The sequence below is a fragment of the Eubalaena glacialis genome, chromosome 2 (genome assembly GCF_028564815.1).
Source record: "Eubalaena glacialis isolate mEubGla1 chromosome 2, mEubGla1.1.hap2.+ XY, whole genome shotgun sequence".
In the NCBI taxonomy this organism is placed as follows: domain Eukaryota; kingdom Metazoa; phylum Chordata; class Mammalia; order Artiodactyla; family Balaenidae; genus Eubalaena; species Eubalaena glacialis.
Window position 1 is genome coordinate 151,733,624 of NC_083717.1, and position 144,179 is coordinate 151,877,802.

Sequence of the window (144,179 nt, forward strand, 5' to 3'; positions counted from 1 at the left end):
ACACTCTCCCACCCATGCACACACACACACACACACACACACACATCACCCCTACCAGCTGAAAGAATGCAGTCCACTTCTCCCCACTCTCTCATCCTCTAAGCATATTCCGGCATTTGCCAAACCAGTTTGGGCTCTTTGAGAGACAGAATTTGAGGAATGAGTAGACAGAAAAAGGACCCAAAAGAAAGAGGAAAACGGGGAAGAATCTTGCTAGTAGGGCCACCTCCATTGCTCTCATTTGTTGTAAAAAATCTAGGGGGTAGGAAAAGCAGAAAGGAATTTTTTTAAAAAAAGAAGCATGAACAGTTTAACTGGTCTACACGATAAAGAACAGAGGAAAGGAGGAGGTACAGAGAGAGAAAATACCACAGTATGTGGGATCTAGAGATTATTTCTGGGGTAGGGTTGGTAAGTGAGAGTCTTTAGAACTGCTGTGGGGTATGGAAGAAGAGAGAAGGGGAGAAGGGATTTTTGTCACTGTGGGATATGAAATATACCCCCTAAAATGCTCTTTAAGTGATTTAGTTAAGAATTAGAATTCTTTTAATTTCTTGTGGCTGCTGGGCTTCCCAGAATATAACGCCTCACAGAGATTAGGTTAATTGGGCCTTAGTTAATATTTAAGTTACATAATTATAAGTCTCTGGTTAGAAAGGTATTATCAACTCCTTTTTACAGTCCACAGGGTGAAGGCTCTCCACACAGAAGGAAGAGCAGGAACAAAGGCACAGAAATATGTTCAGGCAACAAGGAAAGTTCTAGCCGGCACAGCGATGAACTCAACGTTTCCCACTGACATGTTTTCCTTTTTTTTACCCGTTAGGAATCTTTCAAAAACCAGCTTCAAATGTTTCTTGCTTTTCCAGGAAGAAAGATAGAATTTCAAAATGATGACCTTTCCCTACCTGAGAAAATTTACTATAGGAAGGCTTGCCACACTCTATTCCTTGGCCTGGTGGTGGATCATTGGGCTAAACATTATTTATTTTTGCAGTTTTCTGATGTGTGTGTGTGCGTGTTTTTGTGTGTATTTCACAAGAAAAAGGCTAAAAATTATTAAAAGCATTTCTTACCACTGTGTTGGTCACTAATAATTGAAACAACTCAAAATGCTGGGGAAAATGAAAGGGCACTTTTTTTCTCTTTGATAATCTGAGAGTTGGGGGAACCACTCTTAAATTTGGAAACACCTAGATTTTCACTTTCACTGTTCCTCTCTCACCCAGTTGAGAACACCAGAAAAAGACTGACTCATTTTAAACTTACTCGTTACACATTTAAAATTGATGAGAACTTCCCTGGCTGTCCGTGGTTAAGACTCTGCGCTTCCACTGCAGGGGGGACGGGTTTGATCCCTGGTCACCCTGGTCGGGGAATTAAGATCCTGCATGCCGCATGACCAAAAAAAAATTAAAAATTAAAATATAATAAAATTAAATTGAAGAAGATCCTGGAAATCCTTACCAAATACTACCCAGCCCCATTATTGTCACTTCACTATTGAAATGCATGTATTTTTTTACCTTAATAAGGTGATCTAGATATTTGCTTATAACTCTCCCATGTTTATTATTTCAAGCAGTGTGGATTTCCATCTGTCAGAATTTGAAGTCAGATTCCAAAACAGGCCGAAATGAACAAGAACCCATGGAAATTGTTAAGACCCATTTTTCCATAAGGATATAATCCAGCCCTAGAAGAAGCCACAGTCTAAGTATGCCAGATTTGGGGATAAAATCCCTTTTGGTCTGTGAAGGGGGTTGAAATTTTAATCAACTATTTTCTAGCTCATAGAATCCCATATGGTGTTGGGTCATTTTGACCTTGGGAATACTTTGACGCTGCATGTCACTTTTGTTTCTCCCCCTACAGGAAAGCCACAACATCCTCCTTTATGTGAGGAGCTGTACTGGATGGAAGCTACTCCCAAGAGCCCGTTGTTATCTGCTGGCAAAGCCACCTGAGCAAGTCAGGCGTGAGTAGTTTCCTTGCTAATGGTCTGGCTTGTCATGGTTATGCACTGCTAAGTCTTTGTCAGGAACGGACCTGTTGCCAATGTTTGTTGTTCATGGCTGTTGTTATTAATTTTCTTTCTTCCCCTCCCCTACAGCAATCACACTCTGTTGTAAATGGAAAGAACTAACAAGGAAGCTGAAGGTTGCTCTCCTTCCACTGGCTTGCAAGAGCAAAGGGAGATGAGATGCAGGAGAGAGGAGAGAGAGGAGTGTATCAGACAACCTCAAGAAAGGAAATTTCACTGGTACGAATTCCTAAGTCTAAAGCAGTTGTATTCTACCTTCGCTGCACATTGTAATCACTGGGGGAGATTTGAAAAGACTGATGCCTGGACCCCTTCCCCATGATTTCATGTGTCTGGGGATAGACCTAAGTATTAGAAGTTTTTTTTAAGTTCACGAGATGATGCTGATGTGAAGTCAAGATTGAGAATCACTCTTCTAGACTCGGTGAGTCATCACAATGATGATCACTCTTGAATCATTTCTATCTTCCACTCAGACTCATTGAATTTTACCCTCTTCATCATCATGGGACCCATCATCATGGGACCATTACAGCCATACAGGACCTGCAAGATCAGCTAGTCTTGCCTGCTTTTGAGGCAGCTGTGATGTGACGGAAAGAGCACTGGATCTAGGTCCAGGGATTAGACCCCTCTGTTCATAGTTAAATGAACTAGACAAATCTTGAACAAGACACTGCATCTCTTTGTGTTTCTTTTTTCTAAGAAACTGGACTTCAGGAAATTCAGTGACCATTATGAATATACCTAACTCAGTTTCAGGCATATGGTAATGTACAGTTGCTCAGTAAATATTTTTGTCTTTGTTTCTGTTTTTATAGAGGAGGGCACTGCACCCCAAAGGGATAAAGTAATTGCCCAGAGCTCTTTCTATTATATCTAAGGCCATCAGCAGTTTTCTTGTTTGGATGTATTTCTTATTTAATTGGACCAGTTGAAAACGTATCATTTAAATCTTCCCATTGGTTGCCCCTCACCCTCTCCCCCTATCAACATACGAACACATATACTCACAAATGTGGTTCAAGAGGATCTACAGTCCAGGGGCAAACAGATAATTTAAAGCTGCCTCGGGATTTCTAGGGCTTGGACTGCTCACCAAATCCCAGCTCTGAAAACACTCCACTTTGAAGTCCCAGACAATCTATCTATATCTCCTCCATCTACAAAATGGAAAAATTCCACCAGAGATTAATTCTTGCCTGCATAGCACTTTAAAGATTAAAATGCACTTCATAAAAAAAGCAAAGCATTAACCATAGGGCAGAATAGGAAAATAACCAAGGGAAGAGGTAATGGCAAGTGAATCAACCAGAAGGTAAGCCTTTGCTAAGAATGAGCTACACAATTGATATAAACTTAAATTTCCTGTCTTGATCCCTGGAGTATCTGTAGTTTGCCTGATTGAGACTTAACTAAAATCAAATTTCCAGGCAAGGCTGTTGTGCTTATATAAAGGGCAAGTCCATTTTTTAAATTAGAAAAATGCAGGGTAACTTAATTCTTAATTCTTAGGTGAACATTGGAGCACTTTTTCTCTTTCTCTCCATCTCTCTCTCTCTCTCTCTCTCATGTGTTGATCTTTACATTCAAACATGTCACGGTTGATGGTGTTTTAAGTAATGCATTAGTACAGCTAAATATCTATCTGTGAAAAAGGCCCTTTTCTCTAGTGCCAAAAGTGCTTAGGGGCGGGAATTCCCTGGCAGTCCACTGGTTAGGACTCCGTGCTTCCACTGCAGCGGGCACGGGTGTTCAATCCCTGGTGGGGAACTAAGCTCCCACAGGCTGTGCGTGTGGCCAAAAAAAAAAAAAGTGCTTAGGGGCCATCAAATGTTTTGAAAACAGCAAGCACCATCAGGTACCAATACAGACTCTTGTCCCTTACTATCACCCAAAAGATCCCAAAGTTCCCAAAATGTATCTTATTTGGTCAAATACATTCTAAATCAGGTACATGTTTTCCAGAAAACTGCAAAATCAGCTAGGAGAATATTCTTTACTTGATATTGTAAAGTTGGTCTTTCCCGACTAACTATATTTCACATTTCCACAAAAGGTGCAAGCCTAACTTCTTTCAAGAAACTTTTGCTGCTACAACATACATTGGAATAACTACTCTCCAAGTTTGTGAAATAAAAAAATAACAAAAAATTTTAAAGAACAGTAAAAGGTAAATCTGAATATGACAAAAGTAATGATTGGCTGCCGTTGCCTGCCCAGCCCTGTTCTCAAAGATGCTGGAGGGTGGGAAGACAGGCTGCTTGGAAGGAAAAGAAGAACTATGCAGGTAACCCCATCAGGAAGCAGGGAAGCCAAGGTGGTCACCACGTCCCCAATTTCTCTGGATTGAGCTAATGAAACAGATGCCAACTTTCCGGGAGATTCCTGGAATTGCTGCCTCTTTCCTGGAAGTCCCATCAACCACAGGGCCCAGAATCATTCCAGGTATATTTAAGCTGGAGTGGACAACTGCCACCAGGTGCACCAAACTGCGGCCAGGACCAGGGCGGATTTAGATTGCAAAGACCCCTGTAACTCCCAGATGGCTAGCTGGGCAACCTCACTCTGGTCATTTCATTAATCTTGCAATATGACACCAGGTTTTAAGCAAATGAATTTGTTGGAACATGCTTCTCTCATCACGAAGAGAGTTTTACTCTACTTATTATTGTACTCAATTTTATTATCCAGTTATCTTTGAGTTCGTGTATTTGAACCCCCAGCCAAATTGCAAGCTCACTGAGAAAAGGAATCATGTTTTCTATCACTCTTATATACACCACAAGTTCTAGTGTGGTACAGATGAGGGTTAGATATTGAACAACTGCCAGTTTTACTGCATTGCTAAAGCTTTAGTACAGTATGAACTGTCTCAGTGTAGATTTCTTACTTGTCTACCATAGATACTCTTCCTGCAAATACATCCCTACATACATAGGAGGCCCTGGCACTTGACTCTATCATTGGCCAGACTTTCAGGATACAAGCAGCTCATTCCTTTATCAGAGAAGTAAACAAAGGAATGAAGTATCTTTATTCAAAATATCTTTGGATTCCAGTGTTCAGTTATAAACACAACTTTCTACTTTTTCTGGTTTTGCACATAGCTACTTATCAAATGGCTATTTATTTTTTCCTATTTTTGCTTAGTGATCAAGGAAAATAGAAAACACACAAACACAGACACACATAGTGTCCTTCTCGGAAGGAGTCACCAGCACAAAAGTCTGGAATGTGCTTGGCTTTGCACCCATCACAGCAAGGCATTAGAAATATTGGATTTAGTGTTGTGTATCCACAGATATAAAATTAGGCCGACAGAAGTCTGGATCTGGGCCTCACTCCATACTGCTAACTTGTAGAGCACTGGTAGCCAAAAGGGTTTGGAACGGTTGTCTCTCTACAGATGCTGCCATTCATTTCTGTGGGAACAGGACCACTTACATCTAATTACAGTTTCTGCTTAAATTAACAGGACAGATATGACAGCAAAAACTTCTTCAGACTAACTGGTAGGGAGACCTTTAGCCGACACAGCTTATGAAGTAGTTGGCTTGCAGCAAAGTAATGTCAATTTTAAAAAGTAATTTAGAATTCATATGATTCCATCCAACAATTTACAGCAGCCCGAGAAAAATATGGGGGGTGGCAGCTGAGGAAGCAGGCAGGAGCTCCCACCATTTCAGAAAAAAAAATAGATTATCTTACAGAGTCAACAATTTTAGACAGATTAGGTTATTTTACACAGCACCATTATCAGCTAATAGGCGGTGAAGCTGATGTTGAAACCGGACAGTTGAACTTCAGAGCCCTTGTTTTTAACCTTGACTGCCTCCAAGGATATCTAAAGCCCTAACTCATGTTGAAAATGCCACTAACAATGAAAGGGGATTCTGTGTCTAATACTGGTTTGATGACAGTTTTACTGGTCTTCTTTCTGACTAGTCAACTTTATGCTGTGGAATCCAACGTGATTTGACCCTTCAGAACTCTACAAATCCCTAGAATGGGTCACTAAGTAGCCTACAGAGTTCATTCACTGTTAAAATTGGCCTCCAGCCAACAAAAGGTGCCAGGCTGCCCTTGAGAAGGGACATCCCAGCAGATGCCCAGGGTTCATAGAATTTGCCTCCAAAGTGCCTTCTTGCCTGTTTTACACCATCTCTTTCAGTGCTCTAAACCTATCCTATCTACCTAACCTGCCAATTCCAACCTTTGTCTTTGCAACCTGGGCTCTGATTACCATCTCTCTTTACCTTGATCAAACAACCTGGCAAACAGCGACTTTGGCACAGGGCAGCCCGAGAGCCATACACTGCCCCATGGACGGCTCTCACCTGGAACAGACCAACCCTGCAATTACTAACAAGACATATGGTGGATTGGGATGCTTGTTTCACTTGGAGTCTAGAGAATGACAAGGAGGGACCCAGTCTTGCTCTTTGTGAAAGTAGCTACTAAAAATAAAGTTTGAAAAAGGTGTTGTAGGGTTTCACAGCATGTTAGATATAAGTATAGATATATCAGGTACGTAGATGCAATATATGGATATATATGCAAACATGCACATATATATTTCCATGAGGAATATACCTCATTTAAAAGTTGTATTTTAAAATGAAGCAATTAAATTAAGTTCTCTTAATTGCTCAGCCTAATTCCTGATGTGAGGACAGGAAGTCCCTCATTTAAAGGTATAATTCTGGAGCCTAAATCATAGGAGTCAGAATCATAAAGCTTCTTGTCTACAACTAACTGAACTTTTTATTTTTTATCTGATATAATCTTCTACAGTTCAGAATAACAAATCTATTCCAAGAAGCCTCTAGATCAGAGGACAGCAAACCACGGCCCATGGGCCAAATTCTGGCCCACTGCCTGTTTTTGTAAATAAAGTTTTATTGGAACACAGCCACACTTATTTGTTTACATACTGTCTACAGCTACTTTCACTCTACAATGGCTGAGTTAAGTACTTGTGACAGAAATTACACGACCCACTAAGGGAAAAACTCTGTTTCCCTTTTCTACCCATAACACTTCTGACACCACTTCCCCACACCAACCAGTTCTCCAATTCTCCAAACACCAACTGGGTGTACCACAATTCAGTTCTATCACTAACTACCCAGAGTTAGTGCAGACCCCCGGGTTAAGGGCTCAGTCTCAGGAGACGTCCATCACTTCAGATGCCAATCACAAGTCTCAGGTTGTTACCTATGCTTCTGACCAACAGGTTATAAATTGGGGGTTCCTGCAAACCCTTCCTCAGGTTCGACAACTTGCTATAATGGCTCATAGAACTCAGAGAAACACTTAGATCTACTAGTTTATTATATAATAAAGGATACAGATGAACAGCTAGATAAAGAGGTACATAGGGTGAGGTCTGAAAGGTCTCAGGCGCAGGAGCTTCTGTCCTCATGAAGTTGAGGTGTACCACCCTCCCAGCTTGTGGGTGTGTTCACCAACACGGAAACTCTCCAAACCCTGTAGTTTAGAGATTTTTATGGAGTTTTCATCGTTTAGGCGTGATAGAGTATTAACTCCATTTCCAGCCCCAGAGGATGGAGGGTGGGGCTGAAAGTTCCAAGCTTCTAATCATGGCTTGGTCTTTCTGGTGATCAGCCCCCATCCTGAAGCTATCTAGAGGCCCCCAGCCACCGGCCATCTCATTAGCATACAAAAAGACACTCATACCACTCCAGGGATTCCAAGGATCTTAGAAGCTCTTGTACCAGGAACTTGAGTCAAACACCAAATATTAGAACAAAGGATGCTCCTAGCACCCCTATCATTCAGGAAATTACAAAGGTTGTAGGAGACCTCTGCCAGGAACTGGTACAAAGACCAAATATATTTCTTATCACGCCACGCCGGCAAGACCTGAGATATATGCTTTATGACCCTTCTGACCCTTTACAGAAAGAGTTTGATGACCCCCTGGCCTAGACGAATAACACAGGACAGCTTATATGAATAGCTCTGCAACAACAAAAACGTAGCCTCTTGATAGGTCCACTCTAAGACTAACAATAACACCATATCTGATGTCTGAATTCAGGACAGACGGTTCCAAAGAGCTAATTTTTTAATTCATACACTTCACGCTCAAATCATTAAAAACTCAACCTTGAACTTAAATACCAAGATATTTTTGCCAGTTACTTTCTCCAGGGGGTACTCAAGTTATAAAATAAAATCATCATTCTTTATTCACACAATCTCAGACTAGAATGAGTACATATTTGCCTGGTTGACTTAAACAATGAAGAATAACTGAAAAAAGAGCAACTCATAGGGTTAATATAAGATCTCCATTTCTTTGGAGGTAAAGAAAAAAGAGTTGGGGAAACAGTGACAAAGTTTTATTTCTCGTTAGAGGGAAAAAAATACTGCTTCCATCTAATTTAAATAATTATTTAAATAGCATTTGACTCTGTAATAATGAGATAGGTCTGTAAGTTAGTGGCTTCTAACCTTCTAAAATCTCTTCTAAACACAAAAAATAATTATAAAACATGCACAATGAACCAAATAAACACACTTTTACCTGTGAACTTAAGAAGGACGTAAAGGGAGCTTCCCAAGCTCACACTGTACCAGAGGTGAAGAAGCAGAGCATGGGAAGTTACTGAAGTATGTGCTGGATTCATGACTATATATAAAACCATCTCCAAAACCTTGGGCACATGTATTAAAACTGTTCTCTTTTGAGGAAAAAAAACCCAAAAAACAGTTGTCCTTTTTGAGTCCGGTTCTCATTTTGTTCATTTTAGTCACTTTTCAAAAGGTGTTTGTTTTATTGATGCTAGACTATTGTTTGGATTACTCTTTTGGTTGAGGGGAAGGAGAACAAAGTTTGCAGCATCTCAGGTATATAACTGCCACACTAACACTCATTGCTTCAAGGGAGGTAGAAAAGGGTTTGGGCTGGACATCACAAGAACTGATTTGAGTCTCATCCCCACTTCTGTCAAAGCTGTGTGATTTTAGACCTGCCTACTCTGTGCCTCAGGTTCCTCATCTGAAAAACGTAGATCATGAAAGAAGTCCCAACCTATCAGAATGCAAAACTGCAGGAATAAAATGAGGTAGAAGATAAAGAATAACTCTTAAAACATTAAAGATTTAATAAAGATTAACTTTTTCTCCCAGGGGTATACTACCTGTATTTTCAATTCAAGTCATCAAACATAAATTGAACATCTTCTTACCTCAAGTGTGCCGACAATCTTAATACAGAAAGCCCCAATTAGTTTGGATGTATCAAGATTTGCAATTGACTCCTGTTTTCTCCCAGTCCTCATTCTCAAACGGGGCTGGTTAAAGTTCTAACCTTTTGTGGGGAGAGGCTGAGGCTTCAGGGGAAAACACTGGGAAGCTGGGAAGCAGAGAGTGGGACCTCATAACCGTATATCCTCCCAGCCCAATCTCCCACCATTGGGTCAATGCAAGGAAAGGTAATTATCTGGAAAATTTTTGGAATTGTTATCATAGTCTTGTTAGTCCCAGAGAGCTACAAGACCCAGAATTATCCCCATTGATATATAAGCCAGAGTGAAATATCGCCACAGGTGGTGCCAACCAAAGTTGGGAAAGGGATGGATTTGGATGGTTCATTTTTACCCAGAACCCAGCAGCTAGTTGAACAAGCTTGCCCTGGCCATTTCCTTGGAACACTGTGACTCACAACTCAGCCAGTTTATTTTTTCAGCCATCATTTGTCACCTTATGATGAGTAATGATGACAAAAATTAGCTTAATAAAATGGGAGTGAAAGTCAAAGATCACTGGCTCTCCCCTGAAGTATTTGGTGGTGAGAAAATGAAAGAATCTAGCATTTTGGCTTTAATGGTAAAGCTTTGGTGAAGGGCTCATTGTTACACAGTAGAATCTTGAATTTGTGACCAAATGATGAGGGGATCTTATTTAATATGGACCTATCTCAGTGAATCCTAGAGTTGAATAACAGAAACCACCATTAAATTTGTAGGTCCTGAATGGGCCTTTTCAATTAGAACCTTCTGAGAAACGAACTTTTAGGGCTCAAGACCAAAAACAAGATAAGGAAAATATTTTTCCCATGTCTCCCTAATGTTACTACTCAGATATTAAAACCATAGTGGTGATCATATGCAAAACAAGAAAATATACAATACTGGATAGTGGTAAAAAATTTACTCAGATCTCCAGCACATTTTGAAAGCAGAAACTGACAAAAAAACCCTACTTAGAGAGTGAGTATGACCAACAGTCCCTCAGATAGCCACTCCGGTAGGTAAAGAAAAAACGATAGAAATGGAAATTTTAGCCTTCAGCGCACTGGTACTATCCTCCTTCAGGCCACCAATATGTGTTATGATCAAAGGAAAGGCAATTTAAATTTGTTGGGCAGAATTTTTTTCCCCAGCCTATGGGCAAGGCTGTTTTATTTGCTTGACCCTCTCTAGTCCTAAAACTATTTATGGTCAGATATCACCAAACGTGTGAAGAGCCACAGAACAAAATTACATTTCTTTTAACCAAGGGTAGGGGGAAAAAGTTAATTTCATGCTATTTCTTGAGGTCAGATAACAAAATGCACATTTACCCAGGAAGAGAAATCATACACTTTTCTTCCCAAAATTGTTCGGCCTGAAAGTAAAGGCAGCTGAATCCAGGAAGTTGATGAAGCAAAGCTCTGAGAGAGCAGTTAGCTGGATGGAGAACCCAATGCCAGCCAGTCAGGCTGCTTTCAGAGCACAGGGCCATTGATAATGGCTCCTTCACTGGGTGACTACAATAAGGTACCTAAGAGAAGCACCTGAAGATCGTCATTTCTACTTCCAATGAAGTAGAACCCAGGAGAGAACACAGGTGGTCACAGCTTCCTAGGTAGCTGCCTTCTACATCAGTGGTTCTCAAACTTTAGTGAATCAGAATCACCTGGAGGGCTTCTTATAACACAGATTGCTGGGTCTCAACCCCAGAGTTTCTAATTCAGAAGATCTGGGGTGGAACTGATGATTTATCTGCATTTTTAACAAGTTCCCCTGGTGATGCTGCTGCTGGTGGTCTGGGGATCACACATTGAGAACCACTGTCCTAGATCAAGACAAGGACAGCCTAGGACAGGAAAGGATAAACAAGCCCCAATATTTCCTATTGAATTGTATTTGCATAGCAGATTCCATCATACGACACTGATTAACAACCACAAGTCCTATCAATAAAGTTCTTAGAGAGTGCCTTGGATTGATGTTATAGGAGATTCTCACAACCCCAAGGAATTACAGACCACAAAGGGGCCCTCTAAGGGCTTAGAGATTGGTGGGCCCAAAGCTAAAATGATAATCTTGACAGGAAACTCTGGTCTTGTACCTTCAAAGCCACGTGGCTCACTCTGATTATCACAAACTGAAGAGCCCTACCCAAGGTCAAATCCACCAACCCAACAGTCCATACAAATCTCTCTGATGTCAGATTCTGGGGCAGAGCACCCAATGAGTGATGTGCCCAGAGGATGGTGATGATGACTCTTGAGCCGTGGCTTCAGGAAGGCCAGAGGATGATCTCAGCACATTTGTTCTGAAATGATCCATACACCAAGAGCAGATGTCTGAAAAATATCCCCGGGCTTCCCTGGTGGCGCAGTGGTTGAGAGTCTGCCTGCCAATGCAGGGGACACAGGTTCGAGCCCTGGTCTGGGAAGATCCCACATGCCGCAGAGCGACTAGGCCCATGAGCCACAACTACTGAGCCTGCGTGTCTGGAGCCTGTGCTCTGCAACAGGAGAGGCCGCGACAGTGAGAGGCCCGTGCACCGCGATGAAGAGTGGCCCCCCACTTGCCACAACTAGAGAAAGCCCTCGCACGGAAACGAAGACCCAACACAGCCAAAGATAAATAAATAAATAAATAAATAAATTTAAAAAAAAATATCCCCCAATAATCCATCCCCTTTCATCCTATCCTGAAGAGATTTAACAGGCCCTCCCTGTGAGAGGGCCATGGAAGGGGAAAAAATCCTTTACACAGCATGTTATACAGTTTATAAAGCAATTTTCACATATATTGTCACTCAATGCTCATAATTCTGCCAGTGTATTAGCATCGTCCCCATTTTACAGATGAGGAAAAGGAAATCAACAAGATTTGCCCAAGGTCAAAGACTTGAGATTCAAACCCAGGATGCACAAGTTCAGTGCATGATGCCACACTGCCTCTCAGAGGCTGTGGATTAGAGGTAACATAGCAGCCCTGGAAAATGTTCTAAATAAAAGTCAGGAGGACAACCAACAAAACTAATTAAAATTCTTCATGCCAAGTAAAGTGACAAGTGAATGGGTCAAGGGGCAAGCTATTTGGCTAGCAAATGATGGAGAAGCAAACTAAAGCAAGATAAAATTGGATTGGTGTTTTATAAAAGGATATTTACACAGTGATTTTACAATAACAAAATATGACTTATTTCTCTGAGGGCACACTTCAAGGTTCTTATATAAACTGTCTTGAGGGATCCTTAAGCAAACACCTCACTTACCACTACTCCCATAGATATTTTAATACTCAATTTTGTGCTAGTTTTTATTTTAGGATTTTCCAGGTAGAACTACAGGAATTAAAAGTGCTTTGTTAGAGGTGGTCAATTTCCGAAACCCAGTGATGTTGAGAATGCTTGTTAAGACAGTTTTTAAATATGTATTCATGAAGATGCACTTTTCTCATAAACTCACTCTCCTCCTCGCTTCTTATCTCTATGTCCTGGGTCAGAGCCAGCCCTAGGCAAAATTGACAAACAGAAGTTTATTTTCAGCACCACCTCCTCATTCCTAATCTCCATTCTCCCCATCTTCCTGTAAAAACCCCAGGTACTTCTTCCTACTTCCCTTTGCCCAAGGATTCAGTTTTCTTTCCTTCCCAGTCAAAATCTGCCCTCCAGAAACGATATGATCAAATTTTTCACACTCTAGACCAGTGATTGCCAACTTTGGCTGCACATTAAAATTACCTTTCATTTTTAAAAAACATATACTAATGCCTAGGCCCTACCCTAGACCAACTGAATCAGAATCTCTGACAATGAAGCCCTGGCTTCAGTATTTAAAAAACAAAACTAAAAAACCCTCCAAGTGATTCTAACATGTAGCAAGGGTTGAGAATCACTGTATAGACATTAATGGGGAGGCTTATTGCACTTTCTGGAGATAGTTGTATTTTATACCAAATAACAAAGCCTAAACGGTGAGATTTTCAGGCAGGCCACAAGACTGATGCAGAATAGAGGGAGAATTGGAAAGAGAGAAGAGCCCTGTGTTGAAATTACCCCCAGCCTCCTATGGTTCTCATCTCCACTAGTGAGTTTCATGGAACTGGACATTGGAGGGTCCTTCGAACATGTGTATTTGGCTTAGGATTGTTCTATCTCATGGACTACTTCTCTGAGACACTGCCCTTTGACCGGTGTTCATGCCTGCACTTAGACCCTTCAGTTATCTCTATTTTGTCTCCAAGCTGTCAGATTATTTTTCTTCCTAGACCCAAGTCAAATACCTGCCCATGATTTCCAGCACTCAGCTAAGGGAGTAAGAGGCCTCAATTTATTCAACCTGGTAAATGCTGTGGGATGGTTCCTGGGTCTTCCTGTAAAGAGACGGACTTAAAATGAAAGAGACGTCTCTTTCTGCGCAAGTCTCATGGGGTGGCAATTTGGTAGGATCATCAAGAAAGCTGGGTCTGGTTCTCAGCTTGGTGGGCTCTGCACCACAGTTTTATCATTGCACCTGAGAGTGATCAGGCCTTCATGAGGTGGCTCATACACAAATCGTAACACCAACATATTCATTTTTATTGAGATCTTTGATTGCCAGATGGACTACTCCTGTTGGCTAGCTTAGGAAATTTAAGTCAAGAACTTTCTTACTGAGAATAAAGGTAGAGCAAAGGTACATAACAAAAAAGGGCCTTCACAATATGTTTCCTGAAACCCTACCTAGAAACTCTAGAAAAACAGAGATTCCTATGTTTTAGCCATACTCACTGCCTCTCCTCCTTTCCTTTGAAACAGAGACCTGCCTTCTGTGCATTAGATTTGGGGAGTGGCAGAAGGATCAATCCAAGAGAATACCCTTGTTGAGGAGATATTGCGAAGAGTCAATTACCTGACATCTGATGTAGTTTCCTCAACTAGACCAGTGGTTCTCAAACACTTCTGCACATTAGAATCACCTGCTAGCTTTAAAAAATCCTGAGACCTAGGTCAAACCTAGATCAGTGCCCTGAGGGGTGGGAGCCCATGGCATCAATATATTAGCTCTAAAAATACCACAGAAATGTGTTGCCAGTGAACTCAGGTTATTTTTTAAAACTGCCCCGGGGTGAGTGCAAAGAAAAGTCAACTTTGTGAACCACTGAACTGTATCTGTTAATCCAATTAGCACATCCACGTCAGAGTCCCTTCCTCCTCAGACCTGGCTGGAAATAAATCCTTATTCCCTTTTTGTCTGCCATCCTGCTTAGGAGGGTTCAGGGTAAGGAAAGTTTATATTTATAAGTCAAAGTCTTTACATACTTTGTTTCATCAGTTCTGGACATGGGCTGCACATCCCAATCCACAGTGCTGAGCTTCCTAAAAATACATATGTCAACTACAACTCTCCTTGGGTCTCCTTAATGAGAAACTCTGAGATTGGGTGCTAGGAATCTAAAGACTTTAAAAACTCTTCAAATGCGTTGATTCAGAACTAACTAAGGTTGAGAATCGCTGAGCCATGGAGATCAACCTGGAACTTGTGACATCTTTTGGCACTTTTCATAATAATATCCCTCTTTATACAGAGTCAGATTATGGAGTGGACCAACCAGACCAATGTCTGTGGTACCAATATATTAGAAGTGCTAAAAATACCACAAAATGTGTTGCCAGTGAACTGGGGTCTCTATACATGCCTCCTAACATAAAGGGCAAAATGTAACATGGTCCCATTTCTACTGAAATACATAAGCTTTTAGAGGAAATTGAAAGGGGGAAAAGGAAGCATTCTTGCCAGTGTTGACCCCTCCCCACTAAATAAATCTTGAACAAGTATATTCGACATCCATGGTGCTCACATAAATCAATCCAGCCCTAATTTCAAGTCAGATTTTCACTGATGCTATTTGGGTGGTTTGCTTCCACATAGAACATATGACAAAATAAAGTCAATGGCACTGCCATTTCTTGAGCACTTACTACACACCTGATGCTAAGTCTCACTTCAACTTCTTACTTGCTTCTCACCAAAACTTCTCACTTGTAAGGAGAGTACCCGTTCATTTATTCATTGATTCATTCGACAAGTGTTGACTGCCTGCTGCAGAAAAAGGTAGTATTTGATATTGGTAAGTACACAGGCTTTGGAATGAGACAGCATGAATTTGAGTCCCCTCCCCGTGAGATATTGGCTGTATGCCTTTGGATAAGTGATTTATTCCTTCTAAGCCTCAGAGTTTCTTCCTCTGTAGAATAAGGATCATAATATCACCATAAAAGAGTAGTTCATTAAAGGACTGAACACAAAATCTGATAACTATTCAGTAAGAGTCATAGCATCAGAAACTATTATCACTACTATGCATGCTAACTGTGCTGCTAGGCTGGGTGCTAGACACCTTTATCTTATGAGTCAATTCACCCATCCATTTGTTTATTCATCTATTTAGTAAGTCAGTGCATCAACAAATCATTTTTTAATGCTGTGCTAGGCTGTGGGAGCTCACAGGTAAGGAGGAGACAGATAGTAAATAAATGGTGGAAACCGGAGGTGATGAGAGCTGCAGTGGAGGTTTGTGTGTGTGTGAAGGGCCCTCTCAGTGTGGAGGGAGGTGCCAGGAACCTTGCCAGGGGCAGGAGACAAAGGTTTCATGGCACAGGAGACATCGGAGCAGCATCTCCAAGGAAGAGTGCAGCCAGTAATGTGAGGGTGTGAGGGGGTGGGGGGAATAGCATGCCGGGGAGAGGGAAAACCATGTGACAGGATAGGTTGCTGGGATGATGGCCATCGCTGACTGGAGAGGAAGGTCCTTGACTTTTCCCCAGATTTGGCATTCTGAGGGGTTGGGATTTAATTTTTGAGCCTGTAGACTTAGGTCTACCTATTATACTTCTCAGAAAATCCTCATTAAGATTTGATGAGTTAACCTATGCAATTCTTATGAATAAATTGAGCAAAGCTGTAGGCAAGTAATGTTTTCATTTTCGCAATCACTCAATCATTTACTGGCAAGAAACTGAAGGTCCAAAGGCAAAAAGGAAATTTGGGTTTAATAACTGTTTGCAATGGATATTCCAATATGATTTTCATACTATTTTTCTATTACTTGGATTTATTTTATTAGCCTTTAAATATCAAACACATGATTCTGCAGCAAAAATGGGCTTTTGAAATGTTAACAGAAGTATTATCAACATTCACTTATTAGGTTAGAATATATATATTCTAAACACAAAGGTTCCCATCACTGGGGTTTCTACAGGAAGAAAGCACTGCTAGCGCAGCTACAAAACACAGACCAAACCTGTAGCCCTTTGTGTCACTTACCCCAGATCCAGAAGCTGCAAGGGACCCTTTCTGAACACTTCTGCACGCTCCCAGCAGCCAGAATGTCTCCTGGGAGGTATATTTTATACTTAAATCTGGATTAAACCAAGATAAGGGGAAAAAACTGACTTTACAAGATAGTGATTGTCTCTGAAAATTGGAGTTGAGGGTATTATTTATTTTCTTTTTATACTTTTCTGTATTTTCCAATTTTCTGTAATGAATGTGTTTTACTTCTTAGAAATTTCCCCCAAATTACATAATTAAAAACATCATAATGAGAACACAGGTCAAACACTAAATCACTCAGGCTTCACATACAGCTCTCTCTCTCTTCCCTTAAGCCCATTTTGCTTTGTTTAATTCAATTGTGACGGAGACATTAACATTAGTGATTAAGTGCCTCAATAAAAACCACATTTATTGTTACTGTTGTCAAATTCATCTGTTAAATTTCATTTCTGTTCATTTCCTTTTCTTAGCTGTATCATGTTTTGGAATTTATAACTTAATTATATTTTAGTAATGTGTGTTTTTAAATCAATTTATTGTCACAAATGATAAAACAATAGGAATACAATGGCTGAACACTGATCTTTTTCTTACGAAAGCTTCCCTAGAAACCTTGTAATAGGCACAGTAGACTTGGAGGTAATTCACTAAAATTTCTCCCAAGAACTTAAAACAAACCACACAAAGCCAGTAATGACAACATTTTAATCATCTGGAAATACCAATGGCTAATATTATACTTTAAGAATCAAATCAGGATTATAATATAATCTTATAGACTGCTTCTTTTCTCAAGAAATTAAATTATAGGGAAAAAACGTCATCTCCTGGTCATAGCCTTACACAGCAAGAAACATTTTAATTGTAAATGTCTCTTTTAGAGCCTTTAAATTTCAAAACGATGATGAGGAGGATGGATCCTGTGTACTTACTAATCTGTAAATAGAGTACCAGGCCAGGAATCAATTCTGAAATGCAGCATCAATTGCATAGGCTTCCACTTAGTTTTAGTTGAATAAAAGCCCTACTAGATACGCAAATAACATCAAACTTGCCAGATTAAAGAGAGGCCCCTCATACTCTAAATCATGATTGTCAATCATCACCCAGGATTAAGGGATATATTTTAAAAACCTAAAAGCAAGCGCTTCCTTTTAACTTCTGCCTACTGCGCATTTTGGATTATCGCCCAGAAATAGTATTACTTGAAACAAGACTGCCTCCCTCCTACCATCTATGAGAAGTGCATTGTTACCATCTGCTGTTGTCTATTTGGAATAAAACTCAGCGAGGCATGCAGCTTAATGTTCAGAGCCCTTCAGCAGACTCTGCTTGTGTTTAGAACGCAGCTTCACATTTAAATGGAGCTGATTTTCGGTTTAGTCAGTGTTTTCTCCACATTGCTATCCTCCCCACCAGAAAGAAGCAAATTAGTCTAAGGACTAAGACGACCACAACATATTCACATTGTAAAGTGGAAACTTCCTTTAAACCCTGCAGTGACCAGTGAAGCCTTACTTGTAAACTCTCCAGGTTTATTCAGGTGAATAAGTTTTCCCATTTTGTATTTTCTCATTAGCATTACCCTCTCCAGACATATTACTTTCATTATTATAAAATATTTTCTTTTAAAAGGCATGTGTTCTTAGAAAATAATACCCCAAAGATGTGATCATCAAAGGGCCCTGAATATAAATATAATAGGGAACTTTCAAAAAGAGTTATAATAGGTCTAACAAACAACAGATTTTGTGAATTTGTACGAAAGAGATGTGCAAATAATATCTCTAAAGTATACGCAAGAAACTAATAACAGGTTTCTTTAGTTAGGGGTAGCAGGGAGACAGAGTCTGAAGTGGGAAAGACATTTACTTGTCTATACTATTTTGTGCTTTTTATTTTTAACACAGAAGTGTATTAATTATTTTTATAAATAACCAATAATGCGGTTATTTAAAATTGTGAAAAAGTATATACTGGTTCTTTAAATTTAAAACAAAATCACATTCCAGGACTAACCTTATCAAGAAACAACCTTTTAATAAGATTATTAAAACAAAGTGTTAATTTATGAAAAGTTCAACATTCTATTAAATTGCTAACAAAACACTGAATTACAACCCAACAGGTTGCTTCATTGAATTCATTCATCTACTCCTGGCAAAGACATTCCAAATTTGAACTTAATTAATATTCCTTCTTCTGGTTTCCATAGTTTCTTTTTAAACATGAGTACCAGTAGAAACTGGCAGTAACTTCACCCGTGTTCTCAATAATAACCCCCTCTGGCTGTCAATATGTATGAAAAGGAAATTTTTTTCCATACCGAGAAGAGCCGGCATTTTCATGTCTATTGTTTAAAAATATGCTGGTAACATTTCTTTCTCCCTCTTTTTTATTCTGTGTATGCAGTTTGACATACTTAACTCTTTCCCTGCCTGTGGTTCTCACAATGCTCAGCTGAAAAATGAATGTTCAAGAGTAGTGTTGCCACACTGGATCCTAATAATAGCCTCCCATTCTGCCTTCCAGGAACCTCAAAAGAGCAGTGGTCGATGAAACTGGGGCCTGACAATTAACTGTTCTGGTAGAAACCAATATCATGGCTTATTGGTTTCTAAATGTAGCTGGGTGCAAAAGACTCTTGTTTCTGTTCTAACACCTAAATGAAGATCTCTCTTGGCCACTGTAAATGGCCTTTATCCTAAGGCCAGGTATTTTCCTATAGCCCAAAGCAAACAGAAGCTGTCTCAGACCTAGTCTGGTACCTCTTCTCTCTGCCTCATTTCCTCTTGGGTCCATGCTTGTCCTTGCTGGGCTGATTGCCCTCCATGAGTCACAATGTCTCCAGCAGTATGCTGCTGGGTTCTGGCTGCATACCAAAACATCTCTGTGTCCACTTAATTTTAGTCTAGAATGTTCACCTCTTTCTGCCATGATGCTGTTGCTACTTTTAAGATTTTGCTCTTATTTTTCATCTAGCTGCTCCATCTCTGTGCATTTGCACATCCTACACTGCTGGTGAAAATACTTCTGCTGACTAAATGGGTCCGTTGAGGTTTACAATAACATTTACAGCCTTCTTGATCTGGGATGAGCTTCATTTCCCTTGGTTTGCACAGATCAGGCCTGGCCACGCATCACATCAGCCACTGTGGTCTCTGCTTGTGCTGCTCTTTGCATTTAGTCCTCAGTCCTCAAAGGTACATATGTAGACCCCACCCAAGAGGCCATGGGGTCACTGACCTCTCTGGCTACTTCTCTTTGGTCTTGCTGACAGCCATGGTTATCCCAACAAGTAACCACACAGAGCAGTCTGTTCTCATGGCCAGTACAGGCTTTGTCTTATCCACTACTACTCTAACTTTGAGACTCACTGATCCCTGTATTTTCCCCCAAAAAGGATTATTTATCCAATTTCAATGGGTCTGAAGGAGAACTTGCAAGCAAAGGATGGCCAGAAATACAACATGCCAGGAAAGAAAAAGACTATTTTGTTCCTAGTTGTGTGTTTCTCTGGAACTTTCTCCCTTCTCCTATGACTTTAAGTCAAAAGACACAATGCTGATTTTTAATATGAAAAAAATGTGCCTTGCATCGAAACTGCTGTCCTCCCAGAAAAGGCCTAGGAATAAATTAAAATAGAATTTAAATAAAAAAGAAATATGCTGGCCCTAAATAGAAAATATCTATATAATATCACCAGAGGACATAAAAACAGATAGAAAAGCATACCATCTTCTTGAATGGAAAGAACTTAATAATCTAAAATTGCCAAATTAATACACCAATGTAATGCAGTTTTCAATTAGAATCTCAACAGACATGGCAGACATGCAAATCGTGCATATCTCCTCTGCTTATACACATACTCCATTGTCCCATCAGACTTCACTTAAAAAACATAAGTTCAGGGGCTTTCCTGGTGACGCAGTGGTTAGGAATCCACCTGCCAATGCAGGGGACACGGGTTTGAGCCCTGGACAGGCAAGATCCCACATGCTGTGAAGAAACTAAGCCCATGCACCACAACTACTGAGCCTGCGCTCTAGAGTCTGTGAGCCACACCTACTGAGCCCGTGTGCCACAACTACTGAAGCCCATGCGCCTAGAGCCCGTGCTCTGAAACAAAGAGAAGCCACCGCAACGAGAAGCCCGCATACCGCAACAAAGAGTAGCCCCCTCTCACCGCACTAGAGAAAGCCCAAGCACAGCACGGAAGATCCAATGTAGCCAAAAGTAAATAAATAAATTTATTTTAAAAAACCCAACACATAAGTTCAAAGACAAAATTATTAAGAATTTCAAGATGATGTCAGCAGAGCATTAAACCAAGTGCAATCCCTTCTGAGTATGGGCCTTGTGTAACTGCAGAGACGGCACACATATAAAGCTGATCCTACCATATTGAAAAGAGAAGCTCTTCCCTGCCAACTCTTTTTCTTTATAACCTGATCTGGTGTTTTTTTTCCCCACAGCACTTATCGCTTTCTAATGTACTGCAGAATTTACTTATTAATTGTATTGATTCGCTTCTGCTGCTAAAAGGTAAGCTCAACAACGTCTGGGACTTTGTTCACTGATGTATCCCATGTGCCTAGACCAATGCCTAGCACATAGGTGTTCAGTAAATATTGAATTGAGTGAATGATAAACCCGTGAGTGCTGATAGGGCCTTTATCCTAGGCTAATAAGACTCTGTGAGGTAGAGTTGTGTGGTGATTCATTACTGGAAACATGCCACGTTGACCTCTGAACTTTGGGCACCCTTCCATAAGAGCGAAGGAGACACTGAGGCCTCTCCACTCACACACTTGTATTGCTGCTCTTTTGCAGGTTTGTAAATTGGGTCAGAGTAATCTTAAAATGAGTTCAAGTCGTTTTTATTGCCCATCTTCGAACGTGGATCAGGCTTTGGGTCTGGCCTAGCCCAACACTTAGGCAACGTTATTACTAACTGGCCTATGAATTCTCGCCCACTGGCTCTAAATAACAAAGGAAAGGCTTACTCCCTAAACTCTTCATGTTGGTTCAGGTATTTTCATCCTCTGCTCGTGCTATGAAGGGTCACATCAATGTTCAACTTGCTGCATATTTAAATGTGAAAGGTATGGATTTCTTTAAGAGTAAGGACAAGTTTGAGAAGCTACCCAAATCAAAATTCATAACATGTCTACTAACAGAGTTGAGCACTGAGCAGGATTACTGCGATTTTCCACTTTTTAAACGTACTGGTTTGTTTTGTGAAATGATCTGGCTTTGAGGAGCTGCTGGATAGTTTGGGTTCCTGGTAGTAGATAAATCCATTATATTCTGAGATGTACCCTTTGTTTGGGGAAAATTATTCAGGATAGTCTCTTGTTACATGAAAGTAATAGTTCATCAGTTAATCTTGGAGAAACACGTGAAGTCGTCAGAAGTCCAAAGCCAGATGTTATCATCTGAGCAGCTTATTTTCCAAGAAATGTAACATGGTGGTGGTTAGGAGTACAGGTACCAATTGCTGACTGCCCATGTTCAATCCTGGTTCTAACTTCCCCTACCTGGGTGAACTTGCTTTAGGTTTCTCCACGCCTCCACTCTTTTAACCATAAAATAATGACAATATTAGTATCTACCTCATAGAGTTTTTGTGTAGATTGAACATAAAGTCATTAAAATAACATCTGACACAAAGTAAATGTTCCATTGAGTGTTAGCTATCATCATGAGGAGTTCTGTTTAGCAACCAGATGTGGTGTTGGCTGTGCTGGGCTCTTGAAGCACTGGAGAAATGCTTTCCTATATGTATATTTAGATAGGACTCTCAGTGTTCCTCTGCGGTGTTATTAAAATGAACTAACTTGGGCTTTGAGAAATCCACTCTACTGTGACTTACCATCTAGTCCCTCTCTCAATCATTTTAAAGCAGAAAAATGAACGGGCCTTGGAATCAGGAGTGTGGGCATGGGGCAGACAGAGCCTCTTTGAGTCTGGATTTGGCACATGAAAGTTCTTGAAGAGTTTTGTTGATGGGCGTTAAATTAGCCTCAACATCTGGGAGCCTGATAGAAAGTCCCTGGGGTCCCTGATATTGAATTCAGGGCACATGAACCTGAGAAAAATCACTGCCAATGGCAGAGTGAATCACTTTTGCTGCTGTTCTTTGGTTATCCCCCAAGCATGCAGTAAAGCTTTATTATCCTCTACAACCTTAGGTTTGGGGGAATTCAAGGTGTTGGATTGGAATTCTTAGAATTTTAGTATTTTTAAAAAACTGACCTTTTGTAGACCAAGCCAATAAAGCAGGGGTACACTACGTACATATTTCTGGTTATACTGCATTGTATATTTCTGTAATGTCTGGAGTATTTAGAGTATGTATATATTACTTTAGAATGAGAAAAGAGAAAAAATATTATATATACACACATGGGTTTTAATCCACCTACACAGGAATTACTAGAGTAGGTCTTATCCTCTGAGGTCATAGGATATAAATTATTCAAGAAACAGCACAAGCCAGGAGGTGTATTATATCCAGAAAGTTCTAGAAAATGTGCCTCTAGATTTTACATTATTTTTAATAGCATCATTAATGGCTATGAATGCAAAACCAAAGTAGTTCTGTTTCAATTACTTTAAATAACCTCTTAATTAGAATATAACTTAAATTCAAAAAAGTGCACAAACTATAAATGTACTTTTCTATGAATTATTACAAAGTGAACACACTCATGTAACTGTCCCCTGATCAAGAAATAAAACAATACCCCAGGACCTAAGCTCTTGAGCTACCTCCTCAGATACTACCTTTCCTTCCCTTCAAAGGAAAGAGTGGAATTGCTGGGTATGCATATGCAGTAGAAAATAGCAAATAGTTATTCAAATAGCAATATATCTGTTCCTACCAGAAATGCACACAAATCCCACTTGCTTCACATTTGCCAATACATGGAATTGTCAAGGCTTCTTAATTTTTGCCATTCTGTGGAATGTGTAATAGTATCTCATTGTGGTTTTAATTTGCAATTCCCTGATAACCAATGAGGTTGAGCATCTTTATATCTATTGCGTGCTGAATATCCTCTTTTGTGTACTGTGATTCAAATCTTTTGCCAATTTTTCTATTGAAATGTCCTTTTCTTAATGATTTATAGAATTTATTCATATGTTTTGGACACTAATCTTTTGTCAATTATGCATATTGTAAATATTTTTTCCTACTCTCTTTGGCCTTTTCAACTTAACTCCCACCAACAAATTTCTTCAAGAATCTTCATGCTTTTAAATCCAGTTCCCCAATCTCTAGCCTCCAGAGATTCAGAGGCTCTTTCTGTCCTGACCCTCTCACTCCTGATTGCAAAGTCTATTCATTTTCTGCCTTAGCATGACTGGGAGTTCCTAATTTATATGTAATTCAAGTTAGAGTTAATTCTTTCTGTCACTTGCAAAGATAGTTTTTCCTATTCTATTACAAATATATTTGCCTGTTATTTTTCAGAAGCTTTATTGTTTTATCTTTCACACTTGGGTGCATAAACCACCAAGAATTTGTGTATGGTATTAAGCAGGGAGGAGGGATCGAGATTCATAAATATACTACTCCTCAGCACCAATTTTATCATAAATCAAGTATCCATGTATGTGTCAGTCTATTTCTGGACCCTTTATTCTGCTCTATTGGTCTATTTTTCTATCCTTTTGTCAGTATCACACTGTCTTAATTACTGCAACTTTTTAATAAGTGTTGGTATCTAGTGGTGAAAGTTCTCCAAATTTTTCTTCTCTAAGAATATCTTGGCTATTGTTGGACCTTTGCATTTCCATATGAATTTCAGAGTCAGTCTGTCAATTTCCACAACAAATGAGCTGGGATTTTGATTAGGATTTTATTAAATCTATAGATCACTTTGTGGAGAACTGATTTATAATGTTGAGTTCTGATCAATAAACATGGCCTTTCACTCCCTTTAATTTCTCTCTATAATGTTTTAGAGTCTTATGCATAGAGGTCTTACATGTCTTTCACTAGTTTCATTCTTAGGTATTTGATGTTTTTGTAACAGATAACATTTCAAAATTATCTTCAAATTGTTTATTGGTATAAAGAATAATTTCTATAGTTAATCTGTAGTATACAGATTTTGTAACCTTGCTAAATTCACTTATGATAACTTATCTGTACTCTAACTTTCTATGTACATAATCACAGTATCGGCCAATAATGAGTTTTATTTCTTCCCTTCTGCCTTATACATATATATATATATAATTATTTTTTTGCATTACTGTATTGGCTAGGATCTCCATTATGATGTTAAACAGAAGTGGAGATAGCAAGCATTTACTGATCTCAGGAAGATAGCTTTCAAAACTATTTTACCATTACTAATCAAGGAAGTCATCTAAGCCTGCTTTCTTCACAGGAAAGTCTTTAATTACAGAATAACTATTTTTAATAGATATAGAATTGTTAATATTTTCTATTTTATCTTGTATCAGTGCTAAGTTTTTAAATTTTTTTGAAGGATAACCTTAATCTATTTTTTAAAGTTTATTAGCAAAGAGTTGGTATTATTCTTTTTTTTTTTTTTAAGTTTTTTTGGCTGCGTTGGGTCTTTGTTGCTGCACGCGGGATCTTTGTTGCGGTGCGTGGGCTTCTTTCTAGTTGCGGCGTGAGGGTTTTCTCTCTCTAGTTGTGGCATGTGGGCTCCAGGGTGTGTGGGCTCTCTAGTTGTGGTGCGCAAGCTCAGCAGTTGTGGCACACGGGCTTAGTTGCCCCGCGGCATGTGGGATCTTAGTTCCCCGACCAGGGATCGAACCCGCATCCCCTGCATTGGAAGGCAGATTCTTTACCACAGGACCACCAGGGAAGTCCCGCTTTAGTTTTCTTTTTAATGTCTGCAGAATATGTACAGAAGTTTCCCTCTTATTTCCTGAGATAATATTCGTGCTCTTTTTTTACTTGATCAGTCTTGCAGAGGTTTATGTTTCATTAGTCTTTACAATAAAGCCAATTTTTGTTTTTATTGATCCTCTGTTTTATATTTTATTTTCTGTTATTTTCCTTCCTTCTTTCCTATGTGTTTAATTTGATGCTTTATTCTAACTTTTTCAAATAGATTTAAATAGTTGTTTTCTGCTTTTCTTCTTTTAAATATTCACATTTAAGGCTTTAAATGTTTCCCTATGCACTGCTTTGGTTGCATCTCACAAGTTTTGATAAGTTGTATTTTTACCAGTCAGTTCAAATATTTTCTAATTTCCAGTGTAATTTTTTTTGACTCCTGAGTTATTTAGAAATTGTTTATTTTCCAAGTGTATGAAAATTTAGTAAACTTTTATTTCTAACTTTATTCCACTACAGTCACAAAACACTCTGAATAATTTCAAATTTTTGAAAATTGTTAGGACATTATAGACCTAGCACATAGTCCATTTTGTAAATTTCCATGTGCAGTTGAAATGAATATGTATTCTGTGGTTATGTATGACTATCATTTACTTTTTTATAATCTCCTTTACAGAAAAATCAAAATATTACAATCTATTTTAAAAACACATTTCTCTGTACTGATGAAAGTTAAATGTGTATTAAAATTAAAATATTTACTAAATATAATCACAAAATTTTAATGAAATTTGTATCCACTATTTTCTTAGTTAACAAAAAAATTCAATATTCTGTAAATGATCTCTTTTGATCAAAGCCATTAGTAATCACAATGAAAATAATTTTATTTCATTGTGTTAAAAAATTGCTAAAGCAGAGTAAAAGGCATCTGATAAAAGGATGACAATGTGTGAGTTTTGGGTTTTTTTAAAATCAGATTCAGAAATAAATTACCTCTAAAGGATTTTGCTAATCCTTTGGTTAACTATTAGCCTGCTTAAGACAACTCAGTTATGTCAAACTTCCAAAAGATCCAAAAATATGCCTTCAAAACATGTCTGAAATCCATCAAATACAATTAATTTGTGGTATATCCATAATTTGTAATTATACTTTCTACATACTACTGCCAAGGAGTCATTTGTTAACCTTAATGAGGTAAACATGCTTTCTTTGGGATTACAGTTAAATATGATGGCTGAGAACTGTGTTATAGATCTGCAGTGTCTTCCCATAAGAAGATACTTGACATCCTCAAGGTTAAAGGTTAAAATTCTGGTTCAGACTGGGAAGCATTCCTAGCATATAAACAGTCCAACTATAGGAAGTCATACTTCCCAGCTTAAATTTTCTAGAGGACTGGTGTCATTCCATTTGAGTCTACCCATTATATCCATACATTAAAATGCTAGAAAGCTTTCTTTTTTGCTTTAAGTAAAAAACAAAAACTCAACAACTATACATTATCAAAGTATTATTCAAATTTCAAAATCATTCCTCTGTTTCAAAGCCATAGAGAAAGAAGGGATGTTTTTCTTCTCCCACCATTTCTAGTATTTCTGAAAAAATGATGATTAAAAAGTTTAAAAAATTTTACATGACCTTAACCAAGTTTTCTTGGTGAGAAAACAGATGTTCTTCCAGCACTCATTGACATTCCCCCTAAACCTACTTTTGCTAATGTATATAATGTAAGTAAGTAATGTTGGTATTCAACAAGATATGTAAGCTAAGAATCTTGGGATCATTTTTGATTCCCTCTCTTCCTTGCCCTCCACATCCAATAATCAACAATAGATAAGTCCCATTGGTTTAATCTTCCAAGTGTTTCCTGAGTCCATCACTTCCTCTTCATTCCTGTGCTACTCCCCCAGTTCAGGCCCTCAGCATCCAGATTAATGCAGTAGCCTAGCTTCTGCTCTCTTCTGCCCTCTCACCCACGGCACACATTCCTATCAGCCGCCTTTTTAAAGAGTTGTTCATGTCATTCACCTACTTAATCATTAATGGTTGGTTCTCTATTACTTTTATGATAAAGCCTAAACAATTAGCATAGCATTTAAAACTCTTAATAAACTAACCCTGACCCAAATATTCCAGGCTTTACTTGCCTTTCTGACAGACCACATACCCTAAGCTCTACTCACATTCAGTGAATACACCAGTGACTCATGCACCACACCTTTGCAAGTGTGAGTCACATCTACCTGGAATGCCCCTCTACCTGTTCCATTTCCTGAAATGCTCCTTGACTTTTAAAAGTCTAGTGTGACATCTTCTTGGAGGTAATAGAACAAAGTGGTTAAAGCACTGGCTCTGGAAGCCTGTGGTTATAGTTTGAATTCTGACTCTATTATTTCTTAGATATTTAACCTCTGTCAAGTTATCTAACTTCTCTGTGCCTCAGTTCCCTCATTTGTAAAATGGGGATAAAAACAGTACCTACCTCCCACTGTATTAAGCACAATAACAAATGTATTATTAGCAAGGTGTCTGACACATAATAGGTGTTTAATAAAAGGTAACTTTAATAGTTTTAATTGCCTACCCTCCCCAGCAGCCCACAAATTTAGTAACAGCTCCCTGTGGACTCTCACAGTACTTGGTTCCATGCTACTGTTATAGCACTTATTATAGAATACTATCATTGGTTGCATACATTAACTTTCTCACTAGGCTACACTCTTGAGGGCAGGATCTTATTACTTAATCTTAATATCCCTAACTTCTAATACAGTACCGGACAAAGGACAACATTTCAATAAATGTTGGTCAGATGAAAAATGAGCCAATGAGGTGATCCCACATAGGACTGGAAATACCTTCAAAAAGCTGACAGAAGTGGTGAGGATGAAAACCACAAATGTCTTTTCTCCCCACTTTACAACACTCGCACAAGGTCACATAATTAGCAAGTGACAAAGCCAAGATGCACATCTGCCTTTTGTCTGATTCAAGAGCCTTAGCTCTTAACCAAAGTGGTGTACGGTCACTGCAAGCTGGCAGCACTGGAGGAGGATCTAGCTCTCAGATACTCTCAGTTGGGCTCAGACATGACTTCTTAAGCTAATCTATTTCTGACATCACTATACACTCTCAACAGAATGCCTGCATTTGGAATTACAGAATTTTAGCCTTAGCAGTGATCATAGAGCACTAACAAGGAAACTGAGGATTAAGTACTTTGCCCATATATAGACTCCTATTTCAAACGAAGTTTATTTTAAGATGTATTAAATCCAGTCTAGATACAGATTCCTTTCTCATATAAAGTTGATCTTACTTAAATATATTTTTATTTGCTGGCCTACAAAACAACTTTATGATCATTTTTCCTTTGAATTTTATTAGTAATAAAATACCAATATCCTATTGGTATTTAGTCCTTAATGGTCAGATTTCCTTTCTCAGAATCAGTTTCTCTGATGTACTTTATCATTAATTAACAACTACTCATAGTAGCAAGGACACGTATTATAGAAAAACATATGATATGATTTCAAATTTAATTCCTTAAAATATAAGCCTCGTGTTTTTGGCATAAACACTTAACCCTTCTCAATTCAGCTTTATTAATTTGATCACTACAATAAAAGAAAATACACCAAAAAAAAAATAGTTGTTTCTGAATGATGAAATGAGTAATTTTTATTTAGAATTTTAAAATCTTTACATGTTTTCTGTAATGACTGTTTTCATTCCCCCAACCTGTCCTAAAGCCAAAGCCTCAGAGGCTGAGTGGAGTGAGGAAGTCCCCCTCCTGCATGGGGGAAGAGAGAAATACAATATGGGGTACTGGAGCTCAAGTGAGGTGAAAAGGGTGCCACACAGTAAAGTGTATGTGTATGTAAATTTAAAACATATATATGTATATACACACATAAAGCCCTAAAGCACCATCCACTGAGAAGGAGTGTGGCACCGATATCTCAATTATAAGCACTTCTCATGCACAAATTGTAGTTTCTAAATACCAATTTCCACTAAAAGGCAGAGAAACAGCTGATTCCAAAGATGGGGCAGGTAAGTACAAGGTAAGTTTGGACAAACCTGTGTGCTCAAATGTAAGAAAGTACTTAAAAAATGATGGCAACTTGTCAAAGGACACAGGAGCCAACTTGAAAGGGCTCCCATTGACCAAATGTGGGATGATTTGAGATTCAAAATAAATAACAGATTATAATCCATTGACTAGAAAACCGTGAATTCATACTGATATTAATAACCTGAAATTTTGATTAGGAGCAGGATATATAAATAGTTTCAAACTACCTCCTCACAAAATACTTACAAAGGGAGGAAGTAACTTTACAGTGAAGAAGCCTGATACCTTAAGCAAGTGATCAAAATGAGTATCATCAGAAACAGTGCACTGAAATTGTGCACTACCTCATAGGATGCAATGAGAACACAGAATTGCTTTTATAATACCCCTGCCAAAAAAGCACAACTGGAATCTATTCACAAGGAAACAGATAAATCCAAATTTAGGGACATTTTACGTAATAACTGGCTTATAATCTACAAACGTGCCAAGGGTAGTAAAAGTCAAGGAAAGACTGAGGAACCACTCCAGAGTGAAAGAAACTAGAGATACTACAACCTAAGACAACACATGATTTTGAAGTGGATCCTTATAAAACATTATTGGGACAACTGGTGAAACCTGAATGGGGTCTTAGGATTAGATGGGAGTAATATATCAATGTTAATTTCCTGATTTTGATGGTTGTATTGTGGCTATATAGGAGAATTTCTTCTCTTTGGAAATACAAAAGTATTGCAGGGGGGCTTCCCTGGTGGCGCAGTGGTTGAGAATCTGCCTGCCAATGCAGGGGATGCGGGTTCGAGCCCTGGTCTGGGAGGATCCCACGTGCCGCGGAGCGGCTGGGCCCGTGGGCCACAATTACTGAGCCTGTGCGTCTGGAGCCTGTGCTCCGCAACAAAAGAGGCCGCGATGGTGAGAGGCCCGCGCACCGCGATGAAGAGTGGCCCCCGCTTGCCACAACTGGAGAGAGCCCTGGCACAGAAACGAAGACCCAACAAAGCCATAAATAAAATAAATAAATAAAAATTAAAAAAAAGAAAAAAAAAAAAAAAGAAAATGCTCCCTATTAAAAAAAAAAAAAAAAAAAAAGTATTGCAGGGTGATGGGGCATCACGACAGCAACTTACTCTCAAAGTGGAAAAATTTTATTTGTACAATATTTACAACTTTTCTGTAAGTTAGAGATTGTTTCGAAAATTTTTCTTTAAAAAGCAGAAAGCAAAAAAATGAATCAATAGATTCTTATTATTCTTAAAGAGCTGATAAAAGAATTCAATGATTAAAAAAACAATTTTAATGACGAAGTCTGTCCAGTTCCTGGGTCCACTGTGCACATATATGTTCTTCAAAACTGTTTTAGTTTTGTGTCATTAATTCACCCAGAAATTCTTCTCACACATGACTTTCAGAATCTTAAACACACACACATACTCACACACTTTTCCTGTTAGTTAGGACAGCGACATGTTCATAGGTGCTGTTCAGTAGAGAGAAGCTATGTGAGTTCTATTTTCATCAAACAAAAATGTTTGTAAGTATTACTATAAAAATAACTTCTCCCCCTTGTGGCAAAAATTGAAAATACATTCTACTGAAGAATCCTAATATAGAGGCACTTAGTATTATTCCTTATAAAGTATTTTCACATAATTTTATGTGAATCCTCTAGCACACAGCATTTGCAAACAATATACTTAAGAGGTAGTTTCACAGTTTTCTTTAGTTCAGCATTGTCCAGATTCTATTTGGATAATATTCTCTATAGCAAAAAGCTGCAGGTTTGATAGACGGCCACAACAAAATGCCAGAGTTCAAAGAAACCAAATTTACCCACAGTATAAAGATTAAAATGACAGGCAGGTAAAAAGGGATGGCCCCATTCCAAGGCACCTGCCTATTTAAGATTACAGGGGCATCAAGAAGGCTTCCTACCTCTCAAAGTTTAATCTAAAAAATCTGAAAGTCCACCACTGGAGATTAATTCCTTGGAGTTGGTTCCATCCAATCTTCAAACTTAGTTTATTAATATGAAGATACTCTGGAAGAAAGACATTTTCCTTCATTTAAGATTGCCAATGGTGAAAACAAAAGGAAGTCACTCATCTGAGTATAAATGAAACTTAATTTAACTCATTCCAGATTCTTATCCCTATTCTTAACCCTCCATACTTCTTCCTATTAAGTGACCAGTCACTGATAATTCTATGTTTTATTGACCTTCCAGTGATTATAAAGTAATTTAAGTGGCTTTTGAAAGTAAACTTAATTCCAGTTTCAGACTTTTAAATTAAAAGTGGCTCAGTTGGATACTGTCTCTTCAACACAGTAATATAAATATTAGTATCTCGGCTAAAATGAATTATTGACAATTTTAATACATGTTGCACAGTACATATTAATATAGGAAAATACATGTTAGCAGCAGCATAATGTTGACCATGTTCTAATCCATTCCACCTGCTCAAATATTAGTGAAAATAATTATATATTTGTAATGCATCACTGCTGTCTAGCGCAAATCTATGCCTTCTGAATAAATGACTTTCCTCTGAGCTTGTTTGCTGTTTGAAGTATGATTGTTATATATTCATATTTAAATTAGCTTTGTATGGTGAGGCAGACTGCAACCTTCTAAACCACTTAGAAAATGAGCAAGTATGGTTAATTACTTGTCTCTCCCCCACAAAAGTGTTATTAATCACAAGAACTGAAGTTTAGTGTTACCTCCCAGATAACTATGTTAAAGTATACAGGGCCTAGTTTAAAAATATCAATCTTGTTAAGCCCAGGGTTATCAACCCAGCTGCTTCAAAACACCAATTAAAATTCTTACTCTCTAATGTGTCAGGTTTCTCTCCTATATACACTTGAGGGTTGTTTCTCCCCTAAATTTGGAAAGAGAAAGACTGATCAGTGGTAAGAATAAAAGTTAAGAGTTAAGGCAATTTTAAAAATATTAACTATGCAATATTTGATTATATAAAAATGACTGCCTATTGCTAATACATTGAGTACATTTTTCTCCATGTTTTCACTCCAGCATTAGCCATTTAAAAACTACCAATGCACTAAATAAACAACAGAATTGGCAAACTTGTGACACTAAAATAGTCTGTTTTTGAAGGTAGAAATACTGATTTCTTCATATCTTTCAAGGTAGAGCTGTCATTCACTCCCATGTTACAAAATATGGTACAAAATACCTGAAGTCTTTCTGTTGCAAAAATTATTACTCAAACAGTATTATGATTATGCAAAATAACTCACTGAAGAACTTTTTGATGGAAAGATTTCTAGTAGGTACACACTTAATATTCAATTAAAATTTCATGACCACTTATAAAATTTTAAAAACCAAATTTTATAAAAGTATGACCACACACCGGAGACATTACGAAAACGTCTAACAGTAAATTAGATATTAGCCCTGTATCCCAACTTCATAATCTAAACACTACAACGAGAACCAAACATTGGATGAAAAGAAAATTAGACTCAGCAAAACTAATGAGCCTATCAAACAATATTTTATGTTGCATAAGGAGAATAGTGTATAGAAGATAAAGTGTGAGAAACATTCAGGTTTCTTTCTATCTGAGTCTTTTACTTAGCTGTAGACCTTGAGCAGATCTACTTAAAACTTTCTGTGCACGGGGTCTGTCAAATGGAGATAACAGTACCCTACTCCTAGGGCTCCTTTGAAACCAAATGAGATAATGTATGTAAAGGGCTTAGCACACTGCATGGAACTAAAGTCAATAAATATAGCTATACTTTATTATGCATCAAAAATTTTTAAATGCTATTTTTACTTTATGTAGAATTATTTACAGTAACAATATGGACTGGTCTTTTCCTCCAAAGTACACGACGTATTTCAGGACAGACTTCTTCAAGCAGAGAGAAGTACTACAGGGACTGAATATAGTTAAACTAATTGGATGAAAGCTCAGAATGCTTCATATGTCAAATTCTCCACTAGAAATCACTATGCTTCTAGAAAATATGTCATACTTCTGAGTCAATGGGCAATAAACGGTAATACATAGAATATTTTTGTATTAAAAAAAAAAAGTTAAACTCCCAGATCAATTCCTCATAAGAAGTATTCAGCTACTTTGGTTAGCTGTCATTTTTAATATCATAACTTATAGAAGCTAGACTTCCTTCTTAAACCTGTGTTCTGTATTTCACTTTCTGTGTTATGAAAACATAATACACTCAAGCTTTTTATGGAGTGTTTCTGCATTTCCTAAAAACGCAGTGTTTAAGAGTCTATTTTCAATTTCAAAACATTATCTAAACATTGCATGTTAGCTCATGTGAAACTACGGAAAATTATAAAGATTCTCCTTATTCAAATGTTGACTAAAGTTACTGATATACAAAGTTCCATTATCGCTACCTAAAATTTTACCATGTGCATATGAAAAACATTTTACTTATTGACCATCTCTTTTGAGCCATATATTTTGAGCAGAATTTTGTAGTGTCCATTAATATGAAAAATACTTTCAAAATGAAATACAACGAATGCAAAGAATGCATACTGCTTTATACAACAAATTATTTTTTCTTAGAGAAAGACGATCTGTTTCTAATTTTGATTATATAGTCAAGTATTTTTCTGCTTAAAAAGGAAGACCTATGCTATGAAAAATAAGAAACATCTTAAAAATTTAAATTAAAAATAATTTATAAAATTCAGTATGGATGTCCTCAAAATGTAAAAATGGAGTGAAATAAAAAAAAAAAACAATTGCAGGGAATTTGTTTATTGAGCATTAATGTTAACACTTCTAAATTAGGTAGTCACTTATGAGTTTTCTTTGTTACTGTCCTGTCAATGGACATAATGGAAAATATTGCACAGAATTCAAACATGGAAATAATAATTAACAAAATATCTAAGCAACAAATATATGTTTTACATTTAAAAAATTAATCCAAACAAAATAATTTGAAGCACTTTTCTGATTTGGAAGTCTTAAAGTGTTCTCTCATGTTTTATTTGATATTTTTTTCCCTTTTTTATTTTTTTACAAATTGACACTGTGTACAAAGAGTTCAAGTGGCCAGTAAAACTACTGCTTTAAAATTGTTGGCTTTACGTAACAGAGGTATAATTTGAATTCACATCAGAGCTTTCTAAAATGGCAATAGTACAAGCATATGACTTTCTCTAGTATCCAAAACCTGTTCTGGCTTTCCTTTGGCTAAGGAATAGAAAACTAGACAGCCTTCTAAAGCTGCCACAATTTCCTAAAATGCTTTGATAAAAGTTGGCATACTTCATTTCTCTTGCTTACCGTGATGACACTGGGCTAAACAGAAAATGAAGAAAATTCAGTCAATAGTAACTTAAACAGTAGCTAGCTCGCTCTGGACCTGGAAGTTTTGGTAAAGTTGATGAACATTCAGAAACATATTCTTAAAATTAGTTTTCCAAAATTAGGCCAAAAAGCCTACATTAAAAGAAAAAGAAAAGTCAAGAATGAGTTGAACATTAAAGTTTATCTGTTCCTGAAGACTATGAAAAACACAATGAAAGCTGAAACACTACATATAGCTAAGAATGCATTCTCACAGAGCAAGTTTATAGTTTTTAGAGTAAAGATCTTTCTAAATTTCTGCTTGATGTTTAAAATTTTATAAGTGATTTATTATGCCACCATATTAAGCCAATTCAATTAACTACATTCAGTAGGAATTGCTTCAGAAATGCCTTGAAAAAGGTAATGACAGAAACTATAGATTTAAAAAGCAACTAGTCCTTGCAAAGTTTATCTCGAGACTTAGAATATAATGCTAACTATCAATTCCCAATTCCTCTTAAAATAGAAGACTACCTGCATGTTTAGCCATTCCATCTTATTCCAGTTTTGCATAAAGGTAGAAATCTTAAAGGACTGTATTGTTGCTAAACACTGTCAATACTTCTCATATGCACCATTTAGACTATACCTCATTTTTTTACTTCCCTTATAATATTAAAATAATGAATAAATATGGTCCTTTAGTTAAGAGCCTCCACCTTATCTTAAGCAAAATATAAAATAATTTTATTAATTTCTTGCTAGCATTGGCTTAAAAATCTGTTTACCAAATAAGAAATTGTAAACTTTTAAGTTTTTTTTTTTTACCCAGAAAGCAGATGTATTCTGATCCACTGCTAATACCTACATAAAACATTTCATCATTTTAGTTTTGTTTATAACTTTTTTCTTGGAATAGTGTTATTGTTGTACCTCAGAAAAATCCAACCAACTACAAAAATTATGCCCAATTGTTAATTAACCTTCTGAAAGAAGCAAAAAGTTCTCTAGAAAAACCTAAAATAACCTGATTCACAGTTACCAGTGCTGAAAATTGATAAATAATAATGTAGTTTTGCTGGATTTTACCCATCTTTAGTGCAAAATAGGATGGTGAAATTTCCCAATGGACTATGTTAAAGAACATGAACCAGAACACTGGTAACATCTCATTTGCCTTCTGACACCAACATTTTCCAGGATGAAAACAATGACATATAGCTTTACAGAGTTTGAAATTTATAAGTTCAAAAACGGAATTAAAATTCAACTTAAGGGAAAAGAGCAAAATATGCTTAGTAGTGTCCAAATTTCAAAAAAATCTCAAGGGTAAGTATGGCTGCTGTTTTTCTGAACAGTCATCATTTTTCAATAAAATGTTGGCTGTATCATAAGAAACCGCCTGTGCTTTCTATCAACCAAGGCCTGCTGAAGTACAACACACTGCCCTTGTAAATTCAACCTCAGCTGAAATGTCGAGCAAGGCGGGCAGATCTATAGTCAGCACGAAGTTGTACGAAGGAGTGAAGAATGTTCTTGTCCAGATTAGCAAGTTGTTCTCCTGAGCAGACTTGCTTTAAATTATCTGGGTTTACTACCAGAAGATTGCAAAGTGCATGCAGAGTATCAAAAAGCTGTAATACCAGAGGAATCTGAATTGAGATAAGAGAAGGAAAAAAATAGCATTGAAACAAAATAATGTTTAGTTTTACAATCAGTTTGTAAATTCTTCTCACTTACGTACTGTTATTCAGGACTTAACTAATGTTGGAGAGTTCAACGTTAGAATTTTTTAAAGTTCCTGAAGTGTTAAAACTCAAATATTTCAGACATTATAAAACTCACTATAACCTTTTTGAAAAGATTCATATTATGCCAATTTTCTTAAATAGTAATAATCATTTATACTTTTGTAAACTAGAATTAGTTATCATTGATTTAGCAGGTTTCTTAAATAATTTAAACATTAAGGGAAACTGATTTCAGAGAGATGTACATGAAGAAAGAACATATTTTCCTGATATCTGATATATGCAGCATTAGTCATGGGCATTATTTAATAAGGTCATTCGGACTATGGAACTGGAACTGAAATACGGCCTTGTCTAAAATAAAGCTCAAAGCAAAAATATGTTAATATTGAAAATATGACTGCAACAATACTTTTTCAGTTAGGAAATGTTAGATCTGTCTCACTACAATGTCAACAAAAGTTATAAACTTTTCACTAATGATTATAAGTCAGTACACATTTTTTATGATCTGACTTATGTTCTTGAACCTATTTACAAGTTTGATATTTGTGAATACATACCTTGAAGTCTTTGGCACACTTCCTATATTCAGCAACATCACAAATTGCTAACATGCCACCCATACAACTATAGGAATATTGTTGAAGATGCTCATAAATAAGTCGATGAAAACGTACTCCAAGTTCCATCAAAACTGTATCCACATTTTTCCCATCCATGGAATTTTTAATCTTCTCCACTTGTTTTCTTACATAAGCACAGACTTTAACACAGGCCTGTAAAAATTTTTTCTATACTTATTACATAGAAATGTGTATCAGCTTAGCTAAGGAGAAAATACATATAGTTTCTCATTAATCTCTAAGTATAAAAGAAAAAAACTTGGAGCATAATAAGATACATCAATGAAATGTTAACAAAAGTACAAACAAAGCAGATATTCTTACTAGCATACTGAATCATTTTACTCACATTAGTATACTGAATCAAAACATTGTTTTCATCTTCTGGCTTAAAATCTGTTTTCTTTTGTTCTGCAGCCAAGATATGCTTCATTTGTCCAATCATACAATTTAATGTCCTAGAGAATTGAGAACACCATGTATTTGATCCATTTAATTTACTTTATATTTACTTTTATTTATATTATTTAAATTTAAATTATTTAATTTCATGTCACCATGAGACTATTTTACTATGGGTATACTTTAGATTTTAAAAAAGTAAATTCTAGGTCTTGACATCAAAGACCTCTTAGTTTTATTAGCTTCCTGCTCAAAACACAGGGCAAAGATTCATTTGCCCATTACTCTATTTAAGGAAATCTTAAAGATCTTAGAAGACTGTCACTAATTTGTTTCCTTAACAACTATATTTGGAGAATGCTTAGGAAGGCAGTAAGATAGAGGGGCTTATGAGGAATGGCCAAAGTTTAGAAGAACAGGTGAGAAGAACCCGAGTTTCACAGTCTAAGGACAAGCAGGAGGCTGAACAAGTGGTACTGAAGACCCAGTTGAGAAATGAGAGTATGTGTTTGTAATGGCACGAATAATGTTTGAGTTACGTGGTATTCTCCAACAGCAATCAGCCATACGGTTATGGGAATAAAAGAGTCTGCATTAATCCAGATTTTAGGATCTGTAAGATAATTATGGTTAAAGGAAATAAATTTTAGGGTAATTACGAGGGAGTAACTAAAGAGATGGACCAAGCAATCTAAGCACAACAATGAATAAAATAAAGCTGGGAAAGGATAATAGATTGGCAAAAGACAAAGATATTAAGGGCTAGAGTTCCTGTAACTAACTTATATTCAAATATGTTTTCTTGAATAGAAGAGAAAGGAGTAGAATTACAGTAAATAAAAATATGCCCAAACCTAGTAGCATGGGCTTTAGAATTTGAGTCCCAAATATCCAGCATTAGATCTTGAGCAAACTACCTCATTTCTTTAAGCTTTCATTTCCTCACCTGTAAAATGGGAATAGTATTTCCTACTTAAATAAACGAAATTATACAGGTAAAGATCCTTGTACTGTGCCCGGCACATAGCAAATTCTTGATAAATATTGAGTTGGCCAAAAAGTTCGTTCGGGCTTTTCATGTTACAAAAACCCGAACGAACTTTCTGGCCAAACCAAATAGTAGCTATTGTCATCATCAATAAATAAATGCCCACCATCATCTCAAAAGACAGAGATCCACTGCTCCACATTATGAACAGGTAATTAACTACAATACACATTACAAAAATTTTTTGAATGTAGAGTCTGCATTCACTTAATGGAAGTTACTTTTAGAAAATCAGTATATTTATTTAAAGCATTTCAGATATTAGCCTGACAGTTCTAACTGAAAATAAAATCCTCTATGTTACATACCATTTTTAAGGAGTTTGGAGAGAGAGCGAGGGAGAGCAAGAGGGTGTGTGCACACACGCGTGTGTGTGTGTGTGTAGGAGGGGGCATTTACAAAAAAAGATTTTAAATAGAATCTGCTTTAAAAGTAAGTCTAAACATACTGACTTCCATAAATAATAAACCTGGAAGCCAATAAAAACAACATTCTAATAAAGATGAAAGCAATATGTAAAAATAAAATCAAACGTTATAGCAGGATGGTGGAATTAAAATAGACTTTTTTCTTCTCTGAAAATCATTTTCATGTTGTTACAATGGCGTTTTTACAATTTTTAAAAAATGCAAGCGATAGCACAGGGAGATCAGCTCGGTGCTTTGTGACCACCTAGAGGGGTGGGATAGGGAGGGTGGGAGGAAGGTGCAAGAGGGAGAGGATATGGGGATATAAGTATACATATAACTGATTTACTTTGTTATACAGTAGAAACTAACACAACACTGTAAAGCAATTATACTCCAATAAAGATGTTAAAAAAATTTAAAAATAAAAAAAATAAACACAACAAAAAAAATGCAAGAGAAATAGTAAAACTAACAACTTGCCTGTCAATGCCAGTATCTAATTTCATCTCCATCTGTTCAATTATTTCTTTTTTCTTCTGAAGGCATTCAGATAACTTAGGAGAAGAGCTATTGAATGTTTAAAGGGGGAAAAAGATCACATTAGTAGCCTTACAATTCTAACAGTTTTTCATAGGCATATGTGTATTGCTATATACCTACACACACACACACACACACACATTTTAATTTGCTCACCAATCCAAGAAGCATATAAATAGTAAAGTAATTATTTAGTATTCACTATGCCCAATTCATTACAATACTCACGCTAGGAAAAATTAACCAGTTAAAAGAGAAGGAAGAGGAGGATTTAGATTTATTACTTTCATCTGTGAGGAGACATCCCTTTAGAATATAAACATGTGATTTTGAAATTCTGAAATTATTTGGTTTCCTTTTTAATTAAATTTCTGGTATATCAGTAAGAAAAATCACAAAGTCTTGAGAATACAGCAAATTATAATAATTAAAATTTGGAGACTAACACCCAATTCAATTGTATTTAGCTTTCCTATATTAAAAAAAACGAAAAACAAAACCAACTTGGTAGCCATATTTACCTTCTGAGTATTACCTAAATGTCAAAAAACACCCAAAATATTAAAGAATATGCAACCCTAATAATTACGTGAATTCTTTGTTATGTGACATTAGAGCTCTTTAAAAAGTAAATTTCCTTTCAAAATGTGATTCAGGGATCACAAGTAATCTTTATCTTTGAGATCGTTTCTAGACTAATTATTTCTTGGCATATCAACGTTTATACAAAATGTCTAGAATTGTATCTTCTATATGAATATTCTTCCTCTTTAATTATAGTACTACACCTACAATTTTAAAAAGCATGTTCACATATACACTACCTTATTTAATCCTCACATGCTTTAAAAGTTCACATAAATTGATAGGAAGATATAAACTAAACCTTATTTAATGCCTCATCAAAACCTGTCCTACTGATCTCATAAAATTGTTATTGTACATCTTTTTATTATAATAAGTGGGAACAAGCTAGAAGTTATCTTTCATATCAGGATTTAGGTTTCTGACACATTCAGTAAACTAAAATTAATACCACAGAAGGAAAACAGGAAGGCAAGGAAGAGGAAAAGGGCTTTTACTTATTTCACACCCTCCTGTTCCTGTTTGATGTTTTAACGAACATCTATTACTTTTAAATTTTAACAAGAAGTAGAATATTATAATATTCATTGAAACACCAATGAAAATCAGACAATTTGACTAACCTTATTAGTGGCATAAGGTGATCATTAAACTGCTTGTCAAAAAGATGAAAAACAGTATTGGCCTGGTGCACAACATCCAAAAAATAGAGATTTGCATTCCTAGAATCCGAAGAAGGAATTCCTAAAGTTGGAAGGCATGTATATGTTAGAATCATATTAAAGAAATTCATGTAAGCAACAGAAAAAAGAATGTGGTTTTATATATACAACATGCATAAAAGTAACTGCTGTTTCATTAAATCAGCAATAATTTTTGTGGACAGAAGAGTAAAATTAAGCTTGTTAATAATTTAATAAAATTCATCCAACGTTTTTACGTCCAAATTTTCACTATCTACTCAAGTCTTCATTATTTGCGGAGATAAATAAAAAATAAATAAATCAATAAATGAATCGTCTTGGACTATACCTTCTCCTTCCCTTTCCTGCCCTCCTATGCCCAATGATTCACATGAGCCATGAATACACTTCTACCATTTTTCTTATAACCAGGCCTCATTACCTCTGATAACAGTTAAAATAATTTTCTTATTAGTATCCTGGTTCAAATCTCCTTATCTTTGATGCTATATATTGTTGCCATAATAATGTATTTAACATATTTCACTCACCATGTTCTCTACTATTTCCTCAAAAATAATTCAAAGTCTCCTCACTGTCAACATAATAAATTCCAGATTTTCAGCACTGTATTCAAGCCACTTCACATTCTGACCCCAAAACAGACAGCTGATCTCTCCAGATTTCAGTTTCCTCTTTTGTTAAGAGAGTAATAGTTAAACTCTAAAGTCCCTACTAACCACAGACATTTATGTTTCTAGCTAAATTCAAAGACATAAGGGGCTAGGAAAAATACTCACAGAAAATGAGAAAACAGAAGTTTAATACCTAGAGTTCTTTACAGGAGGAGGATTTTTTTTCAAAGTTTTAAAAATGGAAAATAAAGGTGTTTTATTTTCCCATAAACGACAAAATCACCAATTGATAAGAAAATTAAAGGCTCCAACACAAATTTACAAGAGAAAAAAATAAAGTCAATACACATGTAGAAAATACTAATCCTTGCTATTAATGAAAGACATGAAAAGGCAATAGTGATGTATGTTTTTAACCACTAAATTATTAAAGTTTTTAAAGAATATTCAGTGGTGTGCAGAAAAGCTGGTATAATCATACATGCCAGCAGCAGTATAGATTAGTGGGAAAAAACCCCTTAGGAAAATAGTTTATACATATAAAAATTTTTTTAATTTGCAATACACTTTGATCTGGTAATTTCACTTCCAGAATTTTATCCAAAGAAAATAATTCAAAATAAGGAAAACACTTTAAGCTCTACAATGTTCATTGTAGCATTATTTATACTACTAAATTGCTGAAAAGATCCAAGATGTCTAATAATAGGGGGTGGTTAACTTTATAATATATATGCATGACAGAATTTTATAAAATCATTAGAAATAATAGCAGTATGTACTAACTAAATAGCTGCATGGAAAATGTTTATGAGTATAAGGGACATTCTCATCCTACCAGGAAATTTTCTAAGCCCTTCCAAATTATGAATACTGCTATTAAAATGAAGAAGCTAGGCTTCCATACTAGCTAAAGAACAACTCTTTCATACCATATAGAATCAAATTCATGTTACTTTTTTATTATCTACTTTAATCTTCACATCTTTGAGGTGGATATTATTATCCCAATACAAATTACCACATTAGCTTATTTGTAAATGGCAAATGTTAAATACTTGATGTCAAGTGTCTGCTGTATGGGGTGGAGGAAGGGGGGGAAGCAGGCTACAAATGCTTATCTACGTCCTGCAGGTTAAAAAAAAAAAAGGGTAAGAATAAACCACAAGGTTACTGAATTATGGGTAATTTTGCTTCAACCTTAGAAAATTTATGGAATGATGTTATATACAGTCAAACATTTTTGAGCATATGCTATGTGCTTTCTAGGTGCTAGCCTATAATGGCAATTAGGACAGATGAGATTCCTAAGACAGGTAAGATTCCCGTGAAGTTCACTATTCAAGAGAACTTACATGCTGTTCTCTCTACTTAAAATACTCTTTCTCTAAATATTCAATTTACTCCTTCACTTCATTCAGCTCTCTGGTTCATGTCTCCTCAGAGAGGCCTTTTCTGACCAGCCTTTCTAAAAAAGCCCTCTGCCCCTGAATTCCCCATCCTACCTCCCATTACTATTCTCTATTCCTTACTCAATTTTATTTTTATTCATTGCACTTACTAGTCATTTGTCTATCTTTTCCACAAGAATGTAAGCTGCATGAGTACAAGGGTAAGGACTTAAGCATGTGTCCAATGAATGAATTCTGGTGAGTGAGGCAGATATTAACAAATGAAAATTTCATTGTAACAAGTGCTATGAAAAAAGTTAATTCAATGATGAAATAATGCGTAACTAGGCTGGGAAAAGGGTGTCACTTTTTAGCTAGGTCGATCAGCAAAGGCCTCTCTAAGAAGGTAGCACTTTAGCTAAGATCAGAAGGGTGAAAAGCCAGACATGAGAAGAGCTGAAGGAAAAGGATTGGGGGGTAGGGAGATACCAAGTGCAAAGAACCTGAGTGAGGAAAATGAATGAAGGCCAAAGGGGCTGGGGTAGTGAGGGGAAATGCAACATGAGATGAAGATGAATATATAAGAGGAGGCCAGATCAAAAGCTATACTTTCATAAAGAGTTTCTTGTTGTTTTTCCCCTAAGAGTAACAGGAAACCACTAAAGGGTCTTAAGCAAGAAATTTTAAGACCCTTGAATTTATAACATAACTGTTACATGGAGTCAGTTATTTGGAAAGGTAAGAATGTACACAAAGAGACCAGTTAGGAATGGATAGAGATGATGATCTTTAAATCAGGGTGGCATCAGCGGAAATGGAGAAAAGTAGACGAATTTGAGTTATGTTTGGCAGTATACAGACAGGATTTGCTGATAGACTGGCTATCAGGTTTGATGAAAAGAAGAATTATGATAACTCCGGGGTTTGGGCCTTGAGCAAACAGTAAATGGTAATGCCTTTTAAAGACATGGAAAAGAAGGGGAAAGGAAGAAGTTTAGGTGGAAGATAAAGAGTTTCATTTGGCATATATTAAATTTGAGATGCACACAGAACAGGTGAGAAAGGTCAAGGAGGCAACTGAATTAATGGGACTGTAATTTAGGGAAGAAGTCATTATTATCCTATTAATACCAGTAAACCCAGAAGACCAAAAATAAAAGAAAAAATTTTATATGAATCTATTCCTCTCCAGGCTTATTTTGAAAAGGCTTACTTTCCTTTCTAAATCTTACTTTACTCAACTGTCTCAACCAGAATTGCTGTCACTTCCATTTCTGCTCCTTTGGCATTTCATAGCTTACAGCACTGTATTACATTCTTCCATACACTGTAGTGACTTATGTAGCCCTGGTCAATGTAAGCAATATGAGAACTGTGTCTTTCTATAGCTTCTAGTATCTGACAAATCCTTGTTACAGAAGCTCAAAAAGCATTTCATTGCACTGAACTGCTTTTGACAGATAGAGTTGAATATATATAAAACAACATTATGCATACAGTTTAACCGAATAGGATCAAAGGAATTTAACACGAAGTATAACACAAATAAATATACTTACCAGCAAGTCCTGTTTCCAAGGCATAATCAATATGTTCAATACATAAAAATTCCACAAGAATGGTAAAAATTCTAAAGGCATTCCTTGGTAAATCAGAAGGATCAGAGAGCTTTAAAAACAAAAACCAAATACATCATTCCTCAAGTTTACCTTTAAAAAAAGGCAATACTTTTTTTTTTTTTTTAGCAATCAACTTTGTATAAGACATAGTATTCAGGTATCAAAATGATAACTTAAAACTCTTCCTGCCCACCCAAAATGCCTTTCTCATATACATACAGTTACAATGCTCCGTGTTTGTCTACAACTCTCCTGGCTTAGACTAGATCAATGTTTTTCTGACCTGGATTGTAACCTATTAGTGGATTGTGACAAGAAAGAGAGAGAGAAAAGAAGAGAGAACCAATAGAAAATAATGTCTAAAGTACACACTAAAACCAAATATGTTTTAATAAAATAAACACATACAAACATAACATACACACACACATAAATACATATAATAAATGTACACTCAACTGCCATGTAAAGTGCCTTTCTTATTGTGAGTCACAGTAAAAGAATTTTGAGAGCCACCAAATGAACAAATGCTATTCTAGTAAAACTCAGAACAAAAAGGATTCTTTATTTTATTGGAGGATGGGGATGGGAAATCAGTAACAGACACACTATAAAATACGACAGGCTCAAATCCCACCTTCATCACTTCTTGGTTGAGTGAACCCTTGAGATGTTATTTAACCCCACCAAGCCTCAATTTCTTCATCTGTAAGGTAGGAATAATATTAATAGTACTTATATCCTAGCCTTGAGGTGAAAATAAAGTATGAAAATACATGTAAGGTATTTTTAGCTCAGTGTTTGGCATATAATAAGTTCACAATAATAAATTTTCATTTTGATGTTGATGTTGCTGCTGATTAACTACTTAGTAAAGGAATTATTAGTAATTATGCTGAGAAAATTAAATCCCTCTTTAAAAGTTAGAAAATTACCTCTCAACTTCTTATAACTGCTTCCTATATTATTTATCAATTGATTGTTGCCTATCTGTAGTCTCCATCTGTGATCCACTCTCAGAGTAATGGGCACTGAAGTGCATAACCCACTTTAAATTCCCTAAATCTCTACTGATTATAAATACTAATTTGGTATTATTCAATTCCCTTCCTGGTCTTCTTAATACAACCCTAACCTTTACCCTTCATCAGTCTCTCTACCACAACCCTCACCTCCCTTCTTTGCTCACTGATGCTTAACAAATGCCCTTAGCAAGCCACAAAGAATAAATTTAATTTTTCACATTCCTCCTCTCTACATCCGTACATTCATGCATAACTCATTGAAGAGGTAGACTGAAAATGTGTAAGGATATGGAAGACATAAACAACACTGTTAATCAACTGGACCTAACTGACATTCATAGAATACGCTATCCAACAACATCAGGATATACATTTTCTTTAAGTATTCATAAAACACTTACCAAGATGGATCATATTCTGGGCTAAAAAACAAGTCTCGATAAATTTAAAATGGATTCATATCACACAAAGTATGTCCTCTAACCACAACGAAATCAAATTTAAATCAATAACAGAAAGACGTCTACAAAATCCCCTAATGTCTGGAAATGAAATAACATACTTCTAAGCCACTCTTGGGCCAAAAGAAATCAAAAGGGAAATTTAAAAGTATTTTGAACTGAATGAAAATAAATACAACAAATTAAAATTTGTGGTATGCAGCTAAAGCAGTACCTTAAAGGGAAATTTATAAGACTAAATGCCTATATTAGAAAATAAGAAAGGTCTCTAATCAATGTCTCACCTCCACCTTAAAAAACTAGAAAAAGAAGGGTAAATGAAACCCAAGTAAGCAGAAGGAAAAGAAGTAATAAAGAGTGGAAATCAATGAAATACAAAACAGAAAACAGAAAAATCAATGATACCAAAAGCTGATTCTCTGGGGAAACCAATAAAACTGATAAACCTCCAGCCAGAATGATCACACACAAAAAAATACCAATCGTCAAAAATGAATAGGAGACATCACTATAGATTCTACAAACGTTAAAAAGATAATAAGCTACTATATATAAACAACAAGGTCCTACTGTAAAGCAGAGGGAACTATATTCAATATCTTGTAATAACCTATATTGAAAAAGAATATATATATTATATATATTATGTATATATAACTGAATCACTTTGCTATACACCAGAAACCAACACAACATTGTAAACAAATTATACTTCAATTAAAAATCACACACACGGACACACACACAAAATCAATTGACCATAAAAAAAAGGATAATAAGGCAATACCATGAACATCTTAATCCCAATAAATTCAACAATTTGTGTGAAATATACAAATCTTAAAAGACACAAACTACCAAAGCTCACTTAAAAAGAAACAAGGAACTAAAATAGCTCCATATCTACTACAGAAGTTAATTTGTAGTTTAAAACCCTCACAAAGTTAAAAACTGCAGGCCCAAATGACTTCACTGGTGAGTTCTACCAAATATTTAAGGAAAATATAACACCAATTTTCATAAACTCTTCCAGAATATTGAAGAGGAAGGAACACTTTCCAACTTATTCTATGAGGCAAACATTACCCTGATACCAAAACTACACAAAGACATTACGAGAAAAAAATATGTATACGTCAATATCCCTCTTGAAGGCAAACACAAAAATTCTTAACAAAAGTTTAGCAAACCTAATCCAACCATACATAAATAGGATAATACATGATGACCAATGGGGTTTATCAAAGGAATGCAAGGTTAACATTTGGAAATCAATCAATGTAATCCACCACATTAACAGAACAACAACAAAAAAAGCATTTGACAAAGTCTAACATCTAATCCTTATAAAAACACACAGAAAACTAGGAATAAAAGAATTTCATCAATCTGATAAACAGCATCTATGAAAAACAAATGGGACCTAATTAAACTTAAAAGATTTTGCACAGCAAAGGAAACCATAAACAAAACTAAAAGACAACCTACAAAATGGGAGAAAATATTTACAAATGATTCGACTGACAAGGGATTAATTTCCAAAATATACAAACAGCTCATAAAGCTCAATATCAAAAAAACAAACAACCTAATCAAAACATGGGCAGATGACCTAAATAGACATTTCTCCAAAGAAGACATACAGATGGCCAAGAGGCACATGAAAAGATGCTCGACATCGCTAATTATTAGAGAAAGGCAAATCAAAACTACAATGAGGTATCACCTCACACCAGTCAGAATGGCCATCGTCAAAAAGTCTATACATAATGCTGGAGAGGGTGTGGAGAAAAGGAAACCCTCCTACACTGTTGGTGGGAATGTAAATTGGTAAATGTAAATTGCAGCCACTATAGAGAACAGTATGGAGGTTCCTTAAAAAACTAAAAATAGAATTACCATATGATCCAGCAATCCCACTACTGGGCATATATCCAGATAAAACTATAATTCAAAAAGTTACATGCACCCCTATGTACATAGCAGCACTATTTACAATAGCAATACATGGAAACAACCTAAATGTCCATTGACAGATAAATGGATAAAGATGTGGGGGGGGGGTGTGTGTGTGTGTATAAATTTATATACACAGGGGCTTCCCTGGTGGCGCAGTGGTTGAGAATCTGCCTGCTAATTCAGGGGACACGGGTTCGAGCCCTGGTCTGGGAAGATCCCACATGCCGCGGAGCAACTAGGCCTGTGAGCCACAACTACTGAGCCTGTGTGTCTGGAGCCTGTGCTCCGCAACAAAAGAGGCCACGATAGTGAGAGGCCTGCGCACCGTGATGAAGAGTGGCCCCCGCTTGCTGCAACTAGAGAAAGCCCTCGCACAGAAACGAAGACCCAACATAGCCAAAAATAAATAAATAAATAAATAAATAAATAATTAAAAAATTATATATACATATATATATAATGGAATATTACTTAGCCATAAAAAAGAAGGAAATAATGCCATTTGCAACATGTATGGACCTAGAGACTATCATAGTAAGTGAAGTAAGCCAGACAGAGAAAGACAAATCTCATATGATATACCTTATATATGGAATCTAAAAGAAAAAGAAACGACACAAATGAACTTATTTCCAAAACAGAAAGAGACTCACAGACACAGAAAACAAACGTATGGTTACCAAAGGGGAAAGCGGGATGCGAGAGGGATAAATTAGGAGGCTGGGATTAACATATACACACTACTATGTATAAAACAGATAACCAACAAGGACCTACTGTATAGCACAGGGAACTATACTCAATATTATGTGATAACCTATAAGGTTACATATTTATATGTATACATATATATGTATACATATTGCTGTGCTGTACACCTGAAAGTTACATGATATTGTAAATCAACTATATGTCAATAGGGGCTTCTGTGGTGGTGCAGTGGTCAAGAATCTGCCTGCCAGTGCAAGGGACGTGGGTTCAAGCCCTGGTCTGGGAAGATCCCACATGCCACAGAGCAACTAAGCCCATGCACCACAACTACTGAGCCTGAGCTCTAGAGTCCTCGAGCCACAACTACTGAAGCCTGCGCACCTAGAGCTCATGCTCCGCAACAAGAGAAGCCACCACAATGAGAAGCCTGTTCACCTCAACGAAGAGTAGCCCCCGCTTGCCACAACTAGAGAAAGCTCGTGCGCAGTAACGAAGACCCAACACAGCCATAAATAAATAAATAAATAAATAAAACCTATATGTCAATAAAAAAAATTAAAAAAAAGAAAAACCTACAGTTAGCATCATATTAATGATAAAGACAAGAATAATGCAGGGTATAGGGAGGGTGGGAGGGAGATGCAAGAGGGAGGGGATATGCAGATATATGTATACGTATAGCTGATTCACTTTGTTATACGGCAGAAACTAACACACCAGTGTAAAGCAATTATACTCCAATAAAGATGTTTAAAAAAAATTTAAAAAACAAACAAACAAACAAAAAGAATAATGCAAGGTGTATGCTCTCGCCACTTATAGTCAGCATTGTATTGGAGGTTCTCACCAGGGCAATAAGGCAAGAGACAAAACAACAGGCATCTATATTGAAAGGAATAAGTAAAACTGACTTTATTGGCAGAAAACATGATATTCTATACAGAAAATCCTGTGGAATCTACAAAAAATGCTATTAGAATAAGTGAGTTTAGTCAGGTTGCAGGTACAAAATCAACATATAAAAATCAACTGTATTTGAGAACTCAATATTGCTAAGACGTCAATTCTCCACAAACAGAACTATAGATTCAAAGCAATTCCAGTCAAAATCCCAAACTTTTTTTTCCCCAGAAACTGACAAATTATTAGACTTATATGAAAACGCTTTCTATGGTAATGTTAGAGGACTCACACTACCTGATTCAAGATTTATAGTTACAGTGATCAAAACAGTATAGTATTAAACTTCCAGAAGAAAACATAGGCAGTACGCTCTTTTCCAGAAGAAAACATAGGCAGTACGTAGGTCTTAGCAATATTTTTTTGGATCCGTCTCCTCAGGAAAGGGAAACAAAAGCAAAAATAAACAAACGGGACACAATCCAACTTAAAAGCTTTTGCACAACGAAGGAAACCATCAACAAAACAAAAAGGCAACATACTGAATGGGAAAAGATATTTGCAAATGATATGCAAGATAAGGGGTTAATATCCAAGATATATAAAAAACTCATACAACTCAATATGAAAAAAAAAAACCTGATTAAAAAATGGGCAAAGAATCTGAACAGACATTTTTCCAAAGGAGACAAACAGATGGCCAACAGGCAGGTGAAAAGATGCTCAACATCACTGATCATCAGAGAAATGCAAATCAAAACCACAATGAGATACCACGTCACACCTCATACAGAAAGGCTATCAAGTCTACAAACAACAAATGTTGGCAAGGATGTGGAGAAAAAGAACCCTGTACAATGTTAGTAGGAATGTAAACATTCCTAGTGGCAGAGCCACTATGAAAAACAGTATGGAGGTTCCTCAAAAAACTGAAAATAGAACTACCACATGACCCAGCAATTCCATACCTGGGTATATATCCGAAAAAAAACAAAAACACTAATTCCAAAAGATACATGCACCCCAATATTCAGAGCAGCATTATTTACAGTTGCCAAGATATAGAAGCAACCTAAGTGTCCATCAGCAGATGAATGGATAAAGAAGATGTGGTATATATATACAATGGAATACTACTCAGCCATAAAAACAAAAGGAAATTTTGCCATTTGCAGCAACATGGATGAACTTGGAGGGCATTATGCTAAGTGAAATAAGTCATACAGAAAAAGACAAATACTGTATGATATCACTTATATGTGGAATCTAAAAAAATGCAACAAACTAGTGAATACAACAAAAAATAAGCAGACTCACAGATGCAGAGAACAAACTAGTGGTTACAGAGCAGGGGGGCAGGGGGCAATGTAAGGGTTGGGGAGTGGCAGGTAGAAACCACTGGGTGTAAGATAGGCTCAAGGTATTGTACAATGTGGGGAATATAGCCAACATTTTGTAATAACTGTAAATGGAAAGTAACCTTTCAAAATTGTTGAAAAATTAAAAAAAAAATTTATTTTAAAAAGAAAGAAAACTTAAAGGAAACAAAAGAAAGAAAATATAAGAGGAAATCTTTGTGACCTTAGGTTAGGCAAAGATTCTTTAAATATGATACCAAAAATACCTTCAATAACAGAAAAGTGTTAAATTGGATATCATCAAAATTAATAACTTCTATTCTTTGAAATACTCTTTAGATATGAAAAAGACAAGCCACAGACTGAAAGAAAACATTTGTAAATCATATATCGAATAAATGAATTTTAAACAGATATACAACTGTCAAAAAATAAGAAAACAGACAACCCAATTTTAAAAAACGCACGCAAAATACACCAAATAATATACATGAATGGCAAATAAATGCAAGAAAAGATGCTCATCTTTAGTCATTAGGAAAATGCAAACTAAAACCATAATAAGGTATCATTACATACCTTATTAGACTCTAAAATAAAGACTGATCATACCAAATGTTGGAAATCATGTGGAACAAATGCAACTCTCTCATATACTGCTGGTAAGAATGTCACATGAAACAACTTTGAAAAACGGTTTGGCAGTTTCGTAAAAAGAATTACCATATCACATCATATAGCTACTCAGGAGAAATGAAAGCATATGTCTGCATAAAGACATATGCATGAATATTCATAGCAACTTCATTTGTAATAGTCAAACAATGGAGCCAATCTAAACTGCCATCAATAGGTAAATGGATAAACAAATTGTGGCATATTCATTAAATAAAATACTACTCAGCAATAAAAGAACATACTAATTAATACACACAACAACATGAATGAATTTCAAAACATTTATGCTGAGTTAAAGAATCCAGAAACACATGTATACACTATAATATACTATAATCCCATTTATTAAAAATTCTAGAAAGTTAATCAACTTCTTGAAAATTCCTATTTAGCTTTCAAGACTCAGTCCTGAAGCATCCCCTTCTTTTTGAAAACTAATCTACAGTGAAGCAGATCAGCAGTTGCCCAAGGACAGAAATGGAGGCGAAAGGGAGATTTTAAAAGGGCAGAAGGAAACTTTTGGAGGTGATGGATCTGTTCATTATCTTGACTGCGTTATAGTTTCACAAATGTACACATAATTTACCAAAGTTACCAAATTGTACAGTTCAAATACATGCAGTTTATTGAAGGTCAATTATATCTCAAAGTTACTAAGTTTTTTAAAAAGAAAGGAAAAAAACACCAATCTGCTCATTACACTGCCCTTTTTAATATCCTTTAAAGTTTCCATCATCACTTAACAAGGTCAAGTCCAAATTTCTAAGTATGGTATACAAAGAGTTTTTGTCTACATTTTCAACCTCCTGACTTATTACTCTCCCCACATCCTTTTTTAGTTCAAGCATTTCATACTGCATGATTGATATTTGTATATGTCTTTGTGCACGTAATTTACTCTATTCCTGAAGCAGCTTGCCAGAATCACCCTCTTGAAGATATCCGATTTAGCTTTCAAGATCCAGACCTCAAATGTCTCCTCCTTTTTGAAATCTTTCCTGATACTCTTTCTCAATTCCTTAACCAGGCAGAGCTGGTTGTTTCCTCTTTGGTCCCAGCAGTGTTTACCTACCTTGCACTAATTCTTTATATGTCTACCTCTTTTCTCCACACTACTCAAAAGTAACGTAAATGTCTTGTATTTATAACCTCAATGCCTAACATGGCAGATGGTACAAAGTAAACACAAAATAATGTTTGTTGGATCAGACTGCAGTGAATTAAACTGATTTTCAATCTCATGACTTTCCAGACAGAAGGTCATGATTTAGACCTAGTTGCTGTGATTCAAATAAATATGTTGACAGCTTCATGTTTGATGATCCGATGCTTTAGAAACATTTTAATATATTTCCAGTATTCAGAAAAGTACAGATATTACTGTACCAAATATACCCATCACCTACCCAGATGTGTCATATCTTAACATTTCTCCAAATGTACTTCAGATTTTCTTCCTTTTGGGGGGCAGGAGTTGTCCAACATTATACATATAGATAACGTCCCTTGGGTATTCCTCCCAAGGCAACCACTACTCTGAAGTTGTTTATCACGCCTATGCTTGTGTATGCTCCTGAATAATATAAAGTATTGTTTTACTTTTTAAAATTTTATGTTGTGGTATACTGAATATATCTTTTCCTCATTTTGCTCTTTTCACTAAACATTGCATTTTTGAGATTTATTCATGCTGATGATACATGTAACTCTAGTTTAGTCATTTAAATTGGTATATAGTTTTCTAGTATATGAACAATGTCAGTTTATCAATTCTCTTTACTGCACACCTTGTTTGTTTCTAATTTTTCACCATGACAAACAACATAGCTTATGATGTTAGACATGTCATGTGCACCTACAAATTTCTCTAAGGAATTAACAAACTACTCTCCAAAGTCTACCAATTTTTACTTCCATGGGCAGTGTATGAGAACTTCTATTGCTCCACACCCTTACCAATACTTAGTATCAACAGACTTCTTAATTTTTGCCAACCTATTGAGAATGACATAGTATTTTCCCTGTTTTAAGTTTCATTTCCCCACTAGTGAGACTGAATATCTTATTGATAATTTATATTTTCTGTATTTATGTGTAGCCTTTGACTTGTTTTCTATTGATTTATATTTATATGTATAATTTATATTGATTTACTATCTATCAATATAAGTATATAGATGATATACATCAATACAAATAAAAAATTAAGACTGCTTCAACTCTCAACTTCATACTTAAGAAGTATATACCTCAGTTTCTTCCTCTGTAAAACAGGAATAATAACCTCACAGAAATGTTACAATGATTAAATGAGTTAATAACATACCTAAAGTGCTTGGAATAGTGCCTGGAACATAGTATGTGGTATACAATTATTAACCACTACTATTTGTTTTATAAATCTTCTGTTAGTAATACTGGTTACAAATACCTTCTCAGAGGCTGTGACTTATCTGTTACTTTGTTAAAGTATGTTTGTGGAAGAAATTCTAAATTTTAATGGAGTCAACTTTTCCTTTCCTTTGATATCTGTGTTCTTAAACATCCTTCTCTCCCTAATACTCTATTTCTTTATAAGATAGGTCTAACTTTCCCTTTCATATCTTGATTTAATATCTCACTAAAGAAAATTTGATACACTCAACTTTAAAATTATGTTAAAATATACTTCTAAATAATTTAAAAATAATTCTGTTCCCCAAGCAAAAATCCTATTTTTTATTACAATAAACAATTGTTCCTAACCAGAGAAAAATTAAAATACACAACTATATACAAATAAAATAAATCTACAATTACTCTTACCCTATGACATCTTTCAAAGGCTTGCTTGGTTTCTTGTAAAAGATTAACCACCACTTCTTGGGATAGGAAAGTCTCTCCATGAGTATCGATACTTGGCCCCAGTGGTAAGTTGGTACGCTGTCTAATTCTCTCTTTCAAATCTTGAATACTAGTGCATAATACCAACAAATGAAAAAAGAACACTACTATACATAGATTTCAATTTCAAATACTCTCAAACTTAGTATACATGAACTAAGAAAAAGAAAGAAGAAGAAACATAGACCAACAGCCAGGAGGCCTAAAACTTCTAATTTCAGTAAGTAGTTCTGTAAAGTGAAGCAAGCATTAATCTCTAAACAGAAGACGTTCATCTGAAAAATGAGTAGATTTGGAGTTATTATCTCTAAAGTCTCTTTCAACTCTACAATTCTGACTCAGTAGCCCAAAACTCCTTGTCTGGTTTCCTTAGGAAGTGGGCTTTTCCAAATAAGTTAATATTCCAGATAACTAAATGGTCCTGCTTAAAACAAACTTTAAAATTTTAAAGATTTTTAAACATATTAACCATTTAAACATATTGTACATTTCATTATTATTAAACATAATTTAGCTTTTCTCAATGACTGAGGGTCATTAAGAACATTTATTACATGACAGTATCTTTAGAAAATTACATTTTTTTGTTCCTAGAATATACAGCTCCAGACTGTGAACTAATTTTTCAAAAAATTCTTATGATTGTTTTTTAGTTTTTCTCTTTTACTTGCTACTGCCTTTCAGATGTCACTTCTTATTGCTAATTATAATCTCTCCATGATCATTATTTAATATATGACAAACTGGGAAACAAGAAAATGATTTGGGTGTGCATTATGTGAACTGTCAACTCTGATTATATGGCTCCACAGAGGTCATTCTGATTCATCCTAAAATCAACTCAATTCCAGATAGTTGAGATCTAGATAACTGAGTTGCCACCAATTCTTACAGCAAATCATTTAATTTTATTCTAGTAGGTAAGTACATTCACGTTTTAATGTATTACTTAAATAATTTTATGCCCAAGTCATGAAAAAGCTCAGGGTACAAAATTGTGAACGATCTGCATTTTTTTTTTTAACCACACCTGCAATAGCAGCAATAAAACAATGTGCTTCCTAGTTAATAACCTGGAATAATTTACTCAGTCTAAAAAAAGGAAGGAAGGAAGGAAGGCAGGAAGGAAGGCAGGAAGGGAGCGAGGGAGGGAGGGAGGGAGGGAGGGAGGGAGGGAGGGAGGAACTCTTTATGGTACTAGTATTCTGCTTTACATTTTAATAATGTTATGTAGGAACATTTCAACATGTGGCTCAAGAGAAAGGATTTGATGAATGGTGTAAACAAACTGTATTAAAAAAATTCTTCACAGAAAATTCTAATGACTATCAATATTTTACAAGTTTGTCCAAATATAATAGCTTTTAGTATCTTTAGTTTTAACTATAACATTTAACAAAAACACTTACCCTCCTGTGCCAATGGCTCTCTTTTGATGGTTTTTTGAATCATAATAGCGCTGTAGGATCATAGCACTTCTGCTTTTCAAATATCCAGTCTCCACTTCAATATAGTTCTCCAAATAGGAAATGAAAATGGACTTGATAAGCTTAGACAAGAAAGTCTGTTTATCAGTACCTAAGTTAAACTCCATCAACTTGCTGGAAAGATTTGTGGTTCTTTTCATGCAAAAGGGAGAAAAAAGATTAATGTATATTTTAGGTATAGTAACAATATTTAAGAAATACATATTTTTATAACGTGACTTTTTAATAACTTATGTTACACCACCATTTCTTAAACCCTGGGAAGTTACTTAGGATGCAGACAGCGACTGTATAGGGTTATATATATTAAGTAGAATGAATATTACAAACAACATCATGGTTTTGAAAACTACCATAAACTCCTAGAGATGACTCAGGAGAGGAAACTGAGGCAACCAACCAGACTAGAAATGGCAACAGTGGCAGAATGGCTTCAAGTATGCCATTCATGACATGGTACACAAGTCAAAATACTGAGAAGTCTATGCGCTCTTCATTCTCTTCAGTCTTTGTCCCTGGACTTTCCTCTAATTTTCTGTTTCTCACTGTTGAAGATAGGCTCACAATAGTGCTGTTGTTGAGATGGACTTCCTGATTATAGTTACTTTTGAAAACCCTCTTCTCAAAGTGATGACAACAAAGAAGAGCAATAGAGTTGGAAAAAAACTCCACATGAAGCTTCTACAAAGTATAACAGTGCCATTTACAAAAGCACAAGACAAATTTTCACATCAGACTTAAGTCTGAAATTGTCATATAAGAGTTTGTCACTCTGGGGGCTTCCCTGGTGGCGCAGTGGTTAAGAATCCGCCTGCCAACGCAGGGGACATGCGTTTGAGCCCTGGTCCGGAAAGATCCCACATGTCGCAAAGCAACTAAGCCCATGCACCACAACTACTGAGCCTGCGCTCTAGAGCCCATGCTCCACAAGAGAAGCCACTGCAACGAGGAGCCCGGGCACCGCAACAAAGAATAGCCCCCGTTCGCCGCAACTAGAGAAAGCCCGCACGCAGCAACTAAGACCCAACACAGCCAAAAATAAATAAAAATAAAATAAATAAATTTAAAAAAGAGTTTGTCACTCCCTTTCTCAACTTTTAAAGTTTTAACTGCAGATAAATGTAATTATACTAGTTCTTAAAGAAAAAAATTAAAGAATAATGAACTAGCTTACAATTAAAATCAGAAACAAAACTCTCAAGTCTTAAACAAGGTTTTTATATTTCATTAAAGTACATTAATATAAAGCATAATATCCAATTCCTTAAGTTAACATGCTAAGAATGCTGCTCTTGTACAATACTAGTCTATACAGTCAAGCATTTAATGCTAAAAGGTATATTGCTATCTGACAAACTGTTATTCAAAAATACCTGAATACTTCCCCATTTTCTATTTGAAAAAAAGAAAATGTGAGATATTACTATTTTCTAATAATTAAAAATATACCTTGTATATAAATCGTAGAGACTTTTGAGATACTGCTCTGCATCGGATTTCCTACATTCTTCTAACTGGTCTTTCACAAAGCTCTAAAAAAAAAAGTCAACATTCTGTCAATTAAGTAAATATTAAATTATATAGCCAATTTTTTTTTTCTCTAGAATTACTCCACATTCTTGAACTGTTCTGACTTAAAATCCAGTGGAAAAGGCAATGCATAGAAAAGAGACCAATATAAAAAAAAAAAGGTTTTTAATTTTTACTGCTTCTCATATTTACTCATACATCTTATCAGTGTTGGGAATAAGCATTAAGAATCTCAAATACCTTGTCTTTTGAAATCTGCCTATCCTGCCTCATGAAGTACATTGGGGGAAAAAATAAAAAATCCCAAAAAACAAAACCTGAAGCTACATCAATATGGTCAATTCCTTAAAGCAGCTTTTCCCAAACTGTAGTCAAAGTAACACTAGTGTCCTTTGAGACATTACTATAAACTTGGGAAATGCTGTACATTACATCTCCACTTCTAGAGAATCACAATACATATTAGTATCTTTAAAGGCTATTAAAAGTCCTGAATTGTGTTTTAAAGACAACACTTATTTAATGTTGCTCAATCCATTGGTAAACATAGTTTAGGAAATGTTGCCTTAAAGTATAGAGCTATGGAAGTCAAGGTTGTAAATGAAATTCCTGTGTGTTTTCTTTTAATCTTAGTACCATATTATAAAAAATTCTACAGATTGAGCCTGTAATTCTTGTTCAATCTCAAAAATGCCAGCTATTGGTCAAGGTAAGAAACCAATAAAAATTAAAACTGAGGCTAACCTACCACAACCTGATACACATGTAATTTCAAACACATGCTCTGATGACACTGAGTGATGAGCACCTTTTTTCTTGGTGAACAATAAAACATTTTTTTTTTTTAAAGCATGACACTGTCATTCCTTTCTCCTACACTTAATAAGTGGATTACTATGCCTGAGGATATTACACAAATAAACTAAATTTTAAAAACTTTTAAAACACAGAGGAAAAAAATCACATATTGCCTTAAGTACTTAATAATTGTTTAAAATTACCTGTAGTTTGATTTCAAATACATTTTGAATAAGTTTAGCCAGTACTGTTTCTGGATTACTAAAGATATCTCCAACTTGTTTGTTCACCCGTTGACAGAGTATTGTTGCATCTTCAAATATATCATTTCTCAAGTAAGCACCCTAAACAGCAGAGGAATTTTCATTGAATATATAATTTTAAAATGTTTTTTTAAAACACAAATTAGCATAAAATAAAATAAAATCCAATAAAGTGTACTGTTATGTTACCTCCTGGCACTGCTTTATATAAACATCAACACAATGGGAATAACCCTAGGAAGAAGAAAGAAATACACATCACTGTTGTGGTTCAATTATAACAATAATAACAACAACGTCAATAAAAGAGGTATTATATGTAATAAAGCTATGTCTATGCCTCAATAATGGCCAACGGTAATAGCTACTCTCTGGTTCCTATATTCCAAACTTAAGGTCAAGCTTTCTGGCTTTTGAATTATTTCATCAAATGTTTGACTAAAAAAAAAAAACATTAAACACCCCGAAGGCAGACAATATGATTTTCTATGTCAAACTATATAAAAATTCAGTGATAAAATATTAATATTATTGAATATAAGATCCTTATTTAAATAATATTAACTACCTAAAATTTAATATCATTTCTGGAGAAAGATACAAATGTACATTCAAATTATTCCAAATAATGAAAATTATCACTGACTCATACAACCAGGGAAAAACAGAGACTACAATATATAGAATTCATATAATCTCCACACTCTTTAAAACTAATCTGCATTTTAAATTTTTACTATTTACCTTAAAATGGAGTAAAACAGCTGCTACTTCTCTCATTCTGGTGATTTCACCTCTTCTTTGAGCACTGGTAAACTCCTGAATCAGTTGGCATTCTAAATCATGGTATTTACCTAAAAATAGAATGTCATTCAGCTACAATGAGACAAAGTATCCAAGTTATTTATGAGTATATGGTTTCTTTATAATGACTAGGAATCTAGGTTTCTTTTAAAAGAATTACAAAAACTATATGAGATTATAGGTAGTGGATCAAAACCTTATAATATACTGTGGTATATAAACCTATATTTTCAAGACCAAAAAATCTTCCCAACTGGTAAAACAGGTGAGCTCCTACAGTGTGACTGCCATTTACCACTGCTATGTAAAAAAGCAGCTGGCTGGCAAAATCGTTCTCAATGGTGAAAAACTAAAACCATTTCCTCTAAGATCAGGAACAAGACAAGGCTGTCCACCCTCACCACTATTATTCAACATAGTTTTGGAAGTTTTAGCCAGCAATCAGAGAAGAAAAAGAAATAAAAGGAATACAAATCAGAAAAGAAGAAGTAAAGCTGTCACTGTTTGCAGATGACATGATACTATACATAGAGAATCCTAAAGATGTTACCAGAAAACTACTAGAGCTAATCAATGAATGTGGTGAAGTAGCAGGATACAAAATCAATGCACAGAAATCTCTTGCATTCCTATACACTAATGATGAAAAATCTGAAAGAGAAATTAAGGAAACATCCCCATTTACCAATGCAACAAAAAGAATAAAATACCTAGGAATAAACCTACCTAAGGAGACAAAAGACCTGTATGCAGAAAACTGTAAGACACTGATGAAAGAAATTAAAGCTGATGCAAACAGATGGAGAGATATACCATGTTCTAGGACTGGAAGAATCAACATTGTGAAAATGACTATACTACCCAAAGCAATCTACAGATTCATTGCAATCCCTATCAAACTACCAATGGCCTTTTTCACAGAACTAGAACAAAAAATTTCACAATTTGTATGGAAACACAAAAGACCCTGAATAGCAAAAGCAATCTTGAGAAAGAAAAACGGAGCTGGAGGAATCAGGCTCCCAGGCTTCAGACTATGCTACAAAGCTACAGTAATCAAGGCAGTATGGTACTGGCACAAAAACAGAAATATAGATCAATGGAACAGGATAGAAAGCCCAGAGATAAACCCACACACATATGGTCACCTTATTTTTGATAAAGGAGACAAGAATATACAGTGGAGAAAAGACAGCCTCTTCAATAAGTGGTGATGGGAAAACTGGACAGCTACAGGTAAAAGAATGAAATTAGAACACTCCTTAACACCACACACAAAAATAAACTCAAAATGGATTAAACACCTAAATGTAAGGCCAGACACTATCAAACTCTTAGAGGAAAACATAGGCAGAACACTCAATGACATAAATCACAGCAAGATCCTTTTTGACCCACCTCCTAGAGATATGGAAATAAAAACAAAAATAAACAAATGGGACCTAATGAAACTTAAAAGCTTTTGCACAGCAAAGGAAACCATAAACAAGACAAAAAGACAACCCTCAGAATGGGAGAAAATATTTGCAAATGAAGCAACTGACAAAGGATTCATCTCCAAAATTTACAAGCAGTTCATGCAGCTCAATATCAAAAAAACAAACAACCCAATCCAAAAATGGGCAGAAGACCTAAATCGACATTTCTCCAAAGAAGATACACAGATTGCCAACAAACACATGAAAGGATGCTCAACATCACTAATCATTAGAGAAATACAAATCAAAACTACAATGAGATATCACCTCACACCAGTCAGAATGGCCATCATCAAAAAATCCACAAACAATAAATGCTAGAGAGGGTGTGGAGAAAAGGGAACCCTCTTGCACTGTTGGTGGGAATGTAAATTGATACAGCCACTATGGAGAACAGTATGGAGGTTCCTTAAAAAACTACAAATAGAACTACCATACGACTCAGCAATCCCACTACTGGGCATATACCCTGAGAAAACCATAATTCAAAAAGAGTCATGAACCACAATGTTCACTGCAGCTCTATTTACAATAGCCAGGACATGGAAGCAACCTAAGTGTCCATCGACAGGTGAATGGATAAAGAAGATGTGGCACATATATACAATGGAATATTACTCAGCCATAAAAGGAAAAGAAATTGAGTTATTTGTAGTGAGGTGGATGGACCTAGAGTCTGTCATACAGAGTGAAGTAAGTCTGAAAGAGAAAAACAAATACTGTAAGCTAACACATATCTATGGAATCTAAAAAAAACAAAATGGTTCTCATGAACCTAGGGGCAGGACAGGAATAAAGACACAGGCATAGAGAATGGACTTGAGGACATGGGGAGGGGCAAGGGTAAGCTGGGATGAAGTGAGAGAGTAACACTGACATATATACAGTACCAAATGTAAAATAGGTAGCTAGTGGGAAGCAGCAGCATAGCACAGGGAGATCAGCTCAGTGCTCTGTTACCACCTAGAGGGGTGGGATAGGGAGGGTGGGAAGGAGACGCAAGAGGGAGGGGATATGGGGATATGTGTATATGTATAGCTGATTCACTTTGTTATAAAGCAGAAACTTAACACCCCATTGTAAAGCAACTATACTCCAATAAAGATGTTTTAAAAAAAAAAGCAGCTGCCTGGGAAAAACCTTCTGGATGTCATTTGTGATAGCAAGAGACAGGAAAAATCTTAAACCTGAATTTATGGAAAGGGTGAGCAGAGTTATAAAACTCTTTACTAGAGTTCAGATGCCTTTACTACAAACAATGGCAGATTCTATACCAAGGTACACCTTAAGACAACATGTGGTATTTGATTCACTACATTCTTGAGGCTATTACGGTACACTTTTGGGAAAACAGGTGGTCTCTGAACTTCAATGACTTCCCAAAACAGTGACTTAGACTACCACGGGAGCCTGCAAATATAGCAGCTTTTCAAGAAATCCAGAATGATCTGCTTAAAATACAATCCAAAGATCAAGAATCAAGCTATCATGTAAGGAGTTAAATAGGTACTGAAATGGTCATTATGGGCTAGCTTTAAAAAAAGAGAACCTACATTAGAACTGTATGTATGAATACAAAAACAATCCGCAAGATACACTGTTAAATTAAAAACACAAGGTATGGAAGCTATTTGTATAGCATGCCACCAATTATTTTAAAATAAATGTGGACAGCAGAACTAAATTCTACACATTATATACACGATTTATGTCTTATGCTTGTATATCCATAGAATATTCTGGAAGAATACCCAAGAAATTGATCACAGTTGTTTCAAGGAAGAGGAATCAAACTCAGGGATGGGGTGGGAGGATGACATTGTTCCCACTCTCTTCTTTTACTATTTTCTTTCTTTTATACAAGTAGTTTGATTACCTATCCAAAACAGTTAAATAAATAGAACCCCACTTACTTGCAATTTTGGATTTAACTTCGGAAAATCTGAAAGATAAAAACCAATGATGAGGTTCATTATTTGTGACAAATGTACCATAGTAATGTAAGATGTTAATAAAAGGGGAAACTGGTTTTGGGGGTACATAGGAATCCTCTATACTAAATGTCGTCAGAAAAAAAGGAAGGAAGCGGGGGAGGGAGGGAGGGGAGGGAAAGACAAAGCCAGAGGGGAGAGAGTACTGATAGTAGGAAGCATGCCATGTAACAAAACTGAATTTGGGCAATCCAGATGGGGTATCTGGTTCTCACTGAGGAAATTCACATTGAATAACCAATTCCCCCACCCCCTTTTTTTTGATGTGGACCATTTTTTTTTAAAGTCTTTATTGAACTTGCTGTAATATTGCTTCTGTTTTATGTTTTGGTTTTTTGGCCCAGAGGCATATGGGATCTTAGCTCCCTGACCAGGGATCAAACCTGCACCCCCTGCATTAGAAGGCGAAGTCTTAACCACTGGACCACCAGGGAAGTCCCACCAATTCCCTTTTAAAGGGAGGAATTCTGTATGAGGCATTAACAACCCAGAAGGCCCCAACAACTGGGTTATTGTCCCTACTCATATGCACCGGCATTTTAAATTCACTTGATATTTGTCTATTTTCCCCTCAGTTGGGATTTCCTCATATGACGTTCCACTATTGTTACTTAAAGAAAAACAACTATAAAATAAGCATATACAAATGAGTTATTTTAAAACTAGAAAAATAAAATGGAAGCCATAAAAAGGACCCAGTAATGTGCCTAGCATTCAACCTCTGCAAATTCAAAAACTAAAATATCACACACTACCATACACTAGAATTTTTTTCAAATCATAAGTATCAAGGGGGAATGCACAACATGGAAAATTAATGTTGAGAGATCTTATGTAATTAGTTTGAAGAGACAGGAGAGTGGGTGGCAAAAGAATGCCAAAGACAGATGAAGAAGGTAATAATTTAAAGATCTATACAAAATTGATATCAAAGTCACAGTGGATCACAGAGTATGTTAGGCCATATTGATCTTTGTGAAAAAATTAAACTTGATTAGGCTATATATTCAATTCTAAGGCTTGATACGCTAAAACAAAACTGCAAGAGAAGCATGTAATTGAGAAGCAGGAGAAGATGAGTATATGCCTGTGTGTTTGTAGGCGTGGGAGACAGATGAAGCCAACAATTATGATGCACTTATTGTGAGCCATACATTTTACCCATTTAAGTAAATGGTTTAACTCTGAAATAAAGTTAAAGAGAGGTTTTTTGTGGGTGACATTAAAAATCATTGCTCATAATGCTGGACAAGTATGAGATTATTAATAATAGCTAAATGATAGATGATTATTACTGCTAATCCTTTATGATGATACAAAGTTCAGAGTAAAATAAGATATATTGGGGGGTAGGGAATTCACTTTCGCTCTATGTTTGGGACATAATGGACAAGCTTTAAGTATAGCAATACATTTACATTCTACCTGTACCTCAGGATTTTCAAGTATTACCAAAAGAATAAAATACGTATATTATCTGTTAAAAGGGAAGACATTTTTTCCAGATATTTAAATGGGAGAACCACTGTTAACAAGATTTTATTATAAAGTCTGACATTCCATGAACTAAAGGAAATCATGAAAGAATTTCCTTCTCAGTGAAGTTTCTTTTAGGATGAAACCATTTATACCTAACTTAGCAATGGCCCTAGGGTCTTGCATCTAAAACAGGATTTCTTAACCTGAAGTCCCTAGGAAGGAGCCTACAGATAGGCTAAAGGGTCTAAAACTCCATGAAATTGTATACAACAGTCTGTGTATCTGAATTTTTTAAGGAAATTTCATAGCTTTCACCAGCTTTTCAAAGGTGTCCAAGACCCCTAAAAGCTTAAGTATTCTCATGTAGACAGAAGAAGAAGGAGCTCAAGAGCCCCATGTTTAAACTTTCTCTGTCCCCTTCTAGTCTGTTTATCAAAGTCCAGAAAAAAATAAAATTCAAAATCTTACTCCAATTTCAAAATTCTCCATCAATTTTTTTCAAAAGAAAAACATAAGATTGAAATTATTTCAAGATATATCATTAAATTTAGTTGTTAAGATACCACATTTTTTTCAATCAGCTATTACATACTGTACCTGTACAAAGGCTGTCCTCAATAAGTTCTTGTTGAATTAATGAGCAAAATCATACAGGAAAAAGTACAATTTTATTCTATACACTACACCATATACTCAAATTAGCTCTTGAGAAATAAACTTGCCTATCAAAAGGTAACTCCTGGGCAATTAGGTGCAACTTCTGAATGATGTCTGCTGCCTCCTTTATCTATTAAAAAACAAAAGCAATAATTTAAAAAAACCTTTATACATATCAAAAAATAATTTTATATTTAAAAATAGTAATATTCTTCTATGTATGCCCACAGACACTCACCCAAACAATTTTCTTTAAAAAACACAACAAATAAAATCTTATGAGCAACAGGAATACATCTGGGGTATCACCAATAATGAGTCAATAAAACATAAACATTTGTCATTATTGTACTGAAATCTTGTGATTTTATAATGCCACAATCCCTTCCCAATGAAACCTGCAGTTCAAGTTTACTCGGAAAAAATTCAAATCATTGATCGCTGAAAGCAAATTTAAGTATCTTCTGAGTTTGTGAAACGATAAACAAGATTTATGAAAATAATTCAGATCATACTGCTGTATATATCCCATTTTTAAGTGAAGAAAAAAAACAACAAAATGCCTGTCATTTAATGAACATATCAAGTTATAAAACTTGTTATAAAAGCAAAGATTAAGTTTAATATGAAGTTTCTAGAATGGAAAATGGTACAGAAATGTTTGTACTTATTCAAGTTGTGGAACTAAAGGATTTAGGCAAGGGGTCCAAAATTCTTAAAATGCAGACATTTGTGCTTATTCACACTAATGTATAGGGGAGTTATATAATGTTTACTTTTTAAAGCAAATTTCAAATAAGTATTGAGTTTTATTTTGGCACACCTCTAATTAAATGACTTTATGATCATTCACTTTCTTTTACACTAAAAAAAAAAGAGAGAGAGAGAGAGACTCATGCAAACGTGAAGGAAGAGCTGAGAACATTAACACAGACCTTTCTAACCGAGTACTCATGTGAAGTCTGGCAAGCAACTGTGGAAAACAAAAGCAGGACCAAACGATATTGTTGTTTTGCCCAACAATAGTGAATATAGATAGCATTTCTGCTTCAGTTATCTCTTCTCTCCTAGTCAGCATGTCACTGTCATTTTCAGTTACCGGATGCTCACTCTATTCTACTGAACATGGGCACAGATACCACTGCATTATCTCTTCTCACCATGCCATTTAGTTGTACTAGCAATGTCCACCCTTTTCTCCTCACCGATACTCCCTTCAGAAAGGACCTACATATATGTTTTATGTTCCTATCAGGAGTTTGTTCTTGTTGTTTTAAGAGATGCAAGTCCCCATTACGTAGTGTTTGCAAACTTCACTTAATATAGTAAGAAGTATAGCAGAGTAAATAACACTTGATTTTATGGAATTCCCACAGGTAATTATTTTATAAAAATTGTTCCAAGCACAAGTAGCTCTTAAGGTCATCCATCAGTTGAAATATACTATAAAAGTACAGAAGCTTTCAAAACCACAATCTAATAACTTGCTTACATCTGCTACTGATGTTAGGGTAAGGTGAGAGACCACCGCTACTGATGTTAGGGTAAGGTGAGAGACCACCACAGGTTAAAGATAATCAGGGCCATCAGGCATTATCTACATGAAGAACATTAAGTTGTGATGCTAAGAGAAACAACTAACATACTTTGTAATGACAGAGGTAAGAGGGAATATATACTATGGCCATAAAATGGGTTTTTTTCCCAGAGAAGAAAATTAGAAGATTCTGAGAAGGAAAGATTAAAAAAAGCAAAAATGACTATGGAGCAACAAGAAAAAGGAAGAAGATGTGTTGTTATCTTTTCACATTCTAATTCCTTCCACAATCACACACCTCCTTAACTACATGGGTGATTTTCCTTTTCTTTCCATTGGGAAGGTGGCTGGCACACAGTGCAGAAATTGAGACAGTTAGAAGTTTATCTAATAATTAGCAATCTAATACCATATATGATGTTCCTAAGTGTAGTTAACTGTGATAGTACCAGGCCAAAAGTAATGATTCAACAGTAACCCAAAACTTATGGGAGATATGAGAGAAAAACAAGACAATTGGGAAAAGAGGACTAGAGTATAAGAAAAAAGGAACAAGATGAAAGAAAACAGGATATGGTAGAGAGTGAAGCAAAGGAGAGAAAATAAGAGGAAGTAGCTTAAGCACTGTTAGCTCTACTTGCTCTTCAAAAATTACAGACAGCTAGTGACCAAGTGAATGAAGTAGCAAGAATATGAAGATTTTTTCTTCTTCTTTCAATCAAAATCTTAAAAATTAAGAGACAATAGTAATACCATGAACTACACAATTACTTGAGGATAATTAAAATGTTTAAAGAAAAGTGTAAAAAACATAATTTCATTATGCAAAACATTACAAGCAATACAAATCAGGGTAAAAATATGTGTAATCAGTCAATTTTAAAATATTTATTTTTCTCTAGATTCTAAATGGCTGCCTTGAGCTGCATCAAATAAACAGACCAACTCACACCGGGTAAAATATCTGCATTTTGTTTATAACAAAACATAAATATACTCTACAATCCAACAGGTATAATCCAAGGTAACCCAAGGTATAAGACTTGAATTATATACAATTTTATATATATACAAAAAAACATTTTTATATGTATAAATATGTACTTTTATAATACATTAGAAATATGTTTATATTTAGGAAACATAAAATAAAAGCATTCCATAAACTATCCTGAAAAACAGTTCAGTGTTCAAGCCGTGTGTGTGTGTGTGTGTGTGTGTGTGTGTGTACACTATTATATATAAAAATCACGTGAATATATAAAAACTAGATATTGCCAGTATTTTACAAGTGTTTAAGTATGATAATGTTCTTGATGTTAATCTTATCAGTTCTACTTTATATTACAAATATAATTCCTGAAACTCATTATTTAAAATACTGCCTTTTCTTTAGAGGAGTTATCTCTACGTATGTAACCATTCCTTTCAAAGATCTCTAAAAATTATAAATTCTATACCCCTATATGGTTCCTACTCACAAAAAAATGTGTTGCTTAATTCAAAGTGAACTTCAGTACTACTTAGTTGTTAAAATTCCGCTGAGATATCCCATGGAGTACACTCGGAAAAATTCTGGAAGACTGTATTCAACATATTAGTGGACAATGTCACTACGTACATATACCATCCATAAGAATGTCTATTTTTTCATGCATTTTGATTTTTTCCCCCGAGGGGAAGAAAGTGAGCTAAATAACCTCTACCAAGATTGTACAGCAGCCAACACCATGCAACCTTAGACCAGGATTAAGTGACTAGTGCTATGAAAAAGATTAACATGAACAATTAACTCAGATTTTTCTATTCTCTTTGATCTAAACTATGCTTTAATTCTTTGTAAAAGATCTTTATTCAAGTAACAAAAACTAGAAGCTCTGAATTCCTTGCATAGAAAGATACTTCAGCTTGTCAATGATTTAGGTCAGACCACCCCTCACCCAATGGAATGTGACTATCAAATTCTGTTAATATTAGAAGTCAATTATGAAAAAGAAATATTTATTAAAATAGTTACCTCAACATTTCTAAACCATACAAATTTCATAAACAAAAATGCCAGGCAATCCAACTAAAAATTTGAATATATATATACTTGATCAGCAATCTGTAGACAAGTGTACATTTCAGAATAAAGACTTTTCATAAGTCAGCTACTCAGTGATTTGAAGTCTGACTCTGGAAAGTAATAAGTGTAGTTCATAATTAGGGCATTGTTATTAATGCTATAATTTGCTTTTATCCTTCTGACAGTGCTCACCTTTTCAGAATTTGTAAAAACATCAGATTTCAATTCTCCATCTAGAAACTCATTAAAGTATTTCATCAATTTCTGAGCCTCTACTGCCCGTTGTCTGGGTGTGTTTACCCCCTCCAACTGGTCTCCAAGGTGACAGACCTTGGTTGCTACATAGCTGATGTGCTCATCTAGTTCTTGGAAATGTTGGAAGGCAACCTAGAAAAAATGTGAACAAGCATAAAATACAATCAGACAACCCAGATTAACTACTAATACTATCATTATTACCAAGGGGAATCTGCATTAGAAGTATTTGGAATCTATCACCTTAACTACTTAAAAACACATTCTCTATCTTATGTAAATTACTGACTTTATTATTTTCTAACAGTTATACATGCTTAAGTGAAGGAATCTAAACATATGAAATCTGAGCAGAAATCAGCTTGCTAACCCCTAACACTAAAGAACAAACAGCCCCTGGGAGGCAGCGATGCTAAACATGCTCTTCTAACTACATTTACAAAGGGCAATCAAGTTCCACATCAGGTCCAGGCTGTGAAAGAGGTTCAGAGGTTCCAGATTAAGTTTAGGGCCTAAGAATGTCTAAGAAGCTTGGCCTACTTACCCCAGAGTCAGTCTAGAGATCTAGTTTTACTCCCAAATGGACTGAGGAAGAGTTCTGCACATGCTTTTCCCAGTTACACCAGCATTCTCATTAGGGTATATACCTCATGACTTTTGTGAAGCTTCCCAGACCAGGTTTCCTCTAGGAAAAACCTCCATCCAGGCAATAGTTGGTCTGGTATTATTATTTTGCTTTATGATTAAATGAGAATGCAAATAAATACCTAAATATCCAAGCTAATCACGACCCCCTAAAAATACAGGTCTACTGAATTATCATTCTTAAAAGTTTGCACTGTTAAAGAGGAAGCAAGGACCACACTGTAATGGATACCACCTCATCCTAAGGGAGTACTGTGATCCCAAACCAACACTCAGTAGGCAAGCAAGTGCACCAAGAGTGCCTGATAACAATTCATTAACATTTTATCCCATGAGATGGGAGCAGTATAAAGAAACCTCAACAATTACTATTGCACTAGATTTTTTTAAAAAACTGAAAACTGAAAGGAAATAAAGATATTAAAGCCTGTATAAACTATTCATTATTTAACTAAATGTTTACCTGATTGCTTTTCTGGAGCTCTTGTACCTTCTTGGCAAATTCCTTAGCTTCTTTCTGACACTGTTGCTCTAGTTTCTCTACTTTCCTTTGAATCCTTTCATCCATTATCTGGAGTTCTTGAATATGATTTACAAATTCTTCTAATAATCTAACAAAGGAAAATTAGAATATGTATCAATCCCTCTATAACTGATCACTAGGAAGTGACCAGTTCACTTATAATTGTAAACAAAGTATTAGTGAGCATTCCTTGAGGTAAGGATGAACATGTTAATTTTCTCTTCAGCATCCTGTTAGGGATTATCTCTGACATAAATGAAAACCTCATAGGGAATCTCCATTAACCCCCCGAATTGAAACCAATTTTATAGAAATAGTTAAAAAGGTAAATCATACTATATAAAAATAATACTGTGCATTCCAGGGTATGGTGAATTTTTGTTCCCCCAATTTACACCGATACTTAAAACAACATATTCAACATGTTTTATTTTAGAGGTATAGCCAGCCATTTCTAATTTATTACTAATTGGAGAAAATATTAAATTCTCATAATGCAATAAAATCCCTTCCCCCATATCACTTAAAGTCCTTCTCTAAAATAAAAGAAACATAAAAGGAAAAAAATAAATCTCAAACTTCTAATGCTTCTTCCTTTTATTGGCCAGTTGTTAACTCCCTTTACATGAATGTTGAAAGGAATTCCAACAGTCACCTCTATTCCAGACACAAATTTGTACTAGATTGGGTCTATGAAAAAGAAATTTTTACTTCACCTTTTAGGATCAAAAGCTTCAGGTCCCCCTCTAGAGCCTCCTCCTGGGGTTCTCCATACAAGACGTTCAATATACTCATCTGCCACAAAAGGCTCCTAGTTTACAAAATAAATGTTCTTTTAAAAAGTTTCACAGGCCATGACTTAATACTACTTACAAAAATGAAACAGTTTATACCATGTGAGAACTTAAAATTAAATTACTAATTAAACACATCTGTATTATTAAAATGTACAGGCTTTTTCAATTTAAAAAAATCTTCAACAAACAAATTACTTAATGAAAATCAGTATATTAAAATATTAAAGAGTATTATGAGCAGGAACATACCAAAGGAAAAATGAGCAAGGGACACAAACAATTTATAGAAGAAATACAAATGGCCAAGAAACATGAAACATATACAGCTTCACTAGTAATCAAATAAGGTCTAGTTATCACTTTTTTTGTTCTTCTTTTTGCCTCACAAACTGACAAAGTTTTTCTTTTTCCTTAATTATAATATGCATACAGGAGAGGGTAAGCTGAAATTCACTCTCATTATTGTTAGAAATGTTAAAAGGTACAGTATTTTTGGAGGACAGCAGGTAACATTTTGGTAACATCAAAGTACTACAAATGCTCATACCCTTTAACCCAGTAATTCTACTTACAAAATTCTAAGGGAAAAAGCAGATATGAACACAAAATTTTTGTATTATATATAACACTGAAAAATTATTACACAAATATTCAACAAAATCATTATTGAAAAATTATAGTAAACTTACAGGATAAAACAATTATGTTCCTATTAAAATCATGTTGTAAAACAATTTAATGAAATGAGAAAAAAATGCTCATGTATAATATCTGATATTAAAAAAGCAGGACAGGACTTCCCTGGTGGCACCGTGGTTAAGAATCCGCCTGCCAATGCAGGGGACACAGGTTTGAGCCCTGGTCCGGGAAGATCCCACATGCCGCAGAACAACTAAGCCCGTGCGCCACAACTACTGAGCCTGCGCTCTAGAGCCCGCACGCCTAGAGTCCGTGATCCGCAATAAGAGAAGCCACCACAATGAGAAGCCGGCGCACCACAACGAAGAGTAGCCCCCGCTCACCACAACTAGAGAAAGCCCACACGCACCAACAAAGACCCAACACAGCCAAAAATTATAAATAAATAAATATTTTAAAAATGAAAAAAATGAAAAAGCAGGGTAAAATTTTCTAAACATTCCCAGAAAAAAAAGAATTATAAAAAAAGAATATCAGGGCTTCCCTGGTGGCACAGTGGTTGAGAATCTGCCTGCCAATGCGGGGGACACGGGTTCGAGCCCTGGTCTGGGAGGATCCCACATGCCGCGGAGCGACTAGGCCCGTGAGCCACAATTGCTGAGCCTGCGCATCTGGAGCCTGTGCTCCGCAACAAGAGAGGCCGCGATAGTGAGAGGCCTGCGCACCGCGATGAAGAGTGGCCCCCACTTGCTGCAACTAGAGAAAGCCCTCGCACAGAAACGAAGACCCAACACAGCCATAAATAAAATAAAATTAAAAAAACAAAAAAAAACAAAAAAACAAAAACTTTAAAAAAAAAAAAAAAGAATATCAGAGTAGAAGGCCCAATCAAGAAGATAAACATTCAAATGTTCACCATTGGCTGATAATGCATTTTTTAGACTAATACACACTAATTTACATATTTTCCATATTACCCTCTTTCGTACAAATAGATATCATATATTGCCTCCCACTTAGCATGTAACTTAAACTGATAGCATTTACTGGCGATTCCAGTTTGAATTCTTCTTATCCTCACCATCTAAACCTTAGGCACAAGGAGCTATTCGTAGTTTCCCAAAGTTACTATTAAGTTTTATACAGCAGTGAAAACAGAGTGATTTAAATCTCAGCTCTGCTCAACACTGCTAGTCATCAGGGAAATGAAAATCAAAACCACAATGAGCTGTCATCTCACACCTGTCAGAATGGCTATCATCAAAAAGAACACAAATAACAAATGTTGGCCAGGATGCGGAGAAAAGGGAACCCTCCTACACTGTTGGTGGGAATGTAAATTGGTGCAGCCACTGTGGAAAACAGTATGGAGGTCTCTCAAAAAACTAAAAATAGAACTACCATATGTGGAGCAATTCCACACCTGCGTATATATCTGAAAAAAACCAAAAACACTGATTTGTAAAGATACATGCACCCCAGACTTCCCTGGTGGCGCAGTGGTTAAGAATCCACCTGCCAATGCAGGGGACACGGGTTCAAGCCCTGGTTCAGGAAGATCCCACATGCTGCGGAGCAACTAAGCCCATGCGCCACAACTACTGAAACCTGCGCACTTAGAGCCCGTGCTCCGCAACAAGAGAAGCCACCGCAATGAGAAGTCCGCACACCGCAATGAAGAGTAGCCCCTGCTTGCCACAGCTAGAGAAAACCCACATGTAGCAATGAAGACCCAACGCAGCCATAAATAAATAGATAGATAGACAAACATGTAAATTAAAAAAAAAAGATACATGTACCCCAATGTTCACAGCAGCATTATTTATAATTGCCAAGATATGGAAGCAACCTAAGTGTCCATCAACCAATGAATGGATAAAGAAGGTGTAGTATATAAATACAATGGAACACTACTCAGCCATAAAAAAGAATGAAATTTTGCCATTTGCAGCAACATGGATGGACTTGGAGGGCATTATGCTAAGTGAAATAAGTCAGACAGAGAAAGACACATACTGTATGAAATCACTTATATGTGGAATCTAAAAAATACAAGCTAATGACTACTACAAAAAAGAAGCAGACTCAGAGATATAGAGAACAAACTAGTGGTTACCAGTGGGGTGGAAGGGGGGCAATATAAGGGTGGGGGAGTGGGAGGCAGAAACTACTGGGTGTAAGATAGGCTACAAGGATGTATTGTACAATGCAGGAAATATATCCAATATTTTGTAATAACTGTAAAAAAATTAAAAATTCAGATTTATCCAGGTGCTGACATGTTCGAAGATTAAATCCTAACGATGAGTTAGCTATCCTGCAAAGTAAAAATTCTGGCCCTCTAATATACAATTAACTCATTTAGCGAACATATCATTTATGTAATCATACCTGTAGTCCACCTCACTTCTCTTGAGACAAACAGTTGACATGTCTAACAAGTCTTAATTTACATATATAAATTGAGAAGCAATGACTCAAAGAAATTTATGTTTAGAGCTACTTAGAACTTTAGAAAGTCTGATAAGCACATGAAATACTTCTAAATTATGATAAGATGGTGATGACAGTTGATTTTTTAAAGTGTCTACTATGTACCAGATATGTGCCTAGCATTTTACAAACTTAATCTCATTTAATATGTACTTAACAAGCCCATGAGGTAGGTTCTATTAATGTTGATTCATTTTATACCTGGGAAATTATGTGATACAAAAAGGCTATTTAATCCAAGATCACATATGCTTATCTCATTTCAAAAGTTCAAGCCTTCACTTCTGGTAAAATAGTTTTTTTCTTTAAAAGAGGTTAAATTTATTTAGGAAATAGCAGCTCTTCAAAAGTCCACAGTACTAAGGGTAAGCTGGGACAAAGTGAGAGAGTGGCATCGACATATATACACTACCAAACGTAAAATAGATAGCTAGGGGGAAGCAGCCGCATAGCACAGGGAGATTAGCTTGGTGCTTTGTGACCACCTAGAGGGGTGGGATAGGGAGGGTGGGAGGGAGGGAAACGTAAAAGGGAAGAGATATGGGGATATATGTATATGTATAGCTGATTTACTCTGTTATAAAGCAGAAACTAACACACCATTGTAAAGCAATTATACTCCAATAAAGATGTTAAAAAAAAAAAAAGTCCACAGTACTTTCATTAAATTATATAGTAATCGTGCTCCTTTTCCCTGTCATTTTTTACGCATAGATACTTGTGTAAATACAGTACTTAATAATCTTAGTTCTCATGTGTGGTTTTTTGTTGTTGTTTTTTTTTTTTGGCCACACCATGTGGCATGCGGGATCTTAGTTCCCGACCAGGGATCGAACCCATGCCCCCTGAGGTGAAGCACAGAGTCTTAACCACTGGACCGCCAGGGAAGTCCCAGTTCTCATGTGTTATTAATTTCATTTATTAGTTATTGAGAGTAGTTTCAGTTTTCAATTCAACATGTTACACTGTTCATTAATCTCAACAAACCAGTTTTATTAAATTATATGTCAAAAAACTTACAAATCAACAAGTATTATTGACAGTGAAAAAAAAGCAAGCATTTTTTCATATGAAACATTTTCAATTTTCTCAAAATACAGTATTCCCTCATTCAACAAATATTAATTGAGAGCCTACTACATGCTACTCACTATTCTAAATATTCTGAAGGGCAGGAGAAAAATCTCTGCTCCACTGGATTTCAGGGAGGAGAGTAACAGACAAATGAGCAGATATATGAAAACGTAATAAGAACTATGAAGAAAGCTAAACAGGATACAGACGGATGGATAAGAGTGGAATTATTTTTGGTAGAAGTGATCAGGCAATGCCTCTCTAAGAAAGTAAATTTTGGGCTTCCCTGGTGGCACAGTGGTTAAGAATCCGCCTGCCAGTGCAAGGGACATGGGTTCGAGCCCTGGTCCGGGAAGACCCCACATGCCGCGGAGCAACTAAGCCCGTGTGCCACAACTACTGAGCCTGTGCTCTAGAGCCCGTGAGCCACAACTACTGAAGCCTGTGTGCCACAACTACTGAAGCGCACGCGCCTAGAGCCCGTGCTCCACAAGAGAAGCCACTGCAATGAGAAGCCCACGCACCACAACAAAGAGTAGCCCCCGCTCGCCGCAACTAGAGAAAGCTCGCATGTAGCAACGAAGACCCAAAGCAGCCACAAATAAATAAATAAATAAATATTTTTAAAAAAAAGTAAATTCTGAACAAAGAACTAAATGCAGCTAAGGAATAAGTCATCTGGGGAAGGAATGCTCCAAGTACAGGGAACAAACTTAGTATGCAAGTAATGACAAGAGGCCAGTGTGACTAGAGCACAGTGAGTGAAGCGGAGAATAGTTGTAGATGAGACCAAGAGAGGTAGTGAGAATCCACAGCTTGTACTAAGGTCTTGAAGGATGTACTATAACATATTCCCCATTATCGACTGAAGAAAAGGCCAGGTTCCCGGGAGGAAGGACTCTGCAATATGCTGGCAAATATATGCAGTAATGAATCTACTATTCCTTCCCCCAAAACCAGTTACAATTTACTTGAGTAACTATATACTAGGGAAAGGGAATACTCAAACTTTTTGAAGTCTGTTGTATACAGGGTCCTAGCTGACATTCTTGATTGACTCAAAGCACCATGGACTCAAGAGACATATGGAAGGAGGACATATGGGAGCCAAGTAATAAACACATTCCTAGCCAAAGTCAAGCTCACCATCGGTCCAATGGGCCATTAGCCCAACTAGTGGCCATTTCCCCAGTTTGCAAAACTTTAATAGGAACAGACACACCTGATGGCCAATGCAACTTCCACATTGAGTCCTTGGTTTATAGAGTAGGAACTATTATGGTGGGGAAGTCCAAGTAAAAGTCTCTGAAATTACCCCTCCCTACTCAATGTAGTAACCAAGTGGAATGGCAAACATTAGTGCCACTCTTAAAGCTCTAAAGCAAGGATCAGCAAATTTTTTCATAAAGGACTAGATAGTATTTTAGGCTTGAGAGCCAGAGTCTTTGTTAAAACCATTCAACTCTGCCTATGTAATACAAATGTAACCATAGGCAACACATAAACAAATGGTCTAGCTATGTATCAATAAAACTTTAAAAACAGGCAGGTATCCCATGGGCTGTAAATTTGCCAACCCCCATCTAAAGGATGCAGGGGTAATGTTACCTATCATTTTCTCATTTAATTCATCAGTCTGGGTTTTGCAGAAACCACACAAATCCTGGAGGACAACTACCTCAATAATCAACCAAAAAGTAGCCCCAGTTACATCTGCCGTGCCACATGCAGTGGCAACCACCCAGCCTCATGCTATATGGTCAATGATTTAGCTGATACATTCTTTTCTATCCCTACTAGCAAAGAGGATCAGACAGTTCATGGTCACATAGAACTGACAACAGTGTACATTTACAGTTTTGCTTCAAGGCTGTGTGAACTCTCCTACCCTCTATTATAACATGATCTGTACTGTATGGACATTCTGCAGAACATCTTACTGATTCCTCATATGAACTGACATCATGCTAATTGGGCCAAATGAGCAAGAACTGGCTAGCACACTGGAGAAGCTTGGTAAGACACACGTGCTCCAGAGACTGAGACGTATACTCTATAAAGATTCACAGGCACAGTGTATCAATAAAATTTTTAAGGTAGACAGGGGAGGCTGGGACATTGCATCCAAAGTAAAGGACAAACTATGGTACCTTGCACCTCCACCACAAGGAAGGACACATAACACCTGGTAGGCCTTTTCAGCTTCTGGAGCCAACGTATTCCACACCCACTCTGGCACATATTTCAGGTAACACAAAAACAGAAAAGGGATCTGTAGAAGAGGGGGCCATACAACCTAGCAGACCCAATAGTATTAAAGAAATCAGCATTTACTAAAGTATTAAAGTAATCAGTGCCAAGAAACAATGTCATGTGAAGTTATAGCAAGCTCCAGTGGGATAATCACAACACAGATCCCTAGATTGTGAAGCAAGATCATGCCATTTGCAGCAGAATTACACATCTTTTGAGGAACAACTCCTAGTACGCTTCTGGACCCTGGCAGAGAAGGTACACCTGACCACAGGACACGAAGTGACCGTGCATCCAGAATTATAACATGAGGTGTGTTCTAACAGACTCCCCAAGTGGACCTAGGAACTATCCATCATAAGACGGACGCAGTAAATCCAGGATCAAACATGAACAGAACCACAAAGCAAACTGCATAAGCAGGTAGCCCAAACTCCCATGTCTTCCACTACTATTGCACTAGCATCCTTCCCTCAGTTCACATGTATGGCCTTATGGGAATCTCTTACAACCAGATGACAGAGAAGGAAATAGCATGAGCTTGGTTTATGAAGAGTTGGCTAAGCATGTGGGTGCCAAATGAAAATGGACAGCAGCTGCAATTACAACCTCCCTCAACCGTGGCCTTGAAACTCAGTGGCAAGAAAAAAAAAATCCTCCCAAAAGGCAAAGCTTTGGGAAATACACCTGGTCATCCTCTTGGATGGACAGAAAACTGACCTGCAGTTAGAATATATATGGACTCACAGACAATGGCAAAGGGCCTGGCTATCAGAGGAAAAAGACTGGAAGAAAGAGAACAGGAAAGTCTGGGGTACAGGCATGTGAATGGATACATGAGACTGGGCATGAAGTATGAAGATCTTAGTACCACATGTTAATATCCACAAGAAGACATCAACCAAGTAGACAAGATGACTCTGCCAGCTGACACCAGCCAGCCTCTGCCCAGCATTAGCATATTGTGCACATGAACAGAGAGAACACAGTACAGAGATATGGCCCCAACAGCATGAGGTCCTACTTAGCAAGGCTGATCCATCTAGTGTCAAAGCCAAAGATCTAGCTTAAGAGTGACAGAGACCAACTCTGAGCCCCTAAAACAGCCTCATCCTTCAAGTAGGCTAATCAGCCATGTGGTAGCAAGTTGACTACACTGGGCTCTTTCCACGCTGGAAGAGTAATTCATTCTAACAGGAATAGAAACATTCCAAATTGAGTTTGCCTATCCTCAGAGGAAGTGTTTGTTCTCCTGGCACAGGATCTCATATATCAGACCATGGGACCCATTTAACAGCAAAGGGGGTGACCATGGGATCAACTGGTCATATCATAAACCATACCACCCAGAAGCTGCCAGTCTGATAGAGCACTGAAAGAGCCTCCCGAAGGTATAATTGAACTACCAGTTCAGAGACAATACTCTATAAAGATGGAGCACTATCCGCCAAGATGCAGTATACATTCTGAATTTAAAACCTTTATATGATGCTGTGTCCCCAACAGGAAAAACACATGAGCCTGGGAACAAGGAATAAAATCAGAAGTGGCCCTGCTCATCATGACTCCCAATTTGTTCTTGCTATTCCTGCAATTCTAAGGTCTACAGGGTTAGAGGTCTTAATCTCCAAAGGGGGAATACTTTTGTATGGGAACATAATAAGAGTTCCAATAAACTATAACTGCAAGTGCTGCCTGGGCATTTGGCTGCTTTTATCCAGGGAATAAAAAACAAGAAGAGGAGTGACCATCTTTGGCAGGGCAACTGACATCATCAGAGGGAGGCAGGGTGGCTACTATACAGAGGGGGCAGGGAACAATATGTTTGACACACAGATCTCCTTGTAAGGATCTTGTGATACTCCCTTGACCAATTCTGAAAGTACACGGACAAGTGTGCAACCCGGCCTAAGAAGAGTATGGTAACCGGTTAAGCCACCAAAAGCAGCAGACATACTAGCTGAAGGTGAGGGGGAGTTAGAACAGAGAGTAAAAAATGGAAAGTGATATCAGTTGCAACCTGAGACCACATGCAACAGCAGGGGCCATAGTTCATCCCACTAACCACCTTCTAATTTTCCTCCAGGATAAGAACCCCAACTGGAGTCTAGAGGAGTTACCCCCCAAATGTATGTGAAGACATGGAGTCTAGTGGCACAGGGGTGGTCTGCGGTGGACACGTGTCATCCAGATCTCCCTTCAAGAAGGGTCTTGCTCTAGCTGCTAGCAGTGCTGTCAGCACAGAACCTTCACCTGGCAGTATTTTCAGGGATCCTCTCAGCTGCAGAGAGCCACTTCACTCAATGTCACACTTTTCTCAATGTGGTCTATATCCAATGACTAAATAAGACAGGGATATAAAGGCCTGACCACTTTGGTAAAAAGCAGGACAACTCTGATAGGTAATTTTAGTTCCAGATCTTCCCATAGGGATCATCACCACTGTCACTGGGCCAGCATTGTACTGCTACTTCTCCTAAGGCCCAATCTTGCTTCTTTACCCTGTCCTTTCACATGTATTTATCCCAAGGGTACTTTCTAATAAATATTCTGCACACTAAACTCTGTCTCAAAGTCTGCTTCTCTGAGAAAACCTGCAACACTGTACTAGTCTAGTCAAGAGATGCTAATGACTCAGATGAAAGTGGCAGTAGAGGAGGTACTGTGATGTGGCCCGGTTCATGACATTTTTAAAGACTGTACTCATACAAAGTGCTGATGAATTGGATGTGGGGAGAAATTTTAAAAGGGAATCATGATTACTCATAGAGGTCTGCAGCCTGAACAACTGTATGAATGGTAACTGGTGCCAGTTAGTGAGACTGGGGAAAGAGATGGAAAAGGGAGTAGGGATGTAAGAGTTCTATTCTGCATATGATATGTTGAAGATGCCAATTAGATACACAAGTGAATATGCAGAGCACAGAGTCAGAAAAATAAGTTTGTATTACAGGGAAGAAACTGGTGCTAGACATAATCTTAGAGTTATTTAAAACCTCAGAACAGGATGAGATCATCTAGGAAGAAGAAGGGCATGGCAACATGTGGAGATAGAAGGAGGAAAGGGATCCAACAAAAGACAAAGTAAGGGGGACCAGTAAAGGAGGAGGAAAACTTAGGAGACAACAGCATCCTGGAAGCAAAGTTCAGGTTTCATCTTCAGAAGCAATCAAATTATCAACAAGAGTTTAAGATAAATCAGCTACTCATTCCAATGGAATGGAAGTTCCAAAAAAGCAAAAAACAAAACAAAATCTTTGCTGCTTATAAAACCAAATAAATCCCAATAATTTACTTTCTAATACTTAGCATTGCTGCAAAGGCATTTACAATGAGAAAAAGATAGTCAAATTAACAAATTCTCCAAGACCTCCAAATGACCAAGTCCTCCTAAGAGGATTCTCAAAGATACCTGTAAACAATTACCCCGAAAATCTTTTAGAATTTTGTGAACCTGACAAAGGTATATCTTTTTTTTTTTTTTTAAAGGAAATCCCTGTGAGAGTGCTTTTTCTTTTTTCTTTTTTTTTTAAATTTATTTATTTATTTTTGGCTGTGTTGGGTCTTCGTTTCTGTGCAAGGGCTTTCTCTAGTTGCGGCGAGCGGGGGCCACTCTTCTTCGCGGTGCGCGGGCCTCTCACTGTCGCGGCCTCTCTTGTTGCTGAGCACAGGCTCCAGACACGCAGGCTGAGTAGTTGTGGCTCACGGGCCCAGTTGCTCCGCGGCATGTGGGATCCTCCCAGACCAGGGCTCGAACCCGTGTCCCCTGCATTGGCAAGTGGATTCTCAACCGCTGCACCACCAGGGAAGCCCACAAAGGTATATCTTAATCTCTATTTTTCTGTAGTAATTAAAAGCAAACGGCCAAAACAAAAACAAAAATCTAAGTATGTACTACAAAGATACTATCATATTAAATTCAACTTTACATAATCGATTACGGTGTTGATCTATTAAACTGATTTCCTATTCTTTACAAATGCTACCAATTGTAATAAAAACCTGGGGTTTGTGGTCATTTCTATTAAAAATTAAGACCTCAAGCCCTTGGACAGGAACATAAATCCCTAATTTAACACTGTTTCCTTGAGAAAATCCAACCAAACGTTTATATTTTCTTATAGTAGCTTTCCCAAAAATAGATCCAATAAAATGTTACAGCCACCCACAAACTCAAAGAACCTATAATATTTTCGCTTGCTTGGATTAAAAAATAAGGCTCAGAGGATTTCAGAGAGAAGTATTTCTGCGTCCTATTAAACCAACTAACAGGTGGGTTCAAGTACTTCCTATATACGGTGCTTTTCTTAAATTCATTGTGCAGACCACTGCCAAACTAATCTTTAAAACACTATTCCCTTTTAGTCAGAAACTTCCCTATGCAATTCCTAAACTATGAAGTTTACACTTTTTTTTTTTTTTAATAAATATTTATTTATTTATGGCTGTGTTGGGTCCTCGTCTCTGCGCGAGGGCTTTCCCCAGCTGCGGCAAGTGGGGGCCACTCTTCATCGCGGTGCGCAGGTCCTCTCATTATCGCGGCCTCTTTTGTTACGGAGCACAGGCTCCAGACGCGCAGGCTCAGTAATTGTGGCTCACGGGCCTAGTCGCTCCGCGGCATGTGGGATCCTCCCAGACCAGGGCTCGAACCTGCGTCCCCTGCATTAGCAGGCAGACTCTCAACCACTGCGCCACCAGGGAAGCCCAAGTTTACACTCTTAAGTCTGCCCTTTGAAGTTCTTATATTACACTACCTAACCAAATTTCTTTGCACCCCAAAATGAACAGGTACACTACCAGCAGCCTCCTCTTGTCTTCTTTTCAAACCCATGCTACTTCTGCTTCCTTACCTGTGACCAGGTAACTCAACCCACAAGGATACTTATGGGGAAAGGGTTCTTTCCCTAGATGATCTCCACTGATTTCTTCACTCTTAACCCCTATGAGGCTTAAAAATTCAAATGTCAACACAAAACAATATAATTACTGCCATTTTGTCATTTATTGTTTTATAGTAACATTTGTAAGTTTTTCTCTTCTGCACACTTAAATTGAAAGCAAAGGCAGGATGTGTCATACACTTCTCTTGCTTTCCAGCTGTGGTCAACAGAACAATGCTGAGCACACCATAGATGCACAATAAATCAAACCACTTGTTATCGGGGCCATGGCCAAATTCCCTGCACAGGATCTTGAAAATCAAGACTTGCTTCATAGATCCAAAACCAAAAAGGCAGGACCACCACCCTCCACTCCAGAAATAAAAAATAGGCATTCTATGGTGTTACAAATCCAAGATTCTACCAGAAACCAAATATGAACTTTATGCAATTCTGGCACTGGAACTAAATGAATTTTATCACATTTGGCTCTCCTTTTTAACCACATGTGATTTGATTTTCATGAGACTACGTGTTTCATGGTGGATTTAAATGAATTACATTTACTGAATATTGATTCTTTTGAAAAGTACTACAAACGTTTCATTTCGTTTCAGACTAGCAAAATGGGATTCACCCTACCCATGGAAAGGTAGAAAAAAAGCACACACAAGACAACTAAGGGACTAAGTGATAAGCATACTAGGAGCATCTTCTGTTCCAGTGGTCTTCAACCGTGGTTCCTGACACAGACCTCCTAAAACTCTTGTAATTTCCTAAGTGACAAAGGTGATAGGAGTGGTTTACACACAACTCCTAAATCCCCTGGAATCTCCTGGGTAATAGGAGCATCTTTTGTCCTACTGAAGCAACTCTTGGTGGGCTCCTGTATGGGGACTGGTCACCAGAAAGATAAGCATGATTAGAAGCCTGGAACTTTCAGCCTCACCCCTTATACCCTGGGAAGGGAAAAAGGGCTAGAGATTGAGTTAATGATTACCCCTACATGATGAGACCGCCATAAAAATCCCTAAAGTGTGGGGTTCAGAGAGCTTCCAGGTTGCTGAACACATCAAGGTGCTGGAAGGGTGGCAGCACCCAAGAGAATGGAAGTGCTGCACTCCTTCCCCGTATCTTGTTTTATGTACCTCTTCCATCTGGTTGTTCCTGCGTTTTATCTTTTTATAATAAACCAGTAATCTAGTTAGTAAACTGTTTTCCTGAGTTCTGTGAGCCGTTCTAGCAAATTACTGAATCTCTAAGAGGGGGTCATGAGACCCTCCAATTTATAGCTGGTCAGTCAGAAACACAGGTGACAACCTGAACTGCAACTGGTATCTGAAGTGGGGGCATTTTTGTGGGACTGAGCCCTTAACTTGTGGGATCTGATGCTAACTCCATGTAGACAGTATCAGAATTAGAGTGAATTGTAGGACACCCAGTCAGTGTCTTGGAAAACTGAACTGAATTGTTATGGAAGAAAATCCCCACACATCTGGTGTCAGAAGTGAAGTAATATTGAGAGTAGTGGTAGAGTGTTGAGAGAAGAAAGAGTTCTTTTTTTTTTTCTTTGACTCCCCAACTAGATTTTTAACTCAAACCATCTTTTAACTCCAGTACCTGGAAGGATTTCTGGCCTAGGGTAGGTAAGGTAAGCTAAATGTTTACTGAATGAATACATTTTCTCATATACATGATACTGTAATTGGTGGCGAGGTTCCACAAACACTTGTTTAATAGCTAGTATGTCCAAAACAAGTAGCATTTCAGCACCCTGAAGGTAAAGGAGTGGTCATTACTTGTATATCTCATGTTCATTAAACATATTTAACTAGTTAATTGAACAAGAGAATAAGTCTTTTTCAATAAGTCTGTTTAAAGAGCTTTTGTTACTTAGTTTGTAAATCTAAGAGACATTATATGTTTTTACACAAATGTGTTCTTAGCTATTCAAATTCTAATCTGGAAGTCAAATAGTCATTGTCACCACAGTCAAATTACATGACCTCAAACACTATTATCAAGGCATCTACGTTTACAAGAAAGAAAAAAAAATCAAATTCCTAATCCTGGCATTTAGGACCTCTACAATTAAACCCCAATTACTTTACATGGCACTCCTCTTCTTCATGCATGCTATCTTTCAGCTAAAATGAACTCTTCCCTTGTCTCTGGGGTCTACAGTTACCTCCCTTTATATCTTGACTTTTATCGTCTTGTCTGCTTTTTATATATATATATAGTTATATATCTATCTTCTCTCCCCTTATTTAACAGTAAGGGCGAGTTCTATATATAATTCAACATTTTCCAAAGTATGTTCCATAGAATTCACAAAATGAACAGTAGAAAGTAAAACAGTCTGATGGTCAAAAAAGTTTGGGAAATGAACTTCTTAGAATATTTAACATACTAAGGTATACTGTAAATCTCTAATGAAACAAAGCATGCCCATACCCAAAACTTTCTTGGGCTCTGAACCATTTGGGTGTTTTGCAGCACATCTAATAGGATTAATATGTATACAGCACACCCTTTGAGACATGCAGCCTCATTAACCTAGTAGGTACTCAACAAATATTTGTTGAATGAATGGGTAACGGACCCTACTTAACAAAGAACTTTCCCATAAAGGTAGCTTGCCCAAGCAGAAGAATAGCCATTGTCTCCAGAAGAATGACAGGAGAGAAAAATAGCAAGTGAGAAGGGAGTACAATGTTCTCAGTAGTGCAGTGAAAAGAGAGGAATACTTATGACAACAGAGAAAAAATTTACTATCCCCGCCACTTTTTATATGCAGAGGACATAATCCAAACCACATAGGAATTCCTGAGGTGGTCATTTAGAAACACTGCAGACAGAACTTTTAAACCATTTCTGTCAACTGAGGAAATATCCTGTAGTTTGATTTTGTTGTATGAAGGTGTTTATGTTAAAAAGGAAGTCTCACAGGACCAATAAGAAGATTTTAAAAGAAACAGGATTAACACTTATGAAATTTCATGGATTCAAAACATAATTTTGTATTAGGCTAACTTCTTTTTCAATGTGAAAAAAAATTAAAACACAATTCAGTTTATTGGTGCATTAAAGCCAGGATGAAAAAACTAAATATCCTTTTCCACAGTTCTCCAGCTGTGACTAAGAAAGGGAAGCAAGAGAAAAAGCACTCCCTGACTTGTCCTACAACCTAGGTCCTAAGGCAAAAGCAACAGGAAATGGCGGTGACAAACGAAGTTTGGTTTTTGTTTTCTTTTTTTCCTTCTCCCTCTAAAGCAAAGAGACCAACTTTTCACTTAGGGATGAAAACTTATTCAAGAGTAGAATCCACTGTAGGGATGAAAAGATAAATACACTTCTTAAAAAAAAAAATACACTTCTTAATCATGACTATTAACCTTTAATTGTAACTATTAAGGTAATATGCTTTTTAAAAATTTTTATTTATTTATTTTTGGCTGCCTTGGGTCTTCGTTGCTACGCGCGGGCTTTCTCTAGCTGCGGCGAGCGGGGGCTACTCTTTGTTGCAGTGCACGGGCTTCTCATTGCGGTGGCTTCTCTTGTTGCGGAGCACAGGCTCTAGGCACACAGGCTTCAGCAGTTGCGGCGCGCAGGCTCAGTAGTTGTGGCTCGCGGGCTCTAGAGCGCAGGCTCAGTAGTTGTGGCGCACGGGCTTAGTTGCTCCGCTGCATGTGAGATCTTCCCGGACCAGGGCTCGAACCCTTGTCCCCTGCATTGGCAGGCAGATTTTCAACCACTGCACCACCAGGGAAGTCCCTAAGGTAATATGCTTTTAATTTTGATGAAACAACAAACTACATATGGTCAGGAAAGAGAAAGTCACATGAGTTACGATCCATAAGCATGTTCAAGGTCATTCTATGAACACTGTGGACACAGGACTAGTCTGTCTTCTATCATCACTGGTAAGTGACTATTTCCTGCTCTCATAACTGGAGTCACTGAGTTAACTTAAACCCTAATTTAGTTTAACTACTTTACTAAATGGCAAGACCCTAGAAAGCTAAATATACTACAGATATTTCTCTCTCTCCTCTCCTTCCCCCATGGTGGGGGCGGGGGGAACAGAAATCAAATATATTTTCAAGGAAGTATACGTGGACTCATGGGATCAAACATTTAAAGAAAAAAAAGACAACTGGGAATGTCAAGCAGGATTCATAAGCCCAAAGGTTAATGCCTTCTGAACTGTATGACAAAATAACAGTTTTCTATTAATAGCTGGCTGGTCCCATATTTCATTATATTAAAGACTTCAAGTTCATAAACTGTTTTCTACCTTTATAAAAATGTGAAAATAAAACAAGGAACTACAGGACTACTTAGTATCTTGCTCAGGAACACACAGTAAAAGCTTGTAGCAAAAGAATGTCTCCCTGCTCCCGTGTCAATCAATAAACAGATGGCACAATTTTGGAGTTAGAGAAATTAATGTAATAATATATCCCTACACTTAAATCTGAGGAAATGTAATTAATATTTCCCAATTCTTTCTTATAATTATATTCCTTCACTCATAAATTACTATTTTATTACAACTTATTATAAAAATGGCATATACTATTCCTCAATAAATGCATTATCTATCCAAAAGCTGACAGAAACCCAAAATATAGTTAGCTAACAAATGAAAAGTCCCCAGTTGTTATAGAAACTGTGGCTTTCAAATTTTAAGCCAAAAAAACAAACAAAAAAACCCACAAAACCTGCTGAATCTCATGCAGAAAAAAGGATCCAATTTTCACTTATGGAGAAATTATCTATTGTCAACTGCAGTCTTCTTAATTATTTCTTACACTTTTATTATTCAATATGAAACACAAGCACACATCAAAAAGGTTCTTCCTTCCCCTTCCTTCACATCTCAGTTTTCATTTCTATCACAAAAGAAGATCCCCTACAGGTTGTTAGGTGGTCTAATTAGAATTTTCCTATTCTATTATCTCAAGCATCACAGCTTCTCACACTGGATTTCCCTAAACTGAATTTTAAGTTTTAGAGACTGAAAATGGTCCAAGAAACACATTAGAATCTCATTGTCTCACGCGTTAAGGACTCTTTTTTTATTTTTTACATCTTTATTGGAGTATAATTGCTTTAGAATGGTGTGTTCGTTTCTGCTGTATAACAAAGTGAATCAGCTATATGTATACATATATCCCCATATCCCCTCCCTTTTGCGTCTCCCTCCCACCCTCCCTATCCCACCCCTCTAGGTGGTCACAAAGCACCGAGCTGAGGGGGGTCATAATACACTTCAATTCCTCAAGACCCGAACACAAACGTTAATTTTAGTTTTGACTTCCTTAAGTCGGAAGGGTTTAGTAGGCCTTTATCGTCGTAAAAAATACTACAGCCTTTTCAAATGGAAGGGTAAACTGCTAGGCAAGTGAGCGCCGCTTCTAACACTGGCTAACGGAGTCATTACTCAACCACGAGAAGCGCCCAGTCGTCCCAATCTCAAGGGGTGGCCCTAGAATATCACGCGGGGATCCAGGCGACAAGACGGGGCTCGCCAGACCTGGGTCAGGCTCCTCTTTCCGCGCCCCAAGTCAGCCCTTCCCACTCTCATCCCTAGTTCATCTTCCAACGCCCAAACCCCGAGGCTCCCTTCCAGCCGTGCAGACAAAAGCAACGCTCCTCCGCTGGGACTCTGGGCTTGCTCCCCTGCCCACCTCCCCACCCCGGTCCCCAAGCCACCCCTCCCCCTTTCACGCTCCACCCGCGCCGACACGGGAGCCACCACCCCACCCCTTCCCACCTTCCCTCCCCAGGGCTGCTCCCGAAGCCGCGAACGCCCGCTCCTCTGCCCGCCCACCTCGCTGCTTGCACCCCGGGCCTGCCACTCCCTGAAGAGCGGAGACCCACCTCGAAGAGCTCGGCCGTCGTGGCCATCCCGGCCGGCTGAGAGGCTCGCCTCGCACTGGATGCCGTCTCTCCTTCACATGCTGCGCCTCAGCGGCGCCGCGCACAGGTCTCCGCTCGGCTCGCCCGCTCCGGCTCCCGGCTGCCGCGGGCCGCCCCGCTCCCCACACAGCCCAGGCGGGGCGGGAAAGCGGCCATGAAGGAAAGCCGCAGACGCCTGTCAGCTGCCTCCCGGCGCCGCCCGCGCCGCTCCCATTGTCACCGCCTCGTACGCCGGAAGTGGAGCTGCGCGCGCCCGGGTGGCTGTTGGGAGGGGCCGGCGAGGGGGAAAACAGCAGGCGAACCGCGAAGAGGCTCCCCGCGCGGGCGAGTGAGGAACCGTGATCCTTGCGGGCTACCGTCCCGGAAGTGGACTCGAGAGGAAGAAAGTAGCAGGGTTGGTGGGGATAAATAGATTTCCGGAGGTTTTAAGTGCGGATTAACAGAAGTTTTTGTGGCGTGTGTTGTCCAGCGCGGACTCAGAGGTTTTAGTGACTTCACCTGAAGGAGTTAGCTTCTTTGCTGAGCCCGACCTGTCTGTGGTGGGGCAGAAGGTGGCTCTAGATGCGTGAGCCTCGGGGCTTCTGGTAAAAGAAAACTCCTGAGAAAGCCGGTCTGCGCTCTTCTTCGGTGGCCGCCTTAGAGAAGAGCTGATGCCTTAGTGGCTTATCATGGCCCAGCGGGCAGTGTGGCTCATAAGCCACGAACCGGGAACTCCACTTTGTGGCACCGTCAGATTCTCCAGGTAAACGCAAATCTAAATCCTCAGGCGTGATGGATCGGACAGATGGATGGTGTAGCGTAGTTTTGTGATGCTGTGTATCCCTGGTCCGACACCTGGGCAAGTTACTTAACATTTGTTTCATCTGTTAAGTGGAGATTGTAATAATACTACCTCATAGTGTTGTGAGAATTAAATGAGTTGATGCCTGGCACATTTTAAGTATTATGTATTTTCTCATATTAATGTTACTGTATCATAACTCCACCTACGTAAGATTGATGTGGAGATGACGAAAGGAAAGGAAACTTCCTGAGCAGTAAACATGTTTCACATTTTTCTACTCGAATAAAAATCATTCAAGGACATTTTAACTCATTTTTATGGAAAGTCCTTGCTGAGCAGTATCAGGCTGTTACTTTCATCTTATAATTATTTTTCATTCCCAGAAATTCTCAGGTAGTTTACTTTAAAGTTACTGATTGTTGAAGAAAATTGAAAAAGTACAAAAAATTAAATTGAATTCACTTTTTAAAAATGGTGTGCGCTGATCTGGTTCCACTTTTAGAATTTGCCACGTTTTATCAAACTAGTTCTGTGAAGAGAATATACAGTAACTCACTGTAAAATATGGGTGGCAGTTGAGTAATCTGTTTCACCTTTTGTTCTCAGTGGTGGACAGTTCTGTCTGGCAAACATTCATTCTTCCCTGAGAAAAGCTCTATAGTGAAGTAGCTAGCTCTGAATCCAGATTGAGGCTGACAAAGATGAGTGTAATTTTAAGTGAAAAGTGGTAGGCAACGTGGATATGAAAAATTACCTCTTTCCTACCTTAACAGTTTTTGTTACTGAAGGCATCGAGCCTTGGAGTTTACCATTTTCTCTGGGATACCTGGCTTACATTTGTCGTTCTTGTTGTACCTCAGGAGGTTAACAATAATCTTCAATATGGTTCATCAGCCTTATTGGTCCATCCATCCTAGGTACTCCTGCTTTACTTATATATTCCTTTGGTATCTTTGTCCTTTTGTTTGTGTGTTTGTGTATATATTTTTCAAATTATATAATTAAGTGTGCTATAGATGTCATTCCCTTTTCTTACGTTTGTCAGATTTCTCAGCACTATTTTTAAGAAACATCCAGGGTACTTTGTGTTCATCTAGGGCAGCGCTATCCAATAGAATTTTCTTCAGTGATGGAAATGGGAGATGTTCTAAATCTATGCTGTCTAATATTGCAGCTACTGGCCACATGTAGTTGTTGAGTTTTTGAAATGTGGTTATTGTAACTGAGGAACTCAGTTTTTAATTTTGTTTCATTTTAAGTTTAAATAGCCATGTATGGCTAGCAGCTACTATACTGGATAGTGCAGATCTAGGCCATTGCATCTACTTGCTCAGTAGTACTCCATGGTTTACATCTGCCACATTTTACACCTCCCCTTCCCCTGGTGATGATCTCCCAGATTGCCCCCAACTCAGCTATCAAAACGGTGCTGCAGTAGATAACCTCAGACAGTTACATGGGGGCCTATCTATACTGATTTTGACTAAATATTACCAAGTAATTAGCTCCTCAGAATACTTTGACCAGTCTACACTCTCATCAGCAGTATCTCTATTCTTTCCTAACACTTACTCCACTTTTTGCCAGTATTGGTGTAAAGAATATCTTACTTTCATTTGCATTTCTCTGTGTAGCAACGGCCTTTGGGTTTCCTCTTCTGTGAATTGCCTGTATATATCCTTTGTCTGTTTTTTTCTTCAAGGGTTGCTGGTTTTTTCCTGTTAACTTGCAGGAGTTCATTGCGTAATCTTGATATTAGTCCTGTGTCATTTTTAGGTATTATAGATATTTTATCTTAACTTATTGTCATTGTCAATTAACTTTTCATTACCCTTGGTTAAACAGAAATCCCTAGTTTTGTTGCAGTCAAAGTAGTTAGCCCTTTGGGGGAATTTGTTGAAGTCTTTCCCTACCCTTATTTCCCAAAGATATCTTCCTACATTATTTCCTCTTGACTTTATCATTTTCTCTATTATATTTAGGCCTTTAATCCATCTGTAGTCCATCTTTGGATGTGGCGTTAAGTAGGAATCTCATTTTGTTTTTCTCTGTGCTGTGGCCCAGTTTTCCTAACATCATCTTCCAAACAGTGTGTATTTTCTTCACTGATTTCTGGGGCTGTTGATAGTAGTTTATTATGTCTCCCATATAAACATTGGTCTGTCTCAGTTCTATAACTTTGTTCTTTGCCAATACCATAGTGTATTTATATCTGTGGCTTTGTAGCTTATTTTAATATCTCATAGAGGTAAAATTTTTGTACTGTGTACAATAATAAGTTTCTTGAAGAAGTTGTGCTTGTTTTCAGAGTTCTTTCCCACTGTGCTCAGAATATTTCAAAAGAAAAATTCTTTTTGTTTGGGTGGACTTTTCAACATCTCTATGAAGGCAGCAAGTTGGGTTCAGATAATTCATCTGTCACTTATTTATCCTGTATCATTGAATGAATTAGTTAGGTTTTATTTTTTTTTCTGTTTTCTGACCTCCTGGGGCCAGAGTTAGAGCTAAACAGATATGCACTGGCCTGTTATCCACATATTTGCCAAAGGATAATGGCCATCACTTAAGATTTAAGAATGCAAATGATCTTTCCTCTATCTAGCTACTTTTTCCCCACAACAGAACTTGATTTAGATTCTGGTTTAGAGATTTGCTGTCTGGATAGATAGTAACAGTACCAGCGTAAGTCTAGCTTAGGTTGGTATTGTTCCCTATAGTTGCAGGGCCATTTAAAGTTCAAGTCCTGTTTTAGAAAAGGCCTAGAATAACTCTGAAATGACAGGTTGAGTCATCCAACAAAGTATTTATTGAACATATATTGAGACATTCTATAAGGTCCCAGATAAACTTATTTTTACAATTTCAATCATGAAATTCATACACTTAAGAGAACTTTAATTATCCTCTAGAGGATAATAGTCTGGACTAGAGTTCAGTCCAGAGTTTTTAACTATCCTTATCCAAAGACTAAGAGAAAGAAGTGGCATTCACCTGCTAGGCCATTACTGGAGGGCTAGCTAATTCTTCCCTTTCCTCAATCAAGAAAATGCATCAGAATGTAAATGAGTAAGGTTCACTAATACATGGATAACTTTGAATACATTCTTATTTTTCTTTTTTAAAATTATTAGTAAACACCAATATTTTATTAGTAGTATTAGTGAATTAGTAGAAAAACATTATTTGGCTAGGTCTGTTCTTGATTCTTGATGAGAATTGCTTATATGTTCTTTAGCCACTCCTTTATTTTACAAATAAGAAAACAGACTTAGGGAAGTTAGGCAATTTACACAGAAGTTAATAGCAAATAAATGACTTTGTTATGGACTTTGGAGTGGAGAGATAAGGAATCAGGAAAGTACTTTTTTTTTTTAATTAAGATGTGATTTAACATTTTTGTAAATTTCTGTTTCCCCCCAAAAAAGAATGAATTAGTAACTTACTGTTCAGGATAGAGCATGCAAACCATGAAAGATTATTCATTTCATTCTTTTTGTTACCTCATAGTATCTTCCAGGGCCATAGAGGTAAACCACTATTACTAAAATGCTCTTACATGTTTTTGTAGGGGTTGGCAAGAAGACTCAGGGTACCAAGTGTACTCAGGGTACTAGTGAATCCACAATGTGGAGGATTAAATTGAACCACTTTTTTCCATCCTACTCTACTAAGATGGAATCAGAAAAAAAGTCCTGTGGTGGGGTGGGAGAAATTTATGAAGAGGGTCAAAAGGTACACTCTTTCAGTTATAAAATAAATAAGTCATAGGGATGTAATGTACAGCATGGTGACTATAGTTGAATTATACTGTATTGCATATTTGGAAGTTGCTAAGACCGGAAGTCTTTTTTTTTAATTTATTTAATTTATTTATTTTTGGCTGTGTTGGGTCTTCGTTGCTGCGCGCACTTCATTGCGGATACTCTTCATTGCGGTGCGCGGGCTTCTCGTTGTGGTGGCTTCTCTTGTTGTGGAGCACGGGTTCTAGGCGCGCGGGCTTCAGTAGTTGTGGCGTGTGGGCTCAGTAGTTCTGGCTCGCGGGCTCTAGAGTGCAGGCTCCGTAGTTGTGGCGCATGGGCTTAGTTGCTCCGCGGCATGTGAGATCTTCCCAGACCGGGGCTCAAATCTGTGTCCCCTGTATTGGCAGGCAGGTTCTTAACCTCTGCGCCACCAAGGAAGCCCCGACAGGAAGTCTTAAAAGTTTTCATCACAAAAAAAAAAAAATTTTGTAACTATGTAAGGTGACAGATGTTAACTAGACTTACTGTGGTGATCATTTTGCAATGTATACAAATATCAAATCATTATGTTACATACCTGAAACTATGGGTTGGCCAAAAAGTTCCTTCGGTTTTTAAGTAAAAATAAAAGACACATTTTTCATTTTCACCAAGGACTTTATTGAACAAGGTATTCACTGTTTTGTTCCACTACCTTCTGCCATTTTTCAAGCAGCTTCATAATTCCGTCTTCCCAAAACTTTTTATATTTTTGAGCAAAGAACTGTTCCAGGTGCCTTTTACAGTCTTCCAAGGAATTTAAATTTTTTCCATTAAGAGAATTTTGTAAAGACCAAAATAAATGGAAATCCTGGAAATGTCTGGTGAATACGGCGGATGAATCGGAACTTCCCAGCCAAGCTGTATCAGTTTTTGCCTAGTCATCAAAGAAACACGCGGTCTTGCGTTATCCTGATGGAAGATTATGCGTTTTCTGTTGGCTAATTCTGGACGCTTTTTGTCGAGTGCTGCTTTCAGTTGGCCTAACTGGGAGCAGTACTTGTTGGAATTAATTGTTTGGTTTTCCGGAAGGAGCTCATAATAGAGGACTCCCTTCCAATCCCACTATACACAACATCACCTTCTTTGCATGAAGACCGGCCTTTGGTGTGGTTGGTGGTGGTTCATTTCACTTGCCCCACGATCTCTTACGTTCCACATTATTGTACAGTATCCACTTTTCATCACCCATCACAATTTGTTTTAAATACAGAACGTTTTCAATATGTTTCAGTAGAGAATCGCATGGGGAAATACGGTCAAGAAGGTTTTTTTTGCTTAACTTACGTGGAACCCAAACACCAAAGCGATTAACATTACCAAGCTGGTACAAATGATTTTCAACACTTGATTTGGATATTTTGAGTATGTCTGCTGTCTCCAGTGTGCTGTAATGTTGATTGTTCTCAGTTAATGTCTCGATTTGATTGCTATCCACTTCAACTGGTCTACCCAATGGTGGAGCATCGTCCAGCAGGAAATCTCTAGCATGAAACTTCGCAAACCACTTTTGACACGTTCTATCAGTCACAGCACCTTCTCCATACACTGCACAAATCTTTTTTTTTGCGTTTTAATTGTGTTTTTACCTTTCTTGAAATAATAAAGCATAGTATGCTGAAAATGTTGCTTTTTCTTTCTTTTTCAATATTAAAATGGCAACACAAATTCAATTTTGATTTTTTTTTAAATGAACATTGATATGACAGCTGTCACAATACAGTCTAACAAAATTGTTTCCAATGAAGTTAAAGACACCTAAGCACTACTAGAGCCACCTTATGGAAAAAAATGAATGAACTTTTTGACCAACCTAATGATATAATGTTATGTCTAAATTATACCTCAATTAGAAAGTGGGGAAGGGGGGAGAGGGAGGAAGGGGAAAGGAAAGACAAGACAAGAAAATCCTTGCAGCCTTACCTGTAACAACAAAAGAAGTGATGTTTCTACCAATGGGGGTCCAGATAGATTGCAGGTCCTTAACCCAATGGAATACTGTGCAGCTGTAGCTTTATGTGACCTAACTTGGAATGTGAAAAAAGTAAGTTTCACTGCAAAATGTATCATTCTGTTTTTTAAAAATGACAGTGTGTTTATGTTTATGCTTTAAAAGCATTGAAAACCCTCTAGAAGGATGAAACACTAAACCCTTGGCAGTGGTTACTCCTGGAGGTAGGATTGAGTGGGGAGAAAGATGTTCCCTGTGATTAAAAAACAATGGAAAGGAGGAAATTAAAAGTAAAATTTTTTTAAAAAGATAAGAAAGAAAAAAAAGTCCTTATAGATGCCTAAAATGTATACAGGTATACACGCCTTGCTTAAGTGCGAATCTGAGCAGCCAAAGACTAGGATTTTGAATTAGAACCAGGTACTCTACCCATTTAAAAAATTAACTAAATTGAATTTTTTAAAATAATAGATAATGATACTTTATCATTTGAGATATATCAAGTACACAACAGGTGTTTTAGTAAGAATTTAACATGTAATATATTTTTTTGGTTGTGGTTTTTGTGTGTTGGTGTGTGTATTTGTTATTGTGTGTTTTGTTGTTATTAGTGTTTGCCTTATGTTTTGTGTTTGTTTTTAGGTTTGGAACTTCCAGTTTTATTTTACTTGCAGGAATTAATTATGTTTTTGTTTCCATTAATACAGACGGTATCCAACTGTTGAAAAAAGAGCCAAAGTCTTCAGTGGAGCAAGTTATGTGCCTGTTCCTGAAGATGGTCCCTTCCTTAAAGCACTGCTTTTTGAACTGAGATTATTGGATGATGATAAGGACTTTTCGGAGAGTCGTGATAGCTGTTCACACATCAATAAAACATCCATTTATGCACTCCCGGTAGGAGGTGAAGAACTCTGGCCAGTTGTTGCTTTCTTGAAGAATGGCATGATATACGCTTGTGTTCCACTGGTTGAACAAACTTTATCCCCTCGTCCACCATTAATTAGCATTAGTGGAATTTCACAAGGCTTTGAACTTCTTTTTGGGGTACAGGGTTTTCTTTACTCAGGTCAAAAAAATGACAGTGAGCTAAATACAAAATTGAGCCAGTTGCCCGACTTGCTTCTACAGGCTTGTCCCTTTGGCACTTTGTTAGATGCCAACTTACAGAATTCATTGGATAGTATTAATTTTGCTTCTGTTACTCATCCACAAAAACAGCCGACCTGGAAAGCTGGAACATACAAAGGAAAACCACAGGTTTCTATTTCTATCACTGAAAAGGTAAAATCCATGCAATATGATAAACAGGATATAGCAGATACATGGCAAGTCATTGGAGTTGTCACTTGCAAGGTGAGATTTTCCCTGGTACTTTTTTTATCATACCACTTAACATTTATGGAGAAAAGTAAAATTTGCCGACTTTATTTTACATCATAATGTGACATTCTTGATTCTTATAAACAGCAGTCATTAAATGTTATGTTCACGTGAAATTTTATAATGTTATCTTTTTGCATTTCTTACTAATTATACTGGCTATATGCATTTGACCCTTGAACAATATGGATTTGAACTGCGTGGGTCTACTTATACGTGGCTTTTTTTCACTAAATACGTACTGCATTCAGTACTATAGTATCTGCAGTTGGCTGAATCTACAGTTGGTTAAATCCACAGATGCAGAACCTTGGACACAGAGTGCTGACTGTAAAGTTATACATGGATTTTGACTGAACAGAGGGTCAGTGCCCCTATCCCTCGCATTGTTCAAGGGTCAACTGCATTGCTGTGTAATGAATTGACCTGTTACCACAACCAATAAACATTTATTATACTCGTAGTTTCTGTAGGTCAGGACTTCAAGAGCAACTTAGCTGGGAACTTCTAGTGTGGAAGTCTGTCACAGTCAAGATTTCAGCTGGGGCTATAGTCACCTGAAGGTATGACTGGAGCTGGAAGTTCTACTTGCAAGGTGACTCAGTCACATGGCTGGCAAGTTGGTGCTGATTATTGGTAGGAGACCTCAGTTCCTTTCCATGTGGACTTCTCAACAGGCTGCTTAAGAACGTTCTCACAACTTGGTGACTGCCTTCCCTTTGATCAAATGATCATACAGACAGCCACATGAGGCACAAGTGAAAGCTATTCTTTTTATTACCTAGGCTGAAAGGTCACATAGTATCACTTCTACCACTTTCTGTTCATCAGAAGCAGGTCACTTTGTCTGGTCCACGTTCAAGGGGAGTGGGATTAGGCTCCATCTTTTGAAAAGAGTAGTGTGAAAGAATTTGTGAAAATATTTTAAAGTCACCATAGCTATTTTCCATTTTTCCTAGAGGGGGTGAAATTGACAAATCTCTGACTTACTATCTGAAGCCATTTTCAAGGGCTCATGTTTTATTTAAACAAGTCACTAGGTTAATATAGGGTTCTGTGGTTTAAGGTTAGGTAATAGGAAAAGGCAATGAAAATAACAATACAGTTAGCAGTGATCAGTGCCACATTCAATAATGATCAAAAATAGAGCCCCTCCAAGAGAATGTCTACAAGCGCATATTAATATTCTCAGGTGTCTTTGTTTTTCTGTTATCTTCCTTTATTCTCTGCACTTATTAATATAAACTTTTTATATATCATATTAATGTTGAGTAGTTAAGTGCAAATCCAATATATAAAAGTAGATTTCAAGAACAGAGAATTAGAAGAGTCCTGGCAGACAAATTGGGTCTTTTTTTTCCTTTTTAACCTTAAAGTGACCTAAAAATTTATGTGCCTGTTTTAAACTCACTTCTATTTTGATCAAAAATACATTCCAGTTATTAATTTTAATAGAAATAATTATCATAAATGTCTCCAAAATTAAGGTGTTCACGGATTATGTCATTCATACCTCTTAAACCTGTTGAATCTACATTTCTTGTAAGTTCTGTAAAATATAAGTAGGAAAATTCACCGTCTCTGTTTTTCATTCTGTAGTAATGAACAGGGAATATGTTATATATAATTTAATACTAATTAATATTATGCTATTTAAATAGCTCATTGATAGGCTGACCCTAGTTTATTGCTTCTGGGAATTTTAGATTGGCTCCTATTCTTGGTCTAATACAAATTATCATGATGGGAAACTTTCATCTTTAAAAAACTTTTTTCTAAAAATAAAAATAGTGAGGGTGCACTGAAACTCATTAACTAAATGTTTCTTTAGGGTTGTATGTAAATAGTATAACTGTTAGCCAAACCGTTTTTTAAGTATTTAAAGGAGTTTTATTGTGAAGCCTATTGTAAATGGAAATAATTATCTTCCTTTCATCTCAATCCTAGTAGGAAACCTGGTGAACCAAAAGCCAGTGGACTGAAGTTCTAGTCCTCATTCCACCACTAATTTCTCTGTCTCTTTGGAAGAGTTACACAATTTTTTCAATCTTTTCTCATTTTTAAAATTAGATAAGTACCTAGGTCCCTTCTGTTTTTATAATTCCTAATTAAAAGTCCAGATCTACATATGCCAGATTGGTTTAAAGGGTAGTATACAGAATTCTTGTAGAATATATGTCCTCATCCCGTAGTGAATGGCTAGTGCTCTGGTATTTCAGCTGCCTAGATAGCAGATAATTTGTTGGTTATTTCCATAATGGTTGCTGTTTCCCTGATTCCTTTAATTATGTTAGAGTGTTAGAGGATAATTTAATAAGTATAAACAGAATATTTAAAAATTTTGATACTATTTGCTACTAATATTTGTTCATGTATTATCTCCATAAATATCTGCCAAAAAATAAAACTTTTTTCTTTAATTCTTGCTATCCACAAATAGAGAGTGAAGTAGCAGATGATTTAAAGTTGAAAATACTAAAATGTTCTTAAGTTTCATAGTAGTTATTTGGCATTTTTATTATCAAATGGGATTGATGTTATTCTAACTATCACTGAAAGACTTTTATAAGTCACTAATTATACATGGTACTGTTCATAATGCCTGCCTGCTCTCTAAATGCTTGCATTATACAGCAGATATATTCATGAATTCACACATATGTCAAGTGGTAGATAAAAAAATGAAACGTTTCCTATTAAAATTGCGAACCAAAGGTACAGTTCATAATTGTAAAAAGATATCCATTCAGCAAACATTATTGGAGTATCTCTGGCTGCGTTGGGTCTTTGTTGCTGCACATGGGCTTTCTCTTGTTGCAGAGGGCGGGGCCTACTCTTCGTTGCGGTGCGCGGGCTTCTCGTCGCGGTGGCTTCTCTTGTTGTGGAGCACGGGCTCTAGGCGTGTGGGCTTCAGTAGTTGTGGCACGTGGGCTTCAGTAGGCGTGGCTTGTGGGCTTCAGTAGTTGTGTCTCACGAGCTCTAGAGCGCAGGCTCAGTAGTTGTGGCGCATGGGCTTAGTTGCTCCGCGGCATGTGGGACCTTCCCGGACCAGGGCTCGAACTCGTGTCCCCTGCATTGGCAGGCGGATTCTTAACCACTGCGCCACCAGGGAAGTCCCTGGAGTATCTCTTATACTTAGCAATATACTGGACACTAGAGATACAAAGAAAAATATAATAATTCTTGCTTTCAAAAACTTAAAGCTTAAAGAAGGAAACAAACGGGCACAGACGTTTGCTCTCACCTCTAGAGAGTGGGCAGTTAATGCATAATGCAGACTATGTATATGATAGTGGAACTAGCTGCTTGCATTTGGAGCTAACCATTATACCTACTGAGTTCCACCAACTCTTAAAATATTGTACAAGTCTAGCCAAACAAAACTTATCAGTAAGCCTTATATGCCTCAATTGGACAGTTGTAATTGGGTGCTTTAATAGAGGTAAATGTCAAGTTTGAGTTATAAAGGAAGAGCCTGACTGCCCACCGCCCCCCCAGCACACACGCAAGTAAGGTGTATCAGTCTGGCTTGGTCAGAAAAAGAGCCACTACAGATTTATGGGAGTAAAGGTGTTTAGTATAGGAATGAGGGCTTACTCACGTATAGGAGGAGCTGGCAGAATAAGTCTCTGATCCTCTGACAGTCCCCAGTGTGTCTCCAGCATTACTTGCAGGGTAGAAAATGATTAAAGAGGTAGATGGGAACCAAGCAGCAAAAGGCTTTAAAAGTAATACAAAACTGAGGGGGAACTATTGAGAGGTTTTGACATGGATACGATATAATTAGAATTATGTTTTATTAAGATAGCTCTGGCATTGATGAAGGATGGATTGATTAGAGGAAAGCGAGTCTAGATACACTTAGAGGGCTATGACAGAAATTGTAAGGGCCTGTACCAGTGTAACAGGAATGAAGAAAAGTAGCTTTTTAAGGGTTTTAAATGTAAGCAGAGGGCTCTAGGAAGGCTCTCCTGGTCTCTGGCTTGGGTGTCTGAGAGCGTGATAGAATCATTAACCAGAACACAGAAAGCAATGAGAATAATACCTTGAGAGAAAAGTGAATTAAGTTGTGGAAAGTGACTCAGATAAATTAAGAAAGGCCTCATTCAGAAGATGTATGCTTCAAGGATCTTGGTAATATCTGTTTGTTTGTGTTGCAGTGTGATTTAGAAGGAAGTATGCCAAATGTTACCATCAGCTTGAGTCTCCCCACCAATGGATCTCCACTTCAGGATATTCTGGTTCATCCTTGTGTGACATCTCTTGACTCTGCCGTTCTGACCTCTAGTAGCATTGATGCAGCAGATGATTCTGCATTTAGTGGGCCTTACAAATTTCCACTCACTCCACCTTTAGAGTCATTCAACTTATGCTACTACACTTCTCAGGTAAACAACTTTGGAGAAGTTGGGACTTTGCTAATCTTCATATTTATGAATTCTGTTGTAAGCAAATCATCCATACTTTTGGTCCAAACAAGAACTTTTCATGAGTTATTTACCAGAAGATTCAGATTGTTTCCCTTCAATCAGTTATTGATGACCCATTAAGCTACTGCTGATCTGGGAGGGTTGGGGAGTCCAGATACAAGCAGGGCAGCAGAAACGGTGGGCGGGTGTCAGTGATCAGTATGCCTAGTGCATGTTCTATGTTGCAGGTCATAGAGAACCTGGAGGAAGGGAATCTGAACAAGCAGGAGTAGGAAAAAGAATGTATCACACCTCTGTAAGGCACCTTTCTCACCTCTGGAAATAGAAAGAGATGCAAGAATCCCTGACCTTAGAAGGAATGTAGCTTCATCATCTATTATCAAAATAACTTGGAGTAACCCATTAGTCATTAAAGTCATATCTGTATGTAATGACTATATTACTGCAAGGCTTTTTTCTCCATCACCACTGATATTTTAGACTCATTAACCTGAGAATTATATAAAAATGTGTTTATGTTTGTTTCCAGGTCCCTGTGCCACCAATTTTGGGTTTTTATCAAGTAAAAGAGGAAGAAGTACAACTAAAAATAACAGTTAATTTAAAACTTCATGAAAGTGTGAAAAATAGTTTTGAATTCTGTGAAGCTCATATACCTTTTTACAACAGGTAGGAATAAAATAACATAATGCCATGATCTCTGCCTTCTTTAGTACATTTCCACTGCCCTATAATAAATTGTCTTGGTTTTTACCTTATTTTTAAGATCTAAAAATTTTATGTTATTCAAATGTATGCTGATTCTGAACCAAAACATTGTCATAAAAATAATCTCTTTATTTTTAAATATCCTCATTTTTCTGGTTAAACTACTTGCTAGTAAATTATAAACTTCAGCCAGTGTAGCTTCTTCAGGGTTTACTACTGGCTTTATTTCTAGCAATTTCTCTGTACTCAACATACAGATCAAGCCCAACTAGAAAACCTGGTGAATTAATATCATAAGATTACTTCCTTATCAGTTCTACTTTTAAGTTTGTCCTACAGAATAGTTCTTTTCAAAGGATACATAAATATATAGTAAAATCACAGTTTTAATGTTACGTCAACCTATGTGCCTGTATTAATACATTCTGCATGACTTTGTAGTTATCTTTAGAATTAATAATGAAATGTATAGCATCACCAAAAAAATGTTTATTGTGTTTCTGTGTTTTCTGAGATATAATATATTTATTCTACTGTATTCTGCAAACTTGAATACAGATCTGCTTTTATGTTGTCCTTGTATTAAGTAACAGTAGCAAGGTTTGACTTACATCTCTTACAACTGTTATATCTATGATTATTTTTTTCTTTCCATTTTGTCCATTTCTTTTTTAAAGAGGTCCAGTCACACATGTGGAATACAAAGTTAGTTTTGGCCAGCTTGAAGTATTTCGAGAGAAAAGCTTATTGATCTGGATTATTGGTAAACTAGGTTTTGTTTATTTTTTTTTCATTCATTTGCTGTAGAATCTATTTAATTTATAATAGTTGATTGATGTATTTCTGTTTTTAGGACAGAAGTTCCCAAAATCAAGGGAAATTAGTCTTTCTGGAACTGTAACTTTTGGAGCCAAGAGCCATGAAAAGCAGCCATTTGACCAGATTTGCATTGGAGGTACAGCATATTTAAAGGTAGATATATTTATATGGCTCACTACATTAGAAACCTTTCCTTTTGTTCCAAATTGCATATATCTAATTGATTTTTAATGTTTCCTAACTTTTTTTTGGAGTTCTGTTCTTTTTGTCTAAGTCCTCTGTTAGATTTTAGTAAGATTCTTTTTGTTTAGTAATCACTTTCTATTTCACTTAATACTTAAAAATTTTTAAGGTGAAAGAATTATGTAAAACCTAAATAACCTCAACTTAACCTAGTTCTACCCAGCTCTTAGATATCACATTTGAGATTTGTATACAAAGAATGTAAGATGTAGTCTTTGCCCTCTAGGGATTTTTCAATGATTCATGTCAGTAACTGATCAGGACTAACTGCTTTTGGTCTTTCAAAAAAAAGACTGAGCGCTTCCAACCAAAGTGGTCAAGGAAAGCTTTGTAGTAGAGATGGAGTTTAGGCAAAACTCCGAGGCTCACGTAAGCATCAATACGAAGCCTTGAAGATTGACTCTGTTTTGTATAGGTGAAGAAATGACTTAATCACAGGAATGAAGGATAACAAGGCATGTTTAGGAACCAGTGCTAGAAACAGTAGTCACACAGAAGTCTGAATAAGTGACTTAGGTCTGGATTGTAGAGGATTTGAATCTGGCTTTCATTGCTTTGTTAGAAAATGTTATACTTTTTTTGAGTACAGGAGTGGTCCTTCAGAAAGCGATACTTTATGAGGATCAATCTGAAATGGCTGTGAGGAAGGTGAGTGAGGAAAAAAACTAGAGACAAAGAAACTATTTTTTAGCTATATTAGTATTCCAGATGAAAGGTAATAAGTTAATAATGCTGAACTAGTGTAGTGTCACAGAAAGAGAAAGGAAGGGAGGAAAAGGAATAGAGCTGTGATAAAGGTATAGCCTTTAATCTCACTAATTAAGTAGAAAGGTAAGAAATAGTTTTAAGTCAAAGATGATGTCATTAAAAAATTGTGACTTAAACCAGACTTGAAGCTCCAGGAGGGCAAAGACCGTGTGAATCTCATTCATTCACTGTTTTATTCCCAACATCTAGTTCAGTACCTAGCACATAAATATTTGATGAATGGATGAACATACTTAGAAGAAAGTTCTGTATCTTAGAAGAAATGTGGAGAAAGTTGGGAGGGAGTGGGCTTCATATCACGTATGTTGCTGGTAATAGCAACGTACCCCGGTATAGGTGTCCAGTAGGTGGCTAAAAACCTAAAGCTTGATTCTCAAGAGAAAGCTCAACTGTTCTTATGATCTAGGAGTTATCCATGGAGAAGAAATAGTTGAGGCAGTAGAAATGAATAAGGTCAGAAAAAGATAAGAGAAAATAGGAGGAAGGTTCAAAAGGATCAATGAGGGAAAGTGAAAATGTGATCAGAAAGGTAGCAGGAAAACCTAAATAGAGTAGTATCAAAGAAATCAAAGAGAGATTGAAATCTATATGTAAAAGCAACTAGGGGAAATGGTAGTGAAGTCAGAAGTACACTAGTGATATTCATTTCTTCTGTATTGGCTTCAACTATGTCCATGAGCTTTGTTTCAATGATTATTATAGAAATTCCCTCTTCCAGATGTTTTTCAGAAAAAAATGTGAGATGTTACTATACTATATGTTTTTCAAAGGTAGGGATTATGACTCTTCTATTCATTTTCATCACCTAACCAGTTATAGTCGCATCAAAAGCGTGTAGTACATATTTGTGTTCAATGAATACATTTATTTTTATAATATCTAGTTGTGTGGAAATCAACCTTGTCATAACTTCCAGCATCTAGAATTATACCAAACAAGCAAGCAAAAGCCCTTTACTATTAGATAATTTGAGTTGCAATAGGGAAAAAATTGCTCAGAAGATCTGAAAATTACATCTATGCCTATGATCAGTTAGTTTGGCAATCAAAAGGAGAAAGATAGGAAAAGAGAGAAATTTGCAGGGAAGGAAGAAGGAAGAAAAGTATAGAAAAGCTATCAGGATATTGCCAAATCAAAAGCTTTTAGCAGCAAAGATGAGAATCACAGCAAAAGGAGACAGGAGTTCTGTAAGAATAGACCTTTCATGGTTCATGTGAATATCACTGTGGCTCAGGGACAGCCGAGCACTATGCCTTCAGAGAAGGTACTAATGGCCCTCTCTATTATAGCCCAATATATTAATTGGCATTTATACTGATATCACCACATTATCAGTTAAATCCAGGAACTTACATTCATTCATTACATTCATTCATTACATTTTAGAAAGGTTAGTTATGTAAAAGTTAAATTTTAGTTTTCTGAAAAATTAAGTAGAGCGTTTCATTCCCTCCAAACACCAGATAAACTGGTGTTTCTGTTCTAGTAATTACTTTATTGTGTTCTGCTAAAAGGTGTATAAAAGAATTACGATCTGAAATCTATCACAACCACATAGCCTTAGAGATAGGAGAGAACATACAGAACACCAAACACCATAGGGGAAGGAGCACCAGCTTTTGTAGTCAGTCAGGTTTGAGTTCAAATGCCAGCTCTACTGCTTACCTACTGGGATGCTAAGTGTTTCCATCTCTGAACCTCAGTTCCCTCATTTGTAAAATAGGGATACCTTGCAGTGCAGATAAGAGTTTATATTAGTGAAGGGCCTGGTACGTGTTAAGCACTTCATAATGGCAGCCTTACAAAGAAATGGCCCTAATGCAAAAGGGAAAGGTGAGTGTATATGTGTGAATATGTGCACTCGCATGCACACACACACAGTATTATTTGTGATTTTTATTTTGTGAACTCTGTGAAATAAATTCCTAAACTTGTGTCAAGGGAAAAAAATGTGAGCATCATTTTTACCAAATAATCACCTTAATTTGGTACATTTCTCTTCTTGTTCTAGCTTCATTTTAGGATCTTAGATTACACACTCACTGGGTGTTATGCGGATCAGCATTCAGTTCAAGTTTTTGCATCAGGAAAACCAAAAATAAGTACATGTAAGTTGTACAGATTCAAACTAACTTAAGGTAATTAAAGTGGTGTTATGTTATTATTAACTAAGATAAAATTAAAATGTGACAGAAAAAGATCAGAGAATAATACCGATTTATAAGAATTCTGGCCTAATCCATCCTGTGTAACAGTTTATGTACATTGCCCTCTGCCTTCTCCTATTTGTAAAGTGGTCTGGATGAGCAAGGATTGACACAGAGGTGGGCTCTAGTCTAAAGTTGGATTTGCTTTGCTCTGCTTATAATTTACTCTTTTACTCTTGGGCAAGTTAGTGAACTTCTTATTTAGTTTCCTCACGCACTTAGCATAATGCTTAGCATGTGGGATGGATTCAATAAATGTTAAGTATGATTATTACTTAAAATTTTAAATATTTTTAGCAAATGTTGTAGTCAATGAGCATTATTTAGTATCCTGTTTTACCAAAAGGAGGGCAAGAGAAATATGTGTGTGTGTGTGTGTGTGTGTACACATGCATACACACATAGTACAAATGGAAATATAGGGAGGGGAAACAGAGCAATTTGTAGATGAATTCAAAATTATTTAATTCAGATCAAATATAGATATGTGGCATAGAATTAAAAAGTAGCTAGAATGAGGTAGAGTTAGCTAAACATAAGCAGCAACATTTTTGCCTCATATATTAAGGGGAATAAAGCTATTTAGGTAAGTATTTCTTAAACTAAGGGTTAGGGTCCCTAGGAAGGATAAGACAAGACTTTGTACTTTAAAGTTTCTAAAGAATTACGGAACTCAGAACTACTGAATTCTAAGCAATTACCTGTGAATGGCAATAATAAATTCTATGTAGTATAACCAGAATAAGCCATATTCTTTACCTCCATACATCCCTGTGCTTTCTCCTACATCATTTTTTGGTTGCTTTTTAGAGAAATTGATGTATATGGAAGAGTCTTCATAATGCCTTTTTTTTTTTTTTTTTTTTTTAATGAAGGCACAATACAGTTGTTAGTTTGGACAAACCAGCAGTTTTGTCTAAATGCAAACAGACCAGTATTTTAGGTTGTCTATGGGAAATATGTTGTCTCTTTAGATAATGTTTAAAATATTGTATCTTATTAATATTAACTAAACATATTGTAGTAATTTTCAGAGATTATAATACAGAATGGGATGTTTCAGTAATTCAGCTGCTTCTTAATATATGAATGAAAGAGGTCACTTTAAATGTATAATTATGACCAATATTTTATTTCCTTCTTCTGTTATTTTCAGAGCATAACTATCACTTCGTGCAACTATGTAAAAACCTTTATTTTGCCATCATCTTGACAATAAAATCTATATTCATAATATACAACTTAGTTCTGAAAATAGTTTAATAATGCTAATAATATTAATTTAAATAATAATAGCTGATGTTTATTGCTTACTATGTGCCAGGCACAGTTCTGAGTATGTAATGTGTGCTAACTCATTAATCCTTACAGCACCCTACGTAAGTGTTGTTATCTCCATTTTACAGATGAGGATGCTGACGGAACACACAGAATAAGGTCACATAGCTGGTAAATGGCAGAACTGGACTCAAATCCAGGCAGTCTGTCTTTGACCCTGACCACTTAACCAATATGCTATGTTGCCTCTGAATGTTACTAGGTTCTCAAACTGAACAAACAACAAAAAAAAGGCAATGAGGTAATACATCCTACCTCTATCCTTTTCATTATGAAGAAGGTAGAAAAGGCAGAATTGGATAAATAGAGATGTATGGAATAAGAACTTACACGTGTCTAGCTCCAAATGAGCATTATCATCTCAGTTTTACATATCAGAAAACTTTAAAGAGGTTTTCATTTGTCCAAAGCTCTTAAAACAGAAACCTTAAATTTGATCAGAACTATAAGAAACCACTGAAGCAACCTTTTTAAAACGTTACTAGGAAGTTGGGTGTGTATTTCCATCTCTGAAACTTTGAATGCATAAAGAATAGCAAGATCAGAATCAGAACTGTGGTGAAGAGGTTACAGAAGGGAAACAATAAAACTATTTTTAATGTTTTTGTAGCTGAAGTAATGGTCTGTAAGAAAAAGAATTTAGGGAAGATGTGAGAAAAAAATTAGCAGATTTGGCATGAGGGATTTTGGCATATATAAGCTAAAAGATGGATTATTCATGTATTTAATGAAGCCATATTTTTAAAGTGGTGAAAGTTATAATAATGCCTTGATAAAAATTGAATTGAAATGAATATCTCAAAATATTGCCTTCCTTGAAATAATTGTGTTCCACAATTTTAAATATCATGACTTTGCTTTCTCATTGAATTTTTAAGATAATATAATCTTATCATTTTTTTTTTTAGACCGGAAACTAATTTCTTCTGACTATTACATCTGGAATTCTAAAGCTCCTGCTCCAGTAGCATATGGATCATTATTACTGTAATTGTCTCATGTTTAAATGGGATTTATACAATAGTAACATAAATTAAATCACAGTCTTTTATTTTTAATGTGTATGCATATAACCTATGAGTGAAAATCATTGATTTAATTACAAAATGCTCTTGTTCAATGTTTTCAGTCTGATCTACTTTGAAAGAACATTTTAAAGACTAATGTATCCAATTTCATTACCCTTTGATTTTGCTCAAGTATGATTTCAGAGCATAAAATGTAGTGATTCACTTTCAGCTTATTCTAGACTAGTCTTGGGTTACCCTGCCATACATGTTTCTTCCTGCCCCTGTGGCAGACATGGCTAATCAGTCACAGCTCTCTTTCTCCACTGAGCCTTCCTGGATATGGGCTCAGGCTCCTCAGTGCAGAGCTGCAGGCAGCTACTCCCAATGGATTGTAGATGGCATGCAAGATAAAAAACTATTTGCTCTTCCAAACCTAAGTGCTAAGTGCTAGTACAATGTGTTGTTACAGAATACCAGAGACCACATGAGAAACAACTTTGTAAATCTCTTGAGAAAACAGCTGATGAAAATGAAAGAAAATTGTTAAAATAGTAACCTGTTTTTAATCAGAACTATCCTACTGACTAATAAAGAATCTGCCTAATTCTATTTTGTTTATCTCTGTTCTGGAGTTACTTTTCAGGCAAGTTTATTAATCTGCCACAATAACATTTTGTTTAGTAAGCATATTAAGAGGGGTGGGATGCCTTCAGAAGATGAGCACCGTGTTTTGTGATTACTAAATATCTGCAGCCAAATTTTTAAAGATAAATTTAGATATAATATTGGTCTTTTCCTGTTTTTTTATAATTCATTAATGAATGAATTCAGGTAAAAATTCAAAAGCTATTTTATGCGTAGAGAGTATCACTTAAATCTTATTTCAGTTCCATGTAGCACATTTTCTTTAAATTTGTCACCCTTGCTTCCTTATTGGCATGCTCTGGGTTTCTTCAGGAACCATCCAGTCATACTCTTTATTCTCTACCTGTCTTTACAATTATTTGTCACGTTCTGTTTTCAAAGTAGTTCATTGTCAAGTTGGACTTTAAATGACCATTCAAGAAAAGATGAAATCTCAAGAACCTCAAAACTTATTCCATGTCAAGTTTCTTTTTACAGAACAGAATTAGAAGAGTTATTAAAAAAAATACGCATTACAGATTAATATTCAATTAAATTATATCTTGGTTTCTTTTTTTTATGAGTCTCTTAAGGAAAAGCTTAGAAAAAGCTGCTAACTTCTTGAAAGAGAGCTATGATAGTTTGAAAGGAGATTGCATAGAAATTTAGGATTTGAAATGTAATTTTTTTAAATTAAGGTCAATCCTACTCATTGTAAACTCATTTTCTGCAAGGCATTATCATGGCATAATGTTCTATGTTCAAAATTATCCCAAGTAATGAAGAAAATAGAGTAACTTCCAGACCAGGACTTTAGCTAGTTATTCTAGGTTAATCATAGATAATCAGTAGTAAAAACTTTCCTTTTGAAAGAAGAAAAAAATCATTCCCTTTAAGTTTTTTGATCTCTCTTAAACTCAAGGGAAGCTTAACATTTCACTTATATTAATGGAGCCATTTGTACATCTTGATTGTATAAGTGTTTAGCAAAGTACACTAAAATAGGGAAGAGGCATTTATCTAGTGAGTAGGCTGAGATTCAGTATAATAATCCCCTAGGCAAAACTTCATAAGCATTCAGAAAAACCAATGAATCTTTGATCTGACATTTCTAGAAACCTGAGGAAAATCTAAGAAGTACTGGAAAAGTGTAGGGACAATGGGGAACCTGATGCCATCTGTTGCCATTCCATTCTAACATAGCGCTACAGAACTAAAACTAACTCATGTTTTCATCCTGTTGATATCAGCTGGGCACACTATGATGCTTTGATTTTGTCTAGAAACCTGTCACTTCAGGATAATTTCTGAAGACAAAGTCTGTTTCCCGTTTGGTAGGTGACCTGTTTAATGTTTTCTCTGTGTCTGGGAACTCCTTAGTGTAATTAGCGACCTTTGAACTCCACAACTAATCCTGAGCTATTTTGTATTCCTTACTCATCTTTAAGGCTGGACCTTTCTTTTCTTCAGAGTCCGCTGCCACAATTAAAGAAGAAACAGCTGCATTTCAAAGGGATTCCGATTCCAGAAGCTTAATCGTGATTGACATGTTCTTATTCTAAGCTATAAGACACTCTAAGAGTCCTTTCTTGGGTTAAAACTTCAATCATTTTCTAAAATATTATCTCGCTATGGATTTTATTCATTTTCTTTGATAACTATTCTTTGCATTTTTTAACTTGAAAGATGCTGTGTGTTTGCGCTGAATATGAGCACCTTCTTCCAGTTAAAGATTTGGATGGTGTCAGACCGCTAGATGCAAAATTGCTAAATTCCCTTTAGTGCCAAAATATGATTATGAAAGCTGATGTCTATCATATGGGTAATTATTCTTCAGTAGACCCAAAATGTACAAAAAGTGTTACATTTCTGAAAATGTACTCAAACTTTTTAAAGTCAGCAGTACCCTTACAGCATAAGACAATCCCCTTACAGTGGTGGGCATTTTTTACCTTTTACTTTTTAAATAATTGATTCAAATGTCAGGTTTGAAGTAAATAACCTTATCAGGAATTCTTAAATTATTTTTTTTAATTTTTAATCATTAGTCTTACAAAATTAATTTTTTCACACCAACTCAATATTTTCAGTGAGTTAAAATTGTGGTTTTATATATACATTGTATGGTTTAAGATATTTCAAAGCACAATTTAATACATGGAACAACTACTAGTATTTTTCTTCTAGTTTTTATTATAGTATTTCAGAATCCTTTATAGATATTTGTGGACTCCTGCACCACCCCTGGGAGGAAGGTAGGTCAAGTTATCATCCAGGGTCTCTGCAGGGACCGCTGCCACAGCAGAATGGTGGTTTCTAAGACAAAGGTCAGAAAAGGGATGTTAATAAACAGTTCTCAGGTTTAAGGGACTTTTTTAGGATTACATCTTAAATTCCAACAAATCAGATTTAGGAGTTACTGAAAGTGAAATTGATCCATCCCTCATCCAAACTTTGCAATACTTTCCTGTTCTGACATCATTTAGATAGTTAGCTGTATTATCAGATTAGAAACCATTGTACCAGGCTGCTGAAAGGAAAAGGAGGCAAAAAGCTAAACATGGGATGAATTCTGAACCTTTTAACCTGGCTGAAGTACGTTGGTCCCTGTTATGCAAATACCTTCAATCCTCTGCTAAGTTCAGTGGAAATAATTTTCTTGAATGACAGGTTTATTCAGCAAGGATTCAGTTGGTGATTAATCCCCCTTTGATCTAGGGTATTTCACTTAACTACCAGTTACCTCGTTCTGACAAAGTGCAACTGAGATTAGGGAGATCACTAGAACACTACCAGGGTGTGCGTTTATTCTCTATAACCTTTTAAAGCAAGGGCCAAGAATGCAATTTATTTTCAGTATTTGAAGATGTAAAAGTCCTGTCTGCTAAGTTACAAAGTCAATTGAATACCAAATGAAGTTTATTTCTTATGTAATAGAACAAACATTTCTTTTTACTTTGCCTAACAATGATTTTAGAAAACATAGGCTTTGAAGAAACAAAGACTACAGTTTAAGTATATCTTCTAGTTTTGTTTCATATACTAGAGTGTATATTTATTGGCCCTGAGATAACCCAAAAATCAAAGCTACAACTTACACTGAGAAAATGCTTCTATTTTATTAAACTGCACAGTTTCTCCCCATCCACCTCCATTAAAAAATGTCATGGTACGTGGTAAAGAAATCCAATTGGGGAAAACATGTCGCAGTACACAATTATTCATCTTAAGACTTCTGATTTCAAAGCTTTATTTAACTTTGTCCTTTCTTGGGGAAAAAGAGCTTGTTTTGTTCCCATGATGAATCAAGATTTTTTTCATAAAAGTACCATTACAAAAATACTTCAAACTAATTATTTTGTTATCAAAATAACCATTTTCGACAGTACTGTTTACTATTTTACTATTTTTTTCTGCCTTTTTCTCATTTAACTGGGTACCCTTCCTCCATAACTTTAAACTTTGAAACATTCTATGAAATTTTGCACAATATTTGAAGAATAAAATTATAAGATGTGTTTCTTGACTAGTTTTATTATTATAGACAGCATTTTTTAATGCTTTGTAATTGTTCATTCTAGTATCAGTTTGCAAGTTATGTATTAGGATAATTTTCTTATACCTTTTTTTTGGCTCAAACTTTTTGTGATCCAATTTCTAAATTGAAACAGTGACTCAAATAAATGCATATCTAACTTACGTTTGTGCCAAATGAACATCTCTAGTTTGAATTTATTAACCAAAATGTTTCTAAATATCTTTTGATAGCAAGTTACTTAACCATGGTAAAATTGAGGATCAGAAAAAATATAAGCTGGAAGGCAGGATCCCCTGGCCATGTTGCTAAGAAACTAGTATTTTTAATAATTAACTTACTCTACACAGTAAATTTTTAGTTAATAAAATGTTGCAATATATTTTGAAATATGCTATCAGAGAAAGAATATATTTATGTAAAACTGATGTATGTGTGTGCGTATTTATATAATGTTTTATGTTAGTGTGTCCAACTTGGTGGGTTTCCCTATGAAATATTTCATTATCATGTCAGAGGAAGAAGAATAAAGTTAAATATTCAAATGTCTTCCCTGCAAACACAATGTTAGTAGTAATGAAGAGGTGCATAAAATGAATATTGCCAAAGAACTCTTGAGATTACTCTTATAAAATGTTTAAAACTCTTATGAGTTGAAAGCTTTTCAACTAGCTTCTAGTTTTTTTTTCAACAACTGTTTTATGGATATGATAACATTATTTATATATAGCCTGGAGCAATGCAATGCCTTATCTGTATTACTAATTTACTGCCTTGTAAGCAGGTTACTTTGAGGTCCAGGTTGACTTTTCTCAGGCCTTGGCCAATCTGTGTAATTGATGGTAGTGTGGTGTTAATATATGATGCACAGCATTTACATATTGACGGATGCCCTGGGGTGGAAACCATCTGCTGCTGAATTGTTTTTCCAGTAGGACGTGAAAATTTGTATATCTTAATACTCCATTAAACATTTAAAATCAAACTATGTTTCCTCTAAATGTCTTCTCTTTAAATGATAGTTTATGTGAAAAAAAGGTTATTTAGTTAACACTACTAATAAATAAAAATGAAAAATTATTGTTATCCCTCTTAAATTTTTTACTTTTTCTTTCAAGGGACTTGAGTGCCCTCTGCAGGTTATATAAAGAGATAACTAATGACTATATTTTTAAACCCTGTGATTTTTCCCTTTTAGAAGCAAAGCCTGGTAAGTGTGATCCATTTTATTTATATTGTTAACTTTGTTAATTTGCCAGTGATTGAAGTAAGAGTTTCTTTTCTTTCCCAGTTTTATAGTTTTGTTTAGTGTGAAGAATGTAATACCATTGAATTTTCCAAATCACTTAGCTGGCACTCTTTAAATGTTATAACTATAGTAATACACATTCCCTCACAGAAAGCAGATTGGGAAAACATTCAGCTATTTTGAAATTTACTGAAAATGTGGAGAATAACTTGATTATTTCCCATTACATTCTTAGAATATTATACATTGAAATAAAATAAGCCTTTTCCAGTATGCATCATGTAAATTTTAAAAATTACATGAGTTTTATTTCTTAATCTTGTTGATGAGTGATGATTGTGTTCAAGCTCAAAACACGAGGCTACTTAGAATTTCTTTAAACAAAGTTAAGATTGAACAGATAATGCTTTGGTATTATTGTTGCATAGGTCCACTAACCAGAAAGAGTATTTCTATTTGAAGAACGAAAGGCGAAGGTTTCGTATCCGAGTCACTCATTTCAAAGAACCCATACTTTCTCAATGAGTATAACAGATTTGTTTCTAAAGGATATAGGAATTCATTTTGTATATGAAACTATAGAACTGGAGCACCAGTGGCACTTCTGATTCACTTAAAGCTGCCAGGGAAACTAAATATGATGAGAACAAGCGGAATGACTGGATCAAGTTAATAGAAATAGTTCTTCTGCAAGCCACATAATGATCCTGATCATCAACCTTGAAAAGTAAATTAGAACAAGCAAATTGCTGTTGAAAAATTCTTTCAGCGCTCTGCTGTTGCTACTCAGCTAGTCATGGCTCAACCAGAGACAAGGAAAAAATGCACTCAGTTTTGCATTAACAAAGGAAACATTATTAAAGTGAATGTTTACATTCTGTTTATTGAAGTGTTCAAAGAATATTTGTTGCATCTTCAAGCAACCTGCTGTTCTCCCAACTATTACAGTGCATGAGTGATAATAAAAATGAGTCATTTGTACATTTTAGAAAAATAAATAGCATTTAACTTGTGTTTCTGAGCTATCGTACTTCAAAATATTGAAGTATTATTACTTTCTCTTTTAAAGATTTTTGTCACTAGGAAAAGTATCCTATTTAAAAAAAAACCTCATTCACTTGACTACACCTTTGAGTTATTTTCAAATGCTTTATGTAACTTTCCTCCCAGAATCTACAATGCATAAGAAATAATCAACTGAAAATAATTTTTTAAATGAAAACAATTGTGAAATTACTTGAGTGTGTAATTGAATGTCTAATATGTGCATTGGAAAAATAGCTTGATAATTATGAGAGCTTTTTTGAGCTACATTTATCTTGAGCTACTTCATAAGAAAAAGTTGAGAATTAAACAAGACAGCAATTGAAAGCAGGCATACCAATCTGACATTTAAAAATTTAATAAGTATTATATGTACTGCTAAAATTGGGGGAAAGTCAATAATTAAAAATTCAGAATTTTAGCTTTCATCTGTGGAAAATGAACAATCTAAATCACTTTTATATTTTAGAAGTGTAGTGTTTAATAGGGATTTAAATACCATATTTTACTTGGTCCCTTGCAGGTGTTATTGAATACAATTCAGTATTCTGTAATCTCTTATGGATTGAGTAATTTTTGAACTGTTTTCTTAGATTCACCAAGATGACCAGTTGTCAGTCTTCTGTATTTCAGCCTAAAAATCTTTCTGTCACACTTAGCAAAGATTATTAGCCTATGCTATAGGCTCTTGAGAACCTCTTTGCCAGATATTTTATTATTTACCATTTCTATAGTATTTACAGCATCATATAAAGTATAGAAATAATTGATAAAAAATATTTAATTTGAGTTAACCTGGATATTTTATATTTAAAATGAATATCTTACTTAACATTTTTCTAAGAAACTTCAGTCTTTGTTCATAATCTTAAAAAAAATTTTTTTGAATCTAAAATAAAGCAAATGCCAAGCTTCTAACTCCGCTTTTGCTAAGGAAATCACCGGGAGAAGTGGTTAATAATGCTTACAGCTTGTTAACTGGTAGCAGCAAGAGGACTTTTTAACTAAGGTGAATATAAGTGGCTTCAGGCCCATAATTTAAGTATTTCCCTGATACTAAAATAGTAAGTCATTTAATGTTAAAGGCCTAAACAAAGTTGAACATAACGTATGATTTGGATTTAAAAACTGCTGAGTAATCCAGTTGAAATTGAGACCTTAGTTTAGTCAATAAAAACTCATAATTAAACTTTTACTGTGCTCCTATTATATACCATTCCAGAACTAGACAAAAAATAGTACCTGATTTTGAATGGTACATTATAACTCCTGCAATGTGTTCGCACTGTAGTATGGAAGACTACTTCTATACGTTGTTTGTACAGAAATTGTCCAAAGAGGTGTGATGGTTGAGGTTCACCAGGCAGACAAAGGAAAGAAGGGCATCCCAGGGACAGTGTCATATCCCTGGAGGTCTGTCTCTCCAAAAAGAGAATTGCAGAAACCCAGAAACATCTAATATAGTAAGTATATACATGCAAGGGAATATTTTTTGCTTCCGGATGTTTGATATTTTGCTATTTAGATAAATAAAAACTTCTAAAGAAAGGAATTACTATATTTAATTTCCACCTTAATATACAGACATACTAACGCATTCCTAAAGACTCAAATATACACTCACACACTGTCTCCCCTCTCTGCCTCCCTTCCTTGCTAATTTTGAATGCATGTTCACATGTGCTCGTATGAGACTTACCTCTGCATTATCAATGAAGAAAATGTAATGATGTATAAATAGGATTATACAGAATATATATAAGTGAAGAGCTGTTATATAATTTGTTGATATGCTAATATACGTTATACTCAGTTGATAAACTAATTTTTTTTTAGTACACCCAGATATTTATTTATAATATAACTTCTGTATTTTTGTCATTACCCACTGCAAGTGGGTAATGCAAGAAGTCATGAAGCAGAGTTAATGCCAATCTAAAATGCCATGGTCTAAAAAGTCATAGCTTTTTAGCATTTTTATTTTTTATTTTTTTAATAGATCTTTATTGGAGTATACTTGCTTCACAATACTGTGTTAGTTTCTGTTGTACAACAAAGTGAATCAGCCATATGCATACAATTATCCCCATGTCCCCTCCCTCTTGAGCCTCCCTCCCACCCTCCCTATCCCACCCCTCTAGGTCCTCGGAAAGCACCGAGCTGATCTCCCTGTGCTATGCTGCTGCTTCCCACTAGCTATCTGTTTTACATTTGGTAGTGTATATATGTTGATGCTACTCTCCCTTCGCCCCCGCTTCCCCCTCCCGCCGTGTCCTCAAGTCCATCTATGTCTACGCCTTTATTCCTGCCCTGCCACTAAGTTCATCAGTACCGTTGTTTTGTTTTTTTTTTTAGATTCCATGTATATGTGTTAGCATACGGAATTTGTTTTTCTCTTTCTGACTTACTTCACCCTGTATGACAGACTCTAGGTCCATCCACCTCACTACAAATAACTCAATTTTATTTCTTTTTATGGCTGAGTAATATTCCATTGTATATATGTGCCACATCTTCTTTATCCACTCATCTGTCAATGGACAGATAAATTAAAAAACTAAATTTTTTAGTTCACATCCAGTAGAACTGTGGAACACATTCTTAGCCTTGTTTCATTTGAGTATATATATACATATATACACGAGTGTGCATATGTGTGTAAGTAAAACGAAAATGCAAGCTCTAGAGCACTGCTCTTACATATTAGTTTGCAAACTTTACCCCACCTTCCTCACCAATATTTTGAACTCCTTGAGGACAATGACATTCATCTTTGCATCTTTGTATTCCCAGTGCCACTAGAAACAAAAGCTTAGTCTTGATTCACTAACACAGTGAAATGTTAAATATGAAATAAAGCAGATTGTCCTCCCACCTGAGACAAATCAATGATGTCGAGTGATTATGGTTTTGCATATGTGTATAAAAAGTCCATTGTGCAAACAGTAGTTCTGTCCACATTCAGCACAGGTGATTTCTGCCCTGTGATTGCCATCTCTAACACTATTCGGAGGGTTTGTCACCACCTGTGACACTGCTCTTCAGACACAGTGTGCAGCGTTTTGGCTCAGTCTGTTAGACTAGCAACAGCGGAGGCCTGCAGTTGCTGCCCATCATAGGACACATTCTTTGCAGTTATGCTTCTGTAAACCCTAAAGCATTTGGCACTCTGATCTTAGAAATTCCCTTCTGGAACTCACTCTACAATGGCTTTGTGAGCTCCCCACTATTCACCAGAGTCAATCCTGGTTTTGTTCAATATAACATGACCTGGTATGCTATGACTCCCCTCACCTCATAAAGTCACAGCTTTCGGTGAGTCCCATATACTGATGAAGTAGAGTTGCCAGTATCCAGGAACTCCAAGTGATTATTTTGAAAATTTCCATTTATCATAAAGGCAGAATGATGTAGAGGAAATATATAATCTTTGAAGTCATACAGGCCTGATTTCAAATCCAAGCTCTGCCATTTACAAGCTGGGTGGTCTTGGATAAATTACTTAATGTCTGTGGTCTTCACTTTCCTCCAAGCTTCATAGGGTATTGTGAGCATTGAATGATACAAAGTTCTAAGTACATAGGTATTTGACTAGTGTTCATTCCCTTCTACATCAAAGATTAAAAATGGCCTTTTCATGCAACTAGTTATTAGACAGTTATGCCTTCAGACTATCAAAATTATATGAATTGTCCATTTGGCCTTGGTTTTGAATGTTCAGCTGTATATTGTATTGCAGGAATGCCTACTCCATTGCTTGAATGGGTCTTTGGGAGTTAATAAAATGGCCGTAGAAGTGAGTGGTTTAAGTGTTTATATAAAGTTTGCTAAAGTTTAACAATTCATCATTATTCATGGAAAGACATTTACGCAAAACTCACATATTATAAGGTGACCGAACAGTCATATTCTGCCAAAAGTGGGATTGAACGAAAATAAAATTCATCCACAGGAGCATTGAACAAATGCAGTAATAACCCACAAACTATTAACAGAGCTCAATTAACTTTTGGAAGGCTTTTCTTTATAATGTCCAAGATACAGCCTGTACCATTCATAACTAATTGCTACGTGTGGAAGTCATTTCTTCATAAGATGAACAACTGATTAAACCTGGTAAGGAAATAAATACATTCAGAATATTCTGACACACATTATTTATTATGTAATATACAGTACTAGACTCTAGGGAAAAAAATGTAAAGATTAAACAAAGTGCTTGCTTTCCCAGAATTTACAATCTGAAAGAAAGAAATGCTTTAAGTACCAACTCTTATCTCTTGAATTTTCTTGAAATTTTTTTCCTAAAAATAATAGAAAAAAATGATTTAATTGACAACATTATTTTTTTTTAATGTCAGATTGCTTGATTTATTGATTTAATAAAACATTTGAATCGTCAAATTTAGCTTCCTAGAAATCTGAAGTTTTGGATCAGGGCACTTAAATCTTAGTAATGCTAAAAAGAGTTGAAAATAATTTGTTCTCTTTTAACAGAATAGGAACATTTTGTTTTCTTTTATTCTACCAGCCCTTTTGCCCAAATTAGCTCTATTGAATAAAGAAAGTACTCTGAGCTGCAGCTACAGATTTCTAATAGCAGTGGACATATTCCTTCATCTTCTCTAGGCCTGAGTCCCTACCACAACGCGAAGACTGTCTGATACCCGAAAGTGGAAAAGTGAATGGCATGATAAAACCATCGAGGCCTGGATGTGACCCTCAGGAAACTCGTGCTGAGGACCACTCCCCACACCCAAGGAGGAAGGAGCTTCCTAACTTTCCAGTCCTGCACCGGAGGCTTCCCTTGGGATGCCCAGTTGATGGTGCCTGAGAGCTTCCTAGAGGCCACATAAACTCACATCTATTAATAGTTATTTCTCTTTATGTTTCTATTTCTAGCAAACATGCTGGTTGTATATTTTTAATAGTAATATAAAGTTTCCTCCTTAAATCTATTGATAAATTTTAAATGAATACATATAAAGCAAAATATAGAGTAAATAATAGTTCAGGTAGTATTTGGCAACAGAGAAGTTGAAGCTCAAATGGGTACACAAAAGTTACCTTGAACCTTTTTGAAAATGAAAGATTGACGCTCAGGGAATCTGAAATCAGGATGAGTCTTCATTGTGCTACTTAACATAGTTTTCCAGTAAAGCCCTTGGAGGGGTTAGTAAGCAGTGTGGTCAGTGGAGAATATAGTGTGACTTTCAGGTTAGGCAGACACAGTTCAAATGCCATCTCTGTTTAAGGAAACCTTGGACCCAGCGTCCTCATTTGTAAAATAGGAATCTTACTTCATAAGACTGGTGTACGAATGAAATGACACAGCACATATAAAGTGAATGGTACACAGGTGATGGCACACATTCCCCTTGACTCGCCCTTAAATAATGATAGCAGCTGTTTCTATTTTCTTAACGACTTATGAACTGGAAGTAGGTCACTATTATTTACATCCCAAGTATCTTTTTTTTTGTAATGTGCTAGCAAAATAGGGAAAAGCAAAATATTAAATCCCCACATTTACTGCAGGACAGACAAATTTAAAGTTGTGTTAATGGCAAAGTTAGATTTCCATCTAGTTAAGCTAACCAGCCCCACTGCTTCTCCTTAAACACACACACACACACACACACACACACACACACACACACACACACACACACACACACACCACGGGGGTGGGGGCAGGGTGGGGAGAGAGAAGAGAAAGAGAATGAACTCATTCACACACATATATATTCTTATTCTTGTAACAGATCATTTTCCTCTGTGGTCACGAGGAAGCTGAGAGCTGAAATTTTGACCTTTATTAAAGATGTGCAGAGTTTTTCGTATATATTTTTTGTCATCTTTGTATTGAATCATTTTACTATTCTAACTTTACTTACCTTTGCCTCAATTTCTCTATCTTTTTATCCTACTGTATCCTATGGTACTATCCTATCCTATTATATTGAACTTTATTAATATTATACTATTATATCCTTTATTTTTAATTTCCTCAAATCATTTTTGGAATGAGGTTGAGAATAATTAAATATGCAAAAGGGTGTCATCGATCCACCACTGATAATGTTCTAGGCAAAATTTAAGAGAAAAAGATCGGAGAAAATTTAATATGATTCTGAAACTGATTATGTCAGTTTCCTGGTGACTTCAAGTTAGAAGTATTTCACTCTTGTTCAAACACAGCTAACTTAAGTTATGCCACCATCATTGCTTTACATCAAAAGCCATTAGAATCCATTTGCCTCTCTTTTAAAAATGGGACTCACATCATCAACAACTCCACCAGTTTCAGGTATTCAAATACATGTTGTCTTTCAGATTAATCTCTAGAGCTGATTCTAGTGAAACTATCATAGCAAGAAAGATATTTCGGGGACTTCTCTTTGCAAAAGCCTTCAAAGCTAATTTAGAAGCGCAGAAGGAAAATGAATCTTATGATTGCCTCATTGTATTAAATAAAAAAACATTTTATGTAGCTTAATCAACCATCTTATAGTCATGGGGCTTAAATTTAAGAAATCAAATATTTGGAAGAATATGCCACATGGTTTAAAGGCTATTCACAAAGAAAAAGGAATTCCCAGAAAGATTTGGCACAAAGACAGAATCATGGAATAAGTGTGTAGTTAACCAAAGACTACTTTGAAGCTCAGTTGCAAATTCTGGTGTGTTTGTTTTTAAATGAATCTCAATAATAAGCACACCCCATATAGCATAATCCTACATGTTTCTAGCAAGCCAAAATATTTTCAATATCAGGATTTATTTGGGTTCTGTTTGTATAAAGCATAAAGATAAATTTTTAAAATAATAATTTGGGGGTCTTTTATAGCAAAGGTCTATTTTGACAGGAAAATTATAGCAATTTTACCTGTAGTGTATAGGACTGGGACTGCTTAAAATGAAGGGGAAATAAAAGAGTATTTGTGCATGTGTTTTCATATTCTAATGTGGGTACTCTCTCAAGAGAAACTAAAAATTGTGTTTTATAGGTCATTCTCCTTTTTATGACAATCTTGTGATTACTTGTATTTAATGTTAAATATTTCCTGACATTTTTACTTCAATTATTTTTAGCTATTCACCCACAAATGCAGTAAGGCTGACATAATTACCCCCTTTAATTCACAAAAGATGTGTATTTACCTATTTGTTATAAGGCTTTTCAAGCTAGCATGCTGTTACTGTGACAAGACTACTTTGAACAAACATTAGGTAAAATCATATCGTATGTTGCACAGCAACCCCAAGAGCTGAATGTTAATTTAACCAGTAAAGACAAAGTAATTACAATAATAAGAATCCTTATCTTTTGATGGAGTTAAAAATGGAACTCAAACTGTTATGTAACCCATTGGCTTAGTAATCACTAGAAAAAACAACCAACGTGCAAAGTATTATTTGCAAAGTTACAACTGGCTACTAGAGATGCTGGTAGAAGATCTCAGTGTAGTGTCAGTGTGGATATTGGTGGCATACCTGGAGTATTTGACATATGGAGTGGATTATTTTTTAACACCTATCATCTCCATATGACAAAATTATTTTCAGCATACGAAAGGAACAAGAATTATGGCCAGAAAAGGGGTGCAGATAGTAAAAATTGTCTTTTATTGAACATATATGTACATATGTGTGTATCTCATATATGTATATATATGCCATATATATAATAATCATGCCAGTAAAAAATACAAAATAAAATATCACAGAACAAATTAAAATGTACTTACTTTTAAATTACATTGATGCATTTTTAAAGGGGGATGAATTTATACCTACATAACAGTTTGTTACAGTAACACAAAATAGCATTGCAGTAACTGATAAGTGAATTTTAATAAAACCAAAACATATGCAAAAGGTACAACTTAGACAACTAAAACATACCACTGATGTAACATTCTATTTTCTTATTTTTTAGTTTAAAACAAATGATTAACGATGAAAGTATTATTCTAAATGAGTAAAAGATTAGATGTTTGAAACTAAATTTGCACTTCCCAAACAGAAACATTATACCTCAGAGTTAGTATGCTGTTTCACTATTATAATAAAAACTGCCCAGAAAGACCGAATTGAAGCAACCCAAGTTCTATTTCTTCATCTTTCCAATCACTGTGCTAAATTGTTAATTATTTCAAAAAAAAAAAAAAAAGCTGCTTAAACGCAGGACTATGTAGTGCCCCAAAGTTGAGAGAGAGAAACTGCTTTCAAAGCAAGCTTTAACAATCTTCAATTGTTATTACTCTGGAAAGGAATGGGTGTAGCTGGGTCCACGTGTGGGGCAAACAGTATAATTGGGAATTCTCCAAATCAATCTACATGCAGGATACAGTGTTTATTAAAGGATAAGTTATCAAAATGTGCTCATTTTATATATTTCAACTCAACAATAACCACAGCAATTGTTTAGAATTTAGACTGAAAGAGAGTTTGGGGGAGGATTATTTCATCACTAACATTATTTGGAATTGTTGGCACATGGCAATAAAAAGCAGACCAAAAAAAAAAAAAAAGCAGACCAACTTTTGGTCAGTTTTGTTATTGTGTTTAGCTTCTCTACAGACAATGCATCCCCTTCTTGCGTACATGGGAAGAGGACCACCCTGCCCTCGACACATCACTGCCTACTCTCCTCTTTACCCGCAAAACATGCTTTGTTTTGTGCCACATAAACCAACTGCAGAAAACATCCAGAGACGTATGGTACCCACTGAAGTATTAGGAACCTGTGTGTTCCACCATTCAGAAGATTTGCTTTTCAAATAGGACTGCAGAGTGAGTAAAGCTTGGCACAAAGGCCAGTGGTGCAATTTCTGACCTTGGGGGTGTTCTGTATTTGGAGTTATAGGGCCTCCATCCTACCTCTCAAATTACACCGTGTCAACCATTCCCTACTCATCCTATTCACGTGGTCCACCCTGATAAATCATTACCTCCAGATTCCAAACGGGGGAGTTAGGGCTTGCGAGTTTAAGGGGGGATCTTCTATTCTGATGAGGACAGGTTTTCAAATCCCTTTGTAAATTCACATGACTTTTCTCTCCTAAAACTAAAACAAAAGCCCCCAGATCCAGGCAGTGCTGGTAGCTATGCAATCATGACTACATCATTTACTGTCTGTTTCCTCATCTGAAAAATGCGGGAGCAAGGCAAGATGACTGGGTGATCTCTAAGTCTCTGTCACCTGCTATGCTTCTATTATGCATGTAAGACAAATTTTATGTAAACCAAATATTATCGTTTGTAGCCACATAATTTGGGGAAAATAATTTGGGTGACACAAATCATTAGCAATAGGAAAGAGTGATGGTGATGAAAATGATGGTAGGGCTCATAGTTAGGAAGGCAAATTGTGGAATTATAAAAATCTTTCCCTTATAGAATTTTCTTGGTTGGGTCGCATACACACACACACATATACAAAGACTTTGGTAAATTCTACCTACAGTTTTTTCTTTAATTCAACAACTATTTATTGAGCATCTACTATGTTCAGGCATTATATTAGGCGCTGGGAATTCAGCAATGAATAAAACAAACCCCTGCCCTCATGGAGCTTATACTATATTAAGGAGAGATAGGAAATAAAGACATAAATAAGTGTTGAGAGTTTAGACTAACCTATAACACATATTCCTGCCTTGGCATTCATTTTATGTGGCCACACTGCCTGCAGGGGCCTTGAACTGACACCATACCCGCAGAGTCACAAGTTCCTGATATGACTCCGCCAATTGTGATAAGCACTCTCCCCCATCTCCCAGGGCCTTCTCCTTGTGCACCCCTTAGATTACATCAAAACTGTACTATTTTTGGTTTGAATTAACCAATTCAGCCTTCACCTGGGAATCCCAAAGCATTCCACCCGAGGACCCTATTAAGGCATGTGCCCTGGGTCCTGCCACACTCTCTCTACCTGCACCCTGACTCGACCTCTCCTCATGGCCCCTCTCGGTGTGTCATGTACCTCCTCCAGGACCTATGAGTAATAAGTTTTTCTATTTCACTTTCCCTGGCGGTTTTCGTTGAACACCTCATGGCTCACCATCCGACACCCCAGGGCTCTACTTAACAAATATTAACAAAGTCACAACAATAAGTAAAATATGGAGTATGTCAGTAGTGACAAATTCTCTGGAGTTAAAAAAGGAGGGGGGGAGGAAGAAGGATGCAGAGGTCCAGAGGGTGGTGTAATTTCTACAACATAATGCACAATGGCCACAGAACCTGAGGGTGGAGGTGGCAGGGGGCAAGAGTGAGCCTTCTGGTAATCAGGGAAAGAGCAGCAAGTGCTGTGAAAAGTAGCTACCACACGATTCAGGAAAGGGAGGTGACCACGCTTGTCATAAGGACTGGTGAGGGTGTAATTGGGAAGTACTCTACTTCTCCAACTCAGTATCTTGTTACGAATTAATGATTTTAAAACAACTGGTTATTTCACCAAACACCTAAAGCCTAATTGTAGTCGCAAACTATCTCCTGAAACACGGGCAAAATCCACAGACATTAAGGATAATCACGCTTGAAAGACTGTCTCCTAGGCAATACTGTTTCTCAGTAAGACATAGTCTGCTATTCAACTTGCCATTTTTCTTTTCAGCTTTCTCTCAGTCACTATTATTGGAAGTCAGAGGTTGGAAATTTGTAATCCAGGAAACCCCTCTGAGGGTGTTCTGAGGGTTTAAACTGAGAAGTTGCCCAATTCCTGGAGGTGTCAAATCCAGGGAAGGGTGGGGAGAGAGGGCTCTGGGTTGAACCAGTCCTGACCCAGAGTTACTGAGGCTGACCGGGACGCGGGGTATAAAACAGAAAAAGGCATACTCTGGTCAAAGCTAGCTCCAAGGAAGAGGAGTCAGCCTTCATCTAAGATCGGTTTTGTCCTGCTGAGAGAGGCCTGCTTGCAACATGGATGGGGTCTGTTGGACATTCTTCAGCAGCGACCCTGTGGGGCAATAAGAAGCAATAGCAGTAGTGGACCGGTGTGATTGAGGTCAGTATTTTGCTTCGTTGGGTGGAGCAGTTTTCTTCCCCTCTTGTGGTCTTCTTCTTAGCAGAGGTAACAAGGAAGCTACATTACTCACATTGAACAAATCCAGATTTTCTCTAATTAGGTTGGTGTAAACATTTCTTGGCTTTAAGCTCTCTTAACCTTCCCTTTTACAAACCGCGCCATTCAGCTGATGAGTGTTCTCCAGCAAGCCTGCCAACAATACTTTGTAGTCATCTCTGAAATAAACTTTCATCCTGACTCCCTCTGTTTCCGCAAGCAAATGACTCACTCAAATTTCATAGGTAAGAGGTGAGAAAAATGTAAACGTGATTCTTTAAATGTCTCCTTTGGCTTCAGGGAACGCACTTTGTAGGGGCTAATTGTCAGAAAGTTTAATTGTTACCCTGCATCTCGAGAGCTTCCCTCGTGTAGCGCCATAGGTGCTAATAGTGAGAAAATTTGTGCCTCTGCTGTGCTCTCTTCATTAAGCTAATGGAACATTTTCCTCTCATTTTCTCCCTAGGGTGGCTGTAGGAGTACAACCTTATAATTGTTGCTCTTACTGTAATTGGAGGTAGTAGGAGTATATATAATCATACTGTCTTTCCTATGTGGTGGTCGTTTATTTATGACCTATTGATAATAGGTCCCAGCCAGCAGCAGAAGACTGTATTACATTAGCATTTCCTCATAGGAGAGTGACTACTAAACAAAGACTATTATTAACCAGAAAGAACACATACTAGGGATGGCCCATCATACTAAATACTGAAAATACTTGCATACCAAATATTTGCATCATTACTGCAAAGATTGGCCCCTCTGGGTATCATGGGTGTTTTTTCACTAAAATTAGTGGAGACTTCATCTTACCTTTCTTTAGATATGTGAACTAAGCTTCATGAGTCTTTTGGGGAGGCTCTCGAAGGCCATTGCATACCTTCTTCAAAGTAATGGGGAGTGAGTCTTGTTTGGCCACTGAAGTCTTTGGAGTATAATGGGCCTAGAGAAAAACTCACAATTTAGCGTCCACCACCCTGATTCAGGGCCACTGGGCTGCACTGAATACAGTTTGGGGCCAGCAGGACCCTCCCCAAAAGAGGGAGGCTGAGATGCCCTGGGAACCTGTTAACCCAAATACAAATGAGGAGATCTGCTGAGGCACCAATATCTGTATTGTTACATCTTGACCTCTTACAACATACTTTGATGAATAACCCTTTTACTAGCTTTTACAAGATGTAACATTCTTCAGGACTTTGAGTATTCTCTGAAAATTCTCCACAATTTGTGTGCTGCATTTGGTCTTCGTTAAAGAGTAACTGAAGAGAACTTGCATGTTTACCATTTACTGTTTAAAATAGTTCCATTCAAGGACTGCCCTTTACTTTTGGACAGAAAGTATCTTCTAAGGTCAGTACACAGAGCTCACAAATGTATAAAATTAGGTTGGCATCCATGAGAACATAGCACTGCGTATTCTGCCCCCACAGAGATACTGAACATCTAAGAATTTAATGCTGGACAGGATGCACAGTCAAATATCTGAATTGCTAAAACTTACAAACTGCAAAGAGGTATTGGTCAAATATCTGCTATGTGGCAAGCACAATGCTAAGAATAGTCACAGACATTGTTTCATTTTATACTCCTGTAGCAGGCAGAATAATGACCTCCAAAGATGTCTGTGTTCTAATCCCTGAATCCTGTAAGTATGTTATACTATATGGCAAAAAGGACCTTACAGATGTGACTGAGCTAAGGATCATGATATGGGAAGATTACCCTGGATTATCTGGGTGGGCCAGTGTAATCACAAGGATCATTGTAAGAGGGAGGCAGGAGGGTCAGCATTGGAAAAGAAGATATGACCACAGAAGCAGAAGTTGGAGTGATGTGGCCATGAGCTAAGGAATGTGGGTAGCCTCTAGAACCTAGAAAAGGCAAAAAAAAAATGGATTATCCCTCTAGAGACTCCAGAAAGAATACAACCCTGCTGACCCATTTTGGGCTCTGACTGCCAGAACTATAGATAATAAGTTTGTGTTGTTTTAAGCCACTAAGTTTGTAGTAATTTGTTATAGCAGCAATAGGGCACAAATACAACTCCCAACAGCTTTGCAAAACAAATTTATCTCCATTTTGCAGATGAGGAAACTGACGTTTAAAGGGATTCGAGAGGCTTAGTTCACCCTGCTTCCTCTCACAATGCATAGTGTGTAGATATTTTTGAGTGTAGCAGCTTTCTCTCTTGAAGCAGGTGGGTTCTCCCAAGGTTCTGAAAAAGCTGCAAGATGCATGAGCTGGGTAACTCAATAACTGAATATCCACCCTTTTGTCTTCAATCATCATGTTAGATGATTTCTTAATGAGCTTAGCTGAGTTTTTTACTTTCTAAAAATTTGGCAGCGTTATGAAGATTAATTCAGCATTTCTGAAATCAGAGCTTCTTGCATTACTCTTTCTTTTGGCAAACATCTTCCTTTGTCTCATCATTTAAGTTTAGACTCTAAAACTATTTATATCAGGAGTGAATAAACAGTGTGTGAGGGGAAGGGGCTTGATGTGTTTTCCAGTTTGTTATAGCAACTTTAATCAGGTAGGGTCTTAGAGAAGGATGTCAACTTCACAGCCCACATAAATGGAGAGCAAACTTTTATATGGTTAATGGTCATTTTCCAGGTCCCTAGCATCTTGTGGATCCCTGAATTCTGCAGTAAGTCTAGATATAAATGCCTGAGCCACAGGGATTTGGATTTGTTCTGGTTTTAAGTACATTTGGCTCTATAGTAGATATGTGTTCACTGCCCATCATGCCAGCCTTGGGGGACTATTCCTCCCCTTTCTATGTGGTACAAGTGAGGGCATCCTCACCGTTCCCATGTGAACTAGGCCTGGCCAATCAGAGTATTCTACCTCCTGACCACAATGATTGGTTCAGGGGTCAAGAAGGATATGTGACCCAAGATGGTCTAGACTTAACTGTCAGAGAAGGAAAGATGTTTTCTCTTCCTCTTTGGCAAGGTCTCAGGATAATATAAGCCTATGACTCATGCATCTTGTGGCCATTTTTCCTGAACTTTGAGGGTCAGCCATCTGCTGCAAGAGAGAATACAGCCAACACCCAGGAGCTTAGAGTTGAGAGTTAGAGAACAAAAACAAGAAAGTTCTGATTTATCCAGCCATCCCTTACTCTGCCCCCGGACTCTTCCAGTACATAAACCAACAAAACACATTTTTCAAACTTAAGTTAGTTGAATATGGATTTGTGATTAAAATAGAATATATATATATATATATATTTTTAAAGATTGATTGATTGATTGATTGCTATGTTGGGTCTTCGTTTCTGTGCTAGGGCTGTCTCTAGTTGCAGCAAGCAGGGGCCACTCTTCATCGCGGTGCGCGGGCCTCTCACTATCGCGGCCTCTCTTGTTGCGGAGCACAGGCTCCAGACGCGCAGGCTCAGTAGTTGTGGCTCACGGGCCTAGTTGCTCTGCGGCATGTGGGATCTTCCCAGACCAGGGCTCGAACCCGTGTCCCCTGCATTAGCAGGCGGATTCTCAACCACTGCGCCACCAGGGAAGCCCAGAATATATTTTTAAATTTAAATTTTCAGAAAGGTGATAGCATAACTAAAGAAAAGGTATATAACAAAAGCCTCCTCTTCAGATTGTCCCATCTGCCCAGTTCCCACCCCATAGGTTCACAGTGGTTCTTAAATTTTTACATAACCTATGGATATATTTCATGTTTATACAAGCAACTATAAAAATATATCTCTATTTTCCTCTACTTAACCACAAAAAGTGTTATATTAGACATATTGTTCTCCACCTTGGCTTTTCACCTAACGATGTATCTTATCAATCTTTTCCTATCAATGGTGAGGGAGCTTCTCCACTCCTTTATGAGGCTAGATAATATTACAGGATCCATTTTGATCAGAAGGACCTTGGAAAAGCAGGTTGGTTTTGAGGAGTTGGGTCAACTCTATATGAGAAAACTGTGTAGCTCCTTGGCAAGGATTTCTAGGCCCATTTTTTCACATTTCCTTTTTCGTATCTTAACAAGCTTACTATTCCCCAAAGATTAACATCAAACTTTAGGGTTACATTTGCCGTGAAAATTATGAATGACCCTATATAATCTTGAAACATGAACCCAGGGCAAATAGAAGACTGTGGCTTAGGTTGTAAATTGGAGACCTGCAACTCAATTTGGTTCACAAATATGTTTTCTTTGAAGAGTATTTTTAAAAGATTTTTAACTACTTGCTAATGTTTAAAACTTTTTAATTGGGCTATTTCATATTAATATTTTAGTATTTCATTTTTTATATTTCATTTTTTGTTCAATTATGGATTCATGGCTATTTATTTTATACTATGGGTCATACATCCAATACTACCTTATTTATTTTGTTGCCCACATTGTTCCAGGTTTGTCTGTTAGTAGTTTTTTCAGGTCGCTTTTTATTTCCCTTTGACATGTCTCATTTTTTGTTGTTTCTTTTTGTTTTTTGAGCACTTCCTCACTCTCTGGCACTACAGGATGCTCCAGATTCATGCTGAATATTCTCTGCCTCAGTCCTATAATCAGCCATTTTTCCAAGGAGCCTGGTTCCTTTTATTAGAGAATGTCACATACCCCTAGTTTACTGCTGTGATTCTTTTTTTTTTTTTATGACTCCACCCCCCTGTCAACTTAAGAGCTATTTGAAATATCAGGGAAAGAGAAAGATACTGTGAATTTTCCTCAGGATTAATGTAAACTTTGTTTTAACATCTGACTCCAGCTTCCTACAAGACAAAGACTGTATTAGTTGCCTCTTATCTTGGAAGAACAGTACTAGAAATTGGAATTTTCAGTCTTCACCTTGTACCCTTAGAAATATTATTTAACTAACATTTTACAATCCATCTGAAGAATGCTAAACAGGTATTCCAAGAATTCGATTAAGTGATATTAAGTATTTTAAGAGCAGGAGCTTCACAAATATATAAGGTCGTTAGCATTCTTAGTCTTTGCATTTTTATTAGGAATAGCTAACAGATTTTATAAATCCCATACCCTGAGTTATTCAGTATGTGCATAGCTAGTGTCATTTTTTTTAACTTAAGGTGGAAAAAAAGATGTTTTTACTCTACACATAAAGTGAATGACCAACACTACAACTAAAAAATTACTTCAGAAAGGGGAAGTTAACTTAGTCTGAAATCTATACTATATAAATGTGAATGCAAAGTTAATTGTATTTTTTTCCAAAAAACTACATTTGTATTTACAGATACAAGGCTCAACTCAACTGTCTGTGTCAAATGACATAATCTGGTTATTAGACTTATGATGGGATTTAAACATTTTAATGAAAAGGAAAAAATAAAATATTCTTTTGTGTAAGTTAATTTTTGCAATTCAAAGGATTAGTTCATCTGGGTCTCCAGGTTCTTCTTTTCAACATTTGAGTCTTGAAGGTAGTATCTTGGCTTCAAAGCCTTTTGCTTTTGAATCTAACTTTTACTTTGAAACTAACCAAAAAGAAACTAAGTATATCAGAACCATACCTAATCCCGTAGGAGTCAGCATTGCATCAAGTTTATTAAAATTAAAGACTTTTTTTTTTCTCCTCCCCAAATAGGCATCTGGTAATAAAAGGCAAATCAGCTGGGTTAGGATAAAACAGGCAATGTTTTTCCTTCACTAGTTCATTTGGAAAAGTCGGTTTGCTAACTGAGAAAAATTAATGAATTTTACTTGTATTAAAATGAAGGTGGTTGCTTCACGGCAACAGTGCGCTCACTTGAGAAAGTCATTACATTTACATATTGTGTTTTCATGTACATACTTTTGCCAAAATGTATTAGCAAGGAATATAATATTATGGTTCATGGTTCATGTAGTATCTGAAAAGAATAATTGCATAACTAATCAGTGAAAACAAAGTAAATGTTCCTCTTGGGTTTGTATAATAAAAATGGAATTAAAATTATTCAGCCTCAAAAATGCAAATATGGGGCTTCCCTGGTGGCGCAGTGGTTGAGAATCTGCCTGCCAATGCAGGGGACACGGCTTCGAGCCCTGGTCTGGGAAGATCCCACATGCCGCGGAGCAACTGGGCCCATGAGCCACAACTACTGAGCCTGCGCGTCTGGAGCCTGTGCTCTGCAACAACAGAGGCCGCGATAGTGAGAGGCCCGCGCACCGCGATGAAGAGCGGCCCCCGCTTGCCACAACTAGAGAAAGCCCTCGCACAGAAACGAAGACCCAACACAGCCAAAAGTAAATATATAAAAATAAATAAATAAATGAAAGATTATTTAAAAAAACGAGGGGATACCACTATTTACTCATTTAAAAAAAAAAAAACGCAAATATAATGCATCTCTACCAGCAGGAAAATAAAATTTTAAAGGCAAAACTTGTATGTTAAGACTAGTGTTTCAATTCTTCTGAAAGTCTTAGTTTGATTCTAGAACCGATCTCATCAAAATTCACTTCATGCATTTTATAAAGTAATCAAATATTTCACTGTTTAAAAAACAATAAAATTATCATTCCTTCTGCTGAACAAGTTCACTGATATTCAGAACACATTCTGGGGAAAATTAATGCTAATCAGTGTAGTGGTAGCAACCAAAATAGTACTTTAATGTATTAAACAGTAATATAAGATTAAATTCACAGTAAACTCAAGAGCAAATAACCAATATCAATTTAAACAGATTAAATCCTGGGAAAGGGCAAAGGTTAGCAATGATCTGAAGCGATAACCAAATTCTATGGAGAACAATAGGCCTTGTATTAGACAACAGCAACCCCTACCGGAAGCTTGAGGCTGCCTGGGCAGGCATTCTTGGAGGCTGCAAGGAAGGATGGGTAGGGAGAATGGATTTGTGAAGATGCTCAGACCTCCACCTGGCAGGTGGAGCCGCCATGGAATTCATGTGCATCAATCCCAAAATCATTTCTTCTCTAGTACTGCGTAATTACAGTCCTCATGTTCATCACCTAGAATTTTTAAAGAGGAAGAAATTGATTCAGAATGTTTTATTAGTAAATATTTAGAGTGCCCTTTTTTAAAAGAAAGCTAAAATTCTGTGATAAATACCTGACATGAAAAAGCAGTAACTGCTCCAGCAAGGATTTTAATTAGGCTTCCTTGGAATTTCCCCCACAGGGCTCAAAATTGTTCCTGTCCTTAGTAGAGAACGTTTTGGAGGGTGCTTTGATCTGACACCCCAACAAGTATGCATGGTGACTAAATTTATACATCTGTATACATAAACACACATACACACACACACACACCCATATATACAAACAGCGTGTTATCTAAGGTTCAAAGTGGAACCGAGAGAAGCCTGGGTAAGATGGAAGGTCTTCACCATCTGCTTGGCCCTTCCTGTTCAGGTTTATGGCTTTTTTTTTTCCCCCCCGTTATTCTTTGGGTGAGTAACCATCCTTAACAAACACTTACAAGAAGAAATATGAAAACTTTTAAGAAACGGTAAAACGCAATAATTTGACAAACAGACTAGTCATCTATAAAGCATCCTCTTTTTAAAATTAATGTAAAATGCCCAACAGTATTTTGAATTCAGCAATTCAAATAAATCAAATATTTAAACTGGCTTATGTTACATAACTAAAGGAAACCTCCGTCAAGCTGACTTGCTAAAACATGTTTAAATGTCACAAGCAATAAGTATAGTGATCAGAGAAATAAGCTGAAGAAAAATCAGGAGTGATCATTTTAACAGACGGGGGCAGAGTCATAGAATGGAAGAAAGAAGGAAACAGAAGCAAGGACTCAAACTAGGCTTGGCTTGAATAGAGGCCTAAATTACTGTGGGAAATGATCATAGAAACAACTCTCAGCTTTGCTTTACTTTCCGAACACCCATCCCACCACCTCCAGCACCAAATACTTTAGTTTCGTGACTAACTTGTGAATGGTTTTTATAAAAACCTACCAGGGGGCGCATTACACAACCAAGTGGATCCTGTCTCAGAGACCATGTTCATGTTCCCAGTCAGGAGAAGCTGACTTTCCTTCCTTAGAATTTTTGAAGTGCTTGGAGGAGGCCAGGGGCAGCTGAATTGGAAACACTTTGTTTAACCCTCCTGCCTGAAATACAGAGTAACATCATTTCAGAAAAGAATCAGGTATCTCCTGGGAGCTGTCTGCACCTGGGAGCGTTTATTTCCTGAGGCTAGAAGCACTCAACACATTCCTCAAAGAAACAAGATGAAAAGTATTTGAAATTACAAGTGCTTAAGGGAGGCAGCTTAGTAGTTGGGAAAAAAAACACTGAGTCAGGACAGAGGAGCCCAGGATCCTACCCTGGCTGTGTGCCCTTGAGTGTCATTCAACCTCTCTGTGCCTTAGTTTCCTCATCTGTAAAAACAAAGACATTTGACTATTTTTCCAGCTTTGATGGCAAAAGAAATTTTAATGAGGATATAGGGTTCAGATGAGACACGATCTAGCAGTGTTTCATAAAACCATCATTGTTCAAGAAGAGAGTGGGTCCACAGAATCAAAGAACTAGAGTTAGTGATGCATCGTCCCTGCATTCACTCATTTATATGTTCTTCAATAGGTGCTTATTAAGGATAAATTTATTATGTGTCAGACTCCAAACAGGAAATGGAATACAAATTTGCATAAGCCTCAATCTCTTCCCTCAGAGAATGTGCAGCTTAGTGGGGAAGGAAGACAAATTTGTTTTCACAACACAGGGCAGCGCATCCTCTGCTCGCATATGCCACAGTGGTGTAAGAGCATGTCTGGAAGATCTCAACCAGGGAGCCAAGGGTGAAAACTGTCACCAAAGAATGCCTGGAGCAGCAACACCCAAGTTCCCCCTTAAATCATGAACAGGAGTTAGCCACGAAGAAAGAAGGAAAAAGGGACATTTTTGGCAAAGTGAGCAGCCTTTGAGCTAAATCCTGGAGCAGGGAGAGAATGTGGTAGGTTCAGGGAACTGCGAGCTGTTCAGTGTGGCTGGAGAGCAGGGGTGTGGCCAGAGAAGGGGCTGCAGAGGGAGCAGGAGTGAGCTGCTGAAGGACAAAGCTCATTCTAGCCAGGGTGAGAGTAGGGGTGGGAATAGGACAGAATAGATGGGGGTTTTGTAAGACTGGTGGCCAGAAGACTAGTTAAGAGCCTGTAATAAAGATCTTTACTAAGGCCACAGCAGTAGAAAGACAGAGAAGGGAAGAAATATGCAAATCTTTATAAAGTAGAATTAGCAGGGTTTGGGGGTTGCTTGTGTTTGGGCGTGAAGAAGAGGAAGATGTTGAGGATGACTTCCAGATGTCTGGCTTGCATGGCTGGTGCCACTGACAGCAATGCAGGATGGAGATCAGTTTGGGTGGGGGGAAATGAAGAATTCTGTCGGGGCCCTGGGTTAATGAGGAATTCAGAAGGAGATGTTTTTAGGGATTCTAGAGGGTAAAGGAGAGATTAGAGCCAGAGATATCGATTTGGGAGTCACCTGGAGCACTGGTCCAGAATCATATCCTCACAGCTCAGGGCCCAGAGAGGAACTCTCTTCTCCTGTCTTCCACCCACTTCCCCAACCAAGTACTGAAAAGTCCTGTGGAAGAATTCTGCTGGGCTTTTTTTTTTTTTTTTTATAAATTTATTTATTTATTTGTTTTAGCTGTGTTGGGTCTTCGTTTCTGTGCGAGGGCTTTCTCCAGTTGTGGCAAGCGGGGGCCACTCTTCATCGCGATGCGCGGGCCTCTCACTATCGCGGCCTCTCTTGTTGCGGAGCACAGGCTCCAGACGCGCAGGCTCAGTAATTGTGGCTCACGGGCCCAGTTGCTCCGCGGCATGTGGGATCCTCCCAGACCAGGGCTCAAACCCGTGTCCCCTGCATTGGCAGGCAGACTCTCAACCACTGCGCCACCAGGGAAGCCCTCTGCTGGGCTTTGATGATACACCCAACCTGGTGGTCAAGAGAGTTGGTTGCCATGATTGGCAGCCTCTACTAGGACCATTTACTTGGATGGATTATTTCCCAAAGGATATAAGAGTGCTGTGCAAAGCAGCAAATGTCCCCAACACCCCTCTTTCCATCATTCATTATCTTCTGGTAAGAACTCATTCTCATGACCACATCCTGAAAATTTATAATTCTGGAACTCGTCCACACCAGAAATTCCATTCTCCCATCACAGCCTTTTCTCATCTCACATCCGTCTCCATCAGCCCCAGTCTCATACTCACACTTAACCTAATCTTCAAGTTCATCAAGGACTCCAGTCTGCAGTCCCTGCCCATCTCCCCATTATACCATCCTCCTCCCAGCTTTACTTCCTTCCCTATCCAGTCTGGACCACACAGGTCATCATTTTTGGTCTGATTGTAGGTTCATACAGGATCACAAGAAACTCATAGAAGACACTGACCAGCCTGAGGATGGACCATGACCATCCTGAATTGTCTTTTGGACTCAGACCTGAATATTCACATACTCCGTGATATGTCCTCCCCCAAACCCCTAGTTCAGATGATGCTCAGCTTATTGGCCCACAACTACCTCTGCATAACCCCAAACCAAGTTGTTTTAAAGTGTTTTAAAGTGAGGTTGAGTTCTTGGCCAAATCCTCTCCTCTTAGGAAATTCGGAAGCACCAGTGAAAGTTACCACAATTATAAAATGGCAGCTTCACTGTGCCATTAGAGAAATCCACAGTTCCTGGACTTGATGAGTTACTCCATTTATTTTCTTTTTCATTAAGTAATCAATAAATATCTGTCAAGCAAATATCTCAAGATATATCCATAGCCTTTAAATTTTTTATTCTGTAAGCATTTTAATAAATAGACTAAAACATTTTTATTCTCTCTGCCAAAGTGCCCAACCAACAGGGACCATTGATGAATATGGTGATAAAGAAAAATAAGGTTACCCAGTTACCTAGAGTTAAATAGTGATATCCACATAAAATGAACAGCCATCTGAAGCAGTAAACCAAGACTTTGTCTATAAGTGTGTGACTTAAACCCCACAATTAGAAATCCCCACAATTCCAATCAAGGTGATCTAGAAATTGTGTTTAGAAAGGGTAAACTTATATAGTGAATTATATGGTACTAAAACTGGAGATAGGTTGTATGAAATGTCCAGGAAAGAGAGTGACCTCTCTGAATAACAAGGCTACATACATCTCATCTGATTCTGTTTGTTAGTAAACTTGTGATTTTCTGTGGGCAGTTGTTGTTTGACTATAAAAGGAGAAAATACTGGTTGTGCAGATGGAAATGCACCATCTCCCTAGCAGTTTTATTTCTCATTGCCAATTAAAATTTTGGTATTAATTTAGCCATCTCTACTGTGAGTTTAGTTATGTGAGTTGGCATGTCCAGATGCTGACTGCATACGTTGTTGCAGATTCTGCAAAGCGTCAGGTTTGAAAGTCATGGAGAAGTAAATGCCGCCTTGTGGGACCCTCCGGCAGAAGACTTGCTAATCCCTCCAGTCATACACTTGAACAGGATCCCTACAGGGCACCTTCTGTAGTATTCGAAGAGGAACCCCAGTTGATAAGTCAACAAATAATTATTGACCACACTAAACTTAGGTGTGGTTGTTAGTGAAAATGATAATTCCTATTTGTTGAATGTCTACAATATGCCACAAGTAGCTGTAGGTAATTTATGGAGGTACACAAAAAAAGTATGTAAAATTTTTCCCTTGAAACCTTATTTATAACAGTGTGCTATGGACTGAATATCTGTACTCTTCCAAACTTCAAATGTTGAAGCCCTAACCCCTGGCATTTGGAAGTGGGGTCTTTGGGAGGTGATTAGGTCAGGAGAATGGGGCTCTCATGAATGGGAGTAGTGCCCTTATAAGAAGAGGCAAGAGAGCTTGCTCTCTCTTTCTCTCTACTCTGTGCCACGTAAGGATACAATCAGAAGGTGGCTGTCTGCAAACCAAGGAGACACTGCCCGCTCTCACCAGACACTGAATTTGCTGATACTTTGATCTTGGACTTCCTAACCTCCAGAACTGTGAGAAATAATAAATATTTGTTGTATAAGCCACCCACCCTACAGTAATTTGTTATAGCAGCCCAAGCTAAGACAGAGAAAAACTAGAATTAACCTAAATATTCAACATACAAAAATAAAGTACAATCCCAATTGGTAAAAACATATAAATGAAAAGACTGAAGAGCTACACATGAAAACATTAACAGCCAGGATCAGGTGCCCTTTTTTCTTTATCATCTGCTCTTTTCGTTTATTTATTTAAATTTTTTTCTGCAGCAAACATGTATTTTATAATTGAGAAGTTTTCATTCACTGTTAATTCACAAAAAGAAACTTTAATATTACTGTGTAAGTCTTCAGAATCTTTTTAGATTTTATTATTTCAAAGGAACGTAGGAGTTCTTATAAAGTTTACATTGAAATTTTAGATGAAATACAGTTAGACTGTCTTTTAGGCTTACTGAAGACTTAATTTGCCATTCTGCTTGCTCAGAGTTGGTCTCTCATTCAAAACAAAACCAATAGAGCAGCATCAGCCCAAATTTGCTTCATTACCATAGCAACATAATAGTGACAAAAGCACACAGCTCCTTCCCTCCCTCTCACATATGTGCCCTGTTACTGTCTCTCTTCCACCTCTCATTCATTGCCATTTTCTTCCATCCAGTTTTCTTCATCTTTTTTCGTACGTTGGCTTCCTTCCTCACCCCTAAATTTATGTGTGGCAAAGAGTCTATGTGGCTAATCAAAATGCCCTAAATTCTAAATGCCAATTTATTTGCTCTGTTTTTACTCTTCAGGGATCCTCCTGGTCAACCATGAGTAAGGAATAGTTATAGTTTCCCTGGGAAGCTCGTCTAATTCATACTTCTGAACACTAGTAATTTCAATATTCAGACTTAATTCAAATGAGCCCTTAGGCAGAGGAGAGAATGCATATTGGGGGAGCTACTAGCAGTAACTGAGTTTAATTGGACTTTGTTCCATTCCCCTGCTCTCAACTCCCCCCACAGAAATACACAATAAATACACTATTGATTTTGGTAGTTGAGAAGAGATGGGACTATATAACAGGAACCATCACAGACAAACATTTCAATTGCACTTAAAATATAATCAAGGACATGGACACTGTTATACTCTATGCATAGGGTGTACAGGTGACCTTGCCTACCAACTTTACTCTGGGCTCCCCTTTTCCTACACCCCTTCTTCCTTCCTATGAATTCTGATTTCTCTCAGGTGTCCGCCCTCTTCTGGGAAGCCATGTCCTTCAGGAGGGGCTAGCACCAGCTCCAAGCCTAGATGGTGAGTCTTGATTGATATAAGTTAATTATCATGGCACTATTCTTCTTTTCTTTATTTTTTCTTTTTTCTTTTTTTATTAATTTATTTATTTTTGGCTGTGTTGGGTCTTCGTTTCTGTGCGAGGGCTTTCTCTAGTTGCGGCAAGCGGGGGCCACTCTTCATCGCCGTGCGTGGGCCACTCACTATCGCGGCCTCTCTTGTTGCGGAGCACAGGCTCCAGACGCACAGGCTCCGTAGTTGTGGCTCACTGGCCCAGTTGCTCCACGGCATGTGGGATCTTCCCAGACCAGGGCTCGAACCCACGTCCCCTGCATTGGCAGGCAGACTCTCAACCACTGTGCCACCAGGGAAGCCCCATGGCACCATTCTTTTGTCAGGTTTGGCCTAGGCATGGGCAAGCAATGCTCTTTTGGCCAATAAAACATAAGGTGAAATCTGGGACTTCCCTGGCGGTCCTGTAGTTAAGACTCCAAGCTTCCACTGCGGGGTGGGGGGGGCGCAGGTTGGATCCCTGGTCAGGGAACTAAGATCCTGCATACGGCGCTGTGTGGTCAAAAGAAAAAAAAAAGACATAAGGGGAAGTCTGCTGGTGGCTCTGAGAAAGGTTGCTGAAAGGTACAAGAACATGGCAGTGAATGCTCCACTCAGTCCATAGGCAAAACATTTTGTAGACACTAAGTACAATTATTTTTTAATGTAATTGTTTTTGAAGATATCTCTCTGAACAATTCTTAAACTGGGTATGCATGATATAGCAATGTGTATTCATATATCTGAACTATTTATACACTTCAAGCATAGTAAACTGAAAATTATCAAAGTTTAAAAGAATTTATCTTTGGCCTGACACAGTTTGCAAGGTGATAGCTTTTTGTCTAATGTAAATGTAATGGAAAGGCCAGAAGCTGTTCACAGATGAATAATAATAAAGGAGAATTTCAGGCACAAATAAAAATTGAAAAAGAATGGAATTGTTAAAAACCTTTACCAACGCATTCATGCTGACAGCACCATCATTAAGTGGTTGAAATATTTGTTGTCATCAAGAAATTGTGAATCAATGAAAAGCCAGGTAGGCACATAGAAAGAGCTTAGCTGCACTGCACTAAGAAGACAGTCTAGGGTCCTGTGGGGAGAGTCAGCGTGCTGGGCAGAAGGTCAGGGAGCCCAGGGGAGTCTGCTGTCAGGAACACCAGGTTGTCACCTAGAGAAACAGCATCTCCCTTATCACCCCACCGTGCTTTTCTGCCACACATCAAACACCAGATGGACAGCCAGCTGTCAGAAAACACTGTAACACTGTCTGCTTGCCTCCTAAATGGGAGTATAGTGTGTGGAAGGTACCGTTTTAAAGTCTTGTACTTTCATGTGAGAAGTGCTTGTAAGGCAGCAGGAGCTCGGGGTAGGGGTGACGTGTTGCAAAAATGTCCAGAAACATCAAATGTTACGCTCTCTGCAGAAAGGTAGGCTCCAGCTTTAGCTGCTGATTCTTTGGCTCAAGCTGAGTCAAGCAGTACACAAAGAATAGACAAAAGCCGGCAAACGACTGGCAGTCACCATGGGGTATGACAAACCAGTGTCGGCTAACTCCGGACATTGTTCCTTCTCAGTGGAAGAGTGGCTGCACCTGCGTCCAGCTGAAGCTTGGCCACATCTCCTCCTCTGGACATCTGGAAAACTCTCCACAGCAAGAAGATGGGACTGAAGGTCCTTGTTTCACTGAAGGTCCTTGTTTCTGGACAAGAAACATATTTGAATGTTTATTCATATGGAGATTTTATTCATCGGGCTTCACCGATTTTAAGCTAAGCTTTTTTTTTTTTGATGAACTACAAAATGAGGCATGACACAACTGTTTAAAATAATTTCTTCTTCAATAAGCGAACCCAAGTGCAGTCTCCTTTTTCTGGAGGCATATGGAATTAGCCATGTGCCTCTAATATTAGCACTTATATCTCTCACATAACCCTTTGACAACCCAAACAAGTCACCCTTTCAATTACCCATTTACTGTTTACTGTAATGCTAATCCTCACAGACCACACTTTTGAGTGTTTTCTGCCAGCTGTCATGGTATATCAACTTTTTAAAAATATCATTGTTTTCTTCAATAAGAAAGTAAAAAGAAAAAGCATTTTCTTTCATCTAGTATTACGGATGTCAAGTATAATAAGATATTTATGGATCTTAAGAGCTGTCTGCCCATAGGATTCATTTCTCCAATGAACATTTCTTTTTTTTCTTTTTATAAATTTATTTATTTACTTATTTTTGGCTTCGTTGGGTCTTCGTTGCAGTGCGCAGGCTTCTCATTGCGGTGGCTTCTCTTGTTGCGGAGCACGGGCTCTAGGCGCGCGAGCTTCAGTAGTTGTGGCTCGTGGGCTCTAGAGCACAGGCTCAGTAGTTGCGGCACACGGACTTATTTGCTCCGCAGCATGTGGGACCTTCCCGGACCAGGGATTGAACCCGTGTCCCCTGCATTGGCAGGCGGATTGTTAACCACTGTGCCACCAGGGAAGTCCCCAACAAACATTTCTTAAATGTGTATAAAACATCCTATTACACAAGAAGGAGTTACCCATTATGCTTTCCATTTTATGGAAAAGGAAATAAAGGCCAGTTGCATGATTTCTGCAGATCCTTACCATCCTTTCTGCATTGGGGACATGAGAAATTCCAGGAATACCACCCATTAAATGATTTAATTGCTTATATTATTTATCAGTGTAGAAACAGTATTGAGAAACCTGCACATTTCAAGCCTTTATAGAATGCAAAATTGTGGAAAGAAAAAACACTTCTTTCACCACTTCTTCTTTTGGATTTTCTCCTGTGTCAATTGTAGGATAGGAGCGCTGACCACTGTTCACAGCTCCAATGTGATCCTGGGCACCTCTGAGACAGGCGCTCCCCGGGCGGGAGATGTCTAGGGATGGGTGAAGCCCTCAGCATGCTGAAAAAGCAGACACAAAGAAAACTGTCATGTTAGGCTTTCTTTCCTATTTGTAGTTATATGGTTGGAAGATCCTCCGTTGGGTCAAGTATCTGTCCATTTCTACACAAGAACATGGCTGTTTTTATGTTCACAAAACACTCTCTTCAGAAGCTGACCTTCAAATATCCTTGAAGGTAGAAAGGCAAACAAATGTGCTATTGTTCGCTTAGATGACACAGGGCACCTCCCAATGTTTGGTCTAATCTGCTAATACCCTGTAGCAGGTGGAAACAGTCAAAAGAATTCCCACAGGAGCCATTTTCTCATTTGAACAAGATGGAAATGGCACTGGATTAAGTTCAAATATCGTCTGTGACTATCACATGTAAAGACAGTAAAGAAGTTTATAGTACTGTGGCGACCACCCTTGCAACAATTACTATCTCTTAAAATCCACCCTTAGAGCCTATTCCCACAACTTGTTAAGAAAATACTGTGTGAAAGGGCTAACAACATAGATATTTCATAGTAGATCTAGTAATCCACGTATGTTTTAGCAAGTCATTCACAGAGTCCAATTTAAAAAGATAAAACAAGTCAAAATGACACTGTGATTGTTTTTTCGTGGTCAATCACACATTTCCTCAGCATGAACTGTAACAGTCATCGTGAGACATGCAAGGGGCACCAATGGCAGTGGTGGAAGCAAAAGGCTCTGGCAGATACAAGTCAACATTTGCCACAAATAATTTCCATGGAAATTCACGGTTGGGTAATTTGTACACAAGATGACATCAAGAATAAAGTAGTAGATAATCTGGTTTCTGAGTACAACTAAACAACTGAACATATAGAGAATGCACAAATCTTGAACAAATATAGTACTGATGAGATTATAAGTTCTTCTAACTTGTACAGTCATACCAGCCAATAGACTCAACACAGATGTTCTAAGATTTTATAAACCAATAAATCTGGAGAAGTAACTGATACCACTGTCCCAGTAAAAACATCACAAAAATAAATAAGATGTTAGTTTGGGCAGAGGAAAAGTTAAATGAAGAAGCGTAAAAATAAGACAAGTAATCATCTTGGTAGGTCTGGTTTCATGTAGACTGGTGACTCATTTTAATGACAATTCAGCAGATAGTATCTTAAGGATATTTCTATGCTAACAACAACTTATTAAGTACATACTGTCATATGTACTTTACAGCTGTTTCAACCAAGGAATAGTCGTAATAAAAACATGAAAGTATAGAATATAGTGTTTCTGATGTCTTAAAAGAAATCAGAGCAAATAGATACAGCCTTTATCATACAGCAAACACAATTGATTTTAAACTTGATTCCTTACTGAATCTTTATTGTCTCTGCCCCATGTTATGTTCTGAGTGAAATGTACAAATTAGGGAAATACAGGAAATAGCCTGTGAAGTATGGATACAATACATCTGGTGGCAAAACAATATGATCGGTGTTATAATACAAAGAAGAGTATGCCATAGTTACCAAGGAAGACTTTAAGTGGTCCTTTTCAATGGGAGAAGGAAAGAAAACATGAAAGAATTCTGATCATGAGGATAAAGATTTTCCTGAAGCAGCATATTTCTCATAGGATAAAACAAGGGAAAGCAGAGACAGTGAGACAGGATTTAATCAAAGGAGCAACATTTGAAAAACAACTTAGGTTAAAAAAAACTGGTAGAAGAGTTTTTGGATATTTGGTTAGTTTTTCTTCAGTGGAAAGAAATTTTTAATTATGTGCAAATGCATAAGGTGTAAAAAAATTCATTATTTAAAAATTGAGAATAAAATAATATAGCAAATGTGAAAACACTTTGATAAACAAAAAGAACTAGACAACTGCAAAGTGTTATTTTGCATTCTGTGACATTTTCCATGATATTTTGTATTCATGAAAATGCTTGTCTTGCTATTGCTAATAATTGTCGATAACAATGTGATGCTGTAGGTAATTGACAATAGTTTGAACATATGTTTGTCATTGATGTTAAAGTCAATATAAATTTAATTGTTCTATTACAATTATTGAATAAGATTTTTTTCTTTGTATATGCTTAATTATGCACTTATTTTCAGTTTTCCCTCAGAAGGAGTATTAATTTCAATTAGTCATTTTTAAAAAATTGCTTTTACTTGCTCCATAAGAATGAAACTCAATGACCATAATTTTGGTAATTTTTATAGTATTATAGGGATGTTATCTAGACTAATTATATCCCTTCTTTATCTTAAGAAAGTGAATATGGGGTAATTGTTCACTATAAATAATCTATGCCTATGAATGGTACTCTAGCTGAAGCAAAGGAACTAGTTGGTGGAGGTGGTCATCTGGAAATTCAGAATTTAAAAAAATTCAGTCAACCGATTAAATAAACCCCACCTCTTAGGTTTACTTGATAGAGACACAGGTATTGTTCTGCTTTCAGAGTCAGCCTCAATATCATAATATATTTTTACCTCTATGGGACTCTATGATTTCTTCACCTTACCATTGTATCAAGAAATTAAAAGTATAAGAAGGATCTTATATATTAATATATCTTTTCTTACTTTGACTCCCAACTAAGCTCCCATCTTATAATTTTTTTTTAATTTATGAAAATGTTGAGACTGTACTACCAAAATACACAATTTCAACACATTTACACATGTTTTTACTTCCAGGTGAGAAATGAAACAGTATTGCTGAGAAAATTATTAGAAATTTGAACTATATCTCAGTTGTGATTGCCTTAAAATCAATATCGTTTTATTTGAACAAACAGCAGCAAAATTCATTTTTGAATTTTGTACCCTAGCAATTCAGGATGCATTATAGCTCAATTGTGAATTTGTTAGATCATTTGGACAAATTGTTTCAACAATTTTCACTTCTGCCTCGTGTAAGTATAATAAGCATAATCATCCTTGTTGGAT

General features: G+C 36.9%; 2 protein-coding genes across 4 annotated transcripts; one reads left to right on the top strand and one right to left on the bottom strand.

The window, feature by feature from the left end:
* Nucleotides 1-31,161: 31,161 nt before the first annotated feature.
* Nucleotides 31,162-88,329, bottom strand: EXOC5 (exocyst complex component 5). Of its 2 annotated transcripts, XR_009699561.1 has the most exons (20): nt 88,063-88,329; nt 70,754-70,848; nt 69,978-70,125; nt 68,807-69,001; nt 65,075-65,139; nt 62,796-62,824; nt 59,345-59,454; nt 58,790-58,834; nt 58,541-58,681; nt 57,459-57,541; nt 55,932-56,141; nt 54,445-54,592; nt 44,488-44,596; nt 40,843-40,963; nt 39,575-39,661; nt 37,584-37,692; nt 37,172-37,387; nt 34,852-36,509; nt 32,376-32,427; nt 31,162-31,580 (listed from the first exon to the last, which is right to left on the bottom strand). XR_009699561.1 is itself a non-coding variant. In XM_061182600.1 (18 exons), the coding sequence occupies exons 1-18, from the start codon at nt 88,087-88,089 to the stop codon at nt 36,321-36,323; spliced, it is 2,127 nt and encodes a 708-aa protein (XP_061038583.1). In that variant the 5' UTR covers nt 88,090-88,329; the 3' UTR covers nt 34,329-36,320. The 2 variants fall into 2 exon arrangements, 1 of the variants encoding a protein (XP_061038583.1); XM_061182600.1 differs by lacking the exons at nt 31,162-31,580; nt 32,376-32,427 and having other exon boundaries at nt 34,329-36,509.
* Nucleotides 88,330-88,389: 60 nt separating this feature from the next.
* On the top strand, nt 88,390-108,127 carry AP5M1 (adaptor related protein complex 5 subunit mu 1). 2 transcript variants are annotated; one of them, XM_061182601.1, is made up of 8 exons: nt 88,390-88,843; nt 95,323-95,968; nt 100,156-100,383; nt 100,955-101,094; nt 101,811-101,896; nt 101,987-102,105; nt 104,975-105,071; nt 107,417-108,127. In XM_061182601.1, exons 1-8 carry the CDS (start codon nt 88,770-88,772, stop codon nt 107,497-107,499), a joined length of 1,473 nt encoding a protein of 490 aa, XP_061038584.1. In that variant the 5' UTR covers nt 88,390-88,769; the 3' UTR covers nt 107,500-108,127. The 2 variants fall into 2 exon arrangements, with proteins under 2 accessions (XP_061038584.1, XP_061038585.1); XM_061182602.1 differs by lacking the exon at nt 104,975-105,071 and having other exon boundaries at nt 107,417-107,452.
* Nucleotides 108,128-144,179: the final 36,052 nt, after the last annotated feature.

Coding starts and splice junctions, on each gene's coding strand:
- EXOC5 (XM_061182600.1), bottom strand. CDS start 88,089: ATGGCCACGACGGCCGAGCTCTTCGAG. Junction 56,142..57,458: donor CTCTACGATTTATATACAAG/GTATATTTTTAA, acceptor TTGCATGAAAAG/AACCACAAATCTTTCCAGCA. Junction 36,510..37,171: donor AGTGTGCCAAAGACTTCAAG/GTATGTATTCAC, acceptor ATCTCAATTCAG/ATTCCTCTGGTATTACAGCT.
- AP5M1 (XM_061182601.1), top strand. CDS start 88,770: ATGGCCCAGCGGGCAGTGTGGCTCATAAGCCACGAACCGGGAACTCCA. Junction 88,844..95,322: donor GGCACCGTCAGATTCTCCAG/GTAAACGCAAAT, acceptor CCATTAATACAG/ACGGTATCCAACTGTTGAAA. Junction 100,384..100,954: donor TATGCTACTACACTTCTCAG/GTAAACAACTTT, acceptor GTTTGTTTCCAG/GTCCCTGTGCCACCAATTTT.